This window comes from Colossoma macropomum, unplaced genomic scaffold (genome assembly GCF_904425465.1).
Source record: "Colossoma macropomum unplaced genomic scaffold, Colossoma_macropomum, whole genome shotgun sequence".
Taxonomy (NCBI): Eukaryota; Metazoa; Chordata; class Actinopteri; order Characiformes; family Serrasalmidae; genus Colossoma; species Colossoma macropomum.
The window spans coordinates 31,028,466-31,172,644 of record NW_023494804.1 but is presented as its reverse complement, the minus strand read 5'-3'; the positions used below and the strand labels follow the sequence as shown (position 1 = coordinate 31,172,644).

General features: G+C 41.2%; 5 protein-coding genes across 8 annotated transcripts; 3 read left to right on the top strand and 2 right to left on the bottom strand.

Annotated features, from left to right (window-relative positions):
* Positions 1–53,512: 53,512 nt before the first annotated feature.
* LOC118824955 (solute carrier family 46 member 3) lies at positions 53,513–65,037 on the bottom strand. 2 transcript variants are annotated; one of them, XM_036595446.1, is made up of 6 exons: positions 64,779–65,037; positions 63,763–63,968; positions 60,384–61,251; positions 58,430–58,513; positions 57,071–57,227; positions 53,513–54,678 (listed from the first exon to the last, which is right to left on the bottom strand). In XM_036595446.1, the coding sequence occupies exons 2-6, from the start codon at positions 63,949–63,951 to the stop codon at positions 54,582–54,584; spliced, it is 1,395 nt and encodes a 464-aa protein (XP_036451339.1). In that variant the 5' UTR covers positions 63,952–63,968; positions 64,779–65,037; the 3' UTR covers positions 53,513–54,581. The 2 variants fall into 2 exon arrangements, with proteins under 2 accessions (XP_036451339.1, XP_036451340.1); XM_036595447.1 differs by lacking the exon at positions 64,779–65,037 and adding an exon at positions 64,574–64,707.
* Positions 65,038–70,135: 5,098 nt separating this feature from the next.
* Positions 70,136–110,943, top strand: synj1 (synaptojanin 1). Its single transcript, XM_036595886.1, is given in 29 exon segments — positions 70,136–70,224; positions 71,508–71,661; positions 71,907–71,993; positions 72,441–72,708; positions 74,117–74,342; positions 74,561–74,644; positions 79,368–79,429; positions 83,108–83,204; positions 83,393–83,568; positions 83,759–83,840; positions 84,470–84,622; positions 86,374–86,539; positions 90,492–90,683; positions 90,799–90,883; positions 91,109–91,249; positions 93,305–93,497; positions 93,746–93,904; positions 94,067–94,145; positions 94,148–94,222; positions 94,331–94,448; positions 96,043–96,255; positions 96,870–96,948; positions 97,329–97,491; positions 99,066–99,251; positions 99,592–99,723; positions 102,812–102,852; positions 103,268–103,457; positions 103,839–104,164; positions 108,791–110,943. Coding segments are annotated over 28 exon segments (4,737 nt in total). The 5' UTR covers positions 70,136–70,224; positions 71,508–71,537; the 3' UTR covers positions 109,631–110,943.
* A 3,417-nt stretch (positions 110,944–114,360) lies between these two features.
* cfap298 (cilia and flagella associated protein 298) lies at positions 114,361–121,435 on the top strand. 3 transcript variants are annotated; one of them, XM_036595890.1, is made up of 8 exons: positions 114,361–114,580; positions 114,696–114,836; positions 115,926–116,093; positions 116,188–116,255; positions 117,220–117,378; positions 119,924–120,055; positions 120,942–121,037; positions 121,204–121,435. In XM_036595890.1, exons 2-8 carry the CDS (start codon positions 114,698–114,700, stop codon positions 121,312–121,314), a joined length of 873 nt encoding a protein of 290 aa, XP_036451783.1. In that variant the 5' UTR covers positions 114,361–114,580; positions 114,696–114,697; the 3' UTR covers positions 121,315–121,435. The 3 variants fall into 3 exon arrangements, with proteins under 3 accessions (XP_036451783.1, XP_036451781.1, XP_036451782.1); XM_036595888.1 differs by having other exon boundaries at positions 114,361–114,589; positions 114,692–114,836; XM_036595889.1 differs by having other exon boundaries at positions 114,361–114,592.
* Positions 121,436–121,942: 507 nt separating this feature from the next.
* On the bottom strand, positions 121,943–132,832 carry eva1c (eva-1 homolog C (C. elegans)). Its single transcript, XM_036595887.1, has 8 exons — positions 132,206–132,832; positions 130,397–130,566; positions 128,164–128,287; positions 127,932–128,084; positions 127,027–127,170; positions 124,249–124,326; positions 124,070–124,159; positions 121,943–122,525 (listed from the first exon to the last, which is right to left on the bottom strand). The coding sequence occupies exons 1-8, from the start codon at positions 132,327–132,329 to the stop codon at positions 122,146–122,148; spliced, it is 1,263 nt and encodes a 420-aa protein (XP_036451780.1). The 5' UTR covers positions 132,330–132,832; the 3' UTR covers positions 121,943–122,145.
* A 3,406-nt stretch (positions 132,833–136,238) lies between these two features.
* Positions 136,239–142,274, top strand: mis18a (MIS18 kinetochore protein A). Its single transcript, XM_036594452.1, has 5 exons — positions 136,239–136,452; positions 138,861–138,927; positions 139,708–139,830; positions 140,492–140,594; positions 141,755–142,274. The coding sequence occupies exons 1-5, from the start codon at positions 136,239–136,241 to the stop codon at positions 141,845–141,847; spliced, it is 600 nt and encodes a 199-aa protein (XP_036450345.1). The 3' UTR covers positions 141,848–142,274.
* The last annotated feature ends 1,905 nt before the right edge of the window (positions 142,275–144,179 follow it).

The following is a 144,179-nucleotide window of genomic DNA, read 5'->3' as shown; positions in this document are numbered from 1 at the left end:
GAAATCAAAAGTTGTTATCTTGAGATAACAAGTTAGCTATCTTGTTGTCTCAAGATGAAGTTGTTATCTCGAGATAACAGGTTAGTTATGTTATCATCTTGAGAAAACGAGAGCTGTTAGCTTGAAATCATGAGTTAATTATCTTGAGATCTCAAGATAAAGTTGTTATCTTGAAATAGAGTTAGTTATCTTGAGATAACGAAGTTGTTATCTTGAGATAACAAGTTAGTTATCTATTATTGTGAGAAAACAAGAGCTGTTAGCTTGAGATAATGAGTTAATTATCTTGTGATCTCAAGATAACAATTCAGAAAGTTATAGCAACAACTCATGGCTTCTCCGGACATCCATAGAAAAACGTTCATACATTTTAGCTGTGTTGCTGTAGCTCAGACAGCAAGGCCTAAATGGTAACAGTGCTCTTCCAGCATACAATACATGCATCATCAAACATCGCTTTGAAATATCAGGCAAATCTAAGCGCCGGCCCGATATGGTTTAAAACAAAAACAATTATCGGCCGATACAGATGTGATTTCAATGTCACTGTGCATCACTATTAGAAGCTGCTGAGAAAACAACCCCATGGACCTGAGCCAGTCTACAATACACCTTCAATCTACAAACAATGATACCTTATATTGAATTTTAGAATTAAGACAGAAATTGCTGTCAAATTTTAAAGTACAGGGTGTCCCCAAAAATTTGACATCATTTGAGATGTGAATATCTGAGTAACTACATGTGTAAATAGGCTTCATGTTGAACAAGAAGAAGAAAATTCTCAGAACCCAATATCACTCAGCTACACCAAAGCATGACACAAATTATCCAAACAGTGTGTGTTTGATTAAAAATCTGACATCAGATTCACTCAGCTGTTTCCCATCGTCAGGAAAGACATCACACAAAGCTGAAAACACACAATTCCCTCAACAAATCAGCCCAATACCTCCTCAGTCTCAGTGAAGGAGATGAGGCCGTGCAAACATGAGCTCATTAACTTCATAAATAATAAAACATCAGCACAATAAAGTGCTGATTATGAGCTAATCGTCCAAGTTCTGTGTGCAACTTTTACTTGGCGAGCTCAGGGAAAGAGAAATCTGGCAGGGATCTGGACGAGCCAGGGCTAAACAGCGTCTTTAAACATGCGACAACCGCTTTTGCTTCCTTCTTGGCGTGGGGGCATTGTGCGAGGATTGCTTTTTGGCAGCCAGTAGTGTTCGGCGTATTACTGTTTGCTAATAACTTCCTTTGCCAAGGGAGGTGCTTGTTTGCATCAAGCCATCTGTGATGTGTTTCAGTCAGTCAGGGCGAAGCAGATGATGGTCAGAGCGATTGCGTGGGGAGCTGCAGGTTTATTGCAATGGCTTTACAGTTTTCGACCATGATTGGTAGACTGGAAAAGGAGTCTTTGATTGCTGGGCAGAGGTCGCTGGGGCCAACCAGGGCTTCTAAAAGGGCACGCAAAGGGCAGTCGCTGTTAAAAAGGTCCCTTGTCCAAGATCGACAGCTGTAACTACACGTGTAATTCAAACCAGGCCGGCAAAACGCACTTTTCTTCTTTTCCGTCACCGTGCGATTGGTTCATTAAAGCAAGGTGTAAGGGACTGTGACCAAATGGTAGCCTTGGGCTGTCACAGCCTGGTGCAATTATTTTCATACTGCGCACCAAGCCTGGGGTCAGATCAGAGAGAGAGAGGCGGTCACCTGCACCTTGATGGTGCTTCATTTCTTTCCCCTTCATGAAAACGAGGAGGTGGGACAAAAGAACAAAAGGCAGGAAACTGTTTGAAACATGGCAGCCCTCATTAACAATGGACTTATCTGGCCATTTTCACGCAGCCTTTGTAATTAAATATGGGCAGCATATGGATGGATGTTATAGCAGCACAACACGCGCAGTGCTTTTCACAACCAGGTGGAGCGCTGTTACAGGACGTCAAATGTATGGTACTACAAAATTTTTTAAACTTTTTAAAAGGAGAATTTTAAAATTCCAACGAATGCCTGAAGATTTTGGAATTATTTCTACTCTCATTGTCCATTTTATCAGCTCCACTTACTATATAGGTGCACTTTGTAGTTCTACAGTTACAGACTGTAGTCCATCTGTTTCTCTGCATACTTTGTTAGCCCCCTTTTACCCTGTTCTTCAGTGGTCAGGACCCCCATGGACCCTCACAGAGCAGGTACTATTTGGGTGGTGGATCATTCTCAGCACTGCAGTAACGCTGACGTGGTGGTGGTGTGTTAGTGTGTGTTGTGCTGGTCTGAGTGGATCAGACACAGCAGTGCTGCTGGAGTTTTAAACACCTCAGTGTCACTGCTGGACTGAGAATAGTCCACCAACCACAAATATCCAGCCAACAGCGTCCTGTGGGCAGTGTTCTGTGACCACTGATGAAGGACTAGAGGATGACCAACACAAACTGTGCAGCAGCAAATGAGCTATCGTCTCTGACTTTACATCTACAAGGTGGACTGACAAGGTAGGAGTGTCTAATAGAGTGGACAGTGAGTGGACACGGTGTTTAAAAACTCCAGCAGCACTGCTGTGTCTGATCCACTCAGACCAGCACGACACACACTAACACACCACCACCACATCAGTGTCACTGCAGTGCTGAGAATGATCCACCACCCAAATAGTACCTGCTCTGTGAGGGTCCATAGGGGTCCTGACCACTGAAGAACAGGGTAAAAGGGGGCTAACAAAGTATCAGAGAAACAGATGGACTACAGTCTGTAACTGTAGAACTACAAAGTGCACCTATATAGTAAGTGGAGCTGATAAAATGGACAATGAGCGTAGAAACAAGGAGGTGGTCATAACGTTATGCCTGATCAGTGTATGTTGGCATTACCTAAGGCATAAGGCATTACCTTCTCTAACTTTAACAAAGCCTGTTCATGGATATTCAGGGATTTGCACCTGTTGTGGTTCATTATTCTTTCTTTTACTCCCTTCTGCTTTCAGCTTCCTTTTTTCATTAGTGTTGTTTTCGCACCATGAAGATCCCCTTTGTTTCTAGAATTATTGCCTTATACCAGTGGTCTATGCCTTATCGGTATATATATATATATATATATATATATATATATATATATATAGGCGTTAATCCTACTGAGTGCTGATTGCTTGGTATCATTGCTATTGAGTGCTGATTAGTTGGAGAGTAGGTCATTGGCTGAGTGAAGCAATTCGTGTTCACTGATGTTGTGAATACACGACACCCTGTTATAGACCCCTGTAGTCCTGTAGTCATTCTGTAGTTATGCCCACATAAGGAACTCCAGGTCTAAAAGATTTCTCTATGAGAAGAATGAATGGAGTTTTTGAAAATTGCCTTGCATCCTGTGGTAATCAAAGCTCAAAAGACATGAAAATGGATGAGGAGGTTGCTCTGTTTCTGCTTAACATGTGAGCAACTTTAACTTTTCTGTTGTTTCACAGAACCTATAGGTCAGTATTGCTTTGTCCCATTTGCCAATGTTTGTGATAGCTAATGACAACTGCTGCACCATTCAAGGTGGAATGGGAAAATTTAAACAACTAACTTTAGCCTAATAGTTTTTAGGCTAGAAGTATTTTTTGATAAAGATATTAAGGCCTTCAAAATATCCTACCTAGAGGTTTCCTGTACGGAGCTGTCTATAAATATACGCTACATTAGGACATTTCAGTAAGGTAGCCCAACTCAGCCTTACTTTCATGTAGCTTAATGATGTATCAGGTTCTGAGCATTTCTTTACGACAGGGCATGATAGAGGCAGTGTTTCGAAAACCCCATTCATTTTGGCCATAGAGAAATCGAGTTTAGACTCGATTAGACTAATACGAATATAACGTGGACTACAGAATGACACACGACTAGAGTGGTCTATAAAGCCCTATAACTGGAGTTCAAAAGCGCTCAAAAATATAAGTGGTCTAAAAATGTTGTATGCTGTTGTGTGTTCATGAAATTATTAAATTTAATGAATAATTCTTCTATATAAAAGGGTCATTCTACAGAAACGTCCATTTTTGTGTCCCTAGCATTCACAGATATATTACACTTAAAAAAACATGTCATGGTTAGAATTTATTTATATTTTAAAATGAAACATTAAGTTATTTTAACAGTTACACCTTCTTGAGTCGTCAATTTAGCAATATTGGTTTTTAAATCAATCATCTAGAATTCCAAGCACCACAGAAGAGCTCGTCCTCGCAGTCATGTGTGAAGGCTGAAGCCATATTTTAAAGTAAAAAACACATTTTTCTGCAATTTTAACTACAATAATCTCTACATGACTATGGAATATATGAATTAACTGACATAAAGAAAACAAATGCCAAATAAATATTATAAAATATATAATGAAAGTTGTCCCCAGAAGTCATGTCAGTGGTGTGACTGTGTAATAAAAATCTCTTATTTTGAAATAAAAGTCACACTGATGACATCACTTGACTTCCTTTAACCTGTTTTCTGAGGATCTATGAAGAAAAGCACATGGTGAGTCCACTGTGTCTTTCAGTTATCAGAGATTTTCTCATTTAGCTCATGATTTCATATGAAGCTCTTAGCTGAAGTCACTGGTGTGACCGACTTTATTCTGAGGTAATTGTAAAAAATAGAATACAAATGGATTAAATTCCATATTTTAGTGGATATTCCATGATTGACAACATGTGGTTTGATGCTCTGTAGCAGCCATTTTGTAAAATGCATTGTTCATTAAAAATGTCTCTGGTGTTCCCTTTATTATGTGTAACACCAATGAGGATCGGTAACACCAGTGACCCCTATGGAGAGATAAAAAAGTGGATGTTTCTGTAGAATGACCAAAAAATGTTTAGCATTTATAAACTTTGATTATCCTCAAATATGCCTTATTAGCCCATTCATTTTGGACTTGCTCAGTAGCGCCCTCTAGCTTCTGGCAAACCGGAAGACATTACTGAGGGGCAATTCTCCTCTCTACAAATTCTGTAGCTAAAGTGTACTTATAGGAGAGTCAAACTCAAAGAAAGTCAAGGCTATCACTGGGTCACAATCATTTGCATTTCCAGTCATACAAGACCAGAACTTCTCCAGGCATTTGAAGTTGCGTTCCATTATGTTCTCAATGTTTCTCATAGCAAATCGCTAACTTGTTATTGTTCCTCATGATGTCCATTATTTATTTCAGAGTTGAATTTGATCTCTCTTATTTTCATGGAAGACTTATTTCAATGTTGTATAAAGATCGAGAGGGTTTATTTTGACCTGACAGCATGTTATTTAGTAGAATTCGCATGGTGTTTAGAGCTGACATTATTGTTTAGGTTAATAATCGAGTAACGGACAGATTAATTTGATGATTAATAAGATAATCAGAGTTAGAGTATAGAGAGCACGAAACATACAGAATTTTTATTTTGAAGCTGATCTTTTATATTATCATATGGCCAGGAGTGCGTAGCCTATCAGTGGCCTTCACGGGCAGGGCTAAGTGAGCGTGCTGTGCGAGAGAAAGGAGACGTGAAGGAAACTGCACAGTTTTTGAGTGTTTTTAAGCTCATATTTTCTGTTGAAGTCCTTAAACAAGGACTTAAATGCTGAGCTGATAGTGCTGTTCTGGTTTGTGGACTTATATTCAGTTGCAGTGAGTAATGCCAGAGCTGTAAGCTTAAAGTGAAGTACAGCAATAGAACACAGAGGGAGTGTGTTATCGTGAATAACATCATGGCTGTGATTTGGTGGCCGTAGATCATCACAGCCGTGATGTTATTAGCAATAACACACTCCTCGAGTGTTCTATTGCTTTAATACAACAGTTCAATAAATAAAGTAATAAATTAATAAACTGGGCCGTGAACGCGGCGTTTAATATGTTTTAATGTTCGCAGTTCCTTCACCAAATTATAGTTCCTTAACGAGCAGCTTGTTGCTACGTCAGAGTAACGAGCTCCGCCCACTCGCTGCACAGCCGGCAGTTTGTTCTCCAGCTCCACACAGACCAACTGACAGTTTGGGAATTTAGTGTCGTCTCATCTTCAGAGTCTGACCAAATCGGCTGTCGGTCAAATGTGATCTTAAAAGTGTCCATTTTCTGTTTGTGGCAAAGTAAGAAGTGAAAATGTTCAAATGGCTTGAGCGTCTCCTACAGCGGTCAGAGTCGTTACTCAGCGGAGTGATACAGTGTTTGTGAAAAAACCGTGATGTTATGGTGAAATAACAGCACAGTTAGAACACTTCTCAACCAATAATGCTTAAATAACAAACATCTTTGAAAGATTCCTTTATATAATACTTGTCTGTTTCTTAAGTAAAGGAGATCAGTAAAAACATGTACTGTTATCATCAAACTAATCATTGCCAATCGATTGATTTATTTTTTTTTTATTAAGTAATCAGGTATAATCAAGTAATTGTAGCATCCCAATTTTTTTATAATGACATATACTTTATGAATAACCTTAAAAACTTGAAAAAGAAACCTGCATGAAACTGTATTTACCTTTACAGCCTGCAAGGTGTTGCATGATAAGCACCTTCCCAATAAAGACCAAAAGGCCTGCAGTTTTATGAGTCGTGCAAAGCGATTTCTCTCCCTCGCTCCGTCCGAGGCACCTCTAAATCACAGCGAATTGTTCCCAGCACGGCTCTGACACATTGGGCTGTGTGGCCTCTGATGTGGGGGCCCTCTGTTTCAGGGGTAATTAAATTCCGTGGGTTGAGGGTTGGGGGGGTGAGTGGGGGGCTTTGTATGGGGAAAGCGTCTGGTTCAAAGTTTTATTGAGAATGATGGAACATTAAGCAGAGGTGAAGGTGGTAGCCACCCTCCATCTAAAAGCATTCACTGAGCATAAGCAGTTATGAATGTGGGGAAAAAGACAGCAGTTTGATAGAGGGTGCTGTGATGTGGCTGCTGATTAAGGCTAATATGCATAACAATAAAAAAGCCACCTGTTCTCTCTACTGCAGTGGTGTTCAGACCTGCTCCTGGAGAACCACTGACCTGGGTAGTTTACTATTTCCCGCTCTAACACACCCAGTTCAACTCAGGAAAGACTTGCTAATAAGCTGAAGTGTTGAATCAGGTGTGTTAGAGCAGGGAGAATACTACAGTGTGCAGGAAAAGACCAGAGTTTGGTGTAGAATATCAAGATTCTCTGTGTCACAAAAACCAGTACATTTACATACACAGATCAGACATTACATCATGACCACCTCCTTGTTTCTACGCTCATTGTCCATTTTATCAGCTCCACTTACTATATAGGTGCACTTTGTAGTTCTACAGTTACAGACTGTAGTCCATCTGTTTCTCTTTGTTAGCCCCCTTTTACCCTGTTCTTCAGTGGTCAGGACCCCCATGGACCCTCACAGAGCAGGTACTATTTGGGTGGTGGATCATTCTCAGCACTGCAGTGACAGTGACGTTGTGGTGGTGTGTTAGTGTGTGTTGTGCTGGTCTGAGTGGATCAGACACAGTGTCCACTCACTGTCCACTCTATTAGACACTCCTACCTTGTCAGTCCACCTTGTAGATGTAAAGTCAGAGACGATAGCTCATTTGCTGCTGCACAGTTTGTGTTGGTCATCCTCTAGTCCTTCATCAGTGGTCACAGGACGCTGCCCACAGGACACTGTTGGCTGGATATTTTTGGTTGATGGACTATTCTCAGTCCAGCTGTGACACTGAGGTGTTTAAAAACTCCAGCAGCACTGCTGTGTCTGATCCACTCAGACCAGCACAACACACACTAACACACCACCACCACGTCAGTGTTACTGCAGTGCTGAGAATGATCCACCACCCAGTAGTACGTGCTCTGTGAGGGTCCATGGGGGTCCTGACCACTGAAGAACAGGGTAAAAGGGGGCTAACAAAGAGAAACAGATGGACTACAGTCTGTAACTGTAGAACTACAAAGTGCACCTATGTAGTAAGAGGAGCTGATAAAATGGACAATGAGCGTAGAAACAAGGAGGTGGTCATAATGTTATGGCTGATTAGTGTATGTCTACCTATTAATGTGAAGTTAATGTTGTGTAATGTTTCAGCCTGAATGAGCCACAGCACTGGACACTGGAACAGAGGTCATTCACATAACTCAGTCTTAAAGATTCAGTAACAAACAGCCTGTTTTATTCTAAGAGATAAAGAGAGGTTGGAAATGGTTATATACAGCACAGCGCAGAAGACTGTAATTCCCATGAGTCTGTCTGCAAATGGGTGGATTTAGAGGCCGTATTTGAATTAGCCTACTGCATACTGCTTACGTACTGATCGTGGCTAAAAGTAGTAGGTATGCAGTGAGACCAACATGATTTTTCTCCAATATGCCAAAGATATCCAGAGCTATCTTCATGATATACTGCATACGAGAATGCAAGACGGCTGTTTCGGGAGGACGTAACCACATGGATCTTTTAAAAGCCCTGGATTCATCCTTTAATACACATTAATAACAGCAACATGAAAGACATTTGTCCAGCTGCTGTGCAAAGCTGGAGTCACACCAGTTTTCTCTGCTGGTGTTGAGGTGGGTTTGCTGACTTCATCTATTAAACGACCTTAACTAACTTACTACATCTCTCTGCTCAGCATCGGGTTTTCAGGCTCCCGTCTGGAATCATGCTGCTTATTATTCAGTCAAACTAGCTCATATTACTCACACTGTTATAAATAATGGTTCATCAAGGCCTCTTTACTGAAGAAAATGGTTCTATATAGAAGATCTCTTTGCATGATTAAAAGGTTCTTTGCAATAATAAAAGCATTCTTCAGATTGATGGAGAACGTGCTGTAAATAATTCTATACGAAAAGGGTTCTATACAGCACCCAAAAGGGTTCTTTTTTTGCAGGGGTTGGCAACCCAAGTGTTAAGAAGAGCCATTTTGTCAAGTTTCAACAAAAATCAAACCACGTTGGGAGCCACAACATTTCATGTCCATTTTATTGAAACAACGTTTCACCATCTTGGCTGTAAATATGTCTCAATATGTGCTAGAATAGGCAAAATAAATATAATATAAACGAAAATCCAGACTTACTTTGCTCTGCTTTAAGCTTTAGCTCAGCTATAGCTGCTTTTCTCGCATCTCTGGCAGGAAACTTTTCCGCAAAAATGGAACAGTTTCTTGAAAATGCCTCCTAATGTTTGACTTTTTACGAGGCTGAAGTCGCTTCTCATTCGCCAGCTTCTTGTTAGAATTTTCCTGTTCCACCTTAAATGGTGCCTGAAGTGCCAGAATGTAGCTAACTATGTGGCTAACTGTTGCACCATTTAAGGTGGAACGCGATCATTCGTTCATTAAACGTATTAGGAGACCAGCTGGAGTGATTATAAGTGCAAATAAGTCCATCAGTCTCCAAATTATTGATGTTCGCCTTAAATATTTTTCTTTGCCTTTTTGTTAGCTGCTAGCCAGGTGAGATTGTTGTTGCTATGGCGACCAGCAGTCTGCGCTGATCTTCAGGGTTAAAGGGTGAATCAGCAGTTCTACATTAACTCCAGAGTTTAAGACCATTTATTGTTAAACTGTGTTGAACGATCAGCAGAGCTTTATTTTACTGTAAAGGAGGATTATTTTATTTTTACCTACAAATCGGATTCTGCTGTGGAGCCTCAACAGGGCAGTAAAAGAGCCGCATGTTGCCGACCCCGGTCTATTGTAACAAGCTTGACATTGTAACAATAGAAGAACCCTGTTGAGTGCTATATAGAACCCTTTTTAAAAAGGTTCTATATAACACTATCTAAAGGGTTCTTTGCATGTTCATGGTTCTATATAGAATGATTTTCTTTACCAAAGAACCCTTGAAGAACCATGTTTTTTAAAAGTGCACTACAAATATAATGAAAATGAAACATCTCTAATAAAGAGGGAAACAGGTGTACTCAGAAACCACACAGACCAGTTCCCAGTTCAAAGCTGACATTTCTTAAAGTGTATTTGTGGCTTTAAAGACGGGTTGAAAACACCACCCCGCCCTCTGTCATGGTATGGGGTGTATTTTAAGTCACACAGGCCCGTCTCTCGACCAAAATTTGAGCATACACGCTGAAAAGCAGCTAGCAACGGTTGCTAAGCAGTGAGATGGATCTGATTGGCTCAGTGCCTGATGTTGGCAGTCTAGTCGCACCCCTTCCCTGTAGTACAGCATATGGCTTGTGTCATATACTGGACACTGTACAGTAGAATGCAATATACACACTATGCTGATGCAGTATACAGTAAACAAGTACACAGTAGGCTATTTCAAACACAGCCTGTGATTCTGGGGCTCTAGGAAAAAGACACTTTTAAACGGAGTGAAACAGAAGTGAGTGACGGGAGTGAAACAGGCTGTTCGGGTGGGAAATAATTGTGGGAGCGACAGTTTAAATTCATCAGGATTTGATTGCAGCGTAAAAAGCGTGCAATCTGAAATGGACACCGAGTCAGACTCTGATGGTCAGCAGAGAGAATCTGCAGTAAAATCTGTTTTGCAGAAAATACAAAGAAAAATAAAATAAACAGAATTTGTCAGACAATGAGGTAAAATATGTAGATTTTCTGTAGTTTCTGAAACACAATTCATTGCTTAAAACTTGATTTAAACACATACATTTTTCTTAATTTATTAAGACACAGATGAGACAGAGTGTGAGTTAGTGTTTAGCATCTGCATTGCTTTCGATTTTCTTACACTTTCATGGCAAAAGAAAAATAAATCAGGGCTCGTATTACAGAAAATTCTTAAGTTTGAGATCATATCTTATTTGCTTTGTTGTCATGACAACTTCAGTTAAGACTTAAGACTTAAGCCATAACAGAACAACAGTTCTTAAGTCTGTAATCTTCTCTTATTTCCAGATAAGAAAACGGTGTTACAGAAACATCCTAAATATTTTCTTAACTTTAAGATAAACCCCAGAGCGTCTTAACTTCTGTTTACCCGTCTGTTTCTATTGTTTTATGCGGTGATGGGCAGCACAGTTCACTATCAGTAGCGTGATGACGCTACATTTACCTACACTGAAAACGGAGCTTTGAGTTGTGAGGTTTTTTCTTTTTTAAGAACTCAGACGCTGCAGACTCGATCTCCACCGCCCCTCTGATTACCTTTGTGTGTTAATGTTGATGATGAAATATTACAGTGATGGTGGTGAATAATGAGGAGATGGAGCTGAACGTGTGTCTGTTTATTAGGAGGAATAACGTTAGCGCGCTCGGCTAAAGCGTTTGGGAAATGGAGACTGAAACTAGAGCGGTGATGCTCTGATAAACAGCACGAAGCACTGAGACTTTAGTTTTATTTGACCTTTTTTACCTCAGTGACAGTAGCTAATGTTAGCTGTCTGGCTAACTAACTTGTTTACATGTTTACTAGATTCAGCTGTGCGGGTATGGCCGGTTGCTAGGTAACAGACACAACAATTGATTGTCGACTTCAATCGAGAAAGTTAAGATTTCCTAACTTGAGATAAGAAAAGATGCTGTAAGATAAGATAAGATTCTTAAATTAAGATCAGATTTGCTTCTGTAATACAAATTTGTGAAAAATCTTATCTTAACCTGTCAGAACTTAATTTAAGACAAAAAGATAGGAATTTTCTGTAATACGGCCCCTGGTTATTGTTAGAGATTATACACACACACACACACACACAGCATAGCAGCATGGCAGAAAACTTTAGTAACCAGTGCAAGTAATGGTAAAAATGTCAATTTCGATTTCAGGTTTTAAGTCTAATATTTTTTTATTTTGAGAATATAATTCGATTTTTTTCATATTTCTATACATTTTTTTTTACATTTCAGTTATTTTTAGATCAAATTATCTTACTATTATAGTAGACCCTTTTACTCGTTTTAAGAAATAATGCTTGAAACAAACAACCAATATAGTGACATAATTTGAAGTGATGAGTAATGAGATTAGTTTGTACCAAAAGTAATGTTATGTTTTCCCAATAAATTTCGAGAGAAGTAGTTATTAATGTGGATGGATCACTTCTTTGAGCAAGTACTCCAGCACTGTATTTATACTAACCTTAGCTCAAGCATTACGTACAGTCTACTGAGCATGTGCAGCACTCCATTATCATTGTCTGTTGGGCATTGTCCATTATCACCATGAGGGGTGGGGCTGCACAGAAATTACTGAAAGTAATAACTACAGTCACAAATGTGATCTATTTTTGAATGTTTGTATATTTTGGAACAGGTTATTTACAGTTTTTCTTTATCACTAAAGCATTTTACAAAACTGGAGTCAACTAAATCTTCATTGTCAGTGCCAAAGTATTGTCAGATAGTACAGCACTGATATACAACACTAATGAGGGCTGAAACCTATGAAACCGAAACCTATATTTTATTTGGTTGTTCAGCGAGTGACTGAGGGAATTTATTCTCAGATGGACAGTTATAGTGCTGGACAGAAAAGTCTACTTTTTGTGTTGTGTGTTTAGGGTTTAGTTTTGACCATTTAGCAGAGAAAAGCATTATTTTGGCCAGCAAGCCTCTGTTTACTCTCATCTGTTAACTGTTTTGAAAATCTGGCTTCCAAATAGTCAAAAAAACACTAAAACATCAACATGTACAGTTTATCTAATATGTATTTTTATGGGGCTCTTGGGTCAATGGGGCCGCAGGCAGCCGCCTACCTTCGCCTGGTGCAAAGACCTGACAAAAAATATGGATTTACACCAAAGATCTTCTCTGTTTAGTCCATAAAAAACAAACCACCCCCATCCAAACATTAAACTAGCACATGCCCCCTTAAATCGATGCATATGTCCATAGCGCTGAGTTGGCTTCTCACAGTGGAAGGATGGACAGAAACACCGGTGAGTTTCCCAGATCTGAAGCAAGAGTGGAGCTTGATTTTCTCCCACATCTTTAAGATGAAAGCTTTAAGTACTGTTTATCTAATGGTGGCAGTTTTTTTGTCTACTAGGTTGCTAGAAAGTCCCATTTTCTCCTAATTTTTTAACCATTTTGAATAATTAATTCAACCCTGGTTTTGGAAAAACAAAAAAAATCAGTGACCGTTTCGAATGGAAGTTAAAGGTAACACTTTATTTGGATGGTCCACTGTAGATGCTGTGTAAATGCCCAGTCTGTTTTTAAGCAACAGGGCCTGTTTACCACTGAGTTTCATCACCTCTTCTTTTACCAACACTCTGTAAGTGTTTGGGAACTGAGGAGACGCTGCTGTAGTTTAGAAAGTGAAACGTTTTCCCGTTCTTGTTTGATACAGGATTTCAGCTGCTCAACAGTTCAGAGTCTCCTTTGTCATATTTTTCATTTAATAATGTGCCAAATGTTTTCAGTGGTGACAGGTTTGGACTGCAGGCAGGTCAGTTTAGCGTCTGGACAGAGCCATGCTGTTGTAATACATGCAGGATGTGGTTTGACACTGTTTTGCTGAAATAATCAAGGCCTTCTCTGAAAAAGACGTCGTCTGGACGGCGTCATATGTTGTTGTTGTTGATGTATATATCGTTCAGCATTAATGGTGCCTTCACAGTTGTCTTTGAAGCATTTTCAATGAAATATAGGGTTTAAATGATCTGCACATCATTGCATTTTGTTTTTATTTACATTTTTCACAGCATCCCAACTTTTTTGGAAATGGGGTTGTCATTTTTTTATGAGGATCCCCATTAATTTTTTGCTCTGGGGCCCATAAGATCCTAGTTATGACACTGCATTAAAACCATAGTGAATCAGCCACGTAATGAAATTGAACCGCTGTTTCTTTTTAACCTTTGTCCCCATTTTTAATGATTGAAATGCTACAGTTGAATTGAACTTGGATTTTGTATTGGAAAGTGGAATAAACACAAGCTGTGCGTAATGATTTTAGAAGGCCATTTGAACGGTGCACACGGGTGAGGGGTATAAAATGGAAAAACGTGTCATTGTGGCTGTGTGGCCTCATGCGTAAGGTTTTGGGGGGGGGGGTCGGTTTTTGCCAGGGGAGGGGCGGTGAAGCCAAAAATGCATCTCCAACCCTGCCAAAAAGTTTCGGGGTAATCTTCTTGGCGCTGCTAAAAAGTGTCTGTGGTTGAAATCCTTAATTTTGAGATCATTTTGGGTACACAAATAATATCACCCCAAAGGAGTGGGTGTGGAGAGGAGGAGGGGAGCGTGGGTAATCATTCCCAGGTTGCATCTGCGTGTGCAGCGAGCAGTGCGGCCACAGCGACCCGCAGGTGGTTCTCATTTTAGTGGTCGTATCGTCTTCTGGTTCGCCTTCTTGCGGTCGTCCCACATCCTTTCATCCACTCCTCCCTGCTCTATCTCTCTCCCTCTTCTTCCACGTTCTCTCCTCTGTGTCAGAGAGCACAGTGGGAAAGAAAGAGTGGGAGCACACAACTAATAATGATTTCCATCTTTTCACACGTGTTCGTGCTTCTATAGAAACAAACTCAAATGGAGTCCGTATTAAAGATATAATCAGTCATAAGGGCCTCAATGCAGGCCAGACGTGTGCAGAATTAAAGCTGACATTACTTTAAAGAGATGCAGCGAAAAAAAAATAAAAAATTAGGCAATTTTCCCCTCAGAGAAGACAAATTTGCTGTCTTAACCTCTTCCTGCAGAGCCCTCGGTGGTCATTCTGCTGTCAGGATGGAAATTGACTTAAATATTTTTGATTAACATGATAAACTAGAGTAGTGCATTAACTGAAGAAAATGCAGTGATTGTGCACATTAAGCAATTTGAGAATGGTTGCTAAGGCCTTGCCAGATGGTTGCTATGGTATGTTGTATGGGTCCTAGGGTAGTTGGTGTTATGGGTAGTTGCTTTGGAATTCCAAGTGGTTGCTAGGCGGTTGCTATGGTATCCCAGGTGGTTGCGAGGGTGTTGCTAGGCGGTGCTATGGTATCCCAGGTGGTTGCTATGGTATTTTGTGTGGTTGCTAGGGTGTTGATAGGTATTTGCTGTGGAATTCCAAATGGTTGTTGGGTGGTTGGTATGGTATCCCAGGTAGTTGCTTAGGTGTTGCTAGGTGGTTGTTATGGTATCCCAGGTAGTTGCTTAGGTGTTGCTAGGTGGTTGTTATGGTATCCCAGGTAGTTGCTAGGCAGTAACTATGGTATCCCAGGTGGTTGCGAGGCTGTTGCTAGGTGGTGCAGTGGTATCCCAGGTGCAGGGCCCTCGGTGGTCATTCTGCTGTCAGGATGGAAATTGACTTAAATATTTTTGATTTACATGATAAACTAGAGTAGTGCATTAACTGAAGAAAATGCAGAGTGATTATGCACATTAAGCAATTTGAGAATGGTTGCTAAGGTGTTGATGGGTAGTTGCTGTGGAATTCCAGGTGGTTGCAAGGTGGTTGCTATGGTACCCTTGTTGGTTGCAAGGCGGTTGCTATGGTATCCCAGGTGGTTGCAAGGGTGTTGCTAGGTGGTGCTATGGTAGCCCAGGTGGTTGCTGTGGTATTTTGTATGGTTGCTAGGGTGTTAATAGGTAGTTGCTGTGGAATTCCAGGTGGTGGCTAGGTGGTTGCTTTGTTATCCCAGGTAGTTGCTAAAGTGTTGCTAGGCAGGTGCTATGGCATCCTTGTTGATTGCTAGGCAGTTGCTATGGTATCCCAGGTGGTTGCTAAGGTGTTGCCAGGCGGTTGCTATGGTATTTTGTATGGTTGCTAGGGTATAGATAGGTGGTTGCTGTGGAATTCCAGGTGGTTGTTGGGTGGTTGATATGGTATCCCAGGTAGTTGCTTAGGTGTTGCTTGGTGGTTGTTATGGTATCCCAGGTAGTTGCTTAGGTGTTGCTAGGTAGTTACACAATAAAATGCTTTTATAAACGTGGGCATAATTCACCCACATTCACATCATACAAATATATTCCATAAATATTATTGAAGGAAAAAGCACATTGTTCTAAAAGGAACCTCCAAAAAAGGCTGAAATCACACTTTATAGCTACTGTGAAAAACGTTTGCCACATAGTTTTGCACTGCAGTTAGGAGGCTAATGTAGCTAAGCCACGGAAGCGCACCCCTCACTCACCCCACCTTCAGATACAGTCTGTCACAGCAACTGTGGCAAATTTGCACAAGCTTTAATAAATATTGCTCCAAAATCCCATTTAAACTAATGAGAATTTCTAGCCACTTTTATTTAAAGTCGCTATATAATGTTTAGGACTGACTTTGTTGTAGGTGACTTAAACTTGCCAGGTTGGAAACCACTGAATTGCCAGCATGTAAACATTAGTTTAAAAGCATGGCAAAAAATGCACCCTATCTATCATAACAGTGTGACCAGTTCACACATATATAAAATAAATATCATTTAAAACTGATAACTCGCTCTAAATTTAGATATTTAGACAAAAATATGTGCTAGTTATGTGCTACAGATTGGTGCTGGGTGCTGGGGGGTCACCATAAGAACAATGGAACCCTGTTATCCTGTACTTTATCTTGATTAAAAATTGTAACAAATTTAAACAAAAGAGGTGCGTCTTTTTTCCAAGTGTTCATGTTCAGCATGAAATTGGATAATCTGGTTAAACTCTTAACCTGCCCAGACCGAATGTGTAACCGAAGCATATGATGTAGAGCACTGTTGGTTCACAGGCCCACAGTTAGTACAACATACTGTCGCATCCAGGGTGGTCAATCCAACGACAGCTATTGCTGCCAAATCATCTGTAGCACTGCAGTTTTACTGCAGGGGCAAATGACTAAAATGACCTTACTGAACTGCAATTACCTCACTGGAAAACATAAAAATCACAAAAAAATGAAAACCCCTTTATACGGTGTTGCAGGATGTGTTTGTGAGCTGCTTCCAGACTAGCATCTTGCACCGCAGTGTGTGAGTGGATTAATCACTCGGGGGACACAAGCCGTTACCACCCAGAAAGAGAGTGGGGGGAGATGTGTGTGTGTGGAGGGGGGAGGCTGGGGATATTTCTCCGTTGGTATTTCAAGGATGCCAGAAAAGCACACAAAGATGACCATCTCTGGTTTCTTTCTTTCTCTCTGTCATTTCAGTTCAGCTCAGTAAGCTTTACTTAGCAGGATCATATTTAGTTATAGGACTAACAAAGTATCGCTGAAGCCAGAAGGATGAACATGTAGAAAATATAAAGATTTAAAGGGAAATTAAAGTGATGAAACGTAACAGTGCTTTGACGTGAAATACGCCATTCTAGAGAAACTTGCTGAATCACAGTTGTTCACGGTTGTGTTGATAGGAACCAGATGCTCCTCTAATTGCTCTAAAAGTGACATCACATAAAGTTATTTAACAAAATCAGAGGGGAACGTTCAGGGCCTGTTATTCCTTTGGAGATGGCCTAACGATTTCTGTGAAATAAGAAAAATACACTTTTAGGTCTTGTTATTTTAATAGAATCATCATGCTTGCTGTATTTAAACGCTGGACGTATTATAGTGCTACTCTCATTTTAGTGTTGGTTTGGTTGGAGACAAAACCAAACCAACTCCCTGTAATCTAGACAGATGCAGCCAAGCCAGCTCTCCCAGTGGTTAGGACTTCAGGAGCCGAGCTGAAGGCTCAACACATCAGATTAAAATAATGAGGAACTGACACAACCAATCATGTGTTGATTTACGATGGGTGGGACCAATTTCCTGAGAAAAATGACACTCTAAGCCTTCTGGAAGTCCTAGATACGCCACAGACTGCTACTACCAGTGGTGGCCTGGCCAAGGTGTTTCTGTCATTCGTTAGAAATGGGACGCCAGGACTCTTTACTGAACTGGTACAAGCTTTCAACTGTCCGCATTTGATTTACAACAGCCAAAAAATATTCATATGAATCACTGTGAGCTTTGCGCATACATACTACTAGAATCTACTATAATAATAATAATATAATATACTCAGTGGTGGACAGTAATGAAGTAAATGTAATTCATTACTGTACTTAAGTAGTTTTTCGTGTATCTGTACTTTACTGAAGTTTTTCCATTTTGGTGACTTTTTACTTTCACTCCACTACATTATGAGAAATCTGTCGTTCCTTTTGGTTTATGTGTGTATAAAAACGTAACAAGTCAAAGCAAAAGAAGCGCAAAGCGAGAACACCAATCAGGGCACAGCGCTCACTTTGTTTTGAGCTTGATTGACCTGTTGGTCATACCGACCCAGTGCAAGTATAATAGCTCACAAATAAAGCAATACATTTCTTAGAAATCTTCTGTGTGTGTGGTGCAGCTCTCTCTCTCTCTCTCTGTCTCTCTCTCTCTCTCTCTCTCTCTCTCTCTCTCTCTCGCTCTCTGAGTTGTCGGCCAGGCCGGGCATGATGGATGCCCGTCTCTGTTCAGGTTCAGAGGTTTGGCGAACAAGTGCACAGTGTGGAGTGAGGCTTCAGCGCCAAACCAAGGCTTTTTATACTCTACACCCAGCGTAACGTCCAGGACCCAAGGCGTTTCTATCACCATCCAGCAAATTAGACATCACACGTCTAAATGGTGCAATTTCGCATATCAGCTCTGCTGCTTTTCCTTCTCTCACACTTTCCCCTCTTAGAAACTCACTGCAACACTTGCTGTAGTCAGCAACCAACACAGTACGTGCCATCTCAAAGTTATCACCATGTGATGCAAGCTCTGCGTCAGCTGCAGATGTTAATTGGTATCCTTGTTTTTTTGTTTTTTTTTTGGCATCCGGAAAATATTACAGTGGATCATGGTTTTGTCTGTTATTTCCATGCCTTTATCACTGTTTACCTCCTGCTCTGTTTGAACAGTCTGGTGTAGCTCTTTATCCAGGCCACTAATCTTCCAGTCGATGTTTATCAGAGTTTCAGCATCTTGTCTTTATCATCCTCCCGTACTTGTGTTTCATGTTTTGTGCTTTGTGAAATGGCAGCAGGCCTAAAACTGTATGAGGTTTCACCACAAATAAATGGAGGCACTGAACCAGGGTCACACTTTTCCCTTTACAGTGTCCAGTAGGGCTAAACGATTTTGGCGAAATATCTAATTGCGATTTTTCTGTCCAATATTGTGATTATGATTTAAATTGTGAAAGTTTTCTATAAACTTTTCTTTTGACTAAGAAGACCAGCGTATACGTTTCTGTCTTGAGGCTTGAACTCTTATCACGGAGCACCAGCCTCCCAGTTATTTGCAGTTGTGATGTCACAGCACACGGTTGTTTGGTTGCTTCTGATTCATCGAATTCATCTAAAAGCAGTTTACGAGCTCCGTGTGATTAGGTTAAATTTCCCTACTTAAACCTCACAACGTATCAACATTCACACTTAAAAAGATGGTTCTTTAAAGGTTCCTTAATAAAGAAAATGGTTCTATATGGAACTATGAACCCTCAAGAAACCCTTGGCCTGATTAAATGTTTTTTTGCATTGTGAAACGGTTCTTCTGATTGTGTTGTATATGGTTCTATATAGCACCCAAAAGGGTTCTGCTACTGTTACCAGCTTGACACCGAAACAATAGAAGAATCCTTTTGGGTGCTACATAGAACACTTTTCAAAAAGATTCTATATAGAACCATCTACAGCACATTCTCCATCAGTCTGAAGAACCCTTTCACGATACGAGGAACCATTTATTCATGCGAAGCGTTCTATGAGGTGTTCACGGTTCTATATAGAACCACTTTCTCACTAAAGAACCCCTGAAGAACCATATTTTTTAAGAGTGTAGTGGAAAATAGACTAGAAGACTATGACAAAAATAGCAGCTCTTGCGATTTGAAAATTGCACTCTTTAAAATTGCGATTTTGATATAAAACGATTAATCTTTCAGTCCTACTGTCCAGTATGAACGATTTCACAAGGAAATTGTTTTTACTTCTGTTTATAGGCATTTTTGTGCTTCCCCAGACTGTGTGAGGGTCGCTGGGTCTCTTACCAATCTGGCTAATCTATAGTTCACATATAGAATGTTATTGTTTTAAGCTTTTTGCATGATCACTGAAGCAGAACTGTGTTTACTTAAAGATTGTTAAGTAACACTCTTAAAGGTAAAGTGAATATTAGGCATGGCTCGGTGCCCAGGAGATATATATTCTTTTACTATAAAAACATTTTATTTTGGATATGAAATAAATTCATCAGTGAAGAAGAAGACACCGGAAACATTACACCAATGTTTTTTTATTGAACAGCAAAGGAGAACAGCCACACACTTTCACCTGACAGTCAACACTATCACTGCACAAACTACCGTACAACCTGACACAGAATGACACAATCAACATATATATATATATATATATATACATATATATTTAAGCTAAGAATACTAACTTATTTACAATAATATCTCTCCTACAGTGAACTTGGCTTCAGTCAACCAGGCTGCCCACGCCTGCTCAAAGCGCCGCAGGAGGGCCGTGGTCAAAGCTGCGGCCTGTCCAGCTGCCATTCTCTGGCCTGGCTCCACTGCTGAGCCTCGCCATGCTGCTTCCTTTTCCGCCAACTCCGCTGCCCGTCTACTTCTTCTTCTGCAATTTTCTCTGCTGCTCGCCTTTGAGTTTGTGGAAGCACCATTCCTCTCCAGAGGGGTAACAAAGTAACTTAACCCTTGTGTGGTGTTCAGGTCTGTGGGACCCATTTTCAATGTTTCCCAAAGAAAAAATGATGATTTGTTATTATTTCACCATCAGATTTTTGTCCTTTGCTCATTTTCTGTGAAGAACATATAAAATAACCCATTTTCAGTGTCTTCACTCTGTTCACCCCCCACACATTTATTACACATGTGGTGTTGGGTGAACCTGCGGGGAGTAAAAGTGTGGAGGTGCTGTGTCCTTCACTCTGTTCTCCTTCTACATGGCCTGCTGTTAGTGTGTGTGTGTGTGTGTGTGTATGTGTTTGTATATGTGTGTGTGTGAGGGTGGACAACAGGCTGCTGACTGGCTACAGCTGCTAAAGGAGAACCCTACGCTGGACACTTGTGATATTTTAAACATCTGGTATTTTTACATAAATTGTTTTGGCTGTATTGATTTAAAAAACAATAATGCGGTGGGTCCAGCAGACCACTGAGTAACACACACATCAACACCACACAAGGGTTAAATTTATGACATTTTAAAGCAGATACTTCTTCATATCTACTCAACTACGGTTTGATTGGGAAACATTTCATCTTTACGCAAGTAAAAGTTTCATGTAGAGTACTTCTCACTCCACTGACGGAGACATTTCAACAATGCCTGAGCCCCCCGAAACAGTGTAACAGTGAGAGGGGTGCCATGTGAACGTGAGCTCTGGGTGCATGCGCAGCCCCCTACGTGCCCTCGTGTGTGTTTGCACGCGGGTCGGCCGCAGCGGCCTGCTACCAATTAAACTGCATCAGAGCAGGAGCCCAGCTGAAGGAGCAGAACGCCAGGGCTGAGTGCAGGTTGTAATTTACAGCTACGATGGTGTGCGAAAATCCTGTTAAGTACTGCGCGCCGACTTTTCCTCTAAAAATATCACCAAGCTGCGCCTTCATCAAAAGCTACCCCTGGTTATGCACACCAAAAAAATAAATAAGTAAATAAAACTAAATATATTTGCCTGAAGTTATTTTTGGGGGAAAAACTCAACCAAATGTACCTCCATAAAGCTTCAGCTTCAGAAGCTGTGGAGCTTTAATTGACACATTTCAGTTAAGAAAGTTAATTAGCAGGCCCGACGTCTGCCTTACAAACCACAGCACTGAGAGGACGACTGGAAAGAGTGCAAGACAAAACTAGACAAAATGGTTCTTGTTCAGACAGACAATCTTGCTTTGCTTGTCTCCGTATTTGAAAGGTTGGCATGATATCTACCATTAGAAACAAATAGAAAGAGGTTATTTGGCAGTTGGGTCATTCTGCAGAAACATCCACTTTTCTATCTCTCCATAGGAGTCACTGGTGTTACTGATCCTCATTGGTGTTACACATAATAAAGGAACACCAGAGACATTTTTAATGAAGAATGCATTTTACAAAATAATCGCTACAGAGCATCAAACCACGTTGTCAATCATGGAATATCCACTAAAATATGGAATTTAATTTGTATTCTTTCTTTTTTTTACAATTACCTCGGTCACACCAGTTTTTTTACCACAATTAAGTCGGTCACACCAGTGACTTCAGCTAAAAGCTTCATATGAAATCATGAGCTAAATGAGAAAATCTCTGATAACTGAAAGACACAGTGGACTCACCATGTGCTTTTCTTCATAGATTCTCAGAAAACAGGTAAAAGGAAGTCAAGTGATGTCATCAGTGTGACTTTTATTTCAAAATAAGAGATTTTTATTACACGGTAACACCAGTGACACGACTCCTGGGGACAACAACTTTCATTATATATTTTATAATATTTATTTGGCTTTTGTTTACTTTAGGTCATTTAAATCATATATTTCATAGTCATGTATAGATTATTGCAGTTAAAATTGCAGAAAAACATGTTTTTTTCTTTAAAATATGGCCTCAGCCTTCACACATGACTGTGAGGATGAGCTGTTCTGTGGTGCTTGGAATTCTAGATAATTGATTTAAAAACCAGTATTGCTAAATTGATGGCCAAAGAAGGTGTAATTGTTAAAATAAGGTATTGTTTTATTTTAAAATATAAATAAATTGTAACCCTAACGTTCTTTTAAGTGTAATATATCTGTAAACGCTAGGGACACAAAAATGGACGTTTCGGTAGAATGACCCAAATCAGAATAGGTTCTCATTTGCAAAGTTCGCTTTCACTGCCAAGCATGTAATCACAGAATGGACACAGTGGCCCTGGTCTTCGTTTTCTGGTCTCAGCCTGGAAAACTCCACTTCTTCATCACTGCAGTTTGGCATTTTGGCTTGAGCATCAGTTGGTTTCTTGCTGACTGCTCTGTTCAAAGCTTCTGGTTCTCCATCAGGGAGGCATCAGCACTTTTGAAGCTTGGTTGAATCTCTTTTACCACTAGGCATCTCGCCACACACACCCTCCCCACACAACGTGAAAGTATGGGGATGGTGCAGGAAACCACTTTAGCAGCACGGCAGCGAACTGGATCACACTGGGCCTTTGTTGTGAAGGAAGATGTGTTGCAGTCTGATGCAACGGGAATCAATAAGGCTGATTGAAGACAGTCTGATCAGCGCTGTGTTGTTCATTCAGAGACAGAGCAGAAAACAACAATTTTCCATGACGTGGCCCTGATTCAGAGGTCATAACACATGAATCACATCAGAAATATTGTCGGCCTACGGGCCTTTTGTGCAGCAAAGATGCAAACAAAGAAAACCTCCTTGGAGATTAATCTTTTGTTGTTCTTACATTGTTAGTGTTACACTGGTCAGACAAAACCACGGAATCCACTTTGATTGTCAATATTTACCCAGCGCACTGTCCCAGGGTCGGCCGGCTAAACAAAGGGGAGATCTAACAGGAGTGGGTTATGAAGGGCTCTGAAGGGGTGTGTCCGGGATTTCCATATCCGTCCGGCAGCATATCTCTCACAGCTGTCTGATAGATGAGAGAGAGAACGATGAAGAAGTAATGATGGAGATTTTCAAATTCTCCGAAAATGTCTCATTACATTTACGGCATAATTTAATATTCAACTCTTGTGGTTATTAGTTTTGTGTGGTGAGATATATATATATATATATACATATGTATTCATTGAATCAAACAGATAAGTCCTTTCCAAATTCAGGTTCATAAACAGAAGAGAAAGTATTTTAATATGACATAACTGTCATTAAAATACTATTTTTGTGGACACAGTCTTGTTTTGCAGAAATAAAAACCATCCATTCCATTTTTTCCCATGTTTTTGTCTTAATTTGGCATGAAACAAGTGAGAAAAGTTGGAAGTGCAGACTCGAACGTGTCAGAATGTATATTGAGGATAATGTCGGCCAAATTTATATACACACAAATAGTTCTTTAAGCAAGATTTTAAAGGTTTAAAAGAAGTTTTACTTTATGTAAAAGAATTAATTGTTTTTGATGTGGTTTGTTAAAAACTGCTTACATCTAATAAAAAATTACTAATTTCCAGACACCAAAGAGTGGCGCAAAATAGTATCCAGGTTTTATTGTACAGGGTGATTCAAAAAGATTAATCTAAATTCAAATTTTTACAACCGTGAGGCGCCTAGGAACCAATCACAATCCAATTGAAAGAGGGGGTCATAGAAAGAGCAGTTGAAAGAGCAGTGCTGAGAATGATCCACCACCCAAATAGTACCTGCTCTGAGAGGGTCCATGGGGGTCCTGACCACTGAAGAACAGGGTAAAAGGGGGCTAACAAAGTATGCAGAGAAACAGATGGACTACAGTCTGTAACTGTAGAACTACAAAGTGCACCTATATAGTAAGTGGAGCTGATAAAATGGACAGTGAGTGTAGAAACAAGGAGGTGGTCATGATGTTCTGCCTGATCGGGGGAATATTGGTCCTTTAATGTTGCTCAGCCCAATATCTGCAGTCAGGGTCCTATAAATCCATCAAACAGGCCCAGCCCTGTAGGATCCCCATCTGTGGAAAAAGGGATGGACCTTTTTGCTCAGTCTCAGCTCAGAGGAGATGCTTTTCACTACTGCAGTACTGGAAGGAAACCACAGACAGAGAAGAGAAGAGGTATGAACAGACGTGGAGAAAAGGAGAAGAGTGAGCATCTGGAGGAAACAGTGTGTGTGGTGGGAAAGTGTTTGTGGACATCTCTCTCCTTCTACAGCAGGAAAAGGGAATCAGGGTTATGAATATCAGACTGACCGTGTGTGTGTGTGTGTGTGTGTGTGTGTGTGTGTGTGTGTGTACAAGGGAAGTTATGGGCGGTGGAGGCATTTCCGAAAGTGTGGTCGTTCTGGGGTGGTTCCCATGATGATTTGCTGCACTGCTGGGGTTATGGGAGGGCGCGATGGTCAGTTTTCCACTCTGGACGCAGCACAGGTCAGCGAGGCAGGAAGAGGGGACCGGTCAATGGCCGCAACACTTTGACTTCCTATTGAACCGGACATATTTTGGTCTGTCCTCCAACTGCAGTAGATCATGTGGGCACAGAATCCTAAATGGAAATATAGCCTGGCCTGCTGCGGCGTGGGGATTTCTAAGCAGGGTGTATTGTTTGGTTTTGCCTGTGCGCTGCGGTCATCGACTTCAGTGGACCGATTGTCAGGCAACGAAAACACATCAAAGTTAATGAGAGAGCTTTTGAGAAGATCACAAGATCATAGAAGTCTGGTGTGTGCGTAAACATGCGTGCGTATACGTGTATGCATGCACGTGTGAGCGCGTGTTACCCACCCGTGTTTATCTGAAATTAGACGCTGGTGTGGTCAGACTCAGAGCAGCGATTTTCTGTTGAGTTGGTCTGGCGTCTGCAAGCAATGAAAACCAGAGTAAGCTCTCTGCGCAGGCCGGACTGACAGAGGCCTAAAGATCAATGCTATAAATATGAGCGCACAACAACAGGCAGCAGAAGCAGAAGCAAAATATTTTGACTTCTTGTACGTCAGTAGTGACTGAATCTATTGACTGTTGTTGACTTCGTCTGCGTTTTTCTTGTATTGGCACATTGTTCACTTTATTAGAAACACCCTGCTTGTATTTCGACTCACTGGTCACTTTATGAGATCCACCTGTCTTATGGATAGACTATATACAGTACTGTGCAAAAATCAGTGACCACCGTTCATTCAATTGCCAGTCAAAATGGCCATTAAGTACAAGTCAGCATCAAAAGAGAAGACAACAAAATATATAATAGAGCATCAATAGAAGCCTCAATAACTACACATATTAGCAGATGTTTCATTACCTGGCGTGTCCAAACTTGGCCTTTAGTAAATCTCCTATTATTTTTGGGAGGCTTGATATTGTTTTTTTTAAAGTCTGGTTTCCTGCAAAGTTCAGTTGGTTGCATTTTCAGCTTACAATCCAAGTAATCACTACCACATTCAATGATGTTGAGCTCTATCTTCTCACAGTAGAAGGATGAGCAGGTTTTTCAGATCTAAAGCAAGAGCAGATGGGTCATTTTATAGAAACGTCCACTTTTCTCTCTCCATAGGAGTCACTGGTGTTACTGATCCTCATTGGTGCTAGACATAAGAAAGGTAACACCAGAGACATTTTTAATTAAAAAAAAAAAAGGTAAAAGGAAGTGAAGTGATGTCATCAGTGTGACTTTTATTTCAAAATAGAGATTTTTTGTTACGCGGTAACACCAGTGACACGACTCCTGGGGACGACAACTTTCATTATATATTTTATAATATTTATTTGGCATTTGTTTTCTTTACGTCATTTAAATCATATGTTTCATAGTCATGTATAGATTATTGCAGTTAAAATTGTAGAAAAACATTTTTTACCTTAAAATATGGCCTATATAGCCTATGACTATGAAGATGAGCACTTCTGTGGGGCCTGGAATTCTATATACTTGATTTAAAAAACAACATTGCTAAATTGAGGCTCAAGAAGGTGTAATTGTTAAAATAACTTGTAGTTTTGTTTTAGAATAGTTTTGATGATATACCAGGTCTGCACAGTTAGGAGTCCTATTCTCTGTATATATTTTAATAATTCTTTGACCTCCAGTTTTGAAAACTCGTTCTTTTCACTTATTTTCTTTTGACTTTCCCTTTCATTATGAAAGTGGGTCAACTTATATCTAATCTCCTCAGAAATCTCTCTTGAACTTGTGTCTGTTTAAAAAAATAGCTGATTTTAACTGGAAATTAAATAAATGAGGCCTGGTCACTGATTTTTGCACCATGTTGTAGGTGTGCAGTTATGGACTGTAGGCCTTCTGCAGTCATGCACAGATTGTCAACTGCCCTCTACCCCATTTATCACTGGTATAAATATGTCAGGCATAGTGGTGTTGCGGGGGTTTTCACACCCAAAAATATCCAGCAAAGAGCAGTTCTGTGGTCAGAAACTGACCACTGAAGGGGTGGAGGATGGATCACACATCATTGTGCATGGCAACAGATGTGCTTTAGTCTCTTACTGTACACCAGCAAGGTGGACCTACAAATAAAAACACTATTAAAAATGATGGTTCTTCAAGGGTTCTTTAGTAAAGAAAATGGTTCTCTATAGAATCATGAACACTCAAAGAACCCTTAAAGGGTTCTGTGTATTTTTAAATGGTTCTTTAGATTGATTGAGAATGTACTATAGATGATTCTATATAGAACCTTTTTAAAAGGGGTTCTACATAGCACCACAAGTGTTCTGCTGTTGTTATGATGTCAAGCCTGTAACAATAGAGGAACCTTCTTTGGTGCTATATAGACCCCGTTTCAAAAAGTTTCTATATATGATTAAAGGGTTCTGTGCATTTTTAAATGGTTCTTTAGATCAATTGAGAATGTACTATAGACAATTCTATATAGAACCTTTTTAAAAGGGGTTCTACACATGATTAAAGGGTTCTGTACATTTTTAAATGGTTCTTTAGATTGGTTGAGAATGTACTATAGAAGATTCTATATAGAACCTTTTTGAAAAAGGTTCTGTATAGCACCAAAAAGGGTTCTTCTATTGTTATGATGTCAAGCCTGTCACAATAGAAGAACCTTTTTTGGTGCTATGTAGACCCCTTTTCAGAAAGGGTCTATATAGAACCATATAAAACACATGCTTCATCAATGTGAATTTAATCATGCAAAGGGTTCTTTGAGTGTTCATGGTGCCATGAAGAACCATCCTTTCTGAGTGTGTAGAATATCTCTGAACTGCACATTAGCGCTTAATTTCATTACACTGATTGTGTAAAGGGGTTTCTAATAATGTGGCCAGTTGCTTCATATGTGCACATCTATAGGAAAGCCACACAGAACGATTACCAGGACGCATGACAAGCCAAATGAATTATTACTCAACATACCGATGCTCCATAAATCCGTCTCAGCCTTGTCTAGCTTACACAATACTGGCATTGAAACACACTATAAACTCTCAGAAACTCGAAGGCGAATATGGAAAGCTTTGGGATTTCAGCTGAACCGTCCTGCTGTGCTATAGGATATCAGACATCAAAGCCAGAGCACTCCTCCATTCGCCTGAGAACTCCTTTATGCTATGGCTGACACATCCTTGGCCCACTTCTGAAGCAGGAAGAGGCTTGGACAGCTGGTTAAGATGTTGCAGTGAAGTTAAGTGCTCTCAAACACGAAAAGGCAGCGAAGTCGCCCGAAATAGCGTAACGGGGAGAAAACAACTGATCCGAAACAGAATCCGACTTCAGACGAGATTATGTCCACTCAGTAATGGTATCACAGCTAACACCTGCTCTCACTCTCTCCTGCTCTTATGATTTGGCCACCGCAGTGTTCTGATCACCGCAGGCGCTTTTCATCATGGGTTTAAGTGGGAGAGAGCGAGAGACCGTGAGACAGAAAAGGCTGGATGTGTCTCAGGGCTGCAAAAATACAGCTATTTTAAGAGGCTTCTGCTCTGTGATCTCTGTCACTGAGAAAGAGGAGAACAGAAGGCTTGTTTTTTATAGATATAACCTAAAGATAACCATAAACTACAACTTTATTAGGCTGAATCAGTTATTTATGTTAAAATATTCACCATTTAACAGGCAAGGCAAGTTTATTTATGTAGCACATTTCAAACACTGCCGTCTTTCGAAGTGCTTTACAAATGTTTTGTCTTGGGGTGGTCAAAGTGTAATGTTTGTGGTGGACCGAGGGCCAAAAAGACAACAGCTAGCTAGCAACTCATTAGCTCAATGATTATATCTTTCCAAGATAGCGCCGATTTGCGACCTCCCTTCACTTCTTTTAGTTTTTTTGTTACACCAGCCGCTGCCTGGGGAAGACCGGGAGGATTCTAAAGGACTCCACCCACCCAAGCCACTGTCCGTTCTCACAGCTGCTGAGTGGGAGGAGGTACAGAAGCATAAAGTCCAGAACCAGCCGGTTCCGAGACAGTTTCTTCCCCCCCGGGCCATCAGGCTGCTGAACAGCCAGTACTGCTGGTGTATCGGTCTATAGGCCCTGTCACTGCACCTCTGAGTCATCATCATGATGATCTCCATGGACAATCCAATCCACATCCACACCTCAAACAGACTCACTCTGATATTCTGTACCTTCAATCTAGTAAATCTATACTTACACATATAGATGAATATCTGGTACATCTTCTATCCATATTGTAATCTGGAATATCTATATATATATATATATATATATATATCAGTATTCTATCCCCTGTGTTCCCTGCATCTCATCTATTTATCTACCTCAGACTCACATATTGCACATATGCAAAAGTGAACAACTGTACCTATCATAGCTTTTATTTCATAACTTAAATTACTGTACATAAACTGTATATTGGAATGGTGCAACACTGGTGTATATTAATGTGTGTATTGTGTATGTGTGTGTTACAACCCGTCTAGGGCCGCAACATAAAAGTGTCTCCCCCAACTTCCAATTACCAACACGCCAGACCAATCACACTCAAACACATGTTACCAGTCTCATGAGCTTTATTATAGATTGTGGAAGCTTAAGCTTCAGAAGTGCTTAAAAAGAACAAAGACAAATATACCTCCCCAATCAACTAACTTACCTATACAAAATAAAAGAAACAAAAATACAAAAACATAACCGACCTCCCTCAACAAAAACAAAGACAAGCCCCAAAGAAAACAAGGCTACGCCCCCTACGGCTTCAGATCTAGAAGTCTTTTAACAAAAGGCTTCACACACCACCACAGTGGGCAGTTTAACACATCACAATAGACTAGCAACTACACAGAGAGCAGGCCCAACTACTCCGTGTTTGGAACTCTTGGTCTGGCTGGTCAGGCAGCAAGGAAGCCGGCGACCAGGCTTATACGCTCTTGCCCCAATCTCAGCACAGCCAATCAGTGCATGCCATTGCACCTCCATCAGCAGCAACACCTGGAGGTTATTCTAGACAGGAGAGCGAGGAGCTGAAGAAAGCAGAAGCATACGCAAAAGAGAAGAGAGAGAAAAAAAACATTTCAACGATACGTCATTGAAAAATATGACGTGTTTTTGTATATTTAAGTACTACAAAGAGGCTGCGCACCTAGGATTCTCACTCACCTTCACACCTGTGTAAACGTGATGTGACAATAAACGTGATTTGAATTGATTTGATTTGCATGGTTCCAGTATAAACGGACAAACTGTTCTTTAAATACTTAAATGGTTTCTTTACATACAACACTCACTGCCTTGCCTTGAAGTTAAAGTGGAAAGCTCTGTGTGCGCCACCATCTGTTGCATCATACCAGCTTGTAGTGCTGGCTATATGTGTGACGTTACATTTGCGTTGCAGTCAGTGACATTTCTAGGTGTCGTAGATGTTTTTTCACATTTTATATTTTTACATTAAACTCTATGCTTTGTTACTAAAAGTAGGAAGTTGTTCTCTTATTGGTTGAGTGAATGGAAGGTTTAGGGTTTCTGGTAAGCCAAATCAAACGTCCCTGTGGGCCAGCTTTGGTCTCTGAGTCCCACTTTGGCCAGCTCTGGACTAAAGAATGGCTAACACAAATTGTGCATGACAACAGAAGGATCACTGTCTTGAACTGTACACCAGCAAGGTTGAGCTACAAGTAAGTGTTTCTAATACAGCAGCTGGTCAGTGTATGTAACATATCACTGTTGTCAGAACAAAACCTGGTATCTCCAAAATGGTAACTTTACAGGAGCAGGAAAAAACATACTTTACTTTTAATGTAAGTCAATGGAACCAGAGTTTCTTCATTTTGGGTCATTTTGGGTCATTTCTTTTAGTCCATTCATTGTGAAATTTACACACAATGTAAAGAGCAACAGGCATTTTCAAATTATGTCAAAAACTGAAAAACGAGGTTTTCTTCCGACAGCAGCATAAAAATATATGAAGAGTTTCATTCGAAAATGCTGTTTATCCAATTTGTAGCAATTTTGGTAGTTTTTAAAAAGAATAATAGCTGATGTATAACGGAAAACACATTTTTATTTTTCTTAATTATAATACAGACCACTCCCAACAATGTATATCATGAAAAAGAAATCTTGAAAGTGGTCAACAATTCCTTTTGGTTCAAAGTGCTTTATATGTTGATCTACTTTTTTTTCAAGTCCAAAGAGCTTCCTGAAAAAATAAAGGCCAAAATAAAAAAAACGTAACTAATCAACAAAAGCAAAACAACAGAATGCGATGAGTAGGAGCTGAAAAAAAGCAGCGCACATGGAATTCACATTGTGCGCTGCTGCGTCCAAGGCATGCTGAAAAGTCCGATTACCCATGCTGATAATAAGACGTGGCATGTACTTAATAGCGCCAGACAGGACTCTTTAGACGAGGTTCAAAAACAAGCTCGTTGCTGGCTTTTCAGGAAATCAGAAACACAGGAGTGTAACAGATAACCTGGAAAACGTTCGCATGGGACCGGGACCAAGACGGCAGAGGTCAATAGCAGACAGATGAGTCCACACGTACGTTCCATCCTCTTCCCTCTCCAGCAGGAGCTGCAGGGCTGACGGGGGGATGGCCTAGTGCATCAAGAGCCTCTTAAACAAACGCAATTAGTGCCGTCATTCATTAGGCCACCGAGGCTTCTTCAAACACTCAGGAGAGCGGGGCGGGGGGTGGTGGTGGGGGGGGCGATGGGTACTGTTTGATTGCTTCTGCTCTACAGCTGAGCAAAAAATCAATACTCAATGAAATGGCATGCAATGAAGCAGGAGTTAAATCATGAGAGTGCAGGAGGTATTTGAGGCTAACAGGCTTTCAAAGCAAGACCGGGCCTGATATGAAATATGTATCGACTGACATACTGACCTTTTTGCGACTGTTGTCCGGTTCACCACAAGACGCAGCGTTCGATTTGAGCGTATCTCAGACCCCCCTGACTGTTTATCAAACACATCACAAAAAGCTTGTTGGTCAGAAGGAAACGCTTTAGGTACGTACATTTATAAGCACAGGACTTTATTAGGGGTGCTTTTATCTGTTATACATCAGTTAGTTCCGGCCACGCAAGCTGATTGGTTGAGAAGCGTTCTAACTGTGCTGATATTTCACCATCACGTTTTTTTCACAAACACTGCATCACTCCACTGAGACACCATTGCTAAGCAACGACTGTGACAGCTGTAGGAGACGCTCAAGACATTTGAACGTTTTTACTTCTTACTTTGCCACAAATCACCACTGAGCAGCTTTTCAGTCGGCAGCTGAGACAGAAGAACAGCTAAACAACCTGGAATCAGCCAGAAATGAACCCAACACCATTCGCCAAACTAAATGGGCTGTAAGATGCTTTACAGACTGGCTGGAACAAAACAACATTAATACTGATCTGGAAAAACTGACAAAACTGAGCTGAACCTGATATTGCGGCAGTTTTATGGCTCAGTCCGAACTTCAAAAGGCGAGGCTCACAGCAGACTGTGCAGCGAGTGGGCGGAGCTCGTTACTCTGACGTAGCAACGAGCTGCTCGTTAAGGAACTATAATTTGGTGAAGGAACTGCGAACATTAAAACATATTAAACGCCGCGTTCACAGCCCAGTTTATTAATTTATTACTTTATTTATTTAACTGCTGTATAAAAACAATAGAACGCTCACGGTTGTGTGTTCTTCAGGAAACTATACGTTGCATCATGAAATGCAGATTTTCTCTATGATTGGATTATTTTGATACAATTCAACTAAATTCAATTCATTTTTTAAAAAACACACAGAGTTTACAGCTGTATGCAAAGACTGAATATTACCGGTCAAACTGCATGTTTTGTTGATTTTCTAAGAGAATGTCACTTCAAAGGTTTGTTCTATATGGTTAGAAATAAAGGTTCTGTGCAAGTACATTTTTTTTTCATCAAGGTACAAACAGTGTAAATGTTCCCTCAAAGCTCCAGCAGTGGTTTTAAGGTCTGATTGTGAACCTTAAATTAGTTTCTCCAGGTGAAAAGTTCGTATTTGTACCTTTTCATAACCGAATGTTTTAAAACAGAACAGTAAAATAAAAGCCTGGAGACGAGACGGGGTGTGTGGAGTCAGTACAGCTTAGAACATATCATTTCAGTGGATTATGGTTCAGTTATGTTCCCTGACTAAAGGTACTGAGATGGACCCTTGAGGGTTCCACCCCAGTGACAAGAGGGGAACTGACCCAGAGATAGTTTGGTACCTTTATTTCTGAGAGTGTAAAAAACAGTGTAAAACTTAAATATGACTCTCTTCTACAAATTATTGTGCACAATTTGTATTTATTTGCTGAATTTAAACTATTGGTAAAAAATAAAATATAAAATGTGCTCTAACTTTTGCACATCCCACATTTTATGTATATTTTTCTCCCAATATGTTATTCAAATAAATAGTAATTGTGTATTAAAATGTGCAGATGTGCGTTCCTCTAGAGGTTGAATTTACTTATTTTTATATAGAAATTGAACAAAACATGTCAGATGTTTGCATACGACTCCACAAACGTGATTTCAGGAACCCAGTTACCCAATAAACCGTACATATTATTCCCACAAAGTACAACAATGTAAGTGTGCCCTTCTTAAGATCCAAATATGTACCTCGAATAAGTTTTAATGATACATTTCATTCACTTTCCCAGAAAAGAGGTGCACATTTGTACTTTTTCATGTGGACAAAATGATAGGTAGCTTTCATAACTAGCTAGTATGATGTCATCTAGCTCTGACATAAGCATCAGTGAGTAATTCGGCTCGGAAAATCACCTGCTCTGTTTTTTGGCCTGTATATTCCAACAAAGGGTTAAAACAGCAACATGATTCACACATCAGATCACTCATCAGACTCTGCTTCACCATCCAGAGTGATTTCATCCAGCTGTGACCGTCCATCAGCCAGAAATCCAGCTCCAAAATCACACAAACCCCACTCGCTACTGTTATACTACATCTCTGCTTTTAGCCTTCATATTATAAACAAAGGGTTAAAACAGCGACATGATTCACAAACCAGATCACTCATCAGACTCTGCTTCACCATCCAGAGTGATTTCATCCAGCTGTGACCGTCCATCAGCCAGAAATCCAGCTCCAAAATCACAAAACCACTGTCTGTGAAAACAGTTTGTCACTGCATCCACAAATGCTATTTAAAACTCTTAAATGCAAAGAAGAAACCAGATATAAACAGGATCCAGAAGTGCTGCCACCTTCTCTGGGCCTGATCTCATTTAAAATGGACTGAGAGGAAGTGGAAAAGTGTCCTGTGGTCCAACTAATCAACATTTGAAATTCTTTTTGGAAATCATGGTCACTGTGTTCTCCGGGCTAAAGACCACTCAGCTTGTTATCAGCGCACAGTTCAAAAGCCAGTATTCATGATGGTATAGGGGGGCATTAGTGCACATGGCATGGGTGACCTGCACATCTGTGAAGGCACCATTAATGCTGAATGATATATATATGTTTTGGCAACATATGCTGCCATCCAGACAATGTCTTTTTCAGGGAATGCCTTGATTATTTCAGCAAGACAATGTCAAACCACATTCTGTATGTATTACAACAGCATTGCTCCGTAGTAAAAGAGTCTGGGTGCTAAACTGACCTCCCTGCAGTCCAGACCTGCCACCCACTGATAACATTTGGCGCATGATGAAATGAAAAATATGACAAATGAGCCCTGAACTGATGAGGAGCTGAAATCCTGTATCAAACAAGATGGATAAACATTTCGCTTTCTAAACTACAGCAGTGTCTCCTCAGTTCCCAAACACTAACAGAGTGCTGTTAAAGAAGAGGTGATGAAACACAGTGGTAAACAGGCCCCCGTCCCAACTTTTTTGGAACGTGTTGTTGGCATCAAATTCAAAATGGGCAAATATTTTTCAAAAAACAATAAAATGTCTCAGTTTTAATGCTGATTTGTTATCTTTGTACTATTTTTGATTTAATATAGGGTTTCAGAGATTTGCACATCATTGAATTTTGTTTTTATTTACATTTTGCGCAGCATCCCAACTTTTTGGGAAATGGGGTTGTACAGATACTTGTATCACCACAGTGACAGCATTTGTACCCTGATTAGACTGCATGTTTTAAAGGAACAGCTCCATCTCTGTGCTTTTCTCTGTTCTGCTATGGACACACTGTACCATGATTAGCGCATTACTCTCCTTTCAGGCTCTTTGTCATTATCTGATTACCGCCTAGCTATCAAGGCATTGGCGCCTTAATCAATTCTGATTCATCCTGAAATCCAATTGCAGTGGCAGGACTTTAAAGCGATTTCGAGGGCATATCCACCCTCTCTAACCACCGTGAAAATCTACAGCTGAAATAATCACAGCCGTAACCACCATCCGCACAAAGGCCCCTGCTTCTCTTTTCACTACAAAAAAAAGCACAGATTCCTGCAGGATCGACACAATATCGCCTTGTCAGAAGAGATGAGACGTCCCGGGGGGCTCCACTCCTTCTGGATCAGAGGTTCTCCTAGGCCCGGTCTTATTGGAGACAGACGGCTTCGTGTTAGACGAGGGCTGTGGTTTGAAACTCTGCTCACTGATCTATATTCGAGATCACAAAATAAAAAGCTTGTCAATTTGCCATGGAGATGTGGTCGGGGAGGAAGGGGGCTGAGGGGGAGAGAGAGGGAGGGAGAGAGACCCTCATCAGACTCAAGCAGAGTGATATAATTACAGTCTGAGAGCACGCTGACATCTAAATGGCATAAAACGGTAAACGCTAAGAAGTTTGGATAGGGACATTCTAAAGGAGAAGAGGATTTAAGTGGAACAATATGATCCCACAATGAGAGAGATGGAAGCATATATCAGAACAGTAATGAGCATGAAGCAAATTTACTGTATGCTTGAACTAAAAGCTTCGTGAAAAATGGACAGGAGGGTATTGCATAGCTTAAATCTGTAGCACCAGCTGTCTTGGAAAATTTGTCTGTACCCGTGACGGATGGTCATAAAATTGAAACATTAATACCTATCAGTAGCTCACATTGAGTGCATTTACATGCACTCAATAATCCGTTCATCATCAGATTTCTGAACTTATCCGATTATTCAAATCCTCATGTAAACACCATACTCTGATCTAGAAATCCGAATAAGAAATCAGATAAAGAGGCTGGATTTTAGCTCAGTAATCAGATTTCTCAGTGATTGTGAACACTTACTCTGATTTCTTTCTGATTTCTCAGTCTGCACATGTGCGAAAATAGACGGCGGTACCGGAAATAAACAAACAGCAAAACACTTTTGGAGTGGCGCTAAAACCAAACATGAAATACTGGATTTAAATATTCATCTTCTAGATGATTTATGTTCATATTTTCAGGTAAAGTGGTACAATGTTTAAAAAAAGCTGTGGCATGAAGTTTGAGTTTTACGTTAAGTTACGTCACGTCTTCTTCTGTGAGTTTATTGGCCGGTTGTAAAGCAGAAATCCGATGCTGATCAGATTACTGACAAAATCAGATTTTTTGCAGTTATCAGATTAATAAGTAAATGTAAATGCACTCATTGTAGCATCACATTTGAGAGCCAAGAGTCATAGTACATCGACTACAGCATGAGCAGGAAATGGCAAGTTTTAAAATCGAATCATTGCTTAAGGACTCTGTAAAACAACAAAATATAAATTTCAAAATATATCTTACCTGAATGTGTTTTACAAGCAATTACAAGCTTTAAACATCTGTGTTATAGCACCCAAACATCCACATGCAGCTGCTATAGCACCCCTGTTAGCATGGCGCTAACATAATACTGTAAATCCCATTATGTTTTAAACCAGTTTTGCATTTTCTGACAAATTTTCACAATCTGAAATAATTTTCCATGTGGGGAGCTCGATCAGAAGTGGTTGATGTGGATGATCTGGCAGTGTGATAGGAGAAACGAGTCAATCTATAGCTTTCTGATCGAGCTCTGAAGTGATTGGAGGCCTTCCTATATTTTTAAACATTTTTTTTTATTATTTTTACAACTTGAAGCTTTCACAAGTCATCAGCATGAACTGCCTGTTTAAGGTCTTGCCACAGCATCTCAAGAGGATTCAAGTCAGGACTTTGAGCTTTAGGTCACAAACTGACTGACATTCTCCTTCAGGATTTTCTGATAGAGAGCAGAAGTCATGGTTCCATCAATTCTGTCAAGTTGTGCAGGTCCTGTAGAAGCAAAGCAGCCCCGGACCATCACACTACCACCACCATGTTCGACTGTTGGTGTGATGTTCTCAAGGTGGATTGCAGTGTTAGCTTTATGCCAGATGTAATGGGACCCATGTCTTCCAAAAAGTTCCATCTTTGATTTATCAGTCCACAGAATGGGGGGGGGGTGGTCATCTAGATGTTTGTGGCAAATGCGATATGCATTTGCACATTGCAACTCTCCCATGGGTACCATTTTTGCTGAGTGTCTTATTTAGAGGCCTGCATTTCTTTAGATGTTAGTCTGGGTTCTTTCGTGACCTCCTGGGTGAGTCGTCAATGTGCTCTTGGTCAAATTTTGATAGCATTGGCTTGGAGGATTCACCACTGTTCCAAGTTTTCTCCATTTGTGGATAACGGCTCTCACTGTGGTTTGCTGGAGTCCCAGAGCCTCAGCAATGACTTTGTAACCCCTTCCAGACTGGTAGATTTCAATGACTTTGTTTCGCATCTGTATTTGAATCTCTTTCGAACGTGGCATCATGTGCTGCTTTTTGAGACCTTCTAGCTGCTTTAAACTGCCAGGCATGTTCTATTTAAGTGATGTTTAGATTCAACAGGTCTGGCAGTGATCACGTCTGGGTGCGACAGTGAAATTTAACTCAATAGTCAATTGAATTTGGTTAACTGGTTGATTTATTAGCTAAGGGGGGCAGTTACTTTTTCACATGGGGCCAGGTAGGGCTGAACCACATTTTTTCTTCAATAAATATCATCACTGTTTAAAACAGCATTTTGTGTTTACTTGGATTATCTTTCTCTAATATTAAAAAAAAACAGACTGATGATCTGAAGCATTCAAGTGTGACAAATATGCAAGAAGAATTTGGGAAGGGGGCACATATTTTTTCACAGCACTGTATCTTTGTTAACAAGGAGCGTGGCAGCCAGTTTTGAATGAAAAATTCCATCCTGTCACATTCCCTTCCGGCCTGGTGGGATGCACTACTCAGTGTTACTTGATAGAAAAAATAAAAATGGTTATTAAAGTGGGAACATCTGTTTTTAATGAGATATAAGATAAAAAAAAACTATATAGGACAAAGAACTTATTTCTTGACATGAAAAAAAAAATTTGCCTGACCATTTTTGCACTGATCTTGTGGAATGACTCTTAAGCCAAATCTCGCAAGCCAGACTTCTGCCTTTATTCTGGTAGGGTTGGTCACTTAATGTGGTCATGAATCACCTACTATGACAGAAAATAGGGATCTGACTAAGATGCAAGTAGATCAAATACAGCCTGTTGTTTTGTTTGATGTGTAGGGAAAGCGAGGGTCAAAATGGTGCTACAAGAAAACCAGACCAGCCTGAAACAAAGTGGCATGACTGTCAAAAAACACACAAAGATTTCTCACTTATTAGCTTTAAATAGTTCAACTTGTAAATATGTCATTCTGTGCAGGGCAGGAAACTATACACGTGTTCAGGCCCAGCCTGTGCAGCAGAGGGCGATGGCAGTGAGGCACCACAAGTTCAGGGAACTCCAATTCCCAGAAGCCCTTGGGCTGATTAGGCCCAACCTGGCACACCTGTGGACTCCTCTACTTAAGGCCGTGGCAAAGAGCAGCCTTTGTCGCACCTTTGTAGAGGGCTGACCGGTATGGTACTTAGCCCAGGTGGGTATTTAAACAAAAAAGAAAAGAGAGAAATTCCCCCAAAACGGTTCCAAGCCATATAAAAGTGTTTGCTCCACAAAGAGCAAACAGGCAAAACATGAGGTCGACCTTCCTCTCATAATCAAGAGGAAGTGTTTTTTGTTCCTGATTATCTTTTATTTCACTTTTTCTATCTCAGCCTTAGTTTGAGCACGCTGCTTTCAGCGTCCCCTTTGTTTGCCTTTTCCTGCCGTTTTTAATTCCTGGTGGTGCAGCGGTAACTCCTCGCACCACCACTCAGTACATCAGCGGTTTGAGGCTGGCTCTGATCCACCTCATCCCCAATGTGCACAAGCGCTCAATTCACACTCCATCATCTTCATTTAAGACCCTTTCTCACAGGTTTCCTCTCTGCACTTGGGTCCCCCTCCCCGCCATCCCGTAACAACATGGACATTCAAATAGCCAGTAAGAATGACTGACAAAAGAACTGACAAAATCGGTGGCCAGTTTACGGTACAATGAATATGAACCAGTCTGTGTACTACTATGGGTGGAGCAAACCGAGGCTGAGACTGTAGATAATACAAGTGGCCGAGAGAAGGACTCAAACTGCTCTCCATTATGGAGGATGATGGCCACCCACTGCTCACCATCGACATGGACACGAGGAGCAAGTTTAGTGGCGGGTTGCTGTCACAGAGCTGCTCAACCAACAGACTCAGGAGATCCTTTGTCCCCAGAGCCATCAGGCTCTTCAGCTCTTCCCAGTGGGGCCAGAAGAGGAGAGAGAAGAGGGAAGAGGAGAGATGAGGACTGAGTCTCTCATGATAAATTACAGGTTTATTTTATCCATCTGCACATACGGACACCTTACTGTATATACTGCACTTCTGCACACCTTATCACACGTCATGCACATCTGGACACTCCACACCTGGACACTTTATTTCAGTACCAATATATTCACATATTTATTCAGTGTTGTCTTTATATGCTGTTACCTGCGCCTCCTTGTACACTCATTATTGTACTGCCTCTTTAATCTCAGGATAGATCTTATCGCATATTTTTGTAAATGGGTCATTCTACAGAAGAGTCCACTTTTCTGTCTATCCATATTAGTCAGTGGTGTTACCAATCGTCATTGGTGTTACACATAATAAAGGAACACCAGAGACATTTTAATGAAAAATGCATTTTACAAAATGGCTGCTACAGAGCATCAAACCACATGTTGTCAATCATGGAATATCCACTAAAATATGGAATTTAATCCATTTGTATTCTATTTTTTCACAATTACCTCAGAATAAAGTCGGTCACACCAGTGACTTCAGCTAAAAGCTTCATATGAAATCATGAGCTAAATGAGAAAATCTCTGATAACTGAAAGACACAGTGGACTCACCATGAGCTTTTCTTCATAGATCCTCAGAAAACAGGTAAAAGGAAGTCAAGTGATGTCATCAGTGTGACTTTTATTTCAAAATAAGAGATTTTTTGTTACACATCTATCTATCTGTCTTTCTGTCTATCTATCTATCCATCTATCTGTCTATTTATCTGTCTATCTATCTATCTATCTATCCGTCTACCTATCCATCTATCTATCTATCCGTCTATCCTTCTATCTATCTATCTATCCATTTATCCGTCTATCTGTCGTCTATCTATCCGTCTATCTATCCGTCTATCTATCTATCTATCTATCTATCTGTCTGTCTGTCTATCCATCTAGCTGTCTATCTATCTGTCTATCTATCTATCCGTCTACCTATCTATCTATCTATCTATCTATCTATCTATCTATCTATCTATCTCATCTGTCTGTCTGTCTGTCTATCTATCTATCTATCTATCTATCTATCTATCTATCTATCTGTCTTTTTCTATCTATCTATCCATCTGTCTGTCTGTCTATCTATCTGTCTATCTGTCTATCTGTCTATCCATCTATCCATCTGTCTATCTGTCTATCTATCCGTCTATCCGTCTATCTATCTATCTATCTGTCTGTCTGTCTATCTATCTATCTATCTGTCTGTCTGTCTGTCTGTCTGTCTGTCTGTCTGTCTATCTATCTATCTATCTATCTATCTAGTATGTCATACAGTATCTGAAACAGCCTAAGCAAGTATGTTTGAGATCATGTGGTTTGAGGCAATATATGAATCATGAATTTCACTTTTTGTGAGTTTAAATGTTGATAAAGTCTTTCCATTTGAGAGTCTCATTAAGAGCTGCATGAAGCGTTCATTTTGCTGTTCCATATGGAAGTAGCAGACAGTAGCCCTGCACGCAGGAAGAAACGCTAACCCTGCCGCAGTGTGGAACACCAGGCCAAGGCTGCTCTGTAATTACGGCGGAGGCACAAAGTGCTCTCGCTCGGCTCCAGCGTCACCTATATACAAACACGTCTGCAAGAAATTACATGTGGAGAGAGGGGAGCGTGATATGGGAGCAGTCTGGAGGAGAAAAGAAAAAACAGCAACGGCGTGTTCTGACTTAAAACGCTCATAAAAGGATGAGGGGGCGGGTGGGACCATTTATAGAACGAATGCATAAGAAATAAGACTGATCCATGGTTTTGTCCCTGCCTGGTGTTACTCTGGAGGTCAGCACTGGTGCCCTTTCCCTTTGTGTACCCATTCGGAAATGCCTGTACTGTATAATTCTCCCTCAGCTAAATAAACATGGTGCATATTGGTGGAGCAGACGTAGCTCAGGCTGTGGCTGCTCTGTGGAGCCTGGTGGTGCTCTTGGCTTGCGTCAGCAGCTTCTGTCACCACGGGAGATTTGACACTGAGCCATCACTTACCAGAGCACCAAAGACAGTGCACGCTAACTTCTTCTGAGATGATGATGAGTCAAAGCTTAAGTAACCTGATAAATTGCTTTTTAACCCAACTCAAGTTTCTTATGCTAATTGTTTGGGGTATAAACATCTACTACCAGCTACATTAGCATCATAGCTGAAGTTAAAGAAGACTTCAGACACTGAACTATCACTTTCAGTCTACAGTTGTAGTTACTGTGATCTAACTTTCTGACCAAAACCTTCAAGTTAAAGCAGATGTAAACGAGCCGCTGAGGTTCCCAGCCAGTTCGCCTGCTTGTCTCGGATCTGTTTGGGTTCAGATTACAACAAAAAGGTGGATTGAATGTGCGGTTTAGATTGAATTACTTGTCCTGTTTGTATCATAACTCCACTATCCCAAGTCAATCACAGAAGGACTTTTGAGTTACAGTTTCTTTCAAGTGTTTCTTCATCAAGTTAGCACCGTTACCCTCGGCTCATTAGGAATCTGGAACAGGATTCCTGTAAGGCTGATTGGGGAAAATACCTGTGTTTTTTAACGAAGAAAATATTTTGAATTGAAGTGAGAATTTCATTGAAATCCTCTCATTTGTGTGGATTTCATTACCAAGTCCCAGAGTTGGGTATACATGAAGAGATGCACCAAAACCAGGAAATTTGACCACATTATCCCAATTTTGTGTACCTTACGTTGGTTGCCAGTTAAAATTCCGCATTGAGTACAAAATTCTTCTACTGATGTATAAAGCTTTGAATGGCCTTGCCCCTCAGTACCTCAGTGACCTTATTTCCTACTATCAACCGACACGCCCACTTAGATCACAAGGTGCTGCTCATTATTAGTACCTAGAATTAATAAAGTTACGTCAGGGGGAGGAGCCTTTTCATACAAAGCCCCCAGCTTTGGAACAGCCCACCAGTCAGTGTTTTTTAACGAAGAAAATATTTTGAATTGAAGTGAGAATTTCATTGAAATCCTCTCCTTTGTGTGGATTTCATTACCAAGTCCCAGAGTTGGGTATCTAGTTACATTTACTCTGATACATGTACTCAAGTAAAATTTGAACAGATTTGAACAGATTTGAAGAATTTTGTACTCAATGCGGAATTTTTACTGGCAACCAACACAAGGTACACAAAATTGGGCACCAAAACCAGGAAATTTGACCACATTCGCCCAATTTTGTGTACCTTATGTTGGTTGCCAGTTAAAATTCCGCATTGAGTACAAAATTCATCTGTTCAAATCTGTTCAAATTTTACTTGAGTACAGAGTACAGAGTACAAATTTGAGTACAAATTTGAACAGATTTGTACTTTCCTGAATACTTTCAAATGATAATTAAGTAGCGGTAGTAAGAATCTACTCAGTTACAGTTAGTTACTAATTCATTTTTTATATTTAATTTAATTAGGTTTTAGATTTTTGACAGCATCAACATCTAAGCAAATGGGTTTTTAGATATGATGCACATAGTTTTCTTTCTAACTCCAGAGACTGGATGGATGGATGGATGGATGGATGGATGGATAGTGACAGAGATTTTGAATAAATATTACCTTATCAAATAGATTAGATCTTGCAATCAATAACCAAATAGGTAGAATTGGCTAACAGAGAATATTAATTCTCTCACAAAGGGTCGGCCTTAGTCTGTCTGCAGATTCTAGACACTAGAAAGCCTCTGGCTTCAAAGACAGGCCTGTGTGTACCCACTGACCCAGTGAAGAGAGGGACAAGTTGACCCTGAAAGGTAAAGCAGACTGGTACAAACCAGTTGAAACCAGTTTTTAGGAGTCAGTGCAACATGAGATGACCAAATTGATGGAAGAGATGCACCAAAACCAGGAAATTTGACCACATTAGCCCAATTCTGTGTACCTTACATTGGTTGCCAGTTAAATTCCGCATTGAGTACAAAATTCTTCTACTGATGTATAAAGCTCTGAATGGCCTTGATCCTCAGTACCTCAGTGACCTTATTTCCTATTATCAACCGACACGCCCACTTAGATCACAAGGTGCTGCTCATTATTAGTACCCAGAATTAATAAAGTTACGTCAGGGGGAGGAGCCTTTTCATGCAAAGCCCCCCAGCTTTGGAACAGCCTACCAGTCTGTGTTCGGGACTCAGACGCAGCCTCCATCTTTAAGTCTAGGCTAAAAACGTACCTGTTTGGTCGAGCCTTTGGTTAATTAGTTTTCCTGCTAGAAAAGGTGCAGATCTGGGGGTTCACAGGCAGAGAGTCTTATGGTAATCTGGGAATGCTGGTGCTGTCGTCCCGCTGCTCTGTCGTCCCACTGCTCTTACGCGTTTCACTCAAGTTTACTGACGATGGAGCAGAGGGGCGCCGACTTCTCAGGGAGCCCTCATGTCCTTGTTACCTTCTGGCTCTCCCTCTCAGTTATGCTGCCATAGCCAGGCCTACCGCTGCACTCTGTCAACTCTCTGTTCTGTTCAGACACCCATAACAGAACTAACTATCTGTCCCCCTTATTGACATCTTTTGAGAACGTAGACTTAAAACAGTTATTAGTGAAAATGTTTAGACAGTATTAAAAGATTTCTTTTTATTCATAATACTATGTTGGAGGCCTAGAGTTGAAGGGGATGGCCCTTGGTCCCGACGATAGATAGATAGATAGATAGATAGATAGATAGATAGATAGATAGATAGAACTATTGATCCCAAAGGGAAATTGCAAAATTATAAAGGAGGAGGAGACAGTTCACTGGCTGGAAAAATAATGGGAAACCTGGTAGTGCTCAACCTGGCTTCTGTTTACAGGGCAAATCCCATCCTGAAACAAAAAGATCCAACTTGCTGGTAAAGCCGCAAGTGGGGAAACCCCTGTTGTGGAGATCTGCGCATGTGTACCAGCCAGGACAATGTGAAAAAAATACTTTTGTGCGTTATTTGAGCAAAACACCTGAAACTATTTATGTGATTTTTGTCAGCTTTTACCAGTGACTTTAAATCTGATTTTGAAATGTTACTTGGTTTTCAGTTATGGATTTATAGTTCAGTCCCCAAAGAGAATAACTGCTCGGGGGCTTTGCCAAGATGGCAGCCGAGCGGACAAACTTTCCTATGTAGATTTTGCTAACTGCCTCATGTTTAGCAGGCTGAAGATTCTCCACAAGAGGGTGTCATTACCACTCAAGTAGCTTTTGATGCTTCATAAGAAATGTGGTTCAAATTAATGACACTGTGTTCTTGTTCAATTGTGAAACACTACTGACATTGCAGTTTAGTTCAAGACTAGATTTAATCCATGTCCATGAAACTGGTTCTCAGAGATTATTTCTTTATAGATCGAGAGAGCATCAAAACGATGGGCCTCATTCATGAACCATTCATATAAAGAAACTTGCGCAGTTCTCACGAAGACTCTGATATTCACAAATGTCTTTTGTGGGATTAGTTTTTAGGTAAGAACAGAATCTACACTCACTCAAGAGCACAAAGGTGCAAACAATTCTGCAGTTTAAGAACACGTCATGAATCTGAGAGACTTTTTCTTAAGATCGTTCTCAAGAACAAGTTTAAGAAAAACTTAAGAAGATATTGGTGAATGAGGCCCAATAGGAACGTCACTTAGGAAATATATTTTTTTTCCTATACTGATAGACATACTAAGAACTTCCACTGCAGTTCTAAAACTTACTTAGCACTTAAGTAGTTTTTGTACTTCTACTTGAGATTTTTTGGAAAAACAATTCTTCTTGAGTCATTGAGTGCGTTTCCATGCACTTAATAATCCGATAACTGCAGAAAATCAGATTTTGTCAGTAATCCGATCAACGTTTACATGCACTTGACTAATCAGATAATGGGGAAACTCCGGGTCTACATGAGTCAGACAGTAATCAGATTTCTGCTTTGCAACCAGCTGATAGACTCACAGAATACATAACGTAAACATAATGTAAAACTCAAACTTCATGCTGCAGCTTTTTTTTAAATATCTCACCACTTTCCATGAAAATGTGAACTTACATCATCTAGAAAATGAATAATATTCAAATCCTTTATTTCGTGTTTGGTTTCAGCGCCGCTCCAACAGTGTGTTGCCATCTTGCGACATCCACCATCTGATCTCGCACATGCGCAGACTGAGAAATCCGAAAGAAATCAGAGTAAGAGTTTCCATGCACTGAGAAATCTGATTACTGAGCTAAAATCCAGCCTCTTTATCAGATTTCTTAATCAGATTTCTAGGTTGGAGTGTGGTGTTTACATGACCATTTGAATAATCCGATAACTGCAGAAATCTGATTATGATCGGATTATTGAGTGCATGTATACGCGCTCAGTATTACATCGATCCTTTTACTTGAGTATGAGTTCAGGCTATTCTACCCACGTCTGCTTGCATTTTTCATCATTATTAGATGGTTTAGAGGGTTGACATCATCTCATCCTGTGACTCAGAACAGGCCTATGTGAACCCATTTGTACCTTACGTGACACAGGCTCCCCTGCATCCGCTTACATCCCCAGCGTGGTGTGTGGGGTGTGGGCACACGCACAAACAGCTGTGCCCAACCAGGCCCAGATGTGCCGTTTGGTGATGTGCCCCACTGTTTGTTCAGAGACCGCCTGCTATTCATACCCCCAGTGTGAAAGCTATCTGGGGGATGAAGCGGCCCACCACAAGCAGAGAGAGTGCAGGGCGAGTCAGTAATTGAGAGAGAGAGTGTGAAAGAGAGAGAGACAGAGAGAGAGAGAGAGTGAAGAAAAGGGGAAAAACAAGGAAATCTCCCACCGTGCTTTGGTGGTGAAGATGATGCCGAGTCAGCCCCACAGAGCCACAGAGTGGAAACCAGAGAAGCCCACCACTCCCCTGCATCTGGTTTATCATACGGACATACTGCAGACTCTCTGACTGCTCCCGTATCATGCGCTACTGCTCCTGAGCAGCACATCAAACCCAGGGGAGCCTGGGAAAGAGACACAAGACGACCTCATTTCAGGCCGTTTCCATGCATCATGGCATCTCCTCGCCGCGGCTGTGATCTTATCTCCACAGACAGCGAGATCCAGATCAGCGGAATACTGCCTTTCCATTTCCATCATGCATTCTCTCCAAACGCATAACTGTTCTTTTATGCATTCAGAGACTGCAGCAACTATTTCGACGTTAAATGATCCATAACATGGAAAACTGAATGTTTCGTTCTCTTTTTTTAAATAAGAGTTTGAGTGTGTAAACATGGCTGAAGTCTCAAAACACACCATCCACTCCACAGTGCATACGCTGAAATAAAGCTGCACAAACAGCCAAGTTTGATTTCACAAATCTAATCATAAAAAAATACGGTGGCAATGAAAACAAAGTTGTCGAGTGCTGTGTGCTTGTATCCTCAGAACTTTTAACTTAAATAAATAACATATAGACGGACAAAGATCAGAAGAAATTTACAGTGGAAGCTGTCACCACGGCAACGTTTACACAGCATGTCTGCAAAAAAGGCACAAAATACTTTTTTTGGCCAAATAGGCCTGTCACGATCATTTAGCTGACAATCAATTAATTATAAGTTGCAATGCAACCATCAAAGTACGAGCCTAATGTGGCCAAATTGGCTGATCAGCTATCTCGATCCCTAGCTGTCGATACTCAGTAGCCCTAACTGACGACAGCCCCACTCGAGCTTAAATAAACAAACATTACTCACCGCTCGCTGCCCTCTAAAGGTGTTTTAAACAAATCATATAAAAATAAACAATATTCACTGTTGCCCTCTATATGTGTTATTGACAAACATCAAATAGACAAACATTACACTGCTGCCCTGAGGTTAGAGAACCAGCCTTGTGACCGGAAGTTCGCTGGTTCAATCCCCTGAGCTGACAGGACATGACTGAAGTACCCTTGAGCAAGACACCTAACCCCCAACTGCTCCCCAGGCGCTGCAGATAGGGCTGCCCACCGCTCTGGGCAAGTGTGCTCACTGCCCCCTAGTGTGTGTATGTGTGTGTGTTCACTGGTGAGTATGTGGTGTTTCACTGCATGGATGGGTTAAAACGCGAAGGTGAACTCAAAACTTTTGGCCCACGACGTGCCTGAATAGGTGCCTTTTCTCCTTTGTTTACATGCATTTGCTTGAACCCAATGATGAAAATCCACCCGGTTAACATGCTGTTTTACTGCAATGTAAACATGTGATTGTGAAAGCGAAAAACTGTTGAAAATAATTGTGGTTGGCCAAAAATAATTGTGACAGGCCTGACGCCAACATGTAAACACTGCATTGCGCCACTGTTTCTCTTTCGGCTTGTCCCAAAGTTCACACTTGCGGTTTTGTGTACTCGTACACGCGTCCGTGTGCTTTCCAGTAAGAGTTTAAGTGTGTTCCATTTCTCAAATGTGCAAAAACACAGCGTGCATGACCGCACTAAACTCACACTTCCTGAAGTCTGCTTTGAAGCGGTATTAGGCTAAGTATGTCCCACAGTTCAATGCAATGGTGACATTTTAATGTGATATTTCAGAAATATCGCAGAAAATGTTAAAACTGGGAGGCTGTCAACTGCAACATGTCCCACACAGATCCTATCCATACTCCCAGACTTGTGGCCTTAAAGAGAACTCGCACCCTTTTGGACAAATTTGGAAATACGTCACATTAGTGTACACTTAAGGGGCAGTTGTGGGCTGGAGGTTAGGGAAACAGCCTTGTGACCAGAAGGTCGCCAGTTTGAACCCCTGAGCCGTCAGTACATGACTGAAGTGCCCTTGAGCAAGGCACCTAACCCCCAACTGCTCCCCAGGTGCTGTGGATAGGGCTGCGCACTGCTCTGGGCAAGAGTGCTCACTGCCCCCTAGTGTGTGTGTTCACTAGTGTGTATGTGGTGTTTCACTGCATGGATGGGTTAGATTGCAGAGGCGAAATTTCCCTGTTGTGGGACTAATAAGGGTCACTTAAGCAAACCCACAAACTAAGTTTGGCCTTTGGGACAAAGCATTCACTTTAGAAATCTATGCCTAATTAAGACTCTGGTTATTAGCCTTGACTCACTCTCTGGTAAGCTGTCAGTTAATAGTAACAAACTTCCGCCAAATGTTAAATGCAAAATAAGCAACTGTGTGTTGTGTTTAAAACTGAAATGTTTTAACCCATCTGACTGCAGTAATGTGTGGGTAATGTTTATTTAAGCAATAGAACACAGAGGGAGTGTGTTATCGCGAAATCACGCCTGTGATTCCGTCGCCGTAGATCATCACAGCCGTGATGTTATTGGCGATAACACACTCCTCGAGTGTTCTATTGCTTTTATACGACAGTTAAATAAATAAAGTAATAAATTAATAAACTGGGCCGTGAACGCGGCGTTTAATATGTTTTAATGTTCGCAGTTCCTTCACCATTATAGTTCCTTAACGGGCAGCTTGTTGCTACGTCAGAGTAACGAGCTCCGCCCACTCGCTGCACAGCCGGCAGTTCGTTCTCCAGCTCCACACAGACCAACTGACAGTTTGGGAATTTAGTGTCGTCTCATCTTCAGAGTCTGACCAAATCGGCTGTCGGTCAAATGTGATCTTAAAAGTGTCCATTTTCTGTTCGTGGCAAAGTAAGAAGTAAAAACGTTCAAATGGCCTGAGCGTCTCCTACAACTGTCAAAGTTATCAGCGGAGTGATACAGTGTTTGTGAAAAAGCTTGCGTGGCCGGAACTAACTGTTGTATAATATGATTTAGCTATAATGAAGTCGCCAGACAGCCGTCCTCATCGTAGTGACGTCTCAGGGCCTTTTTTTTTTAAACAGAGACACAACACAGGGCAGTAAATCAGAATATTGTGAACGTTTGCGTAAATATGTCTTAAATAAGCAGTAACAAAAAAAACATTTCAAAGGGATAAAAAGTTGTTAGAAAATATTCATATATAAACAATTATGACATGTATTAGGGAAAGAAATTAAATAAGACAAATGTTGGATACGGCCCTCTTAATTTGGGGAACTATTTTTGAAGGACACTGCAGCAGACACACCTATAGATCTTGACATCATTTTTTTGTGTTGTGCTGTAGAAAGAAAATGGTTATATTCCTCAAACAACAACATCATGGAGATCAGTTACACTGTTTTTTATGTGAATTTCATTTGATTCATTTTATTTTTCACGACTGATTTCCAAAAAGCCTGTGCAAATGCAAAATCTGTTCACAGCCATGTCAGTCACACAATCGGTCAACAAACATAAATCATTAGTAAAAGCAAGACTACACAAAGTCCTTTGTGCGCTTTTCATCCTTGGGTTTATGATGACCAGACCAGATGGGTAAAGACTCTACGCACATGTAGGTCTTTAGTGACACCTGGTGGCCATGCAGAAAAGTGTTAAACTACACTCCAGGCTGCAGTGGTCAGCTACTCACTGGCAGACAAGCTCACTTCAGTTTAAAGGGATTCTTACAGACTAATTATCAACCAAGTCTCACTTTGAAATGAACGTGTTTGTACATCCCAGTCCATTTTCATACAGTTGTGTTACACTATATGGCCAAAAGTATGTGGACACCTGACCATCACACCAACATGAGCTTGTTGGGCATCTCATTCCCAAACCATAGTCGTTACCAGTGGTGGACAGTAATGAAGTAAATACTGTACTTAAGTAGTTTTTCCTGTATCTGTACTGTATTTCCATTTTGGGCCACTTTTTACTTTCACTCCACTACATTTCAGTGTCAAATATCTCACTTTTTACTCCATTACATTATGAGAAATCTGTCGTTCCTTTTGGTTTGTGTGTGTATAAAAACGTAACATGTCAAAATGAAAGAAGAGTGAAGCAAAAACACCAATCAGAGCACAGCGGTCACTTTGTTTTGAGCTTGTTTTGACCTGTTGGTCATACCGACCCAGTGCAGCACACGGTTCAACATCAGTGCAGCAGAGTAAAATTCTGGGAGAGTCTATTCAACATAAATGATGAACTAACCTAACTTTGTGTAAACAGACCACAATATAGAAATATGTACACATACGCAGTCGTGACTGACGTGTCTTTTTTCTGAATTTATACAAACAATATTTCATTTAATAGTAAATTAGTTTTGGCTAGTTTATGTTTATGAACAGAGACCTACAGACGCAGTTTAGTAAAGGAAACTCATTTGTGAATCTGAGTTTAAAGTTTTTATTAAACTTGTAACTAAGTTGCAAATAAATCTTTGCTTGTTTGTAAAAGTGATTTCAGAGCCACTCAGTTCTACCTGATGGAAACTGTTCGCCTTCAGTGTTTTGTGCTTGTGATCATTTTAATCGACATCAGCGTCACTAATTAATGACTCTATTAAAAGACTGGTTTACCAAGAGAGACACTGGAGTATTTTCACCTAAAATGAGTTCATGAAGCGAGTCTTGTTATTAAAATGATAATAGGACATTAAAGTCATAATTAATCTTTTAGTACTTTCACTTTTGATACTTAAGTACGTTTGAAGGCAAATACTTCTGTACTTTTACTCAAGTGGAGGTCTAAAGGGAGGAACTTCTACTTTTACTGGAGTAATATTTTACCTTGGGTATCTCTACTTTAACTCAAGTACATGATTTGCGTACTTCGTCCACCACTGGTCATTACTATAGAGCTCACCCCTCCTTTGCAGCTGTAACAGCCACTTTTGGGGGGAAAAAAAATCTTTCCACACATGTTTAAACTGTGTCTGTGGGAATTTGTGGTCATTCTGTCAAAAGAGTAGGTTGTGAGGTCAGGCACTGATGGTGGACGGAAAGGCCTGGCTCACAAACAACATTCTAATTCATCCCAAAGGTGTGCAGTGGGGTTGAGGTCAGGGCTCTGTCCAGGCCACTGGAGTTCCTCCACACCAAACTTATCAAACCTCATCTTTATGGACCTCGCTTTGTGCACAGGGCCACAATTATGCTAGAATAAAACAGGGCCGTCCCCAAACTGTTGCCACAAAGTTGGAAGCATATAATTGTCTAAAATGTCTTTGTATGCTGTAACGTTAACTCTTCACTGGAACCGAGGGACCGAGCCCCTTATGATGAGCCCCAAGGAGCGTGACTGAAACACCTGAACTCAATAATTAAGAAGGGGGTCTATACATTTTTGGCCATATAGTGTCAATATACACCGACCAGGCATAACATTATGACCACCTCCTTGTTTCTACACTCACTGTCCATTTTATCAGCTCCACTTACTATATAGGTGCACTTTGTAGTTCTACAGTTACAGACTGTAGTCCATCTGTTTCTCTGATACTTTGTTAGCCCCCTTTTACCCTGTTCTTCAGTGGTCAGGACCCCCATGGACCCTCACAGAGCAGGTACTATTTGGGTGGTGGATCATTCTCAGCACTGCAGTAACACTGACGTGGTGGTGGTATGTTAGTGTGTGTTGCACTGGTACGAGTGGATCAGACACAGCAGTGCTGCTGGAGTTTTTTAAACACTGTGTCCACTCACTGTCCACTGTATTAGACACTCCTACCTCGTCAGTCCACTTTGTAGATGTAAAGTCAGAGACGATAGCTCATCTGCTGCTGCAGTTTGTGTTGGTCATCCTCTAGTCCTTCATCAGTGGTCACAGGACGCTGCCCACAGGACGCTGTTGGCTGGATATTTTTGGTCGGTGGACTATTCTCGGTCCAGCAGTGACACTGAGGTGTTTAAAAACTCCAGCAGCACTGCTGTGTCTGATCCACTCAGACCAGCGCAACACACACTAACACACCACCACCACGTCAGTGTTACTGCAGTGCTGAGAACGATCCACCACCCAAATAGTACCTGCTCTGTGAGGGTCCATGGGGGTCCTGACCACTGAAGAACAGGGTAAAAGGGGGCTAACAAAGTATCAGAGAAACAGATGGACTACAGTCTGTAACTGTAGAACTACAAAGTGCACCTATATAGTAAGTGGAGCTGATAAAATCAGCTCATAATGTTATGCCTGATCGGCGTATTTCTAATAGTCACAGTTTGCCGCTGGATATTTAATATAAGTAAGTAATTCAGTACAGAGGGCTGAGACCAAGCCTACTTCAGTATATGTTTAACAGATTTCCTTTTTTGGTGCAAAACTGCAGTTTTCTGGATGATTGATTATGATGGTTTTTTAAAATGGACCTGTTCAACAGGTTTGTATTGGGTAAAAGAGTTAAAGTTTGCTTAGAGAAGCAACACGAGGTAAAGAAAACTTAGTAAAACATCATTTTAACAGGTAGTTATACATAAAACAGAAATAGTGGCATAAGCAGCTGTTGTTCCATGTAACTCAATGAGAAACATATTCCTGCTCAGTCTTTAATCAAACGCAGGTTCTACGAAAGCACCAATCTTCATGACGGTTCAACCTACCTTAAGTGTTTTTCATTTTGAGTGTATTTCTTTAAATGTGAACTGCTGACCTATTTCACACAGTCAAACCATGCAGGGAAAAGTGATGAGGAAGTAGTATCAGACAGTAGCTGTTCACATTTAAAGCACACAAATTCAACACACAGTAACGGCAGAACACTCCTGACCTGTAACAGAGAGTGAGCAGTGAGCCAAAGCAGTTTCGTACCATGTACAATACTGTGCAAAAGTCAGGGACCACCCTTTTATCTATTTCATTTCCAGTGGAAACAGCAATTAAGTACAAGTTATTCATTTTTCAGGAGGTATTTCTGAGAACGTAAGAAATAAGATAATCCACTTGCATAAGGAAGGGCAAAGTCAAAGGACAAGAAAGAGTCAATGGGTCTGAAAGGATGTGTAGCTGTCAAGAAACCAGTACTGAGAAAAGAAAGACAATAAAAAAAAGGAGAAAAATCTGCAAATCAAGCAAAGAAGCTGCTGATCATCTCAGAACAATGGAGTGACCACCCCAGAGTCCAGACCTCAACACTATTTAATGTGTTTGCGATTACTTGGATCATGAGAAAATGAAAATGCAACCAACTTCTAAGACTGAACTTTGGAGGTATATAAATATATCGCTGCTGTCAGAAGAAAACCTCGTATCTCTATTTTTGACGTTTTTCAGTTTTTGACATAATTTAAAAATGACTGTTGTCCTTTACATCGTGTATAAATTTAACGATGAATTGACTAAAAGAAAACGGCACAAAATGACTTGGGGAAAAATGTCTGGTCCCATTCACTTACATTAAAAGTAAGGTGGGTTTTTTCCTTCTCCTGTAAAGTTATCATTTTGGAGATACGAAGTTTTTTCCCCAACAACAGCGATGTATAAAATAAGCTCTATTAATAAATAACTGAAAATATCTGAAAAATGCATAACTAGAAATTGAGGGATGGTTTCTGAAGGATGAAGGATGGTTTCTGTCTTTCGCACAATCCCACATATTTCACTTTTCCCATGTAAAAATCTGCAACAAATTAGTGCAATTTTGAGGGAGTTTTTTTCTCCCGTTTAAATACAAAGAAAAAGGCGGAACCACAATGATGCTCAACAGCTCCACTGACCTACACTTAAAAGGATACTCCAGCATTTTTCATGCTACAGATGTGAGAACAGGTTGAAAAACTCTGCAGTATTCCTTTACTGTAATTTATAATCAGTCTATTTTAGGCAGACCACCTTTGTGAGGTGAAGGTCTTATTTTTTTGTATTTTTTTTAAGAACTGCAAACTTACTGTATACTCAAAAAAATGTTTTGACGGCACACAGCTTCAAACATATTTCACTGACATAATCCTTCTGCAAACATAGCTTGCAAAGAACTGCGGATACATTTCCTCAGACGTAAAGTGTAACCTCCCTTTGAATGCCCTTCCTAAGCAACTCGATTTATAATCTTACTAAGCATATTTATTTTTACGTTCACTCAGCATTTTCATTTTCTCACTGCACTCTTGCAGTTTTGGCTTTTATAAAATACCTGAAAGTGCAAAGGGCTGCTTAGACCAGAAGTAATTGGACATATACCACTCAAGATAATGTGTGTAATGCAGCGATGGTCCCCAGGCACACATGGAGGCCTCTAACGGGTGCAGACAAAGGCAGAGATTTGCATCTTCCCTTTGCTCGTTAGGCCACAGGAGTGTTGTCTGTTACTTGAGTGTCCTCTCCTGCTAAGAGTCCCTCTGTTTCACCGCCATCTTCTAACTGGACAAATCGAAGAGTGCTGAGGAGAAAAAACACGTCAGGGTGAGTCAGCAGGCACTCATACACACACACACACACACACACACACACACACACACACACACACACACACACACACACACACACACACATATGCAGAAAGAGGAAATGGGAACCAAGAGTTGCCAGCTGAATAAAAACAGAAGTAGTTTCATGTCTTAGGGGAAGTTTTTACATGTCAAAAAAATCCAATACAAGGCTGCTTTTCTGGTTGTGACGATTGGAGTAAGTTTCAGAATGGAAGTCACATTTATGTTTCTAGGCTTGTTGTTGTGTGTCAAGGTAGAGGTGATAATTCAGAAGGGCCCCCAACCTTATCTCACTCTCTACTGAACGCCAGTCAAGTATAGAACTGTTTGTTTAGACTTTGACACAAATGGAGAAAGTAAACCAGTCACGCAAATCTTACAGCTTTCAGAGCCGTTCTTTCTGTTTTTATTTGCTACTTACCTGCTGTCTAAACTGTCCGGGGTCTGTGTGACAAAAAAAACAAAACTAAACCATCTTAACTTCGCAGCATCACATCAAAACAAGGTTCAGTTCCTTTTTCCTCTTGAGTCCTGCAGACATACTCGAATTAGTACACACCTGACCTGCACCACAGCTCACACAGCCCTGACACTGGATGTTAGCATCATGTAAAACAGTTTATGAAAATGTTTTTTTAGCCTATTTTTGGATTAGTTTGTAGCATCTTCTCCCTCTTTTTCAATTATGAACATTGTGAGGTTGATTGTATGGTGTAGGGGTGTAACAATACATGATTCCGCAATGCGATTTGATTCACAACACTGGGTTCACAATGAGGTATTTTCGAGAACAGAATTCAAATGAAGACAGCATAAAATTATAATCACGTTTTTGCACATTTTATTAATGAGACTACAGCTTGGCGGCAGGAGGAGTGATGGAGTGGGTCACTGATAGGTGTGTTTTTTTTTTTGCAAACTTTGGTGTTCAAACCTTGCAGTTGCTTAAGATGGCATTATTATCGGCATGTCCATTTTCCACTTAAGCAACAGAACACAGAGGGAGTGTGTTATCGTGAAATAACATCACTGTTGTGATTTGGTCGCCGTAGATCATCACAGCCGTGATGTTATTGGTGATAACACACTCCTCGAGTGTTCTATTGCTTTTATACAACAGTTAAATAAATAAAGTAATAAATTAATAAACTGGGCCGTGAACGCGGCGTTTAATATGTTTTAATGTTCGCAGTTCCTTCACCAAATTATAGTTCCTTAACGAGCAGCTTGTTGCTACGTCAGAGTAACGAACTCCGCCCACTCGCTGCACAGCCAGCAGTCCGTTCTCCAACTCCTTACACTAAATTCCCAAACTGTCATCACCACTGAGCAGCTTTTCAGTCGGCAGCTGTGACAGAAGAACAGCTGAACAACCTGGAATCAGTCAGAAATTAACCCAATACCATTCGCCAAGCGTGTAGTCTGATCTTCAGAGTCTGACCAAATCGGACTGAGCCATAAGACTGTTGCGATATCAAGTTCAGCTCAGTTTTGTCATTTTTTGCCCGATCAATATTTATGTTGTTTTGTTCCAGCCAGTCTGTAAATCATCTTACAGCCCATTTAGTTTGGCGAATGGTGTTGGGTTCATTTCTGGCTGATTCCAGGTTGTTTAGCTGTTCTTCTGTCACAGCTGGCGACTGAAAAGCTGCTCAGTGGTGATGACAGTTTGGGAATTTAGTGTCGTCTCATCTTCAGAGTCTGACCAAATCGGCTGTCGGTCAAATGTGATCTTAAGTGTCCATTTTCTGTTTGTGGCAAAGTAAGAAGTCAAAATGTTCAAATGTCTTGAGCTCCTACAGCTGTCAAAGTCGTTGCTTAGCAACGGCGTCTCAGCGGAGTGATACAGTGTTTGTGAAAAAAACGTGATGTTATGGCGAAATAACAGCACAGTTAGAACGCTTCTCAACCAATCAGCTTGCGTGGCCGGAACTAACTGTAGTATAAAATGCATCATCATATCTTAATGATACACGGTCACAGTTTTGAATTGCGATATCACAATGCCACATTACATTGTTACGCCCCTAGTATAAGGTATCAGTTGAAATGGCTGATGAAAACATGGTTTTCTCTACTTTGGGTAGTGTTTAGGGGCAGAATTTATAGTTTTGTCCAAGGCGTCTGATTGGACGCGTTGGCCCTGACTAATGATTACTCAATTACAGCCCAAATACAAAAATGGTGTTGAACGCAACTCTGAGTAATCTGAGTAAAAAAACATTTCTAATAAAAAAAAAACACTATGAGAAATGCAAATTAGCTAGTACCAAGGTTTATTCTGCATCCTATGCAAAACTGTAAAATGTTAACGTGTGAGTAAAGCAGGCACTTGTTTCTCACCATAGCAGACTCATTGGAATGAGGCAGAGTACAGCAGCGAGGAGGAAGACAAAGCCGGGCCACCAGGTCACCGTGGTGCTGTAGACATTGTTGAACGCTGCACTCCCTAAATTAGTGGTTAGGTTATCAGTGAAGGCCAAACAGGCGAAGAGGGCACCTGAAACATGCAGAGAAAATTAAATGTTAACCAGACATCGACTTTGCCTTCAAACCCCCAAATCATTAAAAGCTACTGATTAGCCTTGAAAACCACATATGTGCATATTTTGTGTTTTTCCTGCTCCAATAACTGGAACAAAGCAAGAAGGCTTTGAAAATTAGCTGAGGAGTTTTTAGATTAGACAAATGTGCAAACATATGTAGAACATTGACAGCACTCATAAAAAAGCTGTTTCTTTAAGGGTTCTATAGACAGACAGACAGACAGATAATGTGCAAATAGTAGCAATAGTGCAAAACATGCCATGCAATTCTGCAATAACAGGCGTCAATATGACATATCTATGAAATATATAACTGTATGAACAATATATACACAATTATAAATATATCTATGAATGATATATACATGTATATATTCACATAATACTATAAATACACAATATAAGGTATGGTACGTGCTGTTAAGTACGTACTGAGTAAGTAAGTATGGAAATGTTTGGGATAATAAATAATAAATAAATATAGTGTGCAACATACAGGTGTGAGTATTAGTGGAGTGGTGTGGAGTTCAGCAGGGTGATGGTGGAGGGAAAGAAGCTGGACCTGAGCCGACTGGTTCTGGTCCAAACTGGGAGGAGGTTAACCAGTGTGTGGCTGGGGTGGGAGGAGTCCTTTAGTGAAGGCAACACTCAAAAATGATTCTATAAAGCACCAAAAATGGGTTCTTCTGTTGTTACAATGTCAAGGTTGTAACGACAGAAGAACAAATCTTTTGTTCTACGTAGAATCATTTTCAAAAAAGAACCATCAACACGTTCTCCATCAATATGAAGAACCATTTCAAGCATACAAATGGTTCTTTGAGTGTTCATGGTTCTATATAGAACCATTGTCTTTACTGAAGAACCCTTGAAGAAATCTTTAAGAGTGTGGGATTGTAAATCACTGGATTATACCATCAATTTGCTGCCAAATACAACTACACAACAATGTACGTCTCAAATTGTGTGGCTTTAAATGTAAAGAATGTAAGTGGGGCTGAAGGTTTAACAGCTCTGCACAGTTGAGTGGACGTGCTCTCTTGGGTGCAGCAGCGTGAAAAACAGCAGAACTAAGAGGAGAGCACTCCTGGGACAGACGCTTGGCTGAGTAAGAGCTTTTCAGTTCTGGAACACCAGTTCAAGTGAACGACTTTACCCTGCTCAGACTTTGAGACCACCTTTGACAACATGGAGCGCAGGACCGGGAAAGGCATGATGGCCAGGAGCATAGGAATCCTCACTGCAGAGAAAGAGATTAACACAAACATTAGCTTAACTGAAGTGTGTCAGATGAGCACAGATCCCAACATACTCAGCAGCTATAGACACAAAGGCTTGGCTGTTTTCGGTTCCAGCATTTGTGAAATTTCATCATAAGATTAATTCAATTAATTTTATGATGCTCAGACTATATTGAGAAGGTCTTAATATCCAGCTTTTGTTTGATGGAGCAATTTTAGGTAATAAGCAACGATTACATAAGGCTGCCAGACTTCATCACTGACAGTAAATATTAGGTCTTGCGGTAACTAAACATACTCCCATCATAAAAATTAATCCTGTATTGAAAATCAAACGAAGTGCTTTCAGTTCATGTGGTACTAGAGAGGCACACATTAGTATATCTGGAAACACTGTAGTGCAACTAAACCTTGAAAAAATACTAAGCACTGCTGGGGAGAGTCACTTGACCATTATATCAATTACATTTGCACAAATGCTGATTTGTTGAATGTCAGGATTACTCAAATCCTGTATCTTCTGTAGCTCTTTAACTTGCTCCAGTAACGTTTCCGGGGATGTCCTTTACTACTGTAATAATCAGTACTGCTCTCAGTGGTGATGGACGGTTGAATATGAGATGGTGAACGACTGGTGTTCACTACTGGAATAACATAGACCTGTATTGTAACTCCATAATATGTATTTATTTTAAGCTATAATATTTCAGTTTTTTATAAAAGCTGCAAAGTATCTATACAGTTTCTCTTACTGAGGTCTGGAGGGTGGGTGGGATGGCTGGGTTTGGGGGTATGGGACTGTTTGTCTTTTGTATTTTGTGAAATCTTTAATAAAAAGACCTTGATCAAAAAAAAATAATTTGAGTTGTTTTAATTAGGCTGTTATCAGCAGAAAATCCTGGACTGGACATTGGGGAGGGTGGAGTAGACTAAAATTGATCCGTTCCTGTTAACAAATCTACAAATCTAGTCTGAAATATCACACACTCATTGTGTGATGTCATGTGGTTAGCTGTGTATTTCTGACGGAACTGAAAACCCCCTCACACACACACTCACACACTCACACACAATCTGGAACATCGCTGCTAACACTTTATTCTGTATATTTCTACCTCAGTAACTGCTGTTATGTGATCAGGCGTAACATGACCACCTCCTTGTTTCTACACTCACAAGTGTGTGTTGCGCTGGTCTGAGTGGATCAGACACAGCAGTGCTGCTGGAGTATTTAAGCACCTCAGTGTCACTGCTGGACTGAGAATAGTCCACCAACCAGCAATATCCAGCCAACAGCGTCCTGTGGGCAGCATCCTGTGACCATGGACAATGGACATGGACAATGAGCGTAGAAACAAGGAGGTGGTCATAATGTTATGCCTGATCGGTGTATGTCTGCATCTTATTCTCACTACCTCATGCTCAGAAATGAGTGCTGTGTCGGTGCTGCACTGTCCTGTCTGTTTACTGTGTCTGATGTCCGTTTTATTTATCGTATTTATTGTATTGTTTCTAGTTTAATGTTTGCATACTTACGTCTGCATGTTGGCACTTTCTCTGTACTGTATTATTTTGTTCCAGGTTGCACCATGTTGGTCCTGGAGGAACGTAATTTCGCTCCACTGTGTACTTGTACACAGACAGAACGACAATAAAAGCCTCTTGACTTAACTCTTTGTGCAGGGCAGTAAAGCGTTTGAATAGTTTAAGTGGCTTGACTTCTTAAGGGAAGGGCTTAAATCATCATTTTAAAGCACAGTGGCTTTTAAAGAAGATAAATCTGTATGAGTATCAGCTGATACTCTTGAGTTTTGATATTAGCATAAGTGTTAGAAAAGAAAAAGCAGTATCACGCCATTTCCTACTCACCAAGAAACATCATCAGTGTGGTTCTGGCGAAGGCCATCAACGTCATGCCTGTGAAGACGGACAGCATCCCGATGAAGACGATGGCCAAGTCAGGCAGGCAGCGCGACAGTACGTACACGCCAACGAAGCTGGTGATGAACACGACTGTGGAGAGAGCTGAGCCATAGCCGATGAGGATCTCGCTCCAACAAAGCGGCTCGTTAAGCTCATAAAGCGTGACCACAGTTAGGCCGCCGAAGTTGGCGAAGCTGAAGGAGCAGAAGATGACTATGAGAAGCACCAACAGACCGTTCCTTCTCCTGCTGCCCTGGGCAAAGAGGTTATAGATCCCAAACGTAAGCTTCTTCACCTCTCCACCACACGTATTGCTGTCCACTGTGCTTTCGACCACCCTGCTTTCCTCCAGAAGGAAGATTGCATACAGCAGGTTGACCAAATGGCACACAGCAGCGGTGAAAAAGGGCCAGTTAAACCCAGCCACCCTCAAGAAGTAGCCAGTGGAGATCAAAGCCACTCCGGACAACAGCCCAATTACCATGTCCAGACCAGCCATGCGCAGGGTCTTCTGCTTGCCGTCCTCGCACAGGTCGACCACATAGGAGAAGCAGCCACCCAGCATGGTGCCTATGCCCCCAAACAGGGCGCTGACAAAGTAGGCTGCGATGAGCAGGTAGAGGTTGAGCTCGAAGATGGATATGGCAAGGAAGGACAGGCTGTAGACCAGAGAGCCAATGAGGGGGAGGATGATGGTGATCTTGCGGCCCCGCTGGTCGCTGTAGGCCACGAGGATGAGGGTCACTAGGAGACTCGGGATCAAAGAGAAGAGCTCCGAGTACATGGAGAACTGTGAAGTGGCTTTCTGCACCTCCTGGGAAAAAAACAGAAACCTGATCTGAACAATACATACCAGTCTAGGCAACAAATCGAAGGTATAAGGCAGGGGTGTCCAAAGTCCGGCCCCCAGACAGATTTTCATTGGCCTGTGGCTTCTGTTTTACTGTGTATTTTAAGCGGCCCGCTAGCCAGTACGTTGCAGTTCCTCCTTTGACCTGATGGTGGCAGCTGACCTGACCTGCAGCTTCATTTACTGAACTACATTTAGGCCCAATCACATTTCTTTCTTTTTACCCCTACCCCTTGTTTTCAAGTGTGACCTTAACCCCTTGGAACTCAGTTCCAAGGGGTAGTGGTTGAAATCTTGCCCTACGAAATGGGACCCTCAAATAAAAAAAAAACACTACTTCATTAACAGATACTAGCGCTGCTCTGTAGGCGACCCTGCCCAGCAGAGGAGGGTAAAGTTCAGCTCCTCACTGCTGGGCTTTAGTTACATTTAGGGATCATATGCTTTCAAAGAGGGGGGCAATTATTTATTATTGCCCACCCCTAATTCTTTTGCGATATGAACCTGACGTCTGATATTCTCCAGCTTCTTGTTCGAATTTTCCCGTTCCACCTTAAATGGTGCAGCAGTTACATTCTGGCACTTCAGGCGTCGGAGCTAGCTACCGAGACATTAGCATACTATTTGCAATCTTTTATGCTCGTTAGGAAGAAAACGACCAAAATACACTGAAACGACATTAAACTAAAATAATACAGTGGATATCGTAATTTTTAATTCTCACATTTGTGGGTTTCTTTGGTCTCTTGTTCAGCCGTCTTGCCGGTTTTTCTTTTTTTCTCATAACTCTCTGTTTGGAGTCTCTGAAAAACCTTAGTTTGGAGGGCCATGTAGCCCCAACACTTCACCCTCCCCCTCTATCTCAACAAGAATTGGGACACCCTACCCCTAGATGTAAACACACAAAACAGAGGGCTAAGGGCACAGTGGTATGAGCGAGGGGTGAAATGGGATTGGACCTTAGTCAAGACTACAGACACAAAGCTCAAACTAAACACTGAGAACTGGCGAGATGGAAAACTTCTTATCAGAGCAAATTCAGTCATTCAGTAAATATTAACCCTTTAACGCTGCGCTGCGTTTATTTGATATGTAAAGAACATTATCTAACAAAACCAAAAATGTATAGATTTTTGTTTAATTTGTCTCACAAAGTATACTTTTCAACAAGTTAACACATGAATCAGAAAATGATTAAAACATAAGACATCTTGTACTGCTACTCTTTAACAATATAAGTATTTATTATAAGCGCTTATCGATCCAAACTGTTCTGAATGAACAACCCAACAATAAAAGAGGCCTCATGCATCTTTAATCCCTCTTTGACAAAAAGTTTGGGCACCCCTGGTATAAGGCAATAATTCTAGAAACAAAGGGGACCTTCATGGTGCGAAAACAACACTAATGAAAAAAGGAAGCTGAGAGCAGAAGGGAGTAAAAGAAAGAATAATGCTGAACTGTTATACCTATTAATATCTGTAGGAATCAAGTATGCGCTCAGAACCACAACAGGTGCAAATCCCTGAATATCCACCAACAGGCTTTGTTAAAGTTAGAGAAGGTAATGCCTTATGAACAACATACACAGATCAGGCATAACATTATCCTTGTTTCTACGCTCATTGTCCATTTTATCAGCTCCACTTACTATAAACTTCTACAATTACAGACTGTAGTCCATCTGTTTCTCTGCATACTTTGTTAGCCCCCTTTTACCCTGTTCTTCAGTGGTCAGGACCCCCATGGACCCTCACAGAGCAGGTACTATTTGGGTGGTGGATCATTCTCAGCACTACAGTAACATTGATGTGGTGGTGGTGTGTTAGTGTGTGTTGTGCTGGTACGAGGGGATCAGACACAGCAGTGCTGCTGGAGTTTTTAAACACTGTGTCCACTCACTGTCCACTCTATTAGACACTCCTACCTTGTCAGTCCACCTTGTAGATGTAAAGTCAGAGACGATAGCTCATCTGCTGCTGCACAGTTTGTGTTGGTCATCCTCTAGTCCTTCATCAGTGGTCACAGGACGCTGCTCACAGGACTCTGTTGGCTGGATATTGCTGGTTGGTGGACTATTCTCAGTCCACCAGTGACACTGAGGTGCTTAAATACTCCAGCAGCACTGCTGTGTCTGATCCACTCAGACCAGCGCAACACACACTAACACACCACCACCATGTCAGTGTTACTGCAGTGCTGAGAATGATCCACCGCCCAAATAGTACCTGCTCTGTGAGGGTCCATGGGGGTCCTGACCACTGAAGAACAGGGTAAAAGGGGGCTAACAAAGTATGCAGAGAAACAGATGGACTACAGTCTGTAACTGTAGAACTACAAAGCGCACCTACATAGTAAGTGGAGCTGATAAAATGGACAGTGAGCGCAGAAACAAGGATAATGTTATGCCTGATGGGTGTATGCCTGACATAACGCTGTATACAACTGGGGGGAAGCTGAGGGGATAAAACTCACGTCTTGGAGGCTTGAATGATTACTGCTGTTCGTGCTACATCTGGAAGAAGTGTCCATTGCTGGGTAAGAGGTGTTGGTAATCTCCTTCCACAGTCGGCGGTACACATACTGCTGTATCAGAGGATACCCCAAGAAACTGGCGAAGGCGTACACGGCGACCACCGGCTCCACAAAATAGAACCTCTTCATTCCGGCTCACACAGACTCTGCAGATAAACACAATAAAGAACTGTTACGACTCGTTCTTAACCCTCTACTGCACGCGTTATGAAAGCAAGTTTTTATTCTTGCATAAAATGGACCTGATTATTAAACATCAAAACTTTTTTTTTAATAATGTGTGCAGGGGTCATTTTGGGGTATGTTGCCTTGAGGCAACATTGTGCGACAATGGGAAGAACTGATACAGAGCCGTGCTCCCTGAGGTGGTGAGACCTGGCTTGTGTCTGGTCAAATCCATTCCACTGTCGCACAATGTTGCTTCTAGGCAACAAACATATTTCCGCCAATTCTCATAACAAAAAAAATTGATACTGAATGTTAAAAAAAAGGTTTAAAAGTGGCCACTAAGAGACAGTATGACCAAGAACATGTTTTTCATTGACACACGCAAACGGTTCCCTTCATTGTTCCCCCTTAATTGTCTTTAAATATGGATAATCTTACTGTAAAGTGAGGAAAACGAGTTTGTTGCCCTGAGGCAACATCGTGCAATAGAGGCTATTTAGACTCGTTTAGCCAGGTGACACTCAGATTACGAAAAAAAAACCCGAACAAATCAGTGTTAAAAAGTCTTAAAAGGTAATATTACCTGATGTAAATAAAACTGCGAGTACGTTCTTCTTGTTATGTCTTTTTGTCTAGCTTAGTGATTTTTCACGAGATATTTCACATTTCTTCAGTTAACAGCTCGCGGAAACCATTTAATCCCACTGACCGCCTCAGTCTCGGTCACACTGCGCTGCACACCAGTCTAACTGAACCATATCACCCCCTGAGAAGGACAGAAAACCCACCTTAGACATTAACAGATGAATAACCTCTCTTTACGATGCCCGCTGTTTGCTGATCGTCTGCGATGCTCCCACTGTTTATGAAACTACTGCGGCCACTTATGGAGCTGTTGTGTTCCTGTTTTGGACCTGTCGTACGTTCTGATTGGACAGTTTGCTTCAGCGAGCCTCTCTCAGTGGCTTGTGACGCTGTCAGTCATTCAGTACGGTGGGAGGAGGCGGGGCTTAGCGTGAAAGCGTTCGCAGCGCCGCTTCTGATTGGTGCAATCGACTCAACTCGACTTCTAAAGGTCCCTCCTTATTACACAACATCAGAGCGGTTACAAAACATGGAAGACGCTGAAGTTGACCTTTATTATTAATAATAATAATAATAATAATAATAATAAATGTAGTGGGGTGAAAGTAAAAAGTCGCCCAAAATGGAAAAACTTCAGTAAAGTACAGATACACGAAAAGACTACTTAAGTACAGTAACGAATTACATTTACTTCATTACTGTCCACCACTGATAATGATAATAATACTAATAATAATAGAGATCATTTTTCAAGACTCACTATTTAAAATGTATATGCCTTTAAATTTAACACCCCAATCATTATTTTGTATGCAATAAAAAGTTAATTACAATTCAATTATTTTTATCCCCACAAAATGCAGTAAACACCAAAGTAAACACGAGAAACAATAATTAACTTTATACAAAAGAAGCATAACACTTGTCTAATCTATCTTAATAAATAATATAATAAAATAAAAAATACAAATATATGGAAAGTCATCAATGATGTGTTCATAAGATATTCTAATTGACGAATATTGTGATTGACACAAAGATATTAAAGGAAAAAAACTATGTACTCATGGTTCCCTAAGCAACCGCTTATGTCAACTGTAGCAAGAAATGGCCCTGTATATGACTTCCATAAGTTAAGGTAAGAACATCTGAAAACGTTCTCAGATTAAATTATATTTAATATATAAGGCTTTGAAAAAAAATGGACAGATTTTGGTAATATACTGCTATCTTTGTCTTCTGAGTTTCATGTAACCTTTCAGTGTCGGCTCAGAAGAATATGAGAAGAACGCGTATAGGCAAACGCTCTTTATTTTGAACAGGTACTTCAACAGCAATAAATGCCCAACCCAGCGCTATCCTAACATGAAACATGGGGAGGGGGTAACGTGGAGGAACACAACATAGGAGGAGGGTAGACACTTCTAACTACCTGTTATACTATGAAGCCTGCCCTCTTTGGACGCAGTAATTCTAATGAATGCAATAACACACTAACAACACCAACAACATAAACAACAACTAATATCTCTTTTTACGCCAGGAGTGTGGCTCCTCCCAAGAGCCGCTTTGGTCATGTGAAGAGACTCTCAGGAGCCACAATCCTGGTGAGAAGAGATAGCAAGCAAGCAAGCAAGCAAGCAAGCAAGCAAGCAAGCAAAGTTTATAGCACTTTTTACAACAGGCGTTGTCACAAAGCAGCTTTACATCAGCATTACAGAAAGAAATCCGGGTCTGAGCCCCCATGAGCGTCGCCAGAGGCGACAGTGGCAAGGAAAAACTCCCTAAGAGAAACAGGAAGAAACCTTGAGAGGAACCAAGACTCAGAAGGGGAACCCATCCTCCTCTGGTTGACACCAGATGGTAAACATTGTTAGTACAGAAACGGGGAAAACAGGTGGAGCAAATGATTAATTTGATTAGTTTAGTTTATGCAGCAGCAGCAGCACCAGTGGGGTCAGGTTGTGAGGGTGAGGTTTGCACGGCGTTGTACAGCATGAAGCTCAATGGTGGTCAAGCTGGTCCAGAGGGCTGGCAGCAGTCGCACCCGATCAAGGCAGAAGAGGCAGCAGCATCAGACACACAGGATGGGCAGCTGTTCAACTCGGCAAAGAAAAGAAAGAAAGGAAAAACACACAGAGAGTCAGTTCTGTAATGGGTGACTGATCACAGATTACAGTGTTAGCAGAGCAGCAGATACAGCAGACACAATTGTTCTGATATTGTTGTGGACGTTACCAGTGCAGCAGTGTTATTTGTGCTATTTAGTGCTGGGCTGTGGGATAGCGTGCCCCAGTGGTCTGGAAAGGAATGGCCTTTCAACAAACTAAAAGGTGGATGGCGAGGAAGAGGAAACAGCACAGTGTGGCTCAGCAGTGGAGCTGGGCTGGAGGATGGAGAAAAAGGCACTGGCGAGGACACTTGAATGGTGGCTGGCAGAGGGGATGCCTGGATGGCGGGTGGTGGCAAGGACCTGTTGGCAGAGCAGGGTGGTGTCCTGGCGCCATCGACTACAGCCCTCCAGTGACACCTCGGGCAGGTGCTGGTTGGCCAGGTGGCTGCTTCCTGAAGAGTGTATGGGCAAGCTGGCGTCGGGGCAGGGCCTGTTCGGTTCGGTTGGCATATCCGTTCAAGAAGGAGGTGCAGGAGAGGTTGGGGCACTTCCCAGGTGCATTGCTGCTGGCAGAGCTGGGACGGCATGTGTGGCTCACTGCACCAGCGAGCTTTCAATCCACCATAGCTGAGGCAGAACGTCACGGCTCCAGCACCCTCTGCAGCATCAACAGTGTGGCAGGCGACAGAGAAAGCAGAGAGCAGCTGAGTTTGAATTGCATTGCTGCTGCTGTAACCCCAAGTAACATGGGACTTGACGGAAGGAAGATGCAGGGCTCAGTCTCCCTGCTCTGGCGTAGTGATGGAGAGGATGCACCACCTGGAGAGGGCTGGGGATGAGCGCATCCATTCCAAAACCCCTGTTGTAGACACAACATGGGGGTTTGGACAGTGTGCCCCAAGGACTTTGCTTGACCTCTGTGAGGTCACCAGGATGGCTGACCCTTGAAGGGGGGCTATGTGGTGTCCGCCACTGGCCGCACTGCAGGGTGGAGGCGTGGTTATGCAAAGTGGCCATGTGAAGAGGTTCTCGGGCCTCTTTGCATGATAAGAAGAGAGACCATTGTTATGATATTTGTTTTATGGATGTTACTAGTGCAGCAGTGTTATTTATGCTATTCTGTGCTGGGCTATGGGCAGGGGTGGACTGGCCATCTGGACATTCTGGAAAAATTCAGAATGGCTGTCAATTTGACAGCCTTTGGCCTGGATGATTCATCAGATAGAGTGACGCTGACCGGCGACAGCAGAGAGCATTAATGCATCAAATAAATGAATAATTTATTTGCTAAGCATAAAAAACCTACTGAAACAAAGGCAGAGAAGAGTAGTTTTTTGGTCATCTTTGTTTCAGTGGTCATGGCATGCAGAAAACAAAAGGAGAAAGTGGGTGGAAAAAACAAAGAAAAATAAAGCAAAGTCACTGGACACTGATGCTACTGCCAGCAGTAGTGACACAATCACCAAATCACCAGTGCTGAGGCCCAGGAGGCGGCTGAGCCTGAGCAACATCTGCAGGCTGCTCACGATGAGGAACAGACAGCAGAGGGACTTTCATATGGGCAAGTGGTACTGGTAAGTAGCCAGGGACACAATTATGCTTATTCAGGTTGCCGTTGCCCCCTTTCACACTATAGTTAGCTTCTATCAACTAGGTCTGCGCAATTAGCCTACATTACCTGTGTGGTGCTAGTCTATGTACAACCCTGGTTCCAAAAAAGTTAATAAAATGTAAATAAAAACAAAATGCAATGATTTGCAAATCATTTAAACCCTACATTTAATTGAAAACAGCATAAAGACAACATATCAAATGTTGAAACTGAAAAATCTGCCAGCAACTGTTTCAAAAAGGTTAGGACAGGGGCAACAAAAGACTGGTAAAGCTGTGTAATTCTAAAAAACACCTGGTGGATGATCTCACCACTAATTAGGTTAATTAGCAATAAATCAGTAAGATGATAAGAGCATCTCAGAGGGGCTGAGTCTTTCAGAAGTAAAGATGGGGAGGGGCTTACCCCTCTGTGAAAGACTGCATGGGGAAATAATGCAACAATTCAAGAATAATGTAAATTAGCAAAAAACTTGGGTATTTTGTCATCTTTGTGCACAATATCATTAAAAGATTTAGAAAATCTGGAGAAATCTCTGTATGCAGTGGACGAGGCCGTGAACATTGAAGGCCGTGATCTTCGGGCCCTCAGCTCAGAAACACTTCTGAAAACCACTCTCTGTGAACACTTATTCCAGCAAAACAATGCCAAACCACATTCTGCACGTATTACAACAGCATGGCTCCATAGCAAAAGAGTCTGTGTGCTAAAGTGGCAGGCCTGCAGTCCAGACCTGTCAATCATTGAAAACATTATGAAATTGAAAATATGAACTGTAGAGCAGCTGAAATCAAGCAAGAACGGGAAAACATTTCACTTTCAAAACTACAGCAGTGTCTCCTCAGTTCCCAAACGCTTTTTGTGTTGTTAAAAGAAGACGTGATGAAACGCAGTGGTAAGCAGGAATGAATTTGAAATGTGTCGCTGTTTGAACATGGGCATGTTATCTTTGTACTATTTTCAATTAAATATAGGGTGGAAATGACTGGCACATCATTGCATTTCTGCTGTCATTTACATTTTGCACAAACAACATTACATTTTGTTCAAAGTATTTCTGGATTTCCAAAAGGAATTAAGACAAAAGGGAATATAATAATCATTTTTGTGAATGATAGTGCCATTTGAGTTATCCAGATGAATGCATATGAAACAAAAGTGTCATCATATTAAATAATAGTAATAATAATAATAGAGGATTGTGAAACAGTATCATGACAACCCTGCTAGGGGCTGTGTGTGCCCGTGCTGGTTGTGGTGGTCCAGGGGTGTTTTTTAGTCCCAGTCCGCCCCTGGCTTTGGGGTGGTTAGTGCCACTATTAGTGCCTACTGTAGGGGGAAAAAGTGTATGACTGCAGGTGACCTACCTGCGGTTCCCAACGCTGGGCGGGGCTTCCTATCCATGCTGCCTGTTTAATAAAAGCATTTGCCCGCATGCGCAGTTTCCCTGTGGTTCTTCATCGCCTGGACGCTGCAGTATCTTTATTAATTTAGAAGCATTCTATTCTATTCTATTCTATTCTTGAACCACGCCAATATATCACCTCTCCTGTTAATAGACACTGCGCAATATATCATAACCTGCTGCTGTAATGACACTTTCACTATGCCCCACTATCTATCTATTCCATTCTATTCTATTCTATTCTATTCTATTCTATTCTATTCTATTCTATATCTTGCTATGCTCCTTTCCAGCTGAGTAGGCTTATTATTTTCACCTAATTTCTTATCAAATAAGTTCTATACTTACTTTTATACGTGGCCTGTTTCTGTTTATGGCGCAAACCCCGGTCGTGATGGGCGTTCCCGCGTAGATTACGTACTCCCCAGTTCTAGCCGATGGGCGGGGCTTAATCCGCTCCCTGCCGAACCGCCCCGTCATTCAGCGACTGTCAAACCGGCGGAGACACAACACTGCCAGGTACGGCTGCTCTGTTCTTCGCCTTTAGCGTGCAAGACCTGTCAGTATCGGGGTCTGTAAATCGTGTTCTCGGGGGTCCCCGGAGCTGACATTTTGGCAGGTTTCTGTGTGAAATGTTAGCTGCCCGTGCTGGCTGGCCTCGGTTAGCTAAGGCGAACGGAGCTGCTTCAGTTCGGTCCAGCAGCGGATCGGGGTTTGAATTTTACTGGTCAGTCGTGTTGACGAAGCTATGTGAACGAGCGGTGCTGCCAAGGCGTACAGTTAACGGTTAGTCACCTAACCTTCAGCACCAAACAGCGCTTAATTAACAATATTTGTCTCCCTTTATATCAAGCAAACTGTTTCTTGCTTCCCATTCGGCGAAAATGCCAGTCAGTTCAAAACAACCTTGGCCAGCTGGCTAACTTAGCTTAGCTCCTCTCTCTGCATTGCCTAAAGCTGGCTCGGCTCACTTCCTCACTATGGCCCGTTTGTTTTTGGCTGGCTAGCTACGTTAGCTAGCTTTACTTAGACGCTGTACACCTTTTACTGTCGTGTACAGTCAAACCGACAGTGATAACGGCAAAATATGATACAGTTTAGATGATCGTTTAATGTGTTTTGCTCAGGCTTTAAGCGCCTGACCGTGTCGCTAAGCTAAACCGCGTCCAGGAACCATTAGCACGTTAGCTTAGCTGGCTTGCTAACACTACGCTTGTGTGCTATTCAGTGTAGCTGCCCGGCTACGTGTATGTTATGTTAATTAATGCCAAATTAGTAGTTAATCGGAAATGTCGCGTACTTAATGCAGCTTTGCTGCCGTTTGTGTCAGAGCATAATTCGCTGAAAGTGTCGTCTGGTGGATGGGGGGCAAATGAGGATGGCAACAAGGGTTGGTTTCTATTATTCTGGCACGATTCACGAGGTAATTTGAAGCCTTGAATGACAGAACATGGTAGCATTGAGCCTTAACCATGATACGTTGGCTAAGATGATGTTTATCTCGTTTATCTTGCTTCATTCCGTGGATGCTTAAGGAGATGTCTGATTGTGCCTTTCACTGTGTGCACCTGCTGAGCACCTTCTGGTTTTAGACGTTGCACAACACATTAGGAGGCCCTGATTTGCAGCAGTGATTAGCACTTTTAAATATATGTGTGTGTGTGTGTGTTGATTTAGGTCACACCAGGAAGGGTTGTTTGAAGAAGAGGTAGCTGTTTTGTTTTCTTTGAACAGCTATTGAGAAAAGCTGTAAGCAGACTGAGTGCATTCCAGCTCAAACGTTCCTTCTCTTTAATCACCAGGTGTGAAGGAAGTTGTGTCGAACATCAGCCATGGCATTCAGTAAAGGATATCGCATCTATCACAAGCTGGACCCGCCACCCTACAGCGTGATCGTGGAAACGAGGAATCGGGACGAATGCTTGATGTTCGAGTCGGGTGCAGTGGCTGTGCTGTGTAAGAGAACTCTCCATGCTACTCTTTGGAGATGCAGTTCACTTTAAGTCTGCTGTATTTCTTCCTGTATGGCTTTTTTAATATGATTCAGATCTTGAAATTTATATGTCAGTCAAAAAATGGATGTTTAGCTAATCCAAAGATGAAAAAATCAGATGTAGGTGCACGTTAGCCTCTCAAGACTGTTCTGTTCATAATTGCAAAAAGTCTAATTGCATCATCGTTAAATTTCGTGTCTTTTCCAGCGGCTGCAGAGAAAGAGGCCATCAAAAACACATACACCAAGATGCTGGACGCTTATGGTGTACTAGGAGTTCTTCGTCTTAACCTCGGTGAGTGCAGAGGCCCTCCAGCGTTCCCTGGAATAAAGATAATGAACCGCTGGAGCTTCTGCTTTGTCCTTCCAAGGTTGTTGCCACAACAGTGCTAAATCCCAAAACAGATTAAAGGAAAGTTCTTGATCTTGTTCAAGATATTTTGACCTTTCTGTTCATGCAAAGCAAGTGAGTAGATTAGTGTGCCTTGTGGGATCTTTGGTTATTATGGACACATAATTGCAAAGCTTGGTCTTCATAATAAAGTTTTAACTAGGCTGTTAAATTTTCTTACTGTTGTGCTGGTGATGCTGCAATGTATAGCTGCAGTGTAAGACTAAAATAACAACATGAAATGTTGCAAAACTGTATGTTGGACTGATCCTACCAGCCCTTCCTGTTGTGTGAAATGAGCTTCCCTACTTTCTTTCTTTTTTATTTCCTCTGTACTGATTCAATCTCTAGGGGACTCCATGCTCCACAGTCTGGTGGTGGTGACGGGGTGCAGTTCAGTGGGGAAGGTGCAGGATTCGGAAGTATTCCGGGTCACAGCCACAGACTTCGTTTCTCTGAAGAATGACCCATCGGATGAGGACAGGATCGCTGAGGTGCGGAAGGTTTTAAACTCTGGGAGCTTTTATTTTGCCTGGTCGTCCACTGGAGTGAGCCTGGACCTCAGTCTGAATGCACACCGCAGGATCAGAGAGGACACTTCAGACAATCGCTTTTTCTGGTGAGTTAACCAGCGTAATGTGATGCAGCCTCCAAAATTTGTAAATGTTTTGCATTTCCAAGGATAGTCTGGATGCATTGTCTTGCCCTCACGGTTTACAAATGACACTGTTTGACTTTTTGCTTGCATATCTGGACAGCGTTTTCTCTCAGACCTTTGCAGGAGAGATGCCTCTCCTGCATTTTCAAATGGAGAAATTAAATCTGTTTTTGAATATCAGTATTAGCGAAATACTGACAGTTGATACTGATGTGCAGTTTGCATCTTGGCATCATACAGTTGTTAGTACCATATGTGTTTTTTAGTATTATTATTATAATTATTTTTTTATGCATGCGAACCCATTGCCTTTCGACAAGATTTTTTCTGAATGCTAAATATGCCATTTATGGCAGTTATGTAGATTTGAGGAATTCTTCATTGTAGAAAGTGGGTCTGTTGCTGGCAGAGAACCCTCTGTAATTTTTGGACATGACTTGTATTTGCATAGTTTTTGAGCTCAATTAAATTAAATATGAATTAACTAAATAATTCCACAGCTATTGCCACTAAATAAAGATAATAAACTGTCACTCAAGGATTCATCTCAGTACCTTTAGTCAGGGAACATAACTGAACCATAATCCACTGAAATGATATGTTCTAAGCTGTACTGACTCCACTCACCCCGTCTCGTCTCCAGGCTTTTATTTTACTGTTCTGTTTTAAAGCATTCGGTTATGAAAAGGTACAAACGTGCACTATTTTACCGGGAAAAACGTATTTAAGGTGCACAATTGGACCTGAAAAGCACTGTTGTACCTTTTGAGGGCACATTTACACTGTTTGTACCTTGATGAACAAAAATGTACCTGCACAGAACCTTTATTTCTAACAGTGTATTTTAGTCTCAGAGTGCTACAGTATTTTTATGTTAAAATTTTCTCTTAGGAGCATTGACCAATGGATCTCACTACCACGGATTGATTTCTGATCATGCCACCTTTTTCCACTTCTATTGAGTTTTCATGTCTGCAATTTGGTTCTTGCTAATTGCAACCCAATAGCTAGATCTCCCTCAATCACATGATGCCACTAAGCTGGGAGGGAGAGGACTACCACATGGTATCTGTAAGTCGGCTAAAGCCGGCCATTGCATGTTTTCAAACGACCGCGACTTTTCAAAGTGCTGCTAACGCAACATCCTTGAATAGCTCAACACGCTTGGAGGAGAACACTAACTGCCAATGTTATTACATCACTATGAGTGACTGGGGAGAAGGCGGGCCATCTTACCCACCCTGAAAGGACAAAGATAATTTTTTCTACTGCCCTAAAATGAATTTGCTAATCTCAGTTAATCCCTCAAAACCCACACTTGCCGTTAATATGTCTGCCTGTTACTGTGTACTGTGTTGGTTTGAATCAGGAATCAGTCTCTGCACCTGCACTTAAAGCACTATGGGGTGAACTGTGACGACTGGCTGCTGAGGCTGATGTGTGGTGGAGTGGAGATCCGCACTATCTACGCTGGCCACAAGCAGGCCAAGGCCTGCGTCATCTCGCGCCTCAGCTCAGAGCGGGCAGGCACACGCTTCAACGTCCGAGGCACCAACGACGACGGCCAGGTGGCCAACTTTGTGGAAACAGAGCAGGTGAGCCATCTTAATTTTGTTGTCATAGACTTTTTTATTTAATTATTTATTTATTTAATTGTGGAGGCAGCATTTAATGTATCACGCTGAGTTAGTCGGGGCTGGAAGTGAATGTTGATGATTGATGATATCTCCAGTGCTGAGACAGGAAGAGCTGTGTACTACTATTTAAAACCAGTGAGCGTATATATTTACTTATGCCGTGTTTGTACCCACAGGTCATTTTCCTTGATGACAAAGTGTCATCCTTTATTCAAATTCGTGGATCGATACCTCTGTTCTGGGAGCAGCCAGGTATACAGGTAAGCATGAAGAACATTTGCATGGTTCTATTTAAACATCATTGCAATTCGTTGGAAGTGGGACCTCTAGGTAAACCATTAAAGGGGCTCATCAACGACTACTCAGTCAGTGCCCAACTAACCTAGCAAATGCAAATGACCACGTTTGTTCATTTTGTCGAAAGAATTCTGTCCAGGGAATTTTGTTGCATCTGAATCAAAGCCGCCATTCAGGCACGAACAGGAAGGACATGAAGCCACACCTGGTATTTGGAAGGCTTGAGTCTTAAATTCAGTGTAATGGGTGGATGGTCTTCCTTTTTAAAGCTCTGAAGGCTTTGTGCAATGTCAGTGGCGATAAGGTAATGCTTGTAAATTGTCTTGGCGTCATTGGGGAAGATGGTACTCAGTCCTGGACTACTAAAACTCTCTTAAAATTGAGGTGAAATGTGGCATATTAATGAAAAAGTTTGTGAAATTTCTTTCCACTGGCATTGAGCAAAGGTTGTGGCTTTACATGTGCCTTTTCAGTCGGGAGCTGGTTAGGGAATCTCTTGCTTATGCTGCTAATTCTTAAAGGAAAACTCCAACAGTTTATTGAAAAATATTATCGAAAAAATATTTCTTGCTGTGTTTTAAAACAGTGTTTCTGTGCTTATAACGATGTGGTGTAGATGTGGAGACGATGTGGTACGTGACCTCCCATAGGCTACCACACATCTGATTTTAGGTTCAAAATATTGTTGTACAGCTACACATAAAACGGTTCAACAGCATCACATACTTGGGTTATTGTGCGATGATGTGTAGTAATGCATTACAACTCAATGTAAAGCTGTTTAGTAGCCCTGGACGAGTAAGACTACATATTTTATTCTTTAGCATGTCTTAATATAAGATGTTTAGGGGTAAACTTGAGTTTTAGCAGAATATTAGAGTAATTAGCAATTTTGCTGTCTCACGTTACGGTCTGTGGGACCTTACGGGAGGTCATTATTACACTCAGAAAGCATCAGAAAACACTGTAAAACACTGTAAAATTTCAGAAAAAATGTTTTTCTGAGAGAATTGTTGGAATTTTCTTTGAGGGTTTTTTCACTGGGCCACAAGGACACAGCAGTGCTTTTCAAAACTGTGTCCACTCACTGTCCACTCTATTAGACACTCCTACCTTGTCAGTCCACCTTGTAGATGTGAAAGTCAGAGACGATAGCTCATCTGCTGCTGCACAGTTTGTGTTGGTCATCCTCTAGTCTTTCATTAGTGGTCACAGGACGCTGCCCACAGGACGCTGCCCACAGGAAGCTGTTGGCTGGATATATTTGGTTGGTGGACTATTCTCAGTCCAGCAGTGACACTGAGGTGTTTAAAAACTCCAGCAGCACTGCTGTGTCTGATCCACTCAGACCAGCACAACACACACTAACACACCACCACCACGTCAGTGTTACTGCAGTGCTGAGAATGATCCACCACCCAAATAGTCCCTGCTCTGTGAGGGTCCATGGGGGTCCTGACCACTAAAGAATAGGGTAAAAGGGGGCTAACAAAGTATCAGAGAAACAGATGGACTACAGTCTGTAACTGTAGAACTACAAAGTGCACCTATATAGTAAGTGGAGCTGATAAAACGGACAATGAGCGTAGAAACAAGGAGCTGGTCATAGTGTTATGCCTGATCAGTGTATATCTAACATTTTCTAAGTGAGTCGTGTAACAAATTGTAGGGAAATTGTCCTAGGTACACCGAATACCTGTCTTTGACTGATTCCAGATAATTTTCTAGGTCATATTAACCCTCTATTTAAATGATTTAGATTGTTTTCCTGTAGAAATATCACATGTGCAGGAGGAAGCTTCTGATATGTTTCACCAAGAAACTGGGAGTAACCTGAGATGCTCTGAATGTAGCAACTGAAACAGTGTTAAATATTGATGGCCGAAACCTGCAGAGAGAGAGGAACTTGGGTGGGTCTGAGACACGCCTGCTGCAGGACTTTGGTTGCTGTCTCTGCCACTGAAGTTGGCAGTCGACTGGAGAAAAGTGATGTCAACACAGATAAATATTCATTTAAGTAAGAATGTCCTGGAAAAATGATGATCACTGTTTAATCGTTCTGTTTGTTGAGACAAAGTGTGCAATTAAGATATTTACAGTGGCACGGCGGAACCAGCGAGCGTGGCGAGGCAGGGTGCGGCAGGATGTGAGCTGACTGTGTCGTGACCAGCCTCTCTCTCATACTCTCTCACTCTCTCTAGCTCTCTCACTCCCTCCTTCCTCTTCCAGAACAAGCTTAGACAGTTCAGTGCACAGTTACCACAGTAACTATAACAGATTACTCCAGAACTAGATTAAGGCTGAATGTAGCAGCATTCAGCAACTGAGCTGCAGTGATAATGTAACCATTTTTATTGTTGTTCTTCATAAGCATTTGCTTTGATTTTTTTTCCTACTGGTAGTAGTTTTGAATTGACAATATGACAGGGGTTCAGTTTACAAAATATGTTAAGACCAGAAACAGTAATTGAGGCTTGGGCAGTTTTTTTCTTGTTTTGGTTGCAGAATCTTGGCTTTACAGAAGTGATTCTTGACTGGTGAACCAGCTGTGGCTCATTAGAAAAGTGAAAGAAGCTGTTGGCTAAATGTGAAGGCCCTATTTCTCAGCGACCTCATGTCTTTGGACTGTGTAAATCATGAATTATTATTTTATTGTTTTATAACCAAAATTGTTTTGCATAGACTACCTGATAGCTGGCCTTTTTTCTGCACTAGCTTTAGTTACCTTTGTTTACACTCCTAAGAGGAAGGAGGCTTAAGTTAATGTGCTCAACTGCAGTGGAAAGTGATGCACATATGTATATATAGTGATGCGCGTAGATACGTCTGCGCGTCCGCCATGTTGGAGAGGTCAAGATCCGCTTGTGAACAAATTCACTTGTACTGAGAGACGATGAGTCTCAGGATTAAATCAGCCACAACTTCCTTATTACTCAACCGATTTCACCAAATCTGTTTTGTTATAATCCTCAGACATACATTAATCTGGGCTGCACGGACGGCTTGGTAGCTTTTCTCTTTTAATAATTCTGATCGTGCGTCTGACATAAAAAACGAATTTAGCGTGAGCTCCGGTAGAAACATAATCTCACACACATCAGCAAATCCATCAATGTGTGAATCACCTATAATCTTAATACACATAAGAATAAAATAACCCTCCGAAATACAGTAAGAAGGACAAAGCTAAAGTTGGCTTCCTGTTTGCCAGCGTCTATTTCAAGTTTTCCTGTTCCACCTTAAATGGTGCAGCAGTTACTTTCTGGTGCTGCGTTCCCTTCATTATATATAACCCTATTCTGAGTGCAATATTCTTGAAATAGTACAATTTTGGACAGTATCTTTCTTAAACTGACGCTCTGTAATGGTACCGAATCCAAACTAAATGCGCTATAAGATGCTTTACAGACTGGCTGGAACAAAACTACATTAATATTGATCTGGCAAAAAGTGACAAAACTGAGCTAAACTTGATATTGCGGCAGGTTTATGGCTCAGTCTGATTTGGTCAGACTCTGAAGATCAGACTACACGTTTGGCGAATGGTATTGGGTTCATTTCTGGCTGATTCCAGGTTGTTCAGCTGTTCTTCTGTCACAGCTGCCGACTGAAAAGCTGCTCGGTGGTGATGACAGTTTGGGAATTTAGTGTAAGGAGCTGGAGAACGAACTGCAGACTGTGCAGCGAGTGGGCGGAGCTCGTTACTCTGACGTAGCAACAAGCTGCTCGTTAAGGAACTATAATTTGGTGAAGGAACTGCGAACATTAAAACATATTAAACGCCGCGTTCACGGCCCAGTTTATTAATTTATTACTTTATTTATTTAACTGTTGTATAAAAGCAATAGAACACTCGAGGAGTGTGTGGTATCGTGAATAAAATCACAGCTGTGATGTTATTTTGCGATAATGCACTCCCTCTCGTGTTCTGTTGCTTAAGTGCAGGTATGGTTCAGGGTCCTCAAGGCTTTAGGGATTCAGTGTCTTCACTGATTCTTACACAAATGTTTTCCAGAGTGAAAAATGCATGGCACAGTGGACTAAGGGTCTCTCTAGTCTGGACTGAATTTGATAGCCTAGGCCTGTCACAATCATTGGATCACAATCATAAAGAATTTTATTTTGTTTTTTTGATCACAGTATGCAGCTAGTAAATTACAAAGTAAAGGCCAAATTGGCTCATTAGCTATCTTGCTACCAAACTGTCAGTACTTATTAGCTTCCAACTGATGACAAACACAGCTCAAGCTCCAATGAACATCACTCAGCACTGTTACAGGTTTAATAGCACCAAATCAGAACTGTTTTCATAAGACCCATGACTTGTCTTGGTAAATGTGTTTTCTGCGTTCTTTTATTTACATCTATCTGCTTCAGCGCACCAGATGAAAACACACTCAGCTCACATTCTACTTGTTGCGACATAAACATGTCACTGTGAAAGATAACGACTGTGGACAATAATTGCATTTAGCATAAATAATCAGCACAAGCCATCAGCTCAGGTAATTTCAATTATGTAGTAATTGTGACAGGCCTGTGATAGCCTTTCTCTTTCTTTATCTGCTTATCTGTCTCTCTCTGTCTATTTCTTTCTCTCTCCATTCTCCTGTATTTAATGGCACTATATTAAACACATCATGTGACGTATGCCTCTCTCTGTGCTCTCTCTTTCTGCACGTAAAGGTCGGCTCCCACCGTGTCAAGCTGTCCCGCGGCTTTGAGGCCAACGCGCCAGCTTTTGAGAGGTAATTAAAATGTGCTGCTCCCTGCTGGTGCGCCAGCTACTGTACAGCTGCTTGTGGCAGGGCTCCGGTATCACTGCCGCATTACAGAGAGGCTGCCTGCTCCAGCACACACAATGGAGCGGACTCACACAGCCCCCCTTCAAGTAATCCAGTCCCAGATTGTAGACAAACTATGTGCATGACCCAGCCTGTTCCTTTTGCAGCACTAACTCAGGGATGAATTACATGCTGCCACTGCTGTGAAACTGATTCTAGATTGTGATACAAGTACAACTGATTATTCAAAATCTGCCCAACACGTTCTGCTCTGTTCAGCTTTACCAGACAGAATGCTGCCATAGCTTTAGCAGCTGACATCATAGTATTGTCAAGGTCAAACAGGACATGGGCAGAGCCTCCTTCGGGGATCTCCACCAATGAGGAGGAGGAGGGGGATGGCTTTGGGCTGTGATTTATTTATTGCATCCTTAAAGGCCAGTCATAACTGCTATTCACAGACCAGTCTATCTCTTTATCCCTTTAATACTAGTTTAGGATTGAAAGGATGAGCTTTGATCCTTGATCAGTTGTGTTTGACATAATGTAGTTGAGAATATGGTTTTAAGTGGATGTTTAAGTAACATAAATCAGCTCCTAGGAGCAGAGATTTATTTCTTTCTGGCTGTACCCAACTTACTTGCTAACAATAGCAGTAAAGCTAGTAGCCAACACTTAGGCTATGTTTACACAGCAGGTAAAAGTGGCCCAAATCCAGTCTTTTTCCTCGTATGTGACACAGATGTGTATGTGTGTTAGTGTGAACAGCAAAAAACACGTTGAATTTGACATTTTCAATTCCGATTTGAGGAGCTTTCATATGTGGTACTGAAATCCGATACATATCCGATATGCAGCAATGCGACTCAGTGTGAACACCCAGATCGGAATTTTACATCAATCCAACTCAACATTCGTCATAATTTCACACTGCTGATATCTCAAACATTTGGGATGATGTTTCTATGCTAAAAAATTAAAAGAGACTCATCTAAAACCTTCCGTGTTCAAAGAGATTTCGAAAGAAATCACCGAAGGCAGCTGTAGGAGAACGAGGCTGCAGCGTCAAAGAACAGTTAAAAATCTGAAAACAAAGTTTAAAGAATGCGAAGACACGAACCAAAGAAGTGACCGATTAACATGCATTTTTTACGACGAGCTTGAACACATTCTGGGTGATGAGCCCAGCTGTCAGTCAGTGAAGCTTCATGATGGCTCCTGTGATGCTGGTGAAGATGAAGCTGATCCTCCGGGAGCGACTGGCGTTCGTTGGCGGTCGTGATTGTTTACCTCAGAATGAGCCGTGAAGCAGCTTGACGCTCTGTTCTTTTGCACATGCGGATCAGTTTAGGAGCTGATCTGTTCAGACTGATGTCGCATACAGATCACATTTAAAAGATAATCTGAACAGCCAAACAAAACAATCAGATTTGGTGAGAAAATCCGATTTGGGCCACTTTTACCTGCTGTGGAAACGTAGCCTTAGTGTGGTTTCATTTGCATAATTATGCAAATTAATCACTATATACTTACATTCATTACTAGCAATGATAGCATTTTTCACCCAGCTGTTTCTTTGTGAAGTGTGAGTTTACTCGAGATGACCGCCAGTCTTGCTTTTAGTATGAGTCACTGTTCAGATCCCCGGAGTGCTGAGATGAGCAATGATGAAATCAGAAGAAGGCTCATACACAGTGCACTCATCTTTTATTTTATTTTCTCGTCCTTCCTTGCTTCTCTGAAACACTTAAAATTCAGAACCCATCCCTGTTGCGTCTTCAGTTCTCTAGAATAGTCTTTATCACATTTATCTTTACCTTCTTTTGTCCTTTTTTTCCAAAGGTCTGTTTAATATACCAGCTTGTTTTCTGGACTCTTTACGGAAGGCTGGTGGTTCTAAGTCCCATGTCTAGGGAAGAGCTTTAATCAAGCCCGAAATCTTGGTCTGGACTTAAATACAGCCTGAGAACTTTGTCTGAGTCCGACCGACCTGAACCACATCATTAAGTTTTGAGTCCTGACCCAACTTGACCTACATTATCAGGTTTTGAGTCCAAATCTGTCCCAAGTCCAGGGCTGCCCAATCCTGGTCCTGGAGATTAACCACCCTGCAGAGTTTAGCTTCAACCCTAATGTAACACACCCCTTCTGGGTCATCTGACTATATGAGCCAGGTGTGTTGGATCTGAACTCTCCAGGTTGGTAGATCTCCAGAAACAGGATTGAGCACCCCTGCCCAAGTCCAGCAAAATTCTGTCCAGCAAAATCTTTCAGTGCCCAAAGTGCCAAATAAACACATCATAGCGGTTTTTAAATTACCATGTAGCCATATTAACAGCTGTTATTAGATGATGGATTAAAATATTTTTAAAATGTGTAAAATAGATTGATGTCAGATTAAAACTCCGCTTGGCCGGGCGGGTACTTTATTGGCCCCAAAGGAAATGTAACAGCCGCTATCAGTCACACAACACAGGACAGTTATAATAATAAGGGTCATACAATATAAAAAGAAGAGTATATACAAAAAAAAACATGTACAGGCATATATACAAATAGAAATATACAAAAAATATGCTATAAGATCTGTCCTGAGATAAAAAAAAGGCAGTGCAATAATGAATTTACAAGGAGGTGCAGGTAGCATATAATGACAACACTGAATAAATATGTGCATATACTGATACTGAAATAAAAGTGTCTAAAGTGTGGAGTGTCCAGATGTGCAAGATGTGCAATAAGGTGTGCAGAAAGTGCAATGTGTTCAGTAAGGTGTCCATATGTGCAGGTAGATAAAATAAATCTATGAGTTAGCGTGAGAGATTCAATTAATTAATTGAATCTCTCATGCCACGGTATCACAGAATCTCTCTGGCCATGGTACTGACTTAATCCATCCATCATCCATCATCTAAACCGCTTATCCTTCTGGGTCGCGGTTGGGTGCTGGAGCCTATCCCATCCCATCATTGGGCGGAAGGCAGGATACACCCTGGACAGGTCGCCAGTCCATCGCAGGGCAAACAGACAGACATACACATTCACACCTAGGGACCCGGAGGAAACCCATGCAGACACGGGGAGAACATGCAAACTCCACACAGAAATGATCCTGGTCACCCGGCCGGGAATCAAACCCAGGCCCTTCTTGCTGTGAGGTGATAGCGCTACCCACTGCGCCACCGTGCCGCCCGTACTGACTTAATCAATTAATTCAGTTAAATTAATAATTGGGTGATTCCAACAAGCCAAATTTTAAAGCTTCTAAGGTGATAAAAGTACAGAGGAAGAATAATGTAAGGATGTACTAGAGCTGGGTAAATGCAAGGTAAAATCTGTTAGGCAGGTCGTGAGAACCTGGGCATGAAATTTGTGAAACCTGACCGTCTTTGTGAAATAATGTCAATTCGGACAAAATTTCAAGCTCTATCTTAGGGATCCCTTGCTAACAAATTTGACTCAGCTACAGTCCATGTGATCCCCAGGGCCAAGATTCAGAATCACAGTCGTTTGCTATGCGCTTTGTTCATAATGTACGTCTAGATTACTCCACTATCAGAACATGCATGTAGCTGCTTTGACTCAAATGCCAGTGCTTCATTACACATACACCAGCTCACCTGTGTAATGTCACCTGTGCAGGCACTTCACAGCTCTGCGGAGGCTCTATGGCAAGCAGGTGATCATTAACCTGCTGGGCATGAAAGAGGGAGAGCACATGCTCAGCAAAGCTTTCCAGGTTAGTTAGTGCTTTTCCTGGATCACCTTTCCTTATGTTTTCTTCTAATCTTCAAAAAATAAATCGCCATACTTTCTTTTGTCTGTACATTTTGATTGTCATTAAAATATTATAGCAACTGTAGAGGTGTGTCAGTACACAGTATTTGGGTACATATTGTCACTTATTTCCATTTTGGCACCACACAGAGTCATTTAAAGGCCTCTGAGCATGCCAACGCTGTGAAGATGTTGACCTTCGACTACCACCAGATGGTAAAGGGAGGGAAGACGGAGAAGCTGACCACGGTACTGAAACCACAGATCAGCAAGTTCCTGGACGAGTGTGGCTTCTTCTATTACTCTGCTGAGACTGGTATTGAGAGGTGGGTTTATAGAAATATTTGAATTAGTTAAAGGTGCCAAATATTATTTGTATTATTTTCCCTTGGATTGTGGAAAGATTATATTTAGTCTGAATAGAGGTCTTGGTGGGAATCAGTGATTCTAGCATTCCTCGACAGCTTAGTCCACTGCTTGCTGTGCAAAGTGCATTTTCTGTTTCTTTCCTTGCAGATGCCAGACTGGAACCCTTCGAGTCAATTGTCTGGACTGTCTGGACAGAACAAACAGTGTCCAAGCCTTCGTTGCACTTGAGGTCTGTTTTATATAATACTTGCACTAGTAGAACTGTTTTAGATGCAATATTTAGAAGCACCACTTGGACCTACCGACTAACTAACTTACTAGCTCACTTACTCGCTCATTCACTTACTCACTCATTCACTCACATACTAACTCAATTATTCACTGACTCATATACTAACTCAATCACATACACGTCATTCACTTATACACATACACAATAACTCACTCATTCACTCACTCACTCATTCTCTCTCACTCGTTTGGTCACTCATATATTATCTCATTAACTCACTTGCATACTCACGTGCTTACTCATTCACTCACTCACTCACTCACTCACTCACATAGTAACTCACTCATTCAGGTCTTAGCTCAGTCGTTAATACATACTCACTCATTCTCATACATATTCACTCACATACTCACTCACTCACATACTAACTCACTTATTAACTTTCATACTCACATTCATTAAATCATTAACTCACAATCACTTTTTTGATGCTTCATAAAAGCAGTCAGTAGTTTACAAGGTCTACAGCTGTAAACTCGCCATTTTGTTATTTAATGTGCAGCAGAGATAGCTTTTAATATCAAATAATTGTGTTGGTTAATTTTTCCCCTTTGTCTTTTGTTCAGATGCTGCCCCAACAACTAGAGGTCATGGGGCTTACAGAGAAACCCCAGCTGGTAGCACGCTTTCAGGAGGTATTCCGTACCATGTGGTCAGTCAATGGAGACTCTGTCAGCAAGATCTATGCTGGCACAGGTGCTCTGGATGGCAAGGCAAAGGTACACATCTCTGTGTAGCAAACATAAGAAGAAAACGTGGGACCTGCATTTTTATCTTTTAAGCAGTTCAAGAATTTAAGACTGGCATTATCAATTATATTAATAATTTGAGAATCAGAGTTTAAAAGAAAGATTTAAAAAAATACTGAACTATATAAAAATCATGCATAGCCTTATAAAAGTTCCAAGATACTATATTTGAAAAAAATAAGCTAGAATGCCTTTAACAATACTTAATTAAAAAAATTAAACAGTCAAAACCTCCATCAGGCTCCATTTCTTACTAGAAGAGAGACCAGTAAAAGAATGTAAAATATTAATATAAATATTATCATCAACTGCCAAATAATCATTGTTGATTCATCAAAAGGATGTATTTTAATAAAGTATTCATTTATTTCTTTTTAATCGAGCTCATTCAAGTAACTGTGACAGACATACCTGGATTTCATATGAACTCACTGAGCGTGTTTACATGCACTGAATAATCCGATAACTGCAGAAAATCAGATTTTGTCAATAATCCGATCAGGATGTTTACATGCACTTGAGTAATCAGATAATGGGAAACTCTGGGTCTACATGAGTCAGACAGTAATCAGATTTCTGCTTTACAACCAGCCAATAAACTCACAGATGAAGACGTGACGTGACGTGAACATAAAGTAAAACTCAAACTTCATGCCGTGGCTTTTTTTAAACATCGCGTGATTTTACCTGAAAATATGAACTTACATCATCTAGAAGATGAAGAATATTTTATTTCATTTCGTTTGGTTTCAGCGCCGCTCCACAAGTGTTACTGTATCTCGCGGTGACGCTGCTGACTTATTTTTGGTACCACTGTCTGTTCTGAGACTGAGAAATCTGAAAGAAATCAGAGTAAGAGTTCACATGCACTGAGAAATCTGATTAATGAGCTAAAATCCAGGCTCTTTATCAGATTTCTAGATCGGAGTATAGTGTTTACATGACCATTTGAATAATCGGATAACTGCAGAAATCCGATTATGATCCGATTATTGAGTGCATGTAAACACACTCACTGATGTTACCTTTCTGAATTCATCAATAAAATTGAACTTTCATAAAATGATCCGCGATACTTAAACAAAACACTAGGTGTTCTAAAACGTGCTTGCAACTGAGCAGAGCTTCGAGTTTTATCGATTTTGTTTCATGCTCCACGATTTGGAGACTCCAAAGACCTGATTACCAAAGGCTCTTACTGTAGCTTTAACGTTTTCTTATACACCTCTGTAAATCTGGATCTGTCTTCTAACACTCGTATATGTGTGCTGTTGTCCTCTGCTTTCCTCTGGACACTTCTCTACTTGTGTGGTAAGTTGACAAGCCAGCCTCTGTGGCTTGACTCTTTATACGCTACGTCTCTGTGTCGTCCTTTCTTTTCTGTCCATCTGATGTTTAGAGAAGGAGAGGCGGAAAGAGCGAGTGCTGTTGGCTGCGCTGTCAGATGTAGTTAGGCCTGTTTCCACCCCACTTGATAGGGCTGTTACTCTGCCTTAAACCTAAGGCCACGTGAGCCTATCAGCACAGATAAATAGCTGGCTTTGTGGTGGACACTGAATACATGTAAAAATGAATGTGATTGTATTGCCTTGTGTTTTTTTAATTATACATTCATAACATTTCCCATGGATATGTAATGTATTGGATTAACAGTCTACCTGTTACAAGAGCTTATCAAGTGTTTTTTTTTTTCCTACTTTTGTCCTCATGTCGCTGTGAAGGGGGGAAAGCTGAAAGATGGAGCGCGTTCGGTCACCAGGACCATCCAGAACAATTTCTTCGACAGTTCTAAGCAGGAGGCTATTGATATTCTGAGGCTGGGCAGCACTCTGAACAGTGATCTGGCCGATAAAGCTCGAGCTCTCCTTACTACCAGCAGTCTGTATGGTATGTAACCAGCAGTTTCTAAATGCTGTTGACCAACGAAGGAATAACATATTGCAATATGTTTTGTATGTTAGAAACACACTGGAAATACCTAATGTAACTTGAGTCAAGATTGGCCTTGATTGTTTAGATATTAAAAAAAAACAGTCCTTAAAATTTGGACATATTGGTTGTTTTATCAAGATCAGTTTTGCAACCACAGTTAACCTCTTATTCTCCAGAGTATATTTTGGTTCGTCCATCTGAATTTACATGACCAAATCGTAAGGCAAATTATTCAGTAACTGCATAAAATAAATGTAAATTTGTATTTTATTTATTTATTTGTTTGTAAAAGCTCCCCTCAAATTAACAGAACATGTGTTTTATGATCATATACATACTGCTATATGCTTACAATTTACTGCTGAAAGCCAGCACTAAACTAAAGAAAAGAAAAATTTGGATGCTGAACTGTCTTGGCTGATTAACTATTTCTGGGATGAGTGAAAAAATGTGTACATTTGATTTTTGGCCGAACCGCTGCTTTAAATGATTCAGTACTAGAGCTGTAAAATAATGTTTACTGATCATTTTCACTGTATCCACGATTTCTATGAAAACACTGTGGGGGCTGCCATGAGGCCTCACTATTTGTGTTTGCCCTTGTTTTCTGTTTCCTTTAATGCTAGTAGGGCCAAATTGACAGTATTTATCATTATTGTGATAAATTATGCTACAAAATGTGACAGTATGCTTTTCTGAGTGTATTGTGGGTATCGTCAGTACTGAACCTCTTATACCCCAGGGTATATTTTGGTTTTTCCCATCTGAATTTACATGCCCAAATCTTGAGGCAAGTTATTTAGTAACTGCATGAAATGAATGTAAAATGTTTTTTTTTATTTTTTTTTATAAAAGCTCCCCTCAACTTAACAGACAATGTGTTATGATCGTAAATGTAATGCCACATGCTGACAATTTAGCCAAAAATCTAGACACTCTTTGTATTTTTTCTAAAAAAATATTTTTTACAGTGCAGATCACTGAAGAGACGCCATCTGAGATCTAGTTTATAGCTCAGATTTGTGGGGGGTCGACTTTCAGTAGAAAAAAAAAAATTGTGAGTTCAGCTTCTTTTATCATAAGGGTTTAAAATGACATTACCCACCTATTTGACTGAAAAAGAAGACAGTTACAGCTCTCATATCACACCCACCTTTTGAATGTCGCTTATGAAATATGAAAGTTATGAAGTAAAGAATATGACGAGGTGCGTTTTGGTTCCGCAGAGTTAAAGAGGATTAAAAAAACACTTCCCACCTGCCTGGTAATAACAAAGGGAGCATAATCAGTTCTTCTTCCTTGGATTTAGTGCAGTACAGTGTATGAAATGTTGAATATTACTCAGTGTATTCATGGTTTTTGATAGCATTTTTTTAAACGTGGCACCACTTTTGTCTTTTCCAAATTGTCAGATGCCAGAAAAAAATAAGTATCATGACATATTGTGTATCATGAAAACTTCTTAAAGTATCATGATATTATGATATTAGTTTTTGTTTGTGGGATGGGGCACTGTCAAAAAAAAAAAACAGCAGCTCTCAGCCACTCACAGCTCACTGGTTTCTAACCAGAAACCAAAAACTGGCTTCAGCTCCAGGATCACTCTGTTGTTGTCCTGTGACTGGCTGTGTTTATTCTCACTCTACTCAACAATCTGATGGAAAATCTTCATTTACACACTCAGTACAAGTAATCCGATCCAAAATTATGCTCATGCGTAGAGAACCACTTATTGTAGACGTTACCATGACAGCGAACATCACGTGAGTCCAGTCAGAGTGAGACGAGCAGCAGTGAGCAGTGCTTGTGTTTTTAACTGCTTTAAAATGATGTCAGACTCAGGAAAACGTCCTTCACATGTCCTTATTAAAGAAGGCCGAGAGGAAGACGTCGTTTTCTGAGACACATAAGCTGGACGTCCGTCCCACCGCCGTCTTTTAAAGATCAGAGCATAAACTTCGTCTCCTCTGCAGACCAGTTTCTGCTCCGCCATGTTGAACGATATAAACTTTCACTATGACGTGACGAACATGATCAGAACGGACTTAAACTTTCTGATAGGGAATGTAATCAGATACAGGTGTTATCACGGATGTTATTCTTCTATTTAACAGATTATTTACAGGATTACCCACCTCGATCAGTCGGATAGGAACTGTATTCCGAATGGCCTCAGTCGGACCAGTCTATTCTGATTGAAGTGTTTACATGGACGTATTCTATTCTGATTGAGCTATTAGTCTGATTATTAGGCTGCATGTGAACGTGGCTAGTGTTTGGATGAATCTAGACATTGACGTGAGTCAGCAAAAATTAAATCATTTGGTTAAAAATAAAACAAGCCAATCTTTAACCACATCACATCAAGGGTGTTTAAGTACATGCCTACATATGTCGACAATATGATTGCATTGCTGGTATTTCTTGTATTAGTATACAGTGCAGCCCTATTCAGTACCAATGATAAGTTTAGGAATATATTTAAGTCAGAACGAAAGGATGGAAGATGAGCTTGTCATAGAACACTTATTCCTTCATGCAGAGAGGGATGAAAGGGGCGTTTTCCCACGTTAGCACTTTAATCTGTCTGCTTCAGCTGCCCTGAGTGTGAGATTAGCTCTGAAAAACTCTGTGCTAATGCTGTTATCTGCCTTGCCGGCAAACTACTAATCATGCTGCCTCTTTCCTTCTCTTTCTCTCTCTCTTTACTGCTTACATGGTTAGTCTCTGAGCCCATTTTACAATCAGGTACAGTATATGCAGCTCAGTCATAAATGTTAATGATGCCTCATCAAACGGGCTTCATTTGTTTTTACGTGTTTTCTTTTTCGTGTGGTTAATTGCCTGTTTGCTGTATTTTTACAACCCTTTCTTTGTTATCATCCCTTCAGTGAAAGTTTTACTCAAATAAAAAAACCTTTGCCAGTTACTGAATCCTCCTATTTGGCTAAACATGTGGGGAAACAACTGCGATAAATGTTTGAACTGGGTTGTTGTTCCACTTTTATTTGACAAAGATTACGCTTTAATCACTGTTTGCTCCTGCTTATGTGTTAGAGTTAGGAACCATCTCAAAATAGCGGCAAGAAAGTGTTGCTATTATCATTATTATTAGTAGTATTAGTATTATTATTATTATTATTATTATTATTATTATTATTATTCTGTATGTCCAGTTGCTGTTGCTTCCAGGAAACTTTATTTATGTTGATTTAGTGTTGATCTGTCTATCTGTCTATCCATCTATCCATCCATCCATCCATCCATCTATCTATCTAATTAAAATAGTTAGAAAACAGTGCAAGGCTATGAGGAATGGTTACTGCCGTGCCGCTGGAGCAGTTGCTTCAGTAGTATACCCTCTACTATATCTTTGATCCAGAAGAATCAGCAGATACACTTACACACTTTTTTTTCTGGTCATTTTGAGACGGTTCCTAACAGTGAAGCAGATGGGGAAGCAAACACAGTGATAATGCAAGAGATTGGATGGGTTTGTAGTAATAAAGAACAACGCAGTGTTACACAAACTGTAGCTGCTTACCTCAGCCTTATTTCACAAAAGCTAAGACTCGACAGCATTATGTTTGCATTAAACAATAAATAAACAACAAAATTTTAGTTTTTACCTTCACTGGGGGCTGTTACCATGGTAATTCGTTTAACAGTCACTGGACACAGACCCACTCAAACAACTCTTTCATGTATATTTCAGCTTTTAGAAATGTATTTAAAGCTATGTCATATGCCTCACCTTTCCTTTCATTCAAGCGTCTGTGTAGTGGCCATATTTCCTCTTTCATGTTGTGTCATTTTAAATATTTGAGTTGTTGTTCATGCTGTGAGAGTTTGATTCATTCTCCGTGGTTGTGATGCGTGACTGTCAGTGTTGTTTCTGTTTTTCCAGCCTCTCCTAGAGTGTTGCTGGGAATGTGTCAGAGCCATCACAAGTACACCAGGCCTAAAAAGATTCGCGTGTGTGTGGGCACGTGGAATGTGAATGGGGGCAAACAGTTCCGCAGCATCGCTTTCAGGAACCAGACCCTCAATGATTGGCTGCTGGACGCTCCCAAGATAGCTGGCCACCCCGAGTTCCAGGGTGAGTGACCCTGTCAAATACGCTTGTTTCTTTGTTATTCATTGGTTAGCTATGCACTGTGACAGGTGTCCAGTGTACTGCAAACATATCTGATAGTGATCACTTTGCCTCATAGACAACAAAGTCCATCCTCCAGATATCTTTGCCATCGGCTTTGAGGAAATGGTGGAACTGAATGCTGGCAACATAGTCAGTGCAAGGCAAGAAGAAAACACGCACTCACAGTGGCTTCATTTTTAAGCCCTTTTAAAATCACTCATGCATGCTTTTCAATAAAGGAGAACTGTTTAGCCATTCAGCCGTAGCATCCTCCTATGAAACTTGACAAGATGTTTAGTTGAAACCTGATAATAGGGTAATTATCAGTGTTGTCGTCAAGTGTACCATTTAAGAGAAACCAAATATGCCCTTCTCTTCACATACAGCACCACTAATCAGAAGCTGTGGGCAGCAGAGCTGCAGAAGAACATCTCACGGGACCATAAGTATGTACTGCTTGCCTCAGAGCAGCTGGTGGGGGTCTGCCTCTTCGTCTTCATTCGGCCCCAGCATGCTCCTTTCATCAGGTACACGTGTACACTGCATGCTCTGCTACACCTGTTTGTTGCTTGTGTTAATCAGCGTTAGTAACGTAGGCTTATGTTGATACAGGGCACGTGTGAAAGACTTAGTGTATACATCTCCATACCAATACTTTATCAAGTCCTGGTGCTCATGGAAGTTGAAATCAATTATTCATGAACATTTCTCACTACATGGTGTGTGCAGTCCTCCCACAGTCCATAGACATGCAGTCAGGCCAGTTGGACGCGCTAAATTGCCCCTAGGTGTGAATGTGTGTGTTGATGTCTGACTATCTGCCCTGTGATGAACTGGCGACCTATCCAGGGTGTTTCCTGCCTTCCGCCCAAAGACTGCTGGGATAGGCTCCAGCTCCCCCCGCGACCCAGAAGGATAAGCGGTTTAGAAAGTGTGTGTGTGTGTGTGTGTGGTGTGTGCAGTGTTGAATATTTCACCACTGTCCAAGCCTTTGAATGTGGTTCAAATGTGAAATGTGGTTTCTACTTTTTATGGTGGCCGAAGTACAAGTAATTTGAACACTGTAGAACAGAGGTCACTAATAGGCGGACCACGGAGTCCGGACCCAGACGCTGTCCTATGCGGACCTGGACCTATAACCGATATGGAGAATTATTTAATTTCGACGGGGTCGTCCTATTTTAATCAAGTTAGAGATTATGATGTTCCGGACATTTGCTTGAGGAAATTGTTTCTAACTGGACCTTATTGAATTTTAATTAAAGACCTCTGCTATAGAGGAAATCTAAATGTTTGTAATAGGAGGGTTCTGTGAAGTCCAAAATGCCCAGAATGTGTTTAGTTTGTAGATTAAGTGACCCTTATTAGTCCCACAACGGGGAAATTTCACCTCCGCAATCTAACCCATCCATGCAGTGAAACACCACATATACACTAGTGAAGACACACACACTAGGGGGCAGGAGCAATGCGGTGGGCAGCCCTATCCACGCCGCCCGGGGAGCAGTTCGGGGTTAAGTGCCTTGCTCAAGGGCACTTCAGTCGCGTACTGTCGGCTCAGTGGATCGAACCAGCGACCTTCCGGTCACAGGGCTGGTTCCCTAACCATGACTGCTCAAACCATGCGTGGCCCATACAGGGATTGTAGCTGTAAAATCATCTGTCAAACCTGCAATGAGTTGGGCTTTTATCATGTGTCTGCTAAAAAATGAACAAAGTGAAAATTAAAGTGCAGATTGTCTACATGCTGCTTCTGTTTTTCCACAGTAAAATGACAAATTGCCGTACTTTTTAGAAAATTTATATTTGTTAGTACTGATAATAGATTGTTTTTATTTTAGCACAACAATATGTTAATATGTGATATGGCACTTGCAACCTTTTTAGCATCAGTGCAACCTGTACAAAAAGTTTATATACAGCCCTTTTGTATGATAATACAGGTAAATACAGGGAGATTCAAAAAGATTCATCTGATTTCAAAATGATTTATTTCTCTTGTAAATCATTACAGATCAATGCAGTAAACTGTAAATGGTTTAAATGAGCATAAAGTTTATTATGTAGTTTTACAAGGTCTCAGTATAAACCTCCTCCAACTGTACAGACAACATCAACGCCATAGTCAAATTCATCCCATACTGGATTGAGCATGTCGGGTGTCGCTGCACTCACGGCTCTTACAGTGCGATTTCGGAGATCATCCAGTGTTGTGGAAACAACGCCGAACGCTCTGAGCTGTTGGAGCTTCACTGCCCACGAAAATCACACTGCACAGTTATGACGGATTCACTCTTATTGAAGTGGAGAACGCAGAACGCTTTCTGCTCAGGCGTCTCATCTCCTCACAGACTGAAGGGAATCGTCTTTCCGTGACAGTCAGAAACTCTATGATCCCCTCTTTCCGTTGGATTGTGATTTGTTCCTAGGCGCCTCACAGTTGTAAAAATATGGCACTTTGAAATCGGATGTATCTTTTTGAATGACCTGTATCTGGATTTTTAGGATTTGCTTTGGTTTACATTATTGTTGCAGATGAATAATGAAGTTTAGTGCTAAGAATTATTTACCTTTTTGAACAGGGATGTCGCTGTAGACACTGTCAAGACTGGCATGGGTGGAGCCACTGGGAACAAAGGGGGCGTGGCTATTCGTATGCTCTTTCACACCACCAGTATCTGTTTCGTGTGCTCCCACTTCGCTGCTGGACAGTCACAGGTCAAGGAGCGAAATGATGACTATGCCGAGATTACCCGCAGACTCTCATTCCCTATGGTAACTATGGCAGCAAATATCCTCTAATGAAGTATAAATTAGTGAAAGTAGAATAAAGAGTCTAATGTAATTTTTCACATAAATAGCATGCTTTCATACTATATCATGCTGTCTAGTGGCTCAAAAAGAATCACATCTAGATAAAGTAAAATAATGAACTTTGTTATTAACCTTATTCTGCTCAGTAAACAGTGATTCGTATCTGAAATTTTCCTCTCCTCACTATTTTTTTTTCTTCTAATCCCCAGGGCCGTCTGCTGTACTCCCATGATTATGTGTTCTGGTGCGGAGACTTCAACTACCGGATCAACATACCCAACGAAGAGGTAAAAGAACTGATCAGGCAGCAGAACTGGGATGCCCTCATCGCTGGGGACCAGCTTGTGGAACAGAAGAATGCAGGCATGGTAATCACTGCTTTATATTACATTGCTTAACAAAATTACTGTTTTGTTTTTTGTCATATGACGTTTCTTTACGATAAAGTAATGAAAGAATCATGAATGAATAAACTGAGCTAAAACCTCTCCTTTCAAAATGCCTCTAAACTCTTTCTCTCTTGCTTTCAGGTGTTCAGGGGCTTCATTGAAGGAAAGCTGGACTTTGCTCCCACTTACAAGTATGACCTCTTCTCTGATGACTACGACACAGCGAGAAGTGCCGGACGCCGGCCTGGACCGACCGTGTGCTCTGGAAGAGGAGGAAGTGGAACTTTGATAGAACTGGTGAGTTTGCTGTTTAGTTTTAAACTATTTGAGTTCAGTGCTCTTTCACATGGAGTTTGAAGCAGGTCATACATTTGTGTGTGATTATCTGTCTGTATGATTATCCAGCTGAAGAGATGGAGCTGAATGTAGTTGGAGCTCCAGTAAGTGAAGAAGATCAGCACCCCTGGAGCCCAGGAGAGCTGAAGTACTATGGCAGAGCAGAGCTCAAGACCTCAGACCACAGGTACAGTAAAACCATAGTGGTGAAGTGTTGCTTTTAAATATAAACTGAGCAAGATTTTGTGATTTTGAGCATTTCAGTTCAGTTTGGCAACAAAGATTATGAATCTTATGTGATGCCAGCACCTTACATAAGGTCACATTGATTACTTTATTAGACAGTCATCCTCTAAATGAGAAATTTCAGAAATTTCTCACTGTTGACTTCCTAAGACCCATATGTCAAACATAAGGCCTGCCACACAATCCTATCCAGCCCGCAAAAGTATTTTAATTTTCTGTTAAAATTAGCCCGTTTCACTGTGTGCTGCACTACAGTCCCCAGCATGCACTGCAACATAACTCTGTCAGTATCAGTGTCAGTAACTCTGACTCTCCTACCCCAACAACAGTCTACAGGACATCGGTTACAGCTCAGTTTCACGCAGTTCTACACAATTCCACACCAGTCATATCACCAAATACACTAGCCTGCATTTCAGCTCAGCAGCTCTGAAACTGAGCCCAAGTATTAATAAACTTGCAACAAAGAAAAGATGCCAGGTGTCTAGTTCAAGCACACAGGTAGGTTTAAACTACTTTTCCTGGGGACGTTTCAATTTTGTGTATTTTAAGTATTAATGTAATATTCCATTATTTTACTGTTGAAGTTTTTGCATATTTTGAATAAACAATGGCCAGTTCAGATGTAGCACAACATTAATTAAAGATGAGATAAAAACTTTTTTTTTCTCTGGCCCACAGATTTGTTGAGATTTTTTGATATGGCCCTTTTACTGGTTGAGTTTGACACCCTCGTCCCAAGATATGGTGCAATTGATTTAAAAACTTTTTTTATACCCAGCATTAAGCAAGTGGCTTAAGTGAAAATGGAATGATTTTTTTTTTCGGTGTTCCTGTATTTGTGTATGCTCTCTGTGATTGATACCTAGTTAATTTTCATTTGTTTTTTATGGTGTGTGTGTGTGTGAGATACACCGATCAGGCATAACATTATTATGCTTGTTTCTACGCTCATTGTCCATTTTATCAGCTCCACTTACTATATAGGTGCACTTTGTAGTTCTACAGTTACAGACTGTAGTCCATCTGTTTCTCTGATACTTTGTTAGCCCCCTTTTACCCTGTTCTTCAGTCATCAGGACCCTCATGGACCCTCACAGAGCAGGTACTATTTGGGTGGTGGATCATTCTCAGCACTGCAGTAACACTGACGTGGTGGTGGTGTGTTAGTGTGTGTTGTGCTGGTGCAAGTGGATCAGACAAAGCAGTGTATAACAGCAACGTTGAGAGGGATTGTTGAAGACCTTTTATTAAAGTCTGTTTCTGTATATTGCATCTGTGCTCCATAAAGCCCCTTTGAACTTTCAAAAGGTTTAAATTGTTTTGTTTTTGTTTTTTTATGAAAAGTATCTCATAACTCTTCCTGTCTTACATGTGTCTTTCTTGTGGCAAGTGCTTTGCTTAACTCAGAGCTGTATTTCGAGACACGGGTCCAGTCCAAAACTAAACGTTTTTTCGACTTGGTTAAGGATTTGCAATCTATTTTTGCAGTCACTGTTGTAATAAACTGTGTTCTCTCTGCGTGCCTCTTCCAGGCCAGTGGTGGCTGTCATAGACGTGGACGTTCTTGAAGTGGACCCGGAAGCACGTCACCAAGTGTATAAAGACGTGATCGCTCTGCAGGGTCCTCCCGATGGCACCATCCTGGTCTCTCTGTGCAGCTCTGGGCCTGATGACTACTTTGATGATGCCCTGATAGATGAGCTACTGGACAAGTTTGCTAACTTTGGAGAAGTCATTCTGATCAGGTAAGATCTCAGAAGGCACCAGTACTCCTGTACACTGACCATTTGACCTGAATAAAAGGCTATAGGGTTGATCCCATTTGGCATTGAGCTTTTTTTGCATGGCATTTAGGCCCAAGTTTCTGCAGGAGGACTGCACCTGCAGCTACCTGATGGAAGTTGCTTTGGCTGCTACTTAATTATCTGTAGCGACTCCAAGCAGATTACTTACTTGTAACCACTTGCTTTGGTGCATAGAAACGTTCTTAATGGGCAAAGAAAAAAAACTAACATCTACTGTTTCCATTTATTGTTAGAGCATATATTTGTAAGGTTTACAGACAAAAATGTTGCATATCCAATAAGGTGATGTCTAGGTGATGCTGCTATGTGCCCTCAGTAGGCTGAGGCATTGCCATCCACCCAAATTCTTCCCTTTATGTATTTGCTGTGGCTGACCTGTGCCATCCACTGCATATCGCCATCTAGTGGTTTGAAGTGACACGCAAAAAAACAGCATACATAAAAATGCATGTTTATGACGAATGAATGGGAATATTACTCGGTACATGCAGCCATGCAGTGACTGTGTTTCACTGTTTGTTTCTGATACAGCTGTTTATATTTCTCATGAACAGATTTGTGGAGGAAAAGATGTGGGTGACGTTTTTGGAGGGGTACTCTGCCCTGGCCGCGCTCTCACTGAGTGCCTCTACTGTAAGTGACGGTATTTCAGATGTTTGACTGAATCTACAGACCACTTTTAATACCAGTAAATTCATCTGTGGTTCTGCTCACAGCTGCTGAGAGGGTACTACCTTCTAATTCAGATGTGTCAGTTTTCTAGAAGCCAGTATTATGATTAACAAATCATGTTTTGTGGAGACCTAGAGCCATGGTCACCCTAGGGACTTCCTCTAAGTCTATTAATAGAGAACATTGTGAAAATACTTGCTGATCGTTGCAGCTGATCTTGCAAAATTATTGCAGTCATTTTCAAAGGTTCAGTGTGACACTGTGGTGCTTCCTGATTAGGGCAATAAGCCCAAAAAGGAACCAAGACACCCTATGAATAATTTTTCTCACTGTAAATTCAGGTGATGGGGAAGACCATCGACATCCGTCTGAAAAGCCCTGGTTGGATCAAGAGCCTAGAAGAGGAGATGAGTGTGGAGAGGATCTGTGGCAGCATCCCCACCTCAGCTAGCTCCACACTGCTTGCTGAGGATACTATCATGGGAGATGAGTTCGACATGGAGGGTACGTGGGTAATGATCACAGCATTTGTATTTAAATCACAGAGAAAAAGGGACTGGAGTTGGTTATAGGTTATAGGTATAAAACGATGACCAAAAGTAATAGCTCATTTACTGCATTAGCCTCATAGCTCCAATGCAAAACTAAAGGAGCAGGTTTTGGCTCATCAACTGCATCTAATTTGCATCATCATAGCTTAATATACATATGCTGGCCACTTTTTAAGTACACCTTCTTCGTATCCGCCCTCATTGTCCACTTTATCAGGTCCACTTACCACATAGGTACACTTCGTAGTTCTACAATTACAGACTGTAGTTCCTCTCTGTCTTTGCGTAAGTTGTTAGCCTTTCATTACTCCGTACATCACCTTATCATCATTGAACCCCACAAGACAACCACTGACCAGTTATTATTTCAGTAGTGGATGGTGTTGCACTAGGGGTGGACGATATGGGGGGGGAGTGTATATATCACAGTATTTTTTTTCACGATACACAATACATGTCATGAAATTTTGACACAGACAAAGGCCCAATCCCATTTCACCCCTTGCCCCTACCCATCAGCCCTTAGCCCTCTGTTCTGCGAGTTCACATCTAGGGGTAGGGTGTCCTGATTCTTGTTGAGATAGAGGGGGAGGGCGAAGTGTTTGAGCTACATGACCCTCCAAACGGAGGTTTTTCAGAGACTCCAAACAGGGTGTTGTGAGGAAAAAGAGGAAAAATAGAAAAACTGGCAAGATGGCCGAACAAGAGACCAAGGAATCCCACAAATGTGAGAATTTTCTTTGTTAAAAAATGCGGCAGCCATTGTATTATCTTAGTATAATGTTTGTTTCAGTGTATTATGGTCCTTTTCTTCATAACAAGCATAAAAAATCGGTAATAGTATGCTAATGTCTCATTAGCTAACTAGCTAAATTTCCCGTTCCACCTTAAATAGACCAGCAGTTCCGATGCCTGAAGCACCAGAATGTAACTGCTGGTCCATTTAAGGTAGAACAGAAAAGGTTGAATGCAAAGCTGGCGAATATCTGACTTCAGCTTCATATCACTGAAGAATTAGGGATGGGTGATAATAAATAATTGCCCCCCCCCTTTGAAGGCATATGATGCCCTAAATGTAACTAAAGCCCAGCAGTGAGGAGCTGAACTTTACCCTCCTCTGCTGTCACTGCAGACTGGCAGTGTTGCCTACAGAGCAGCGCTAGTAGCTGTTAATGAAGTGATGCTCTTTTTATTTGAGGGTCCCATTTTGTAAGATCTCAACCACTACCCATTGTGACTCAGTTCCAAGGGGCAAGGTAAAAACCAACAAATGATGCTGAGAAACAGGTGGACTACGGTCTGTAATTATAGAACTACAAAGTGCACCTATATGGTAGGTGGACCTGATCAAATGGACGATGAGTGTATATACAAAATAGTACCAGTTTGTTCCAAGCATCCATCTGTTATGATACATTCCAAGCAATATTTCCTGCTGTACCTTTTGAGCCACCATAAAAATGAGCTGATTGTTTTGTGGGTCAGAATAAAAACATTAAGTAATCTTTGATGCTGCTGTGTTTGAAGGTGATGTGGATGAGGAGATAGAGGACATTCTCCCTCAGCACCTGCAGCCCGGGCTGGGCATGGGTCCTGGAACATCGCCCGCTGCCTCTCCTCGCTCCAGTCCCTGCCCCTCCCCGACTCATGGGGAGCCCGCCCCTCCCTGCCGGCCGAGCAGAGCCCCCCCACGCACAGCCGGACCACCACAAGGTAGAGCACGCACTTTGTGTTTTGCTGCTTTCAGATCTAACCATGAAAGGCAGATTAAAGCATATATGATGTTTTTGGTCTGCTACTGATCGCGTTCTCCAAACTCATTCGACTTTTTTCACTGTGTGTGAAAGGTGGCCTAAGCCCGGTCACATGTAGGAGGGAGCTGGCAGGTAAAGAGTGAAAGCTTCTAGAGGTGCCGTTGGTGTGTTGCGTGTGCAGTGCAGGCTCCCAGAATGTTAACGCTTGTGCTTTTGTAGGGCTGCAAACTTCTTATTGCATGGTGATGATGGCGCTAATCCTCACGACAGTGATAGTAATCAGTAGTTGTTCTCTTTAGGTTCTCCTGTGGAAAATCAAGCAGTAGGAGCTCCTCCATCCCAAGGACTGGAACCAAAACGCCCCCCTCCTCCACGCCCCAACGCTCCCCCTGCCAGACCTGCACCCCCACAGCGCCCCCCACCACCCTCAGGTAAGGCAACCTTCCTTTTTAGCGCCTTCACTGCAAAGGCTGATTTAATGGCACAGTCATTCAGTAAATCCTGTGGATTTCATTTTCAGCTTGCATATCGCTACTGTTGGGAACAAAACCTCGTATCTCCAAAATGGTAACTTTACAGGAAAAGGAAAAAACTTACTTTACTTTTAATGTAAGTCAATGGAACCAGACTTTTTTTCTAGTCGTTTTGGGACGTTTCTTTTGGTCCATTTATCATGAGATTTACACACAATGTAAAGGGCAACTGGCATTTTCAAATTATGTCAAAAACTGAAAAACGACAAAAATGGAGATACAAGGTTTTCTTCCGACAGCAGCGATATCCCATTTGCTATAACCATATTTTGGTCTAATGCCAGTAAATGCTGCTGACCTTTTATTTTTCTGTGACTGCAAAGAAATCAGACTTAATCTCGTTTGTAATTGCTTGTTGGCTAATTACAGCTAGCTTTACATCCGTGCTTTGATTTTAAAACGTTATCGACTGATTACTTCTAAAGGAGATAGAAGCCCTACACCTGGTAGGAGAGAATCAGAAGGTAATGTTGTGTGTGCAGTAGCAAAGAGTTAAGAAAGCAGTGTGCTTTGGCTGTGGTGATTCATTCAATAGTTTCTATGTAATTTTCAATTTTGATGTACCGTACCATATCTGGTCATTTCTGACTTGATTGTTAAAGTAAATTGTTATCAACTATTTAGCCTTATAATTCAGAATGAGACGAAATATTTTGTACCACTTTACGCATACTTATATACAGCATGGGTCATATATATTCAGTATGGGTCTTGATATTATGTAGCACTTTACACCGATCAGGCATAACATTCTGACCACCTCCTTGTTTCTACGCTCATTGTCCATTTTATCAGCTCCACTTACTATATAGGTGCACTTTGTAGTTCTACAGTTACAGACTGTAGTCCATCTGTTTCTCTGCATACTTTGTTAGCCACCTTTTACCCTGTTCTTCAGTGGGTGGTGGAACATTCTCAGCACTGCAGTAACACTGACGTGGTGGTGGTGTGTTAGTGTGTGTTGCGCTGGTACGAGTGGATCAGACACAGCAGTGCTGCTGGAGTTTTTAAACACTGTGTCCACTCACTGTCCACTCTATTAGACACTCCTACCTAGTCAGTCCACCTTGTAGATGTAAAGTCAGAGACAATAGCTCATCTGCTGGTGCACAGTTTGTGTTGGTCATCCTCTAGTCCTTCATCAGTGGTCACAGGACACTGCCCACAGGACGCTGTTGGCTGGATATATTTGGTTGGTGGACTATTCTCAGTCCAGCAGTGACACTGAGTTGTTTAAAAACTCCAGCAGCACTGCTGTGTCTGATCCACTCAGACCAGCGTAACACACACTAACACACCACCACCACGTCAGTTTTACTGCAGTGCTGAGAATGATCCACCACCCAGATAGTACCTGCTCTGTGAGGGTCCATGGGGGTCCTGACCACTGAAGAACAGGGTAAAAGGGGGCTAACAAAGTATCAGAGAAACAGATGGACTACAGTCTGTAACTGTAGAACTACAAAGTGCACCTATATAGTAAGTGGAGCTGATAAAATGGACAATGAGTGTAGAAACAAGGAGGTGGTCATAATGTTATGTCTGATCGGTGTATATGTACTTATATTCAGCATGGCTCTGGATATTATGTAAAACTTTACAGATGTTTATATTCAGAATCGGTGTGGATATTACATACCACTTTCCAGATAGTTTCTTTGATGTTATATCAGTCTTTAAACACTGTTTAACACTTGAAAACTTTGCAAATTCTCGTTTGAAGGCTTTGCAGAGCCTCTAAGCCTTTTTGATTTGTTTGAAAATGAAGGTAATTATGAACAAAGTAGTTTCAGAGTAATTCTTCCCTCTTCAGTGTTTGTTGTACATCATTGACACCCTTGCAACTGAAAGTTCATGCCCTAGCAAATGGTGTTTGTCTAGTTCCCTGACTGAAAAGTCCTGCTTTTATTTGTTAAGAGCCACTGTTTTACAGCATGGACGTCCAGTTGTTCTTCTCCTTCAGCTGTTGTCAGATGTGTGTGGATGTAGTGTTATAGCTGTAGCCTTTTAATTCCAAGACAGTGTTACAGTGGAATAAATGTGGTATAATGTGGTCATATTCTGCCAGGTAAGATAAGAATAGTTATTCATTCATGAGGCCTTTTCTCAAAAGAGTTCTAATATAGTTTATTATTATTGTGATCAGTACACTGAGAATAATAGTGAATCACTTCCCCCCCTCCATGCTGCGAAGGACAAAAAAGCCCTGCTTTAGCCAGAGCAGATGCTGCAGGTGAGTATCTGTTCACTGAGGCGTAATGTCATTCATTTTATTGTGTCCTCCTGTAGCTGACAGTAGAGAAGGCATGCAGGCCTTGTGTATGTCTCAGTGCCATAATCCCGAACTTGTCTTCCGGAACGGGGCGAGTCTTAGGAAGGTTGGCCTGTCTTCACCTGGCTGATACTGTGATCCCAGCTTGGCCACTGTCAATAGCATTTTCCTGGTTTCTCCATTCGGGCCATCTCAGTCATTTAAGTTGCGTGGGAAAGGGTGTGTGCTCTGGTGCCGAAGAATAGTTCAGTGATCTGGCTACGCTGTTGGCCAGGTAGTTCGGCCTGGCGGCAGCAGTGCTGCTTGACCCCCCACTGACCAGGAAGAGGTGAGTCATTCTGAGAGCCGTGCTGAGAGCCAGGGAGGAAAGGAGGAGGAGTGTGGGGAGATCGGCCCAAGATGAGAGCACTGCAGCTATTGTGCATACAATGGCTCACATGTTTGCCTTTACTTCTAAGGCCTTAGTCCTCCAGCAGGCTCGGAAAGCGATACGCATGAGCTGGTTGGTATAAATGTGGCTTTCTGGGCATGTTGTCAAATAGCGACTCAGTGAGGTGAGTGAGTTTGAAGGAAGAGGGTTAGACAGGAGGTGAACTCTGAAGCTGAATCCATTGAGAATAATAATAATAAAGAAATGAAAGATATTTTTGTCCTGATGAGAGGATGACTGAATATGTGCTGTTAATCATAAGCGCTCTTCCTGGTGTGTTTCAGGACGTGGCCAATCTGCTGGAGCTCCAGGCGTCCCAAGGCCGGTGGGTAGACCTTGAAAACGAACATGTAGTATAGCTTTTATAAAAAATAAAATACTCAGTTTACCCACATGATCGCACACATCAGCTAAATTTGGTATTAACGTGCCAAATTATTTAAAAAATTGCTCTTTGTAGAGCTCATAAGTTGCTTGGTCTACTGTTAACAAACTATTGTGATTATCATTAATAGTAAACGAAATTATTTCTTGAACGTTGGTGTATTTTATCATGTTTTCTGTTTCCAATTTATAAAAGCAAAGCTTTAGTATGTAATGCTAAGCTAATATACTGATTTGTTTACTTTAGAGAAGGTCTTTACGAAGTAAAAGTGGTTATATGCCTCAAAAGAGCAGTTTTTGGGTAGACCAGGATGACTCTCTTCAAGAATTTAAGGCTAATTATATTTGTATTTCAGAACATCCCTCCTAGAGCAGGAGTCATCAGTGTGCCACCTCAGTCCCGACCACCTCCTCCCGCTCACCCTGGAGCTCCCAGACCCATAGCTGAAGTTCACCCCGGGGCCCCTCGACCTGCCCCAGACAACCACCCAGGAGCCCCAAGACCCATCCCAGAACCACAGACCAAACCAGCAGAGCTCCCTCTGGGTGGGTGAACAGCCATCAACATGCTCATACAGTGGTTCTAACCAACCTTGCCTTAAATCATTTGCTCTTTTTCCTGCTCTAACATACCTGATCCAAAGGATCAGCTAATTAACAAGGCATTCTTGATTTGGAGTGGTTGTGATACAGTAGGAAAACCACTAAAATGTGCAAGGCAGGGGTTTTCCAGGACCAGGATGCCTAGAGAAAGAGGTTCCCAAATTACACTATATTAATAATACCATACTGTAGGTCTGCAAAATATGTACAATGTGAATCTGTTGCTACATATTGAGATTGTGATACACTTTTCAATATTACAAAATTGATTGGTGAACCAATAATGTCACATGGCTGAACACTGTTGTGTTTTTGTCCCTACAGGTCCTCCTCCATCTCTTCCTGGCCCCATGAGGCCACAGATGGCCTCTCCCATGCAGCCTCAGGCCACTTCCCCCATGCAGCCATCGATACAGTCACAGCTGCCGCCGCCCATGGTGCCCCAGCTGCCCCCACCCATGCAGCCCACTTTGGCTGCCCCCCTGCAGCCTCAGCCAGCTGCTGCAGCCACAGGAGCAGCCGCCCCTCCTCAGCCTGGTCTGGCTTCCCCCAAGCCCCCACCCCGTAGCCGCTCCTCACATGCTCTTCCACCTGAGGCTGCTGCTGCTCCTGCCCCTGCACCTGCCCCTGCTCCTGCTCCTTCCTCTCAGGTTAGTCCTGCAATGTGTAACACACTCCATGCATTTCACACCTTGTTTCTAATGGTATTGGAGCTGGATTAGTTTAACCAGGTAAGGTTCTACAATGTAGACATTTTTTCCAGACCAAGTACAAGTACGAATACTTATTTTTAGTACTCATCGATACGGAGTCTGATACCATAACTAATTACCTGCTTAGAATTAAGTAGTTTTTATTGTAAATGAGCGCGATGTACCTTAACAGTTAAATCATTAAAATCTAGCTGAATTTAAATGAAGTGCAATAGCTAGCTACATTATATTAGTTACATTCGATTGAGTAGCCTTGCAGTGGAGAACTGTGGGTTCTATTCCACATCAGAAGAACGCTTCTCTACAGCTGTAAGTAAAGTACGTTCCATAGTTTCGATGCTCTTATATGTCTCTTTCAACACCAGTCTCTGTAGCACAGAGACAGCAGAAATCACATCTTAGGTTGATGCATCCAAGGTATTCACTTGGGGAGTTTTACGTCTGAAGTATTTTGTTTGGCTGGTTGGGCTGTAGTTGAACGTTCTCTAAAGCTAGACATACATGGTACGATTTTAGAAACCTTGTTCTTTGATGAGTTACACCGTACATTTCAATAGTCCATCATGTATGGACACAATTTATATACTCACACTGTATGAAAACGCTTGGTCCTTACTACGTGAAACGCAGCTCTAGAGACATCTCTGTCCACAAACAGTTTTAAACCTGTTTCATTCAAAAGAACACGCTGCGTGCTGAGTACTGAGCAGAAACACTGAGAAGCTGCAACAGCACTGCTAACCATGCTGTTCAGTGAAACATACATGGTAGGACAATTTACAAAGGTTTGCAAAGACAGTTGAGAAAAAAAACAACATTTATACCTCACAATTCTACTCAGAGTAAAGTTGGCGTGTACAGACTTTGTTATGAAATGTTGACTTTCTTGCCTCTATATTGTTAGCCTATGTGTTTCCACCTGTTTTGGGGAAGCGGTCATGATCATGTACAAAAATGGGCTAAAATCACAGTGTATTCCTAGCAGGAATTTACAGAGGTAGAATGTTTACAGTGACCTCCACAGAGTCAGTAACACTTCACTGTGTGAACAGACCCTCTTACTGCCAGCTTGAGTTGTTTCATTAGCGCGGCAGTATACAATCGGCTTCCTAGCGGGTATCAGATGTTGGTATTGGTGAATTTTAATGAGTAAGAGTAAAGGAACATGGTATTGGTCCAACAACCAATGCCAGTATCGATATTGTTGCATCCCGAGTAATTTGTAAAGGATTTGGCTGGCCAGTTCACACAGGTCATCTCCAAATTACCAAAAATAGCCAAACTGACACACCATAGCTTGGATGCATGTAAGCAGTAGGCTCCACGTTCAATAACAATAACAACACGGCACACTGCCATGTCTTTTAGCAGTTTCTGTTATTACGTTGCTGTGAGGTTGACTTGCCTTGTCCTTAGTTGTAAATTCTGTGGACATTGCAGACACAAGCTGGACTAACATCCCAGTTCTCATTGGTAATCACTTAAAAACCAGTGGTGGACAGTAACGAAGTAAATGTAATTCGTTTCTGTACTAAAGTAGTTTTTCGTGTATCTGTACTTTACTGAAGTTTTTCCATTTTGGGCGACTGTTTACTTTCACTCCACTACATTTCAAATATCTGACTTTTTACTCCACTACATTATGAGAAATCTGTCGCTCCTTTTGGTTTATGTGTGTATAAAAACGTAATGTCAAAACGAAAGAAGCGCAAAGTAAGAACACCAATCAGGGTACAGTGCACACTTTGTTTTGAGCTTGTTTTGACCTGTTGGTCATACCGACCCACTGCAAGCACACGGTTCAACATCAGTACAGCAGAGTAAAATGTGTGTCTATTCAACATAAATGATGAACTAACCTAACTTTGTGTAAATAGACCACAATATAGAAATATGTACACATATGCAGTTGTGACTGACGTCTTTTTTCTGAATTTATACAAACACTATTTCATTTTATAGTAAATTTGTTTTGTCTAGTTTATGTTTATGAACAGAGACCTACAGATGCAGTTTAGTAAAGGAAACTCATTTGTGAATCTGAGTTTAAAGCAAGTTTTTATTCAATTTAAACTTGTAACAAAGTTGTAAATAAATCTTAAAATGAAACTTTGCTTGTTTGTAAAAAGTGATTTCAGAGCCACTCAGTTCTACCTGATGGAAACTCTTTGCCTTCAGTGTTTTGTTCTTATGATAATTTTAATAGACATCAGTGTCACTAATTAATGACATTCTATTAAAAGACTGGTTTACCAAGAGAGACACTGGAGTATTTTCACCTAAAATGAGTTAATGAAGCGAGTCTTGTTATAAAAATGATAATAGGACGTCAGAGCCATAATTTATCTTTTAGTACTTTTACTTTTGATACTTAAGTACATTTGAAGGAAATACTTTTGTACTAAAGGGAGGAACTTCTACTTTTACTGGAGTAATATTTTACCTTGGGTATCTCTACTTTAACTCATGTGCATGGTTTGTGTACCTCGTCCACCACTGCTTAAAACCGATTCAAGCTGTATTCATTTTACGTAGGGATGTGAAGTAATTTAGGATGACGATTTATTCTTTACAAGCCTGACTGCTGTACAAACTTAATTCGTTTCCTATTTCTGTATCAGAGAGGATTTTTGAGTGGAAAAGCACTAACAGATTTAGGTTTAATAATCAACGCCACCCTCAACAGATCAGCACATTGAGCATCAGTGTAAGTTTTTGCCTGTATCCGACGTACCACTACGTGAACCGTAGATGCTGATGCTGTAATAGATTAGCACTACAGGTCAGAGATACAATACAGATGGACGCTCAGGGTCATCAGCACTGCTTTCTCTTACTTTCTCTAAGTCTGTGTTGGAACAGATTCAATTTCCTTTCTCTTACCATAATCTTACCCTTGCTACTGTCTCTATCTGTAATACCTCCAACTTCTGTTGATGCATGTCTGTGTGTGTGTTTATCTTTCTCTCTCTCAAGCAGGAGCAATCCTCAGGTTGACAGGTATTTAATGCCAATTTTGGCCTCAGTACTGTCTTCACAGAACCATAGTCCTCCTTCACAATGTATGCTCATACATTGTAGACATTGTAGTGACCTCCATGTCCTAGTTATTTTTCCCTCCTTCACTTTTTTCAGTTGGCTGTTTTTAAGTTAAGTTTATAGATGTTTTATTATTTTTACTAGTATGTGCGTGTTTGGTAAAACTTAACTTGAACCCCTAAAGTATTTTAGTACTACTTATATGGGTAGTGTTACTAGTATTACCACTTATGAGGATAAGCCACTTCTTTTTATATGGATAAACAGATGGTTCAAGGAAAGTTTCGCTGAGTTTTGGTCTTTTTCAGTTGTCATTTTGAACATCCCATACTTCACGAAGCTGAATTTTATGGATGTGGCAAGGACGACTTACCTTAGTTCATAATATGAGGCTTTATTTTTGTTTAAGAAAACAAAAGCATAATAACACAGTCTGGTAACATTCATGTTGTGTGTAACATAACTGATGTAGTATTTATAAGTTTATATGTTATATGTTTATGTCCATACCTTAAAAGACTGTGTGTTGGGGATAGTGCCAGTCATCCAGATATCGACTGATATTTCACAGTCTTTGTGTCGGTATTTGGGTCATTCTACAGGAACGTCCAATTTTGTGTCCCTAGGGTTTACAGATATATTACACTTAAAAAACATGTTAGCGTTGCTATTTTAAAATAAAACAATGTTATTTTAACAATTACACCTTCTTGAGCCTCAATTTAGCAACATTAGTTTTTAAATCAATTATATAGAATTGCAAGTACCCCAGAAGAGCTCGTCCTCACAGTCATGTGTAAAGGGTGAGTGAAATTTTGAAGAAAAAAACAGCAATTTTTGCAATATTAAGTACAATAATCCATACATGACGATGGATTATATACATTAAATTAAATAAAGAAAACAAATGCCAAATAAATATTATGAAATATATAATGGAAGTTCCCCAGGAGTCGAGTCACTGGTGTTACCGCGTAAGATAAAAACCTCTTATTTTGAAATAAAAATCACACTGATGACATCACTTGACTTCTTGTACCTGTTTTCTGAGGATCTATGAAGAAAAGCACATGGTGAGTCCACTGTGTCTTTTCAGAGACCAGATATTTTCTCATTAAGCTGATGATTTCATATGAAGCTTTTAGCTGAAGTCACTGGTGTGACCGACTTTATTCTGAGGTCATTGTGAAAAAATAGAATACAGATGGATTAAATTCCATATTTTAGTGGATGTTCGATGATTGACAACATGTGGTTTGATGTTCTGTAGCAGCCATTTTGTATAATGCATTTTTCATTAAAAATGTCTCTGGTGTTACCTTTATTATGTGTAACACCAATGATGATCAGTAACACCAGTGACTCCTGTGGAGAGATAGAAAAGTGGACGTTTCTGTAGAATGACCCATTTATTTACCCAGCTGTGATCATTATAACTTGAGAATCCTGCATTTATTAAGCCCACATTACACCCTGATGCTTAACCTTGATTGCTTCTGCCTGTGTGTATCTATTTTCTTGCAGACCAATGGAATGAACGGAATCCAAAGAGAAGCACAATGGAAAGCAGACCCCTTGAACTCGCTCACCTCCGACCTGTTTTCCTCCACATCCTGGCTGAACACCAATTCCCTGTCACGGAGCAGCTCCCTCCACACCTCATCCTCCAGTTCCATTTCTTCCTCGTCCACCTTGCCTGCCTCCCTGTCCCTGGATTCCACATCTCTGTTTTCCCTGCAGACCCCAACAGCGGCTCCACTCCCCAACGCCTTCGCCTCTTTGCTGGCCCCTCCTCCACCTTCCCGCAGCCGCTCGCAGGAAACCCTCCGCTCCTCCCCGAACCCTTTCCTGTCTGACCTCCAGCCGAGACCCAACAGCACCAACCCATTCACCAGCACTCTGGCCGCACCCCAGCGCCGCTCACTCACGCCCGACTTCTATGCCCAGCAGCAGGCCGAGGCGTCCAAGCCTGCCTTCCCCAGGCCTGGATCAGCCTTGGGCCACAGCGCCACCCTCCCCAACTCATTCTCCAGACCTCCACTCACAGCTCCAGCTCCCGCATCAGCGCCACCAAAGCGCGCCCAGCAGTGGGTCACCTTTGACGACGATTCGGACTTCACCAAATCAGGAAAAGCTCCAGCAACAGCAGAAGCGACAGGGCCTTCTCTGCTGTCTTTGTCCTCCAGCGCAACATTCCAGCAGCCCCAGAGCATCTCTGGCTTTGACTCTCACAGCAACTGGGCGATCCCTTCCAACATAGCATTCCCAACACTGCCCCCTCCCGTCCCAGTCAGGACTAATCCCAACGTCACCACAAGGAACCCTACGATCCCCGGCAGAACCAACGAGTTCACAGAAAGATGATGATAATATATTGTGTAACGCTCGACTGAGGTGTGCGTGGGAAAACAAGTGGAATATAATTCTGTATTTGCGTATGGTTTGTATAAAAGTGTGCTGTTTCTGAACTGTTGAGTTGTCCTGCTGAAATGGCTCAGTCACTTCTTTTAACCCAGAGCAGGCCTAAGTACAACACAACACACTCCTGTTATCTTTAAATCATGGTGGGCAAAGAACTGGTGCCTGTATCTGTACACATATTTATGAATACGTAGACACGCACACAGCTGTACGTGAAATACTGTGCAATATTTTAGCGTTCTTTGGCCAGATGCTTCTTATCACGTATAATATCCTTTAATTTTATGCATATTTTTGGCATTAAGCGTTTAAAAGATAGTTGGAAAGTTGCAAAATTGCAGATGTCTCCTTGGGAACATAACTGTTTTGCACATTATACTGGATCTTCGACAGAATCTTGAAAGGAGAGAGCCATTTCCTGCAGCACCTTTTAATGCGGCCTCTAGAGTTTTAACGATAATAGTTGCAGGATTTGGTGGTTCTTTAAACCCGTCGCATAATTTCTCTCTCATTATGAATGTATGTTTAGTCTGTTATATTGTCTACATTTTTACCACCCTGTGTGGTGGCAGCTTACGTCACTGTGCTTTCTGGATGGTTACACTCGCTGTGTCTGATCATACAGGCCCACTCTTCTCTCTGTACTCTCTTGTATCTCCAGACCAACGTGCTAAGTATATAAGTTGTGAATATATATATTATTATAGCCTACATAGTGAATTGTATGTTTTTTTTTCCCAGTATGAAAAATGTAAACTAGTCTAAAATGTGTACATATAATTTTTTGTTCTTAATATATACCTGCCATACTGGTAATGCACTGAAAAGCTCTATCCTTTAGGTCTTCAAGTGTCTGTTGAAGCCAGAGTTTTTGAGTTTTCAGGTTTATGATGAGACGGCATATCTGTTTATCTGTTTTCCTGGCATGAGGGCTGTATCTGTGCCCCTTTTCCCTGAACAGCGGTTGGTTCTTGTGTTTCATCTGTTCCAAAGCTTTTAACAGTGCTACTGTACTTTTAATGAATGTGCTTGTTTTAGTGAGTTCTGGTGTCTTCGATGCCGAGATGAGGGACCCTCGCCGTAGCCTAAAGCTGTGGGGGTGTATTCATGGTCGTGCTTTTTTCTCAGTGAGCTGGTACTTCGCTTTCAGTTCGGGGGTAAAGTTCTTCAAATATACACCGATCAGGCATAACATTATGACCACCTCCTTGTTTCTACGCTCATTGTGCATTTTATCAGCTCCACTTACTATATAGGTGCACTTTGTAGTTCTACAGTTACAGACTGTAGTCCATCTGTTTCTCTGATACTTTGTTAGCCCCCTTTTACCCTGTTAGGACCCCCATGGACCCTCACAGAGCAGGTACTACTTGGGTTGTGGATCATTCTCAGCACTGCAGTAACACTGGCGTGGTGCTGGTGTGTTAGTGTGTGTTGTGCTGGTCTGAGTGGATCAGACACAGCAGTGCTGCTGGAGTTTTTAAACACCTCAGTGTCGCTGCTGGACTGAGAATAGTCCACCAACCAAAAATATCCAGCCAACAGCGTCCTGTGAGCAGCGTCCTGTGACCACTGATGAAGGACTAGAGGATGACCAACACAAACTGTGCAGCAGCAGATGAGCTATCGTCTCTGACTTCACATCTACAAGGTGGACTGACAAGGTAGGAGTGTCTAATAGAGTGGACAGTGAGTGGACAGTGCTTAAAAACTCCAGCAGCACTGCTGTGTCTGATCCACTCGTACCAGTGCAACACACACTAACACGCCACCACCACGTCAGTGTTACTGCAGTGCTGAGAATGATCCACCACCCAAATAGTCCCTGCTCTGTGAGGGTCCATGGGGGTCCTAACAGGATAAAAGGGGGCTAACAAAGTATCAGAGAAACAGATGGACTACAGTCTGTAACTGTAGAACTACAAAGTGCACCTATATAGTAAGTGGAGCTGATAAAATGGACAACAAGTGTAGAAACAAGGTCATAATGTTATGCCTGATCAGTGTATGTATTCTTTTGTGGGGGGAAATACTGTGGCCAGTGCTGTCTGTCTATGTGTGTGTATGTACGAGTGTGTGAACATATGTGCTCATGCTGTAGGGGTGAGGGGGCTACTCTTTGTTTTTGATTTGTCAGAGCTGGCCTAGAGGTTAGATTGGTCAGCGAGTGCAGTTTAGCATTCGTTCTCCTGGTTTCGACTAAAGCGAACAGCCTTTCGAATACATGCAGGAGGCCTTTAAGCATGTCTAATCACGCACAGTAGGAAAGCGTACCAGTTTCAGTTGTTCGACTAGTTAGCATTTACCTCTGCTAACACTATCTAACTGATGCGCAGTGTTGTCAATGACCTCTCTGTACAAAACATTACAACGAGAGGGGAGAGTCTATCCTGTCTGTAGTGACAGCTTTCTGACTGCAGCGCATTCCACACTGTATTGCTCCATTTTGATGTGGTGATTTGCTCTCAGGCACTGATTATTTTTGTGTTGGTTTTGGGTATTTGGTGATGTAAATGTCTGTGTTCATTATGCTACATCAACTTTTTGTAGCCTACATGTATTGGTACTGCTGCGATTGCAGTATGGTACATCATACTTCGGTCATTCTCTAGTCCCAAGGCTGCGTATCAGTATGCTTTTAGTTCTTGTTCCCTTCGCTTAACCAGAAGAGAGCATCTCTATGTACAGATGCAACCTGAAGGCCGACTCCAGCGTACATGGTCCTCTCTCCATCTTTATAGTGAGTGTCATTTAGGCTCTACTGTGACGTGACGCGTTTCATTTGTATTTAAATTTAAGTGCGTGGATATAAAGGAAAGGTATTTCATTCTCCGCGTTCACGCCTGCAGCCTACAACACTTGAAAAGGCCCCCGGAGGGAGAAAAACAGAGGAAGAGGAAATTCTTTGAGATGCAGGCCAAGTTTACATGTAGCTGTGAATGAATGCAGTGTCTGAAATTCAGTCACAGGCCAGTTAAAGTGTCAAATAGTCAGAATGATCATTTTAAGACACAGCATGAAATAATCAACACAGTAAAGCAGAGTTGTCCATTCCAGGGTATCAGGGTCTAAGAAAGTCAGCCAGCAATTTTATGTATTTTATGCAATGTGGGGGGGGGGTGTTGACCTTTACTGAAACTGCTCAATTATGAATATAAAAATGTCTCCTAAATCTGAAAATAAGAGGGGAGGGAGTGGGCCAATTCATTTTCCCCCTTCAGCTGTTGGAGATGATGTAACCACTGGAAAAGTAAAGCATTACATGTACTGTTCAGGTTGTATTCAGCTAACAAAGACAACATTCGGTCTACGTTACTAGCCAGTGCTTACGTCATGCAGAGGTTCTATAGGAAACTATTAACTCCTTTCTGTGAGGTTGACGTTCCTTTGTAGCTTTAGCTCGGTAGTGAAGAGAACCCTGTGGTGTTATCCGTAATCTATGTATTCACACAAACCCTGACTGCGATTCAGTACTTAGTATTCAATCTGTGATTTAAGTGCATATCCAAATGCACAGATGTATGGACTAATTGGTGTTGTACGTATGCAATAATAAATGTAAATGGACATGTATTTTTTTGGTCTCTGGATATTTTTGACCTGTGTGTCGGTACGTTCTCTGAGAGTGAGAATGGTGGATTGGGGGAGTTGATGTCAAAAAGAGTCGACTCCTCGATTCGAGGCGGACTCGATTCCACACAGTGACGCTCACGTTTGACTAAAGCTACGTTCACATATCAAGCCTCATTTCTCAAATCCGACTTTTTGCTCAAATCCGATTTGTCTGACACGATGGTTCACACTTGTTTAGGTAAGTAATTCAAATCTGTCATTAATGTGAACGAACCGGTGTCCTGAAATGACCCGCATGAGCACATCCTACTCAGTAACGTCACGTGAATGAATCACGTGCATCATCAGCACAAACTAACGAGCAGAACCAGCTTTGCTGAGAAGATAATTAACTCTGATCAGCTCTCAGCTTCATTATTAGAGCGAGACGAAGGAGAAAAAGGTGAGGTGAGCTGCTTTTCCACCATTTACAGGCGTTAACTTCTGTTCGGCGCTGCTGCCATGGTAAATGAAATCCGATCTGAGCGTCACATTAAGGTCGTATGGCCACGAAGCGGATATGAAAGTGGCTCAGGTCGGATTTGAAAAGATCAGATTTGTGTCCACACAGCCCTGAAAACATCAGATCTGAGTCACATTAGGGCAAAAAAATCAGATTTGGCCACTTCAACCTCTTGATGTGAACGTAGCCTAAGGTATTTTGCTGTCACTAGATTCTAGATACTCTACAGCTAACACAACTTGTGGAAAGCAAAGACAAATTTTGTAAACTTTAGTATTTTTTTTTTAATTTAGTAGTAAGTTAACATCTAACGTTACCCATCTGATCAGGTAGAACATGGCCCTGTTAGCCAGTTAGCTCTTCAAAATCAATTGCTAATGGCAAACATAATTAAAATTGTTCTATTTATTTTTGCCTTATTTGTGTTCTTTTCTGTGTCTTGGTTTTTTTGGAATCGAAATTACTGTGTGGAATCGACTATATCGATTACCGTCACTGGGAATCGGAGTCGACTCTGGAATCGAACAGCCCTGGCGAGAACGGCGTTTGTGTGGCCCCGTTTATAACAGAGAATACGGCTCTCTAGTGACTTAGTGTTCCCCGGATGTTGCACTGCAGTACACAGAGGAAGCTGGGAGTAAACACAACCGGCTACAGAGGCTTTTAGCCGCCGATAACGACTCGTTTCAGCAAGTTAAACGTTTTAATGTCCTTCTACGGCTTTTTATAACCTTCGTCGCTGCTTCAGAGTTGAACGCCTGTTCCGGAGCTGAGCGCTGAAGCAGGAGGGGCTGCAGAACTTTCTAGCAGCGGTGGGGGTGAGCAAACAGGTACCATGGCAACGAGGGCGAACTGTGGTGGCTGAACGTTTTTACCTCAGTTAGTTTATCACAAAGTCCTCATTTCGCTTTCTGGCTTCATCTTCGTCCGCAGTCATGGTCCAGATTCACGTTAAACGAGGAGAGGAGAGCCAGTTTCTCCTCAGCACCACCGTGGACGAGTCCGTCGGGACGCTCGTCCGGCGAGTTACCGAGATCTACAACGGCAGACTGAAAGTGGACCGGATCTGCTCTGGTGATTCAAAAGAACTGATCCAGCCGGAGGAATGTACGACGGCGCTTCAGGGCCACTGTTAATAAAACAACAGTAGACTTGGAGAATGAAGGCGTGATATTTCGAGAAAAAAAGTCGTGATATTTCGAAAAAAAAAGTGATATTTCGAGAAAAAATCGTAGAATTACGATGTTAAAGTGGCATTAATACCAGGGAAGGTCAATATTGTGGCCAAAGGCTTTGCGAAGGGAAGCGGCACCTCCTCGTGTTAAATGAGGGGCGGTGAGTTGGTGGAGTTCTACTTTCATATCGATTCACCCATAAAGAAACACTCAGTCTCCCTGTCTCTCCTGCACATCAGCACCAGCCTGTTATTAGTATAAGAACCGGCTGAAACGGCTGAGCAGGAAACTGTGTTTATCTAGAATAAAGAGCCAGACGGACTCGGAGGAAACTGTCTGTCTGTGTTGTTGAAGGAGAATCTCAGGCAGGGTCGTCTACACGGCTATCGGGGCTCCATCTCCCCCCATTCAAAGAGGGCATGAAGTTTCACAGACAGTGAGAATGATGATCAGAATGATCCACAGAGAGACAGGAGTGAGTGGAGCTCCGGCGCCAGTACAGCAACCGAGACCCCAACGCGTTATGGCAGCCCCCCTACAGTTAGCCCCCCTACAGTTAGCCCACTTTATCCTCCAGATATTACAACTTTTTTTCTCGAAATAGTACGACTTTATTGTGGAAGTCTACTATTTTTATTTTTATTAACAGTGGCCCTAAAACATCAGAGTAAGAATGTTGGGTGAACGTGTGTGTGAATTTTGTCTTTTTAATTTAGGGGAAAATGCCCTGAATGAAGGACAGAAGGCATTATAGTGTGTTTACTGTGTGTTTACTACAGTCTGTAACTGTAGAATTACAAAGTGCACCTATATAGTAAGTGGAGCTGATAAAATGGACAATGAGCATAGAAACAAAGAGGTGGTCATAATGTTATGCCTGACCGGTGTAAGTTGTTACAGTAATCCTGTAGAACTTAATGTAGTATTACTGTGGTTCTCATAAGAGACTGTAAGTATGACTCAATATTCTGTTTGCATGCTTCCCCAGAAATCCCAGAACTCGCAGATCATGGCATCACACTTCCTCCCAACATGCAGGGCCTGACAGAGGATCAGATCACAGAGCTAAAACTGACGGATGAATGGGAGGTGAAGTGCGTCCCTAGTGGAGGCGCAGAGTTTAAGAAGGACGAAATTGGTCGTAGGAATGGACACGGTAAGTCTACCGTAGACTTTGTGCTACCTACTAGAACTATTCTCTGCATTTACCTCCAGCAATTCAGTTGAAACACACTCTTCTTTTCATTCAGCTCCCAATGATAAGATGAAGAATGTTTTGAAGAAAACTATGGAAGAAGCCAAAGCTTTAATATCTAAAGTAAGTAATTTGCTCCAACTTACACTGATCAGGGATAAGATTATGACCAGCTCCTTGTTTCTACGCTCATTGTCCATTTTATCAGCTCCACTTACTATATAGGTGCACTTTGTAGTTCTACAGTTACAGACTGTAGTCCATCTGTTTCTCTGCAGACTTTGTTAGCCCCCTTTTACCCTGTTCTTCAGTGGTCAGGACCCCCATGGACCCTCACAGAGCAGGTACTATTTGGGTGGTGGATCATTCTCAGCACTGCAGTAACACTGACGTGGTGGTGGTGTGTTAATGTGTGTTGTGATGGTACAAGTGGATCAGACACAGCAGTGCTGCTGGGGTTTTTAAGCACTGTGTCCACTCACTGTCCACTCTATTAGACACTCCTACCTTGTCAGTCCACCTTGTAGATGTAAAGTCAGATACGATAGCTCATCTGCTGCTGCACAGTATGTGTTGGTCATCTTTTAGTCCTTCATCAGTGGTCACAGAACGCTGCCCACAGGACGCTGTTGGCTGGAAATATTTGGTTGGTGGACTATTCTCAGTCCAGCAGTGACACTGAGGTGTTTAAAAACCCCAGCAGCACTGCTGTGTCTGATCCACTCAGACCAGCGCAACACACACTAACACACCACCACCACGTCAGCGTTACTGCAGTGCTGAGAATGACCCACCACCCACATAGTACCTGCTCTGTGAGGGTCCATGGGGGTCCTGACCACTGAAGAACAGGGTAAAAGGGGGCTAACAAAGTATGCAGAGAAACAGATGGACTACAGTCTGTAACTGTAGAACTACAAAGTGCACCTATATAGTAAGTGGAGCTGATGAAATGGACAATGAGTGTAGAAACAAGGAGGTGGTCAGAATGTTATGCCTGACCGGTGTAGGCTGAACTGTTCAACTGCTGGCTTAGTGAGTGTGTGCTGAGAACATGTAACCTGTATTGTTTTCTTTTCTCTTGAAGAAACAAGTTCAGGCGAATGTGTGTGTGACCATGGACATGGTGAAAGAGGCTCTGGACCAGTTGCGAGGGGCAGTTATGATAGTGTACCCAATGGGGCTTCCACCACACGACCCAATCAGGATGGAGTTTGAAAATAAGGAGGACCTTTCTGGAACACAGGTATCTGGCAACTATTGGAGCATATTAGAGGCTCAGCCTTGGATAAGAAGTGATAAAGACACCAGGGTTTGGTAATCAACCCCTGGATCAATGTTAGGGCTACAGTTATTTATTCGCGCTGACATTTTATTAGATGTCATCCAGCATTTTGGTTTTTAAGCTTGAATCAGTAGAACAGTCTAGTCACTGAGGGATTTTCATAGCTCTCTGCTCTTTGATCCATTTTGTTCTCCACTGAAATTCTGGCATCTGCAGTCGGTGTTTAAATCCAACATGATTTGGAAATCACAGCGTAATTTTCTTTCATACTGTGGCATCTTTTCTAGTGAGACACACTATTAGGGAGGATCTGTGAGCTAGCTGAACATTTGGCTCGATGAAAGGAGGGGGTGGAGAAGGGGGATTTAAAACGTAATATTATTGGGTAATACTACAGGGAGATTCACTCGAAAGAGGCCCCGAATATTCTGTAATAACTTTTGGTAGGATGAAGCAATCTGAACCAAACAATGTGCAATGAGCTCCTCAGTATATGGAGCATCGAACAAGCCGGGATGCCCCTGCGTCGGAGAGATGAGGTTGGCGCCGAGCAGCCGTCACGGCGTTTAACCTCCGTTTGCAACTTCCAGGTGCGTACCCCTGTACCTCTTCACTCAGTCACTCGACTTCTCATCAGGATGGTGGTGTACAGTATTGAGCAGCGTGTCTTCATGGTGTGAACCCATTGGGTCGCCAATTCGTTTAAGCAGTGTCAGAGTGAATTTAGGAAGAAGGGGCCTCTTTCGAGTGAATCTCCCTGTATTTTCCCTGCCTGCAGGTGTATGGCCCCAGTACAGTCTGGCTGCAGACATGCACTCTCAGCCAGATGCACTCTCAGCCCCAGTGACGTCACGTGCACATGCACTCTCTGCCACAACAGCAGAAGCAGCACAACGGCTTAATCCATTTTTCATCCATAACACAGCTAGGAAGTTACATTTAATGTTCCTCCCTGTTGAAAAAAATCATAGAACCCAGTAAAAGTGTCTGTTGGTTCCTGGTGGTGTCCAGTAGTCACTAATGATATTCTGTGTTTTCCTAATGGGTTGATATCAGTGTAAAGAGTTCAGATCATTTAATCAGGTGTTTTAGGACTGATTCTAGATACATTAGATCATTTCCTAGTGGTCTCTAACGACAACCATCAAGCCAACTCCCTTTAAGAAGCAAAACTAACAGATCTAATTGTCTTCAGCATGGCTTTCATGAGTTTCAGTAGCCTGTTTGTTTTTTCAGCGAATAAACCCGACATTCATGTTTTGTCGTCGTGGTTTTATTTTGAAAGTTTCCATATATAATTACCTTATTATCAGTATGACAACGTTAATTTATCGGTTTTCTGAAGAAAACCTCATCTGCATATTTTACATTTTTCATTTTTTTACATAATTTGAAAAGGCCTGTTGTCCTTTACATTGTGTGTACATTTCATGATGAATGGACCAAAAGAAACGATTCAAAATGACTTGGAAAAAAGTCTGGTTCTGTTGACTTGCATTAAAAGTAGAGTAGGTTTTTTCCTTCTCCCGTAAAGTTCTCATTTTGGAGATACGAGGTTTTCTTCCGACCAAAGCAAAATGTTCAGTGTAACTCTTTTTGCCCAACAGTTTGCGTTTCACTGTTTTTCCTCATAAAACTGACAGAAACACTGTCGTGGCAGAGCGTGACGTCATTAACAGGCTGGCGGTGCATGTCAGGCTGAGAGTGCAGCCAGACCCTTCTCAGGCATGGTGACAGAATCAGAGCTCAGAAGAGATACATCAGTCAAAGATCACAGGAAAACAAGAATTTTGTCTTTTATCTGTTTTGGTATGATGAATCGTGCTTGATATGACCAGGAACAGAAACTAAAAAAGTAGGAAAAGGTACAGAATTCAGTCACCAGAGCTCCACCTCCGTTGCCTGATCACCACTCCCTCCTGCCTGACCTGATGATGCTCTCCTGCTCGTCAGCCTGCATGACTAGAATCACCACAGTGGAGCCACCAGGGTGTGGCACTGATCATGAACCTTATCTCTCACTTTGACAGAGAACCTATGAGATGGTTCTTACTTCACATCAATCAGAATATTTCTGAAAGATGTTCAAGTTCTAAGCTTCTTTGTTGTCATTCTCTCTTCATCCGGGGTCGACCAGCGAAGGATGGATTCCTCCCTTGAGCCTGGGTTCCTCTCGAGGTTTCTTCCTCTTACTCCTACGGAGTTTTCCTCGCCACCGTTGCCTCTGGCTTGCTCATGGGGGGCTTGGACCCAGATTCAGTTCCTTACGTCTATACATGGACTACTTTTTATTTTTCTTTTCTTTTATTTTTATTTCTTTTGATAACTCTTCCATAAACTGCTTTCCTTCCATAAACTGCTTTTCTGTAAAGCTGCTTTGAGACAACACTAGTTGTAAAAAGCGCTATACAATAATGTTGTTGTTGTTGTTGTTGTTGTATGGAATTCACTGTAACAGCTGATAAAAATGGATGCAGTAGATTCTAACACAGTGCATTCTCTGAAGGCCTCTCTGCAGGTGATCCCAGAGGAAGAAGCTCAGCTATGGTGGGCATCCAAAGAGATGCAACGTGGCAAAAAGCTCCAAGATTATGTTGGAAAAAACGAGAAAACAAAGATTGTGGTGAAGATCCAGAAAGTGAGTGTCAGCCGTGTTCATGCTTTCAGCAGGATCTGGGTTTCAGCCGCTGGCTGGCTGCTATTCATATGCTTATATTTATGTGTTTATTTTCATATTTATACGTTCATGCCTTTATTATTTTCAGTCTTCCTAATTTATTCTGGAGACCCCTTTATTTTATTACTTGTAGTTCTTACATACTACATTACATACCTGCTATTCTTATACTTCACTACGACACAAAATGTAAATACGTAAAATTAAAGCTTTGACCAGAATACCTCAGTGAGCGCGTTTACACGCACTCAATAATCCGATCATAATTGGATTTCTGCAGTTATCCAATTATTCAACTCGTCATGTAAACACCATACTCCGATTGAGAAATCTGATGAAGAGGCTGGATTTTAGCTCAGTAGTCAGATTTCTCAGTGCATGTGAACTCTTACTCTGATTTCTTTCGGATTTCTCAGTCTGTGCATGCGTGAGAATGACGGCAGTAGCACAAATAAACAAGTAGCAAAACACTTTTGGAGCGACGCTGAAACCAAATACATGCTTGACGAAATAAGGGATTCAAATATTCTTCATCTTCTAGATGATGTATGTTCATATTTTTAGCTAAAGTGGCGCGATGTTTGAAAAAAGCTGTGGCATGAAGTTTGAGATCTACATTATGTTTACGTCACATTGTCTTCTGTGAGTCTATTGGCTGGTTATAAAACAGAAATCTGATTACTGCCTGACTCATGTAGACCTAGAGTTTCCCTATTATCTGATTACTAAAGAGCATGTTAAACGTGTTGATCAGATTACTGACAAAATCTGATTTTCTGCAGTTATCAGATTATTAACTGCATGTAAACACACCCAGCGTTAACCTTAGTTGTTCTGTGTTTCACAGAGGGGTCAGGGGGCACCAGGAAGGGAGCCTTTGGTTAGCGAGGAGGAGCATAAACAGATGATGTTGCACTACTACAGGAGGCAGGAGGAACTCAAGGTGAGGCTCTGGGTGAAGCTTCTTTATGCATTAATATAACTTGCTGAAAAAATTACAGAAAAAATTATCCTAACACCAAAAATCACAGTCACAGTCTTTCACAGGCATCAGCTTCACTGCCTCTTATTCACATAGTTGACTCTGGGATGTTTTTCCTCCTTTGCAGAAACTGGATGAAGCCGATGACGATTCCCATTTGCAGTCCGAATGGTCAGACAGGCATGCTTTAAAGAGGCAATTTCAGGGACTTACCAATATCAAATGGGGTCCAAGATAACTGGACAGAAGTAACTTTGTCTCAAAAATGTGGGTATTTTACTCAAATGAAGATTCTGATGCCTTATTTACCCACAAACAAGATTTTGTCACATGCTGTGAATATTAAAATCTACCTTTTTTAAAAACATTTTCACAAGATTGTAAATACAGCTCCGATGACTGTTTTGTGTCATGGAAATATGACGTTTAAAGGCCTCGAATAAGTATTAATTTAAAGAGCTCTCTTCCAAAAAATGCTGAAAGAAGGATGCAACACATTTCCTCTCTTTGTCTGCGATCCTGGCACTCGCTCCATTGAAATCCGAGGCTGTTTACACGCAGAACGTTACTGTTCAGGCTCCAGGGCTGTGCGCTTCATCCAGGGAGAGCGATTGTTGAACATTCCAGTTCCTCAAGGCCAAATGAACAGCAACGGGATAGTGAGGTGTGGCGCTGTGAGTCGATCAGCGAGACAGACTTGGGTGCCACGCTGCTCTCCATGACTCCCTTAATAGTCAAAGCACGTTAGTTTCTCTTTGGTTATATTTGTTCTGAGAAATAAGGCCTCCTTTGTTTAAAAGTGTGAAATAAAGGGTCATTGATTTAAAGGTATGCTTCCCTTGTCCTTTAACACCAACACTCGACACTTATTCAAACTTTTTTAATTCAGTATTAAATAACTTAATAAGAAATATATGAAAGGTGCATAAGTAACGTGTAATGACCACACAGTGATCGTCACCTGAGGATCCATCTGACTTCCTAAATGACTTGACAGCAATACGTGTACATGCATTTATCCATTACAACAAAGCAAAGGAAGCAAACCTGTCAAAATAATGTGCATTGGTCAGTGAAGAGTACAGGAGGTACCATTCAGGTACGCATTCATCCTGATCTCTTGGATGACCATCTCCCGTCGTTCCAGCCTCTCCATCAGCTCTGCTGCTTCAGTGGTATATGTCATTTCCTCCCAACAATACACTGTCCTGCCCACGTCTGACATCATAGAACTGTCCATCAATGGCTCGGACTCCTCCTCGTCATCAGTGTCATCATCATCATCATCGTCATCTTCAATTTTTGGTTCCTCTGGCTGTTTCTTCTTCAGACAGCCTGTTCCTTGAAGATGCCTGGTGCATGTCAGCTTCACGGAGATGGCCAGCAGAATGACAAGCAGCCCCAGACACACGCCGGAGACGAAGAGCAGGCCCGCCATCTCAGCATGGTCTACAAGATAAAAGTGCACTTTCATTCACGAGAGCTTGGTCATAGAACAATTAGTTCAAAACTTCATTATGTGAGACTTAACAGTTGGCAGCGGTTTAATAATAGGCAGTGGTCCAGTTCAGTTCTTAGGGTGGGACGAGTGTTGCTCTTTGAGCGACACCAGCTGATCAGATGTAACTATTATGGATACTTATTACAATAATGGCCCGACATGGTTGTTGTGGACATGTTCACAATTTGAAATCGCCCATGAAGAAACGTGATATATGGACATAAATCATAAAGAGTCAGGTGTATATATTAAAAATTGTATTTACACATACACCAATGAGGCATAACATTATGACCACCTCCATGTTTCTACACTCATTGTCCATTTTATCAGCTCCACTTACTATATAGGTGCACTTTGTAGTTCTACAGTTACAGACTGTAGTCCATCTGTTTCTCTGTGTACTTTGTTAGCCCCCTTTTACCCTGTTCTTCAGTGGTCAGGACCCCCATGGACCCTCACAGAGCAGGTACTATGTGGGTGGTGGGTCATTCTCAGCACTGCAGTAACACTGACGTGGTGGTGGTGTGTTAGTGTGTGTTGTGCTGGTCTGAGTGGATCAGACACAGCAGTGCTGCTGGAGTTTTTAAACACCTCAGTGTCACTGCTGGACTGAGAATAGCGTCCTGTGACCACTGATGAAGGACTAGAGGATGACCAACACAAACTGTGCAGCAGTAGATGAGCTATCGTCTCTGACTTTACATCTACAAGGTGGACTGACAAGGTAGGAGTGTCTAATAGAGTGGACAGTGAGTGGACACAGTGTTTAAAAACTCCAGCAGCACTGCTGTGACTGATCCACTCATACCAGCACAACACACACTAACACACCACCACCACGTCAGTGTTACTGCAGTGCTGAGAATGACCCACCACCCACATAGTACCTGCTCTGTGAGGGTCCATGGGGGTCCTGACCACTGAAGAACAGGGTAAAAGGGGGCTAACAAAGTACACAGAGAAACAGATGGACTACAGTCTGTAACTGTAGAACTACAAAGTGCACCTATATAGTAAGTGGAGCTGATAAAATGGACAATGAGCGCAGAAACAAGGAGGTGGTCATAATGTTATGCCTGATCGGTGTATTTAGAATAAATGAATATATACGGGATATTATAGGGATATACTATCCCTATAACTTCTGAGTTTGAGTTTGCACATTCATTACATATTTACATGTTGGAGGCTTGGGACAACTCATGAAAACAGAAAGATCTGAGTATAAATACTATATGAGAGTTTTTTGGTGTGATCACCAAAAATTGTGCCACTTTTGCTGAGTTCACCCTATAAAATGCATAATTCAGTAGTTAAGATGTAAACAAAGCCATTCAGAGAGGTTAGGTTTAATAAGCTTGTATGAAGTGAGATATACAGATTTGGGGAAAATACACACTGAAACTCTTAAATGGGTAAACGTCAATGTGCAGGGATGTTTAAATGAATGAGTAGCTGATGTGTGGAGAGAGAAAATATTTGCCTCTACCTTTAATGTAGCCATATGCCATAAGAGAGCTGCTCAAAATAATTCCATTGTTTTCTGGTAATCTGGAATCTCTGACATGTGGAAAGTCCCCTAAGAATAATGAGGTATAAACATTATACACACTTATTTACACAGTCATGTGCTGTAGGTCTCCAAGTTATGGAACAGCACGTCATTACCTGCCTTGGTGGTCTCATGGGGAGCCGAGGTAGTTTTGAAAAAGTCAGGGTCAGCCTCTCTGAGCAAACTCTGGGGAACTGACAGAGCAAAAGTGTCCACTAAGTAGAGGTCAAATATTACTTCAATCAAAGTAAGTCACAAGAAAATGGAATCAGGACTAAACAAGTCTATTCTTCATCTTCATGACTATAAATACTTTTAGACACTAGACCAGAGGTCACTAATAGGCGGACTGCGGTCTGAGTCCGGACCCAGGCGCTGTCCTACGCGGACCTGGACCTACAACCGATAAACTATGGAGAATTATTTAATTTTGAGGGGTGGTCCTATTTTAATCGGCGTAACTTTTCTAGCCTTTACGGTAGCTTTAGCAGCCCGGGAGACTCACAGACCAATCACATGTGTTGTAAAAATCACACGTGACGCTACTCAGCCAATCAGATCTGTGCATTACGATGAGCACTGAGACTCGAGTGAGTGATGCACACACAGGGGAGGGACGAGGCGAGACACAGCAGTCGGAGAAGAAAGTGAGTCAGTGCTCTAAAAAGAGAAAACTGGCAAATATTGATGAAATATTATTGAATTTACTTTATCTGATTTGATATTCAGTTGTTGACTGTATAAGATGTTGATATATCTACTAGGCTACTTCAGTAAACAGTCTATGGCACTGAATCATGATGCAAGTTAGACATTATGATGTTCTGGACCTTCGCTTGAGGAAATTTTCTCTGACTGGACCTTATTGAATTTTAATTAAAGACCTCTGCACTAGACGTTTAAATTGACAATAAGTTATATAGTAAAAAATCCTTTTTAAATTATAATAAAATGAGCATCCACTTTCCCAGTTAGACTATTACACATTTCTGTGAAAGAAAACAGAAAGGCATGAAAGTTGATCTGTAACTCTGTTGTACCACTAAGAAAACTATCAGAGCAAAGACAAACATGACCCAGTCTTAAACGAACCGCAATATCCACTGTTCAAACAGCAGCACAGCACAAGGTTCTGCCTGAGGAACCAAGCTGGCACGGAAGTATAGCATCTCCAGGGCCCTTTCAAACAGAGGCTGATGAGTAATCCTATTCTTCATGTGAAAGTGCCTGATGCCAATCAGCAACAAAGGCCTGGCATTCAAACCAATTGCAGGAAGTCCTACAGGAAGGCCACAACGTCTCCAAATGCCAGGCACATTCCCTGCATCTATTCCTGAACAGTGCTCTGTATTTACTCTGTCATTGTACTTCAGGAAGAAAACGTATGGATAAAACAACAAACCAACATGTTGCAGGCGGAGTCCACATAACGTCTCACTTTCCCACACTCAGAAACAATTCACACATACAAGAGAGCTTCAACAGGCTCATTTTAGGTGGGTATAGGCTCCTTCAGTGGCTCCCAAGTTCCACTGCACAGCATATGTGGTGTTTTTCCTTCTCTAACACAGCTGGGCCCATTTTAGGGGCTGGAGGTTAGGGAACCAGTCTTGTGACCGGAAGGTCGCCAGTTCGCTGCCCTGAGCCGACAGTACGTGACTGAAGTGCCCTTGAGAAAGACACCTAACCCCCAACTGGTCTGAGATCTGTTCCTGTCATTACAGTCATAGTAAAAAAAGAGAGGACTCTGATCTTGGATCAGCACTTCTACTCTGAGATGCTTTGTGGGCCCAGATCCAACCAGTCAGTGTGGGATTGGCCATATTAGAGCAGAGAACACAATAAATATGAGTTCACTTCGTAAGTACAGTCATATACAAAAGTTTAACACCCAGAGTCAAATGAACTGTTCTTGATTTCCTTAACTTAAACCTGGTCATGCTCTACAAATTTTAGTGCATAATTTCTATTTATTTGCTGAATTTAACATTTCAGAAAAAATATATATTGTGGCTGTTAATTCTATTTTTTTCTAAAATTTAAAATTAAAATCTCTTTATATTAACTGACATTGAAAATAAAGAACATTTTAGTTTTTGGATATAGAGTTACCATTTTGGAGATAAATTTTGACAGTGACTATATCAAATGTGATATATCCTTTGCATATGCAACATTTTATGCTTTATTTTTTCTCCTATATGTTAAATAAACAGTAATTGTGCATTAACGGAGGTAGAAGTGTGTTCGATGTATTTACTGTCACGTAGAAAAACAACAAAACTTTTGCATACAATTGTATATAATTATTAACTGATGCTGCACAATATATCAGCTGCACTCCACCTATCAAGCACTGGAGATGGACCACACTAGAACCACCGCTAACCAGATGTTATTTGGGTGGCAGACCATTTTCAGCTACATGAAAGTGGCATGTTATTGTGTGTGGTATTTTTATTTTTCATAAAAGTGTATCAGGCACAACAATGTGGGAGTTTTTCAACACTGTATAAACGGCACACACTTATCTGGTGTACGGTTAAAGACTAAAGCTCATACACACTTTGTGTTAGTCGTGCAACAGTCCTTTCACATTTCTGACCGCAGGACCTCTGTTGACTGGACATGTTTGGTTTTGGTGTAAAAACCCCAGCAGTACTGCTGTGCTGTGCTGTGATACTGTCACACCAGCGCAACAGTGGAACAGAGCTGCTACCACATCACTACCACATCACTGTACTGAGTACTGTCCACCATACAGATAATGTCTGGTCACTGGTGGTCCCAGTCCATCCAGGGATGCCGTGTAGCACGGCAACAGATGAGCTACAGTCACAGTAAACCTACAAAGTGTACTACTGATAATAATAAGTCGATGAAAATCTTCATACCACAAGAGTAGAAGATGGTGAGGTACTTCTTTGTTCCAGGGGCGCAGGGGTTTCTGAAATGCTGATCATCAATGGCAAGCAGGCACCTCTGCTTTCCATAACACACACTTCTCACTGCGTTTAAGGCCCCATGATATAAACACTCTGTTCAACACACATGAACATAAAAAGGATAAAATGCTCACTGACAAAACTCTCCAGAAATATTTCAATCATTTTGGTTGAGAATTTGTTGTTGGAAGAAAACCTCGTATCTCCATTTTTTGTCGTTTTTCAGTTTTTGACATCATTTAAAAATACTTGTGACCCTTTACATTGTGTGTAAATTTCATGATGAACGGACTAAAAGAAATGACCCAAATTTACTTATAAAAAAAGTCTGGTTCCATTGACTTGCATTAAAAGTAAAGTGTGTTTTTTCCTTCTCCTGTAAAGTTACCATTTTGGAGATCAAGGTTTTCTTCCGACAACAGCGATATGCTCCACACTGTTACAAATAAAGATTCTGTGAAGGTACATTTTATATTCATCAAGGTACAAACAGTGTAAATGTTCCCTCAAAGCTACAACAGTGGTTTTAAGGTCTGATTGTGAACCTTAAATTAGTTTTTCCAGGTGAAAAGTTCGTATTTGTACCTTTTCATAACCGAATGTTTTAAACAGAACAGTAAAATAAAAGCCTGGAGACGAGACGGGGTGTGTGGAGTCAGTACAGCTTAGAACATATCATTTGCAGTGGATTATGGTTCAGTTATGTTCCCTGACTAAAGGTACTGAGATGTACCCTTGAGGGTCCCACCCCAGTGACCAGAGGGGCACTGCCCCAGTGACAGTTTAGTACCTTTATTTCTGAGAGTGCAGAAATGAATTACTGGGTAAAACATTACACTGACTGCTGTACTCACCATACGGCGGTGCCTGTTCCTCCTCTGCCAGACAAGCCTCTCTCTCTCCAAGTTCTCTCCCGTACACGGCCCAATAGATGTTCAGCACCTTTGGATACTTACAGTGGAGCAGCATCTGATCTCCCTCACACCTGGTCCTGTTCTTATGCTCCGCTGAGAGGAGAAGACCTCAGCTGGGTTTACAGGGGAAATATTATAGACTGCAGTCAAAAAATATGGGTGCAGTACTCACTGGGTTTGCAGCTGTATGACACATGAAGGTATTTGGGGGTCCCGGGGCAAGGGTCTCGGCCAAACAAATGATGGTGAACCAGAACCTGACAGTGTCTATGGCCCTGGCATTCTGACAGCATCTTCTGGTGGAGAGAAGAATGCAAAGGTGTCTTAGTGTGGAGTTTCAGGGGTACATTTATTTTGCCATTACCTACCATTTACTCCTCTCCTGTGATGGCTGAAGGGGAAGTCCACATTTTTTCTACATTTCTGCAGTATTTGAATTGTTGATGTGAATACAGTCATGGTTTGTTGTGAAGTGGTGCAATGAAGAGCTTGATTTACAGTGGTGGTGTAAAGATCTGGGCACTTTATTTACTATCAAAAACAGCCAATGAAGCTACAAATGTCCTCTGAGTTTTTATATGTAATGTAATCATTTTAAAAGAGTAGTAAAACCAAAAAATACATTTTATTTTCTGACTATTTTAAGACATTTTAGGCCAGTAGTTATTGTTTAACGATAACTCCAATTTAGCCCTAAGAGGAAAACAAAGGATATGGCTCGCTGGTTTAACATTGGCTAAAAAAACATTGCTCAGAAATGGCTTCCTCCACATAATCTTAGTGTACAACACTAGCTGTTTAAGCTATGTTACATAGTGGAAACTGGCCACAGCTAGAATCAATAAAGCTAGAGCGTTTCGCTGTTGATGGAACAAAACCTCATATCTCCAAAATGGTAACTTTACAGGAGAAGGAAAAAACCTACTTCACTTTTAATGTAAGTCAATGGAACCAGACTTTTTTCCAAGTCATTTTGGGACGTTTCTTTTAGTCCATTCATCATGAAATTTACACACAATGTAAAGGACAACAGGCATTTTCAAATTATGTCACAAACTGAAAAATGACAAAAATGGAAATACGAGGTTTTGTTCTGACAGCAGTGATTTCCTCCTGAGACATGGAAGCAGGTTTGTTTTGATGTGATAAAAAAGATTGGAGCGTTTATATTTATGGCATTTGGCAGACGCTCTTATCCAGAGCGACTTAAAATGTGATCATTTTACACAGGTAGGTGAAGGTGGTGTTAGGAGTCTTGCCCAAAGACTCTTATTGGTATAGTGTAGGGTGCTTACCCAGGTGGGGACTGAACCCCAGCGTACATTCTAGAAGGCAGAGGTGTTACCCACTACACTACACCGACCAAGTGGAGCAAATGGTATGATGCATATTGTATAGGCTAGAATTTTAGCTCATTCTGATTTGTCAGAAATGTGATATAGACATAAAGGAGATGGGTGGACCAGTGGAATGAGGAGGGAAATATATATATATATATATATATGTATATATATATATATAAAGTTACCATTTTGGAGATACAAGGTTTTCTTCCGACAACAGTAATATGTATGTATACAAAGGTGTATATATACATATATAAACACACACACATATATATATATATGTGTGTATTTAGGCCAAAATGTTCTCTAATCTCTCTACAAATGTCCGTAATTTGGGCTCAGTTACTCCAGAACAGCTCTCTGACTCAAACCACTCTGACTTGGTTTACATCTTAACAGTTGAATTATTCAGAAAATTTGACTAAATTGCTGGATATTAGCTTCAGGATTAAGATTAGGGCTGATCTGATCTGAGATCTGCAAAAGCACAACTAACTTCTCTGTAAAACCCACAGTACACAGTAAAACCCCCTGTGCTGAATCCACTCTTCCAGCGTTTGTGTCCAGTTGGACATAAATGTAGGTGTTGATCCCAAACTAGAGGAGACATTGGGGTTTTCCAGTATGAGAAAAGAACAGTAAAAACATATGTCTGATCCATCAGCGGTTCAGTGTAATTTGCCATTTAATGTCCTGTTTTTATAAAGTCTTGTTTCTGTAATGTTGTGTTAAGATCTCAGTAACTGATTACACTGATTTTATGATCTCAGTGCTGATCTTAGGATGTCCTGATCCTGTTTTCCTAACTGCCAGACAGCCTAAGCCTATAAAGTAAAGCAACAGGCTTGTTCTGTTCTTCTCTACACTCAACATGAGGCACATACACCTCTATTATTCCACCATCATTTCAGTTAATAATACTGACTGAAAAGCTTTGGTCTCTCCATGCAGGCTGTATTGAGTCAATCAGAGCTGCTGTATCTCATTCATAATTACACAAATAACACATCATTATCGTGTCAGGTGTGGAATAAACAGTGCATCTGAAGGGCTTCTCACCTGTAAGGCTGTGCGCGCGGAGCAGCTGATGTCATTCCCAGTGAGCGCCCCGTCCTGCCCGTAGAAAGCTGCGTGCACGGCGATGGTAGAGTGGCGCGGGCACGACAGCAGCGCACGCTCCCCGTCACGGGCGCGAGCTGAGTGACTGTTTATGATCCTGAACAAGTAGTCTGACAGACGGACACGCACTTTCATCAAACAGCAAAGCTCACAGTAGTGTATGATGAACCGGCTGAGCAGATACTACTCAGATAAAAGGGCGAAGCAAATCAAGAGTCCAAAAACTCATTCATTATAAACACAGCATCTCAATTTATGACTTGCTATTTCATAAATATGACTTAGTATTTCACAATAATGAAAACGTTCTACAGTACTATAATTATGACTACCTCATAATTACGATAGCGTCTCATTATGACTTGCTATCCCATAGTTATGACTTAATAATAATGAGAAAGCTCTCATAATAATGAGAAGGTTGATCATAGTTATGATTTAATATCTCATAACAATTAGTCCCTCATAATTATGAGAAAATATTCTCCAAATTATGAGAAAGTAAGTTTAAAATTATGAGAAACTAAGTCATAATTATGAAATACTAAGTCATAGTTGCGAGAAGGTAAGACATGATTGTGACAGTAAGTCATGATTATGAAATGATAAGTTATAATTATGAGATGCTAAGTCATAATTCTAAAATAAAGTCTTAATTATGAGATGCTAGGTCAGAATTATGTGACTGAATCTCACTATTACGAGATGCTAAGTCATCATTTTGGGAAAGCAAATCATAATTATGAGATACTAAGTCATAATCATGAGACATTTAGCCGTAATTATGAGATGCTAAGTCATAATTATGAGACTGAATCTAATTATTATGAGATGCTAAGTCATAATTGTCATATTAAGTCATAATTATGAGATTGTAAATGATAATTATGACAGTAAGTGATTATCATGAGATGTTCAATCATAATTATGAGATATTTAGTCATAATTATGAGATGCTAGGTCATAATTATGAGACTGAATCGCATTATTAAGAGATGCTAAGTCACAATTATGAGAAAGTAAATCATAATTACGAGATACGATAAGTCATAATCGTGGCACACCAAGTGATTATTGAGGTACCAACTCATCATGATGAGATATTAAGTCGTAAATATGAGATAGGATCTCATAGTTATGAGAAAGTAAGTCATAATTATGAGATACTAAGTCATAAATGTGGCACACCAAGTGATAATAGAGGTACCAACTCATCATGATGAGATATTAAGTCGTAAATATGAGATAGGATCTCATAGCTATGAGAAAGTAAGTCATAATTATGAGATACTAAGTCATACGACTTTCTCATTATCATGACTTACTACATTGCTACATTTTTTTTCCAGTTTCTAAACAGTTTTCCATACTGTGCATCCAGAATATCAGCACAGAGAGTTTATTAGGTCTTCTTCTTCTATTTTAGAGATAATGATTGGTCTAAAAAGACGCTGAGGTGAGGGATGAGAGCAGCAGTACAACAGTACTGATGCTGAGCCAACAGAACAGACTAAACTCAACCCAAAACAGGGAATTATGACCCTGCAAACGGCGAAAGGAGCTTCCTTTGCTCACAAACACTTCAGCAAACGAGACTGTTTTACTAAGACAGGCTGCTACTAATCCAACACAAACGTACTTAGTGTACAGGTAACTGAGTGAACGAGTCACATACCGACTTCATTAAGCTTTAAACACCGTCATATGATCACTGCGCTCGGCATTTCAGAGAGAACTGAAGGCACTAACTTGAGAAGTCGGAGAGTCCGTGCATTTCTCTGCTCCAGAGCAGGAGGACGCTGTAGAGGATTTGAAGAGCCCGCCCGGGTCTGGGGGAACAGCAGCCCGCGTGCTCTGAGGAGGAGCTCATCATACTCGACACCTCGGCTTCTGCATCAAAGCTTCATTAAAGCCCCGCCGGGGGTGGAGTGGGGGGGTTACCAGGAATCCCAATTAAAACGGCAACCAGCGCCTCCCTCACCTGTCAGAGTCTGAGCGCTCAGTAACCGTAACGGCGCGCCTGAGACCCCCTCGACAGACAGACAGACTCTACCCCACAGTCAACGCGCCTCGAGTGCGTTTGGTTTAAACCGGTTCTGAGAGGAAACTCGGGAGAAGAGCGAGCCCGGAGACGGAACATCCGCGGGTGACACACAGACACATGTTTCAGGAGTGACTCCCTGCCAGCAGACGAGGAAATAAGAAGTGCGCCACAAGTGCGAGTCCCTCAGAGCACGCGGCTCAGACCACCCCGCCGAGCCCCCGGGTGGGTCTCCGTGAGAGTTTCCGCTGATTTATAGGAGCTCGCGGGGATAAAGTCGCCGTTCCTGACATATTTAATGTTTTAGAGGAAAAGTGTCGCTCCTGTGAGAGGGGGGCGTGGCGCTGAGGGAGAGTGCTGATCAGTGATTGGCTCAGAGGCGGAGGAGAGTTCACTCTGTGTTCAGCTGGACGCACAGAATAATAATAATAATAATAATATATATATATATATATATATATATAAGTTAAACAGTAATACAAGAAGTTATAAGTATTAATTTAGAATCATATAAGTACGGAGGACCCTCTGGTGACATCCTGCATGAATAAAAATAATGCGTGGCTACGCCTTATTAACGCGTGGGAACGAGATCCTAATGCGTGGCCACGACTTAGTAAGGCATGGGAATGAGATGATTAAGTCATGGCCATGACTTAGTAAGGCATGGGAATGAGATCACGGCTTACTAAGTCGTGGCCATGCATTGTTTTTATTTATATAGGATGTCACCAGCGGGGCTCCAAGATAACAACTTTTTTATCTTTGAGATAACAAGATACATAACTCATTATCTCAAGATAACAACTTTATCTTGATGTCATAAGATGATTAACTTGTTATCCCAAGATAACAACTTTTGTTATCCCGAGATAACAAGATAAGTAACTTGTTATTTCACTACAGAAGTCCAGAGAGACCAGTTATAATTTTTTGGATTGTTGTCTTGAGATAATGAACATTAATAATTGGCAGGTCACATTGATTTATCAGTCTACTCAGGCTTTAGCAGAGCTCAGTAACACTGAGATTAATAACTGATCATCACATTGATTTATCAGTCTACTCAGGCTTTAGCAGAGCTCAGTAACGCTGAGATTAATAACTGATCACATTGATTTATCAGTCTCCTCAGGCTTCAGCAGGAACTTCATTGTTTGCAAAGAATCTATTTTTTCACTTCTTCTTTAGGGTACATTCCACTGATTTTTTAAAATGTTTTTTTTTCTTTTTCCAAATACATGCAGGACAGATGAACACATGCAGGAGGTGTTGTAAGGAAACACCCAAAGAAAACTTAATTTTGCAGATTTAGCACTAATTTTAACATTAATAATATTACATTTAAAAACTCAAAAGACATATTTAGGTTCACAGATAACTCTGGATAGTAAATAAAATGGTTATATTTGCTTTCTATACATTGCAATCCCTGGTTTCTATCACCACCACTGTAAACAAATCACTAAATCACTAAGCTTCCCTACAGATGAACCAGTTTACACTAAAACCACCTACTTTCTTCACTCAATAGTTACTAATAATTGTAAAGAAATTTTGAATAAAAAAAAATTAATTTCCCTTTAAGCACATGTAAATGAATACAACCCCACTTCCAAAAAAGTTGGGACGCTGTGTAAAATGTAAATAATTGTAAATAAAAACAGAATGCAATGATTTGCGAATCTCATAGACCCATATTTTATTCACAATAGAACATAGAACACATGTCAGATGTTGAAAGTGAGACATTTTACCATTTCATGAAAAACATTAACTCATTTAGAACTTGATGGCAGCAACACATCTCAGAAAAGTTGGGACAGGGGCAACAAAAGACTGGAAAAGTAAGTGGTACTAATGAAAAACAGCTGGAGGAGCAATTTGCAACTAACTCACATGACTGGATATAAAAAGAGCATTTTAGAGAGGCTCTCAGAAGCAAAGATGGGCAGAGGCTCACCAATCTGAGAAAAACTGCATCCGAAAATGGTGGAACAATTTCAGAAAAATGTTCCTCAATGTAAAATTGCCAAGACTTTGGATATCCCACCATCTATAGTACATAATATCATCAAAAGATTCAGAGGAACTGGAGCAATATAAAGTACAAAATACAAAATTGCTCAGAAAAACACTAATATTAGAATAAATACAAATAATATTAATACAGTAGGTAGTGATTTTACATGTCAGTGTTTCCGAACCTCTCCTGATAGCAGCCCAGTATTATTTGTAGTGATCATCCAATACCTTACTTGACTAATCAGATAAGATAGATAAGATAAGATATCTTTATTGTCTCTGTACAATGAGATGTCATTTGGAGCAAACCTGTGGATGCCTAATTAAAGGTAAAACTATAGAAGTATAAATGTATTAACACCCTTATAGACTATAATATATAAACTATTAAAATAAATAAAATGCAATGAAGTAAATATACATACAGAATAAAAGAATGAAGTGTCCGGTAGCTTCTGAGAGCAATGTTGGAAGGATCTTGAGCAGAACAATTATGAGATATAGTGTTGAGATGTATTATTGCCAATAGACCAGCCAGACACGTCATTGGCGCCGCCATTTTAGGGCGGTCAACATCGCTGCTGGACTGCATTCAGTACCATTACAGAGCAGCAGTTTAATAAAGATACTGTCCAAAATTACACTATTTCAAGAATATTACTCTCAGAAAGTGGGATAGGATTAAATAACGGAGAAAACACAGAGTTCCACACTCACGTCTGTGTGATGTGTATTGTTTGTGTGGTGTTTGTGTAGATGTGGCCGTGTGGTTAATGAGGCACAGAGAACCTGTTGATGTGATTGTTTTTCCTCTGGTTTTATATTAAGCTTGTTTCATTTAATAGTCTATTCAGGGGGTCTTAACTTTATGTAGTAGTTATTTATTTACAATAATAGTTAAAGCTTTGTAGCTCGGTAAATTATATAATTCCTTAATCTGTGTAGATATTCATAATAGATTAACGTTAGCACCTTCTTACACCAAGTCACAAACCTGAAGACACCTTATTTGCCAGCTTCTTGTTTGAATTTTCCCGTTCTACCTTAAATGGTGCAGCTTCAGGAACCAGAAAATGACAGCTGCACCATTTAAGGTGGAACGGGAAAACTCAGAACAAGAAGCTGGCGAGTAGGAAGTCAACTTTAGCTTCGTCCTTCTTTTGGGGGTTTATTTTATTTTTATGTGTATTAAGATCAGAAGTGATTCACACATTGATGGATTTGCTGATGAGTCTGATTGTGTTTTGTGCTAAACTCAGTTTTTAACGTCAGGTGCAGACTGAATACGTTCCTGCTGGTCCGGACGGTTAATTATCACGATCAGTTATTAAAGTAATAAAAGCTACCGAGAGCAGATCCGTGCAGCCTGGATTAATCTGTGTCTGAGGATTATAACTAAACAGATTTGGTGAAAATCGGTTGAGTAATAAAGAAGTTGTGGCTGATTTAATCCTGAGACTCTTCGTCTCTCAATACAAGTGAATCTGTTCACAAGTGGATCTTGACCTCTCCAACATGGCGGACGCGCAGACGTATAGAGAACAGCAGGCAACGCTGCATCTAAGAATGGATATCTATGGAGTAAAGCTCCCGCCTCTGGTGCAGCAGGTGGCGCTGTAACGAGCCTGCTCTGTTCGTCACTGATAAGGAGAAGAAGAGCCGCGAAATTCGGCGGGCAGGTGGCGGAGCTGAGCTGTAAACAGACCCTGCTGTTCGATGGCGGCCCAAACAGACGCTCGGTCCGGCTGCAGCGACGACACGTACGTGGTGTCTGAGAGCGCGTCGGTGGTGCAGAGCAGCGCGGCGGCGGAGGAGGAGGAGGACGGAGACGCTCCGGCCGTGTTTCTGTGCGGGCACTGCCGGCGGCCGGTGGGAGACTCTCTGTCCTGGGCGGGCAGCGACGAGGAGCTCAACCAGATCATGCTGAAGAGTGAGAACGCTAATGTTTACGTTCCCCACAGTCAGGACTAAAGTCCGCCTCAAGCGCACAGTGTCGGGTTTTATCTGAACCACTGAAGATCTTTAACCATTAAAGTGTCATTGAGGGATTAGAGGTGTTACAGCAAGCAGTGGTGGACGAAGTACACAAACCAAGTACTTGAGTTAAAGTAGAGACCCCCAAGGTAAAATATTACTCCAGTAAAAGTAGAAGTTCCTCCCTTTAGACCTCCACTTGAGTAAAAGTACAAAAGTATTTGCCTTCAGATGTACTTAAGTATCAAAAGTAAAAGTACTAAGATTAATTATTTATTGTATCATTTTTATAACAAGACTCGCTTCATTAACTCATTTTAGGTGAAAATACTCCAGTGTCTCTCTTGGTAAACCAGTCTTTTAATAGAATGTCATTAATTAGTGACGCTGATGTCTATTAAAATTATCATAAGCACAAAACACTGAAGGCAAACAGTTTATATTATGTAGAACGAGTGGCTCTGAAATCACTTTTTACAAACAAGTTTCAAGTTTCAGTTTAATAAAATCTTGCTTTAAACTCAGATTCACAAATGAGTTTCCTTTACTAAACTGCATCTGTAGGTCTCTGTTCATAAACATAAACTAGCCAAAACTAATTTACTATAAAATGAAATGTGTTTGTATAAATTCAGAAAAAAGACACGTCAGTCACAACTGCATATGAGTACATATTTCTATATTGTGGTCTATTTACACAAAGTTAGGTTAGTTCATCATTTATGTTGAATAGACTCTCCCAAAATTTTACTCTGCTGCACTGATGTTGAACCGTGTGCTGCGCTGGGTCGGTATGACCAACAGGTCAAAACAAGCTCAAAACTAAGTGACCGCTGTGCCCGGATTGGTGTTCTTGCTTTGCGCTTCTTTCGTTTTGACGTTACGTTTTTATACACACATAAACCAAAAGGAACGACAGATTTCTCATAATGTAGTGGAGTGAAAGTAAAAAGTCACCAAAATGGAAAAACTTCAGTAAAGTACAGATACACAAAAAAACTACTTAAGTACAGTAATGAATTACATTTACTTAGTTACTGTCCATCACTGACAGCAAGAGAATATCAACTGCTGCTCTGTACAGTGTGGGTGGACTACAGGACTGTAATTGAGAAACACTATTAGATAGTAATGTGTTGTTTTCTTGATTCTTCATAGTTGGGAATTTGCTGGAACTGAAGCTTAATAATGTGTGTATAATAATAATATCTGGCTGCTGAGCCGCAGAGCCAGTTTCACTCCAGCAGGTTAAAGCCAGTGGCGATCAGCGCATGCGCCGACACTTCATCCAATAGCTCTGAAGCTAAAATGCTGTTTGCTATTCAGAATTTAACATCACTACCTGACCTCACTAAAGCTCTTTCAGCTCAATCAAATCCTCACAGAAATGCTCAAACATCTAGTGTAAACCTCCTAAAAGAGCAGATGCTGTTGCTGCATTAAAGGGAGGACAAACTCCCTCTTAATACCTTTGATTTCAGAAGAAATGTCAGCTGAGAGGGTATCTGCTCATCTGTACCCCCTATAGCAGCAGGTACTATTTGGGTGGTGGATCATTCTCAGCACTGCAGTAACACTGACGTGGTGGTGGTGTGTTAGTGTGTGTTGCGCTGGTCTGAGTGGATCAGTCACAGCAGTGCTGCTGGAGTTTTTAAGCACTGTGTCCACTCACTGTCCACTCTATTAGACACTCCTACCTTGTCAGTCCACCTTGTAGATGTAAAGTCAGAGACAATAGCTCATCTGCTGCTGCACAGTTTGTGTTAGTCATCCTCTAGTCCTTCATCAGTGGTCACAGGACGCTGCCCACAGGACGCTGTTGGCTGGATATTTTTGGTTGGTGGACTATTCTCAGTCCAGCAGTGACAATGAGGTGTTTAAAAACTCCAGATCTCTGATCCACTCAGACCAGCACAACACACACTAACACCACCACCACGTCAGTGTTACTGCAGTGCTGAGAATGATCCACCACCCAAAGAGTACCTGCTCTGTGAGGGTCCATGGGGGTCCTGACCACTAAAGAACAGGGTAAAAGGGGGCTAACAAAGTATCAGAGAAACAGATGGACTACAGTCTGTAACTGTAGAACTACAAAGTGCACCTATATAGTAAGTGGAGCTGATAAAATGGTCAATGAGCATAGAAACAAGGAGGTGGTCAGAATGCTATGCCTGATTGGTGTAAATACAATATGTATATAATATGCAATGTAAGTGTGGGAAATACTCAGAGAATAACAGAGAGAAGTGATTTTATAAAAGGCAGTGTACACTTTATGGTCATGGATGTTGATGACTGTGACTGAAAACTCTGTTGTTCTGTGTTCATATTGTATAGTTTTTTCCTGGTTTTCAATTTCAGGGGTCAATGAAAATATCGTGATCGGAAAAGAGCCTTACGTTTCTTGCACACAGAATGAGCCGGGATGGTAAGACATTTCCTTTTCCTGATTCCTGTGTCCCATCTTTGACTGTGTGATGGTTTACAGTCATCCAGGTCAGTGTTTCTTAACCCTGGTCCTGCACTCTCAGAAATAAAGGTCCTAAACTGTCACTGGGTCAGTCCCCCTCTTGTCACTGGGGCTGGTTCCCTCAAGGCTCCATCTCAGTACCTTTAGTCAGGGAACATAACTGAACCATAATCCACTGAAATGATATGTTCTAAGCTGTACTGACTCCACACACCCCGTCTCGTCTCCAGGCTTTTATTTTACTGTTCTGTTTTAAAACATTCGGTTATGAAAAGGTACAAATACAAACTTTTCACCTGGAAAAACTTATTTAAGGTTCACAATCAGACCTTAAAACCACTGTTGGAGCTTTGAGAGAACATTTACACTTTTTGTACTTTGAAGAATGAAAAATGTACCAGAACAGAACCTTTATTTCTAACACTGTAGGGGTCCCACTGCCCCATGTTTTAGTGTTTTCCCTGCTCCAACTAATCAGCTCATTAACAGCACATTATAGAGTTAAAGTGACTGTTAAAAAGGCAGGAAAAGCACTAAAATGGGCAGGAAAGTGGGCCTCTAGGACCAGGGTTGAGAAACACTGATCCGAGTCATTGAACATCTTGTAGGTGAATGGAATTGTGGTGCAGTCTTGATATAAGGTTAAAGATTACACATGTCCAATCACCTTGGCTTCAATCAGGCAGTCCAGTTATTCTCAACCTTATGACACTGACTCATGTTTCCCTTTTTCCCCAGCCTTGTTGTGAATCTTACCTGTCATGGTTGTGGCTCCACACTCGGACTCATGTACACATCAACCCCAAAAGAGTTAGATTTTAAAAGGTCCCTTTTCTGCTTCAGTGTTGAAAATATCGAGAGGTAAACAGATCAAAACTCTGATAGTCCTTTGTTTTTTTTAAACGTCACTTCGTCATATTCTTCATAACTTTCATATTTCACAAGCTACATTCTAAAGGTGGGGGTTGTATGAGAGCTGTAACTGTCTTCTCTCCAGTCAAATAGATGGGTGATGTAATTTTAAACCCTTATAATAAAAGAAGCTGAATTCAGTTTTTTTTTCTACTGAAAGTCGACCCATTTTTCCACAAATCTGGGCTGTAAACTATAAACAGATGGCGTCTCTTCAGTGCTCTGCTCTGTAAAAATTATTTTTATAAAATAATACAAAGAGCGTCTCAGATTTTTGGTTTTCAGCAGTAAATTGTAAGCATATAGCATTATGTGTGATCATAAAACACACTTTCTGTTAATTTGAGGGGAACTTTTACAAATAAATAAATAAATAAAATAAAAATTGCATTTATTTCATGCTGTTACTGAATAATTTGCCTAACGATTTGGTCATGCAGATTCAGATGGACAAACCAAAATATACCCTGGAGAATAAGAGGTTAAATGAATCCTCACAGAGCTGAAACAGAAAGCTTTTACCCCCCTCACCAGGCTACAGATTTTATTTGTTCTCTGTGAATGGTGTCTCTTTTTGCCTGTCTATAATCTGCTGTCATTTTCTGCCTAGTTATGTGTTGGGTTCTGCTGACCAGCAGATGGCAGCAGTGAACAGCGAAGAGAGGCCAGTGACGTTAGAGTTCCAAGACATCATTGAGCAGCAAATGACAAAGGTAAACTCATTATCTGGACAAAAGAATGCCTGGATTGAATTTGATGAGTAATGTAGTCGTATTAGTAATCATATACTAACACTTCATTCAAACACTGTGACCTACAGCCCAACAGCAAGGCGTATTCTGTCAAATAGTTTACTGTAAACCTCTGATCTTATTAAAGATGCGTAAAAAGGTGTATCATTGTCTGCTGGCCATGCTGAATTATTCTGACACCTTTAAAGGTTATTAAACAATTAAAAAAATGAAATAAAATCTAACATTATCACAGCATTAATTACTTCCAAGTCAGAACTGAACTTGGTTCACTAGATTATTTTCACAAAAGAAATATTAATAGGCATTAGAATTAATTTACATATTTAAATATGCTTTTTTTAAACAAATGTGGTTCAGAGAGGTTATTATACAATATAAGAGAGATAAAGAGAGGTTACAGAAATTATTATTTCCTTATTATTTTTTACTGAAGTGTGATAGCCAGCGACAATAGAAGACCAATGGTGGCTTATTAAATAAAAAGCTCTCACTTTTGAAAAACAAGTCTAGTTTTTCTGGAGTGGCACTGATCCTGTGCTGGCCTCTCACTGTAAACACTTCATACGAAAGCGTGTGTTGTTTTTCTGATGATATGAACGGACAGCAGAGGGCGGTCTTTCTGTGAAGGGAGAGTTCTTTGTTAGAGGCGACAGTATGAGCGGGTCCGGCAAACAAAGAGCTATTAGGACCTGTTCAAGAATTTCAGACACAGTGATGTCAGCGAGAGACACCCAGCAGATTCCTTCATATATTCATAATTAACTTGTTCCTCAGTTCAAAGAGCAAATATACTGGTTTCCACTGAATTTTAATAGTTTGTTATTATTTAATAGTTATTATTATTATTATTATTATTATTTTGTTTTCATTAAGAGGTCAATTAAAAATCCTACCTAGAGATCAGCATTTCTGATTTATGTACAAGCATTTTTATTTTAATGTATTGTGAGCTTCACCTCTGTAGGTGGAATAATGTAATTTGCCTTTAGCTATTAACTTTTCAATGTGGGTTCATTTTATGGAGCTATTAATAATATGAATATTTTCCCCTTCGTGTGAAATCTTAGTCCTTTTCTGCTCTCCCTCACTCCGTGTCCCATCTCTTATATGTTTTACAGATCAAATCTCTAGCAGTGACGATAGGACAGCGGCTCTTGGAGATCGAGGTTGACCTCCAGAGCAAGTCAGAAGCTAACATGAGCTGCAGTTAGATGGGAGCTGCTTGTGAGGTCTTGTCCTTTTCTTTCTTAGCTAAACAGAGTTCTTTCTATTTCCTTATACCTGCGACTGTTCGGCTTGTGCCTTTTTTGTAGACTAGGCAGTTATCAAGCATGTTTGACTGAAGGTTTTGATTTAGGAGACCAGTGAGGCTACAGACGCACCTGCAGAGTGATGTTCAGCCTATCAGCTTTTCCAGTGGACTTCATTAGAGCTTTTCACTGACCTTTTTTGTCCAGAAAAATTCTAGAAAGTCAGGTGACGCCAGCCTCAGACCAGGAACTCTGGATTTGTTGTTTATTGTTGGTTATTATGGCTCTTTTTGTTCTTTCATTTGCATGACTGAGTTTATAATGTATAATCCTGTCTGTTAAGTAAAAATATCCTTGTTGCCATGTTGTTTTTGTTTATTTTCTTCCTGTTGTTTGTGTGATGTTTAACCTTTGGGATCAAAACAATCCCCAACGCACGTGCAGTTTCACTCATCTTCAATAACAAGTGCTGGATGGTGGGTGGTGGTGGTGGTGGTGGGGGTGACTGAGGGCGGCTCGTGCCTTTCTTTTTTGTTTACATTTCCCGTCGAATGTGCCTAGCAACACTTTGGGCCGGGAGGCGGGCACCGAGCCCCCTGAGCTGAGAGAGCAGGCAAGAAAGCCCCCAACCTGGAGTGCCGGGGTAGCATAACAACAACAGCTTCGGATGTTGAAGGCAATCCGTGCAGACCAACCAGCGCGCTGTATCCAAGGCACGGCTACCATGGAAACAGGGCGCACATGCTGCGCTGCTCCTGTTGCCATCGCGTCATCCGTTTCCTGGTCTAGGAGGCAGCCAGCCAGCTTGCCCCGCCGCCTGCCTGTCAGCCCGCGTCACCGTACGGGCCTGCTGATTGGCTGGCAGGGGTGGAGCCGCCAGCCTCTAATCCCCCTGGGTGTTTTTCTTTCTCCTTCTCAACGACCCCCCCTTCTTTCTTTCTCTTTTTCCCTCCCTTCATCGATCTCCCTCTCCCTCCATCTCTCCCCAGCTCCCCCTCCCTTTTCCTCTTCCCTTTCCAAAATAGTAAAAATAGGAAAGGAGTACAAAAAAACAAACAAACAGGCAGCATGGCTTTGTTTATGACAGTGTTTGTGTGTTCTCTGATTGGGCGGAGCTGTTCCTTTACTACACTGGTCACTAATCCTGGTCGTGGAGTGCATTTTAGCCTAACACACCCACTTTAACTCAGGAAGGACTTGTTAACACCTTAAACCCCACTGTACACAGTGATGCTTTGAATTTGATTGACTCGAATGTGTGTATAATTTCTACATAAACACATCAACACTTTTATATCAGTTTTATATCGAAATCACAATTTAAGAGCCGCGATTTTCTTTAATTATAGCTACACTCTTAAAAAATATAGTTCTTCAAGGTTCTTTAAAAAATGGTTCTTTAGTGAAGACAGTCATTCTATATAGAACCATGAACACTCAGACCCATTTGCATGCATAAAAAGTTCTCTGCATGGTGAAATGGTTCTTCAGATTGGAGAATGTGTTGTATGTGGTTCTGTACAGCATCAAAAAGGGTTCTGGTATTGTTACTTTGTTGCTTGTTGATGTCAAGCTTATAACAATAGAAGAACATTTTGCTCCTGTAGAGAACTTTTTTCAAAAAGGTTCTATATAGAACCATATACAACTCATTCTCCATGAATCTGAAGAACCATTTCACCATGCAGAGAACTTTTTATGCATGCAAATGGGTTGCTGAGTCCTTCTGGTTCTACATAGAACCACTGTCTTTACTAAAGAACCCTTGAAGAACCATCTTTATTAAGTGTGTACGTCAGCAAAAACGTTGTTCTAAGTTTTAAGAGGGGAAACGGAACCTAATAAGAGTTTGTGAACGGCCTGTAGGTGAGTTAGACCAATCAGAGGCAACCAAACCTCCATGTGTTGTGACATCACAACCACAACTTACTGGCAGTTTGACACACTGCGGTCAGGGGTCGAGCCTCAAGACAAAAAAAGGTGGATGTTCTGAACCATTTTAAGGGTGTACACGCTAAGGAAGGGTACTACGTAGTACCAAAGAAAGGTTCTTTGACTTTTAAACATGGGAGAACCCTTTTAAAAAAGCTTATTTAAAGAACCATTTTTATTTGACTTGTAACAATAGTGGAACCCTTTTGGTGCTGCATAGGACCGTTTTAAAAAGGTTTTGTAAAGAAGAATATACAACAGGTTACATTATAGAGAAGAACCATCTATATATTTACAATGGTTCCTTGAGTGTTCCTGGTTCCATATATATAACCATTGCCTTCAGCGTAGAACCTTTAAA

Bases quoted from the DNA above. Each gene is read 5' to 3' on its own strand.
- mis18a (XM_036594452.1), top strand. From the start codon at position 136,239: ATGGCGGCCCAAACAGACGCTCGGTCCGGCTGCAGCGACGACACGTAC. The intron at 136,453-138,860 runs GTGAGAACGCTA...TTTCAATTTCAG, and splicing joins CAACCAGATCATGCTGAAGA to GGGTCAATGAAAATATCGTG. The intron at 140,595-141,754 runs GTAAACTCATTA...TATGTTTTACAG, and splicing joins TTGAGCAGCAAATGACAAAG to ATCAAATCTCTAGCAGTGAC.
- eva1c (XM_036595887.1), bottom strand. From the start codon at position 132,329: ATGATGAGCTCCTCCTCAGAGCACGCGGGCTGCTGTTCCCCCAGACCC. The intron at 130,567-132,205 runs GTTAGTGCCTTC...TCCGTCTGTCAG, and splicing joins CGGACTCTCCGACTTCTCAA to ACTACTTGTTCAGGATCATA. The intron at 124,327-127,026 runs GTATGAAGATTT...TTGCTCTGTCAG, and splicing joins CACCATCTTCTACTCTTGTG to TTCCCCAGAGTTTGCTCAGA.
- cfap298 (XM_036595890.1), top strand. From the start codon at position 114,698: ATGGTCCAGATTCACGTTAAACGAGGAGAGGAGAGCCAGTTTCTCCTC. The intron at 114,837-115,925 runs GTGATTCAAAAG...ATGCTTCCCCAG, and splicing joins AGTGGACCGGATCTGCTCTG to AAATCCCAGAACTCGCAGAT. The intron at 116,256-117,219 runs GTAAGTAATTTG...TTTCTCTTGAAG, and splicing joins CCAAAGCTTTAATATCTAAA to AAACAAGTTCAGGCGAATGT.
- LOC118824955 (XM_036595446.1), bottom strand. From the start codon at position 63,951: ATGAAGAGGTTCTATTTTGTGGAGCCGGTGGTCGCCGTGTACGCCTTC. The intron at 61,252-63,762 runs GTGAGTTTTATC...TTTTTTTCCCAG, and splicing joins ATCATTCAAGCCTCCAAGAC to GAGGTGCAGAAAGCCACTTC. The intron at 54,679-57,070 runs GTGAGAAACAAG...TTTTCTCCTCAG, and splicing joins ATTCCAATGAGTCTGCTATG to CACTCTTCGATTTGTCCAGT.